Raw genomic sequence first — 143,277 nt, forward strand, 5'->3', positions numbered from 1 at the left:
TATATTTTAGTATATTATAATAATTATTAATTATTATTATTATTATTATTATTATATAAAAGTGTTAAAATAAGTATTCTGTATATTATAACATATATATATATATAAGTTATTATATTAAGATAAAAAAAATATCAGAACATTTTAATATCATCGGCCTACCTATTTATATAGGAAAGCAAAATATTATGATACAATAACATCATAATAATATCATTTAATATTAATTTAGTAATTTAGATACTAATATTATAACACAAAATATATAGTATATTTTATCTAACCTATGTTTGTCAAATAGTATAATATACCATAACACTATACTATTAGAACATATGGTTTCCATGGTGTTGATATTCTATTGAAATATTGCTATCGATCATATAAAAATGCATAGCACTAACACATGGTTTATAAGTTATTATTTAATATTGATATTATATTTAGAAGTATTAATATATTGCACAAAGTATACTGTAACAAGTTAATATTAATATTTATAAGTTATTCTCATGTTCCTTGTTCTCCAATCAAATGCTATCTTAGTGTTTAAAATATTTAATACTTACAATATATAATTAAATTTTGCAAAAAATCTATTTATCTATTTTTTCAGAAAGAATTTATAGCAGTCAACAATGAAGTAATGAACCCCAGGACTACAATTCTATTAGCCTCCTGAGAATAGGACGTCCAGGAGTTTACTCTTAGCATTTAACCACTCCACTCCACTTCTTTAAATGATCGAAAGCTCCCCTATTTACCAATTGGTAAGAGAAGAAGCAATGGTATAATTATTGCACCATTTAATTGACTGAGTACTTCACCGTATGAAGTGTTTATTGAACGGGACAACGACTTCCATCTGAAAACGTCGTTCACGTTGTCCCAGTCAATTTGGGTTTTAATTTTTTAATGCCCTTCCACTGGTAGTCTCCAAGACAACAACTACCGCAGAACGCTTCTGTATACTTTTAAGTGACCATGATCAAAAAATGAGCGACCAAACATGGTATTGTTTTATTTGATGGCACTTAAAAATAAAAATAAATTAGATAATATTTATTAGAATTTATCTAAATCTATTTAAATATGGATAGAATGTTGACATTCAACTAATATCTGTATCTGTAACTATACCTGTAAAAAAAAGAAATAGATATGGATATGGATAGATAACTATCCGATCCGTATCGGAATATCCGATTTCATTTGTAATTCTATTTAATGTTATATAACATTCGTAATTTTTTTAAAAAATAATTATTGATTTGATTTGTCGTCCGCTTAATATTTTTTTGATTATGTGGTTCCAAAATTTAATTATTTTATTTATATTCATATTTTTTTATCCAATTTATATTTGAATTTATTTAAAATATATATGGAAATAAATTTTTATATCTGATTAATATTTGTGTCTATTTCTGCATTGGCCAAAGAAAATAAATATAGCTATGGGTATATTAGTGCTTAATTGGTATCTTAAACTTTAATGACTGTTTATTTCTTGATAGCAGCAGCCATCACTCTGTGGTGCCACGTAGCATCGATGGTCCGAAGATGATGGAAAGAAGCAAACGAAGCAACCACCATGATGTCGACCAAACATTGCAAACAGGACCTCGTTTCCACTTGGCTTTTCCTAAATCATGGTGGGATTCGGTTGCTGCTGCTAACCACGCCGTCATCGACCAACACGGAGCTACTTTGTCTTGCGGCATTCGGACCCGATTCAGTCCAATAGATATGATTGATGGAATTTTGTCATGCATCAACTGGGTCCAGCTAAGGATAGCAAAATATGACTCGAATCGCCAACCTGATCCGTGTTCGACCCACCATAAATAAATTTGGATTTGGCCTAAATAGGTTCGGATCATAAACAGGTTGACTCGTTTAACCTGTTTATTAATTGGATCGAATACGACTTTAAGATGTCTAACCCTTTTAATCCGTATAACCCATTTAATAACCCGTTTAATATATGTCGGGTTGGATAAGAGCCACGGCCCACAAGGACCCGTCACCTGTTTAACTTCCAAAGTTCACCTCGAGTCATAACGGCACTGGTGCCCTTATTTTCGAAGTTCGACCTCGAGTTCACCTCCTCCCCCCCCTCGGGCCCGCCGCCTCCGACCCCTCCGACAGCGCCGCCGACCCCTCCTGCCTCCCCGACCGCCTCTTCCGCCCCCGCAAGCCGGCCCTCTCCCTCCCCTTCTACCGATTCGTCGCCGAGCCGGTCGCCGCCCGGTCCTGCTCCTTCATCGGCACCCATGAGGTCGCCACCGGCCGCTCCCATAGTCCCATGGCAACGCCGCGTCCTCCTCTACGAGCTTCTCTACGGCCGGACCCCCTTCGCCGGGCCCAACAACGAGGCCACCCTCCGCAACACCCGGCCGACGTCAAGGCCCACCCCTTCTTCAAAGGCTTGAACCTAGCTCTCCTCCCCCCCCCCCCCCCCTCTTCGGTTCGGATCCGAAGACTGAGAGATATGAAACCCTAACTCTAGATCTCCTTCAAATATCCGGAGAACATCTGCGAGATGACACTTCAGGGGTACGCCAATCTGGTCATGGAGAAGACCGAGGTCTCAGAGTCGGCTCTTGTGAGGGATGTCCTCTATGCCTGCTAGGGGATCGACGACGGGCGCTCGTCAAGCTCCGATCTGTTGGAATCTTTCAAGCTGCCGAGGTCCGTGAGGACAATGGTTAAACGGATCGGGTCGGGTCAGGTAGATGGGATCGGGTTGGGCAGTTTATTAAACAAGTTAAACGAATCGGATCGGGTTATCTGTTTAATAAACAGGTCGAGTTAAGGTTGTAATTTTTGACATGTTTAATAAACAGGTCGGATTCAGATTTATGATTTTCTGATCTGACCTGCATCTGACTCGATCCATTTATGCCTGACCTGACCTGCATTTGACCTGTCCAGCACAGTGAACACCACCAGTTGATTTTTTTTTTTGCAACAGTTGTTCATCCTGTTATAGTATGAGTAGAGCTAATCACGGGCCTTCGGCCCACCCAGCCCGCCCCGAAATTTTTTGGGCTTGGGCATTAAAAAAAGGCCCATGGGTCGGGCCTGGGCAAGAAAAGCGGCCCAACCAAAAAAATCGGGCCGGGCCTGGTTGGGCCATTCTGGCCCATTTCCAGATTCCAAACAAAAAAAAAAAAAATCGGACCTATCGGGTCGGGCTAGACGGGCCTAGAACCAGATTTATCAAGTAGGGTCGGGCCTGGACAAAATTTTAAGCCCGACAGTCGGGCTGGGCCAGGTCTGGGCATAGCCATCGGGCCTAATTTCTGCTGTAGAGCCCGGCCCGGATTTTGATGAGCTCTAAGTATGAGTACAACCAGCAAAATCAAGAACAACAATCTGACAAAACTGCAAGGAAAGGATATCCTAATCGGTCTATAGAATTTCTCCGAAGTGCTGTGCTGCAAATGATGTAACCCAATCGGCAACCCTATTCACCTCCCTATATACATACACTGCTTGAAAGTCAATACAGTCTCCCCATCCGCCGGATGTCATCAAGCAGCGAACACCACCAGTTGAATGTTTATGGAACGTGAAAAACAAAACATTTCAAATTTAGTGGTTAAATATAACACCTCAGTCTTTGCAAATAGATACGGTAAAAAGTTCATGGTAACAAACTAGAAATCTACTGATCTCCGTACAGGACCTTTTAGATCTGTCCCAATTACTACAAGCTCTACTAATTTGATTTCTTCATAAAGTGCCAGGGTGTCATGGTTCTCCATCCTCCCAAAGGAATTCAGTAAGCCAAGCATTAGCACAACTTGCACAAAGTCTGTGGTTGAAGCATCATTAACCACCACACCACTTTTCAAAGAAAAAACTATAGGCCTTAAAAACTGTTAAAGAAATTTGTAAAAAAAAAAAAAAATCCAGTTAAACCAAGGATCCTTAGGAAAATGAAAATTACATGGTATAATGATCTGCAAAACAGGAAGGCTTTGATATAATGGAAATTTGGTAAGCATGCTTCTTTCCCTTGAGCTACTAAATTTCGACATTTACCCCAGATAATGAAGCCCCTGCGAGATAACTGTCAACCTTCAAAATCCCTCTCTCTCTCACACACACAGACACACACACACACAAGAAAAAAGCAAAAGAAAACTGTCAACCTTCAATATTTACATCACAAGGTTCTACTTCGAGGTACCAAGCTCACCTGCTCAAACATGCCAATCTTAACTATCACGGATAGCAAAGGATCAATAGATCACTTGGAAGAGAAAATGGCCTCCAGGTCTTTGTACAATCCTCTTGATTTTGCCTGGGACTCTCCCTTTGCCTTGGAGTCTGCTGATGATGCCACAGAAGAGCTTCTACTCTTCTTACCTGTCCAAAACCCACTTCTCTGATGAGTGCTGCTCGATGGGTCAGTGGGGGCTCCTGCGTCTTCTCTACTGAAGCTCGCCTTTGCCAGTTCTCTCAGCTGCCTCAGCCATGACCTCTCGCTTGTCCCCAGACTCCTTGGGGTCTGACCGCTAGGTGAAATTGTAAGTCCTGTATCTCCTTCTGCATGCATGGAGGATAACTGCTCGTTCAGATCTGTTAGCGGCATTGCAGGGAGCACAATTAGCACAAGTCCACTGAGAGCTATCTTTAGACCCGAAGAGAATGAGTTCTTAGCTGGGCTCAGTCGAAGGACCTGTCTGTACAATGCGTACCATTCATTGATCATTTGAGCAGTAAAGCTGACTATGAATACAGCCAACATGAAGAACCCGACTCTCCTTTCACCGGTATCCGAGAAATGCCTTTCTCGGAGAATAAGACATGCTCCAAAGATGCCCACTTCACTGGCTACCGAGATGATCTCCACAAGCTGCACTTTCTTCTTTATAAAGGGCTTTTTCAATGCAAGGAAGAACACCTGGAATGAGGCGATGGATAGAACAATGACTGTTGGGATCCTAGAAGACCTGTTTGACGAGTAGGCTCCTGCTACGATTCCAAGAGAGACACGTTTAATGGATTCCAGAAAGGTGTAATAGATTCTGAGCATGCCGAAGAGCTTCTGGATAAAGGGAGCTTCTGCATCTTCAGTTTCATCTTCAGAAGCAATAATTCGGTCGTCGCGTTTCCCTTGGCTTCCCCCACCAGAGATCTGTGACAGCATGTACTTGGGTGGGCCTCTGAGGTCCTCAAACAATGGACCTAGTTTTGTTAGATAGACTGAGTTTGGTTGGCCCTTCCAAGTCCATTGGCCTCTTTTACCAGGTCCTAGAGTTACCCGGACAATTTCTTGGTACCAATGAAATTTCTGCCCTTCTTGATGAACCTCTCTGTACTGAAGAAGCTTACCCATTGTGATGCCAAGTGAAAGGAACAAAAGCAAGGACATAAGAAGAGAAGTTGAGATGCCCAGGATTACAATTCCAACGATGACACCTCCAGTAGTTTTCCCTTGAATCGAGAAGAAGAAGAAGAAACCAATGCATCAGAATCATCGTGATAAAATGTGAAGAATAAGAAGCTATTTTAGATAGTTCAAAACGGGAATACATCATTCGGCTTTCTTTATGAGGGCTAGAATGACTGGCTTTATACATCTATGTATAGACATACATATCCTAATATTAAATTTTCTTTAGGAAATGAAACTATCTAACTTAATGTCTTTTTAAGATGTGCAGATATCAGTTGTGTTTCTACATTATTTGGAATTTACCTCTAATTATAGCCGCAGATGCCTGGCATGTACATGGCAATGCAAGAAATATCAAAAATATTTCAAATCTCGGAAATACAAGTGCTCCACGCTCTTTCTGCTTCTCTGAATTCTTCCTTCTAAATTTCAAAGTCCAAAGAACTGCAGCATGAAGCAGGACTAAACCACCACCAAATACAGCTAACCAGAACATGTTTCGACCGAAATACTTCCACCTAGACAATGAAATCAATTTGAATTTATTAAAATATCTCGTCCAATATTGGCTAGTATGTGCTATCAAGGACCAGTTGATGATTTGGTGTTTCTTCTCTCCACATGGAAGCATATAAACATGTAGAAATGAAGCACATTTGGTTAGTTTCATGAAATGCCCTTGCTTTGTTTCTTTTGTTTCCCTTCTAGTAGTTTTTGTTACAAAACAAATCACAGATATGAGATAGAAAAAAGGGCAGACAATGCTTGATATCACATCAACTTACCCATTTGAGTTATGTGAATCCGTAATAAATTCAGCCATAGGCTTCATATTTTGATTCTGCAAGTACAATGACCCGAATAGTTCCACAAAATTCAGTGTTACCATATATACTCAGTTGTATGGACTGATAGACATGAATAAGAAAGAGGAATGGAATTTCCTACCCCAAGAAATGATCTGTACTCTGCTGGAGTCAGTGGAATTCCATATAATGAGTTATCAACTTCCGATTTTCCTTTTATCCCCAATGAGGGTTTGTAATTACTCAGTTTGCTTCTTCCCAGTAGTCTAGAGTATGTGTTATCTGGAAAGCTTGAGTCCTCCATAAATGAATTGGTGGCACCAGTTTCCCATGGAAGACAAAGGTATGGGATACTCCACTCTATACCCCTAGCAAATTCATAATATTCAATTGGCATGGTCACTGCTAACCATCTAGCTAGTGCAAAGACCTGAATGTGGCATGCAATTCTCTGTAAAAAATACAGAACAGTTCAAGTAAATATAGTTAGTTTCTTCAAAAAGCTGACAATCTCTTCAAATATCATTATATTAAGAAGTGAGTTTTTCTTCTCCAGAAAAAATGACTGGACATGCCTCCAAGAGCACAATCGGTAATCATTACTTCAATAAAAATACACTAAACTTTTCTCATTACGAGAAGAATATTATGAAACTACAATAACATACTTTTATTATTATTCACCTTATGTTGGTTAAATATGTGTTAACAAATCAATAGCTTAAACTAATAGGGAAAGGGTCAACAATGTATATCAAGCTCAAACTGCCACTCACGTGCGGCCCGGACCCCATGTGGGGATAAATGAGTTAGAAACAATCAAGAACCAGAAAAACAAATAAACTGGGGATAAGTAAAATAATAATTGAACTGGACGCATTCGAATCCAGCAAACTTGAGCTCTCATACCATGTTAGCAAACCAATTGAATCCAAAAGCTTAAGCTGATAGAGAAAGGGTCAATAATGTATATCAAGCTTAACAATGTGTACAACACCATTCGCTAGGTTAATCATTGTTAGACTCCCTTAAGGAAAAGTGAACCAACTGCAGTGAAAAACCAAGAAAGTATTTCCATTATCATATATGGTGATTAGAGCAAACTAGGAATGGGGACAGTGGGACACATAAATACAGATGATGTTTCTGATTTATGCATGAACAAATATTGTTACATGGACAAAATTCTTGGATCTCTTTGGAATACTTAACATAGCTTAACGCTACCTTTTTCTTATATGTTCAATTAAGATGATATATTTCCAGAAATCTTTAAGAAAGACAAAATAAGAATGACAGTGTGCTTCTCAGATACCCAGAGTTTGACAGGAAAAAAGGAGATCAGCATCGTAATTGATCATAGAATTAAGTTTGATAAAAATCATTACTTTTTACTTTTAAAATACCAAATTTTAACATTCTTTTCCCCCAAAAAAAGAAAAACAACATCTAGCATTTCTGAGGCGCGGCAAGCTCAACTTTTAGCATTATATCTAATCTTGGCCCTTAATCACAACATCACAACTTGAAACAACTTTTCTCTGCTATGTTCCTAATTACAACTATAAGTCACACTAGATCAGTTTAATTCAATACTAAGAACATCAAGTGCTAGTAATAACGCAGAAAATCAGAAATCATAAAACACATTCCTCTCTCACAAATATCCCACTCTCTAGAGAGAGAGGAAATAATGAAGTTTCTAACTAATTTTTCCTGTTGTGCAAAAAATCATTATAGGCCCATCTCTGATGCATGCAATTGTAATCTCCAACAACTCCAATAGCCATTCAACCTGTAGTTTGTGACAATCAATCTTTTCTTGAGAGAATAATGCTTTTGGATAATAAATCTGTGAGGACCCGTGCGGGCGTGTGTTTAGTCCCACATCGGTTATTCGCTGGGTAGATCTTGGGTACTTATACAGGATCAAGGAACCCAAATAATACCTTCCGGCTAGCCATTTTGGGTGAGATCCTGGGTTGTTACAAATATGTGAGGACCCGTGCGGGCGTGTGTTTAGTCCCACATCGGTTATTCGCTGGGTAGATCTTGGGTACTTATACAGGATCAAGGAACCCAAATAATACCTTCCGGCTAGCCATTTTGGGTGAGATCCTGGGTTGTTACAAATGGTATCAGAGCGGACCCGGCTCATAACCTATGTGGACTAGGGGACACTGCAGCACGGATCTATTGGGACTGACCACGGGCCAATCGTGGTGTTTGTGATTAGATTTGAATAGATATGAACCCTTAGCCTGACGAGGACGTCAGGGCTTGAACGGGGGGAGTATGTGAGGACCCGTGCGGGCGTGTGTTTAGTCCCACATCGGTTATTCGCTGGGTAGATCTTGGGTACTTATACAGGATCAAGGAACTCAAATAATACCTTCCGGTTAGCCATTTTGGGTGAGATCCTGGGTTGTTACAAAATCACTCCCAATTTTCTAGTATACTGGAAGATTGCAGCCTGTTGACATGCGTTTGGATAATGCTTAGCATGGACCATGACACAGCAAAGTCCAATCTAGTAAATAGTTGTAACTAAACGTATTTCCTACTGCAATAAGCATTCCAACAAATTAATTGGATTCATGTTGTAAATAGTTGGAAACCAAAGGGAGTCGCAGACAAAACAATCAATGCACTGCTAATTAAGCTAAAAACAAAGTGCCAGCTATCATAAGTACTTTTATCTGAAGACCATATAGTTGAAAATAACTCAGGAGTCCTGTTAATGTTAAACAAATTCAGTATCTTACGAAGAGATTTCTTGATGGTTCAGATATAAAATAAGCAGTTGGTCTTGAAAATGCTCCAGATGATAGAAGACTTGCAGTTGAAACAGTGAGGAGTGCTGCAGCTATTGATGCTGCAGCATATGTAGCAGTAGCAATGATAGAAACCAGTGAAGATATTATGGGTACAGAATCTGTGACATACAAACACAAGATTTTAACTGACAGCCTCAAAAAGAGAAGCATAAACAGAATATACTAGCCACTGTCACTCTACTAATTATATGCCATCATGTTTCAAATTTTGAAATCTGCATGTTAAGAAGAAATCACATAATGTAAAGACCTATCATTTGGATTAAGAAAGACATGGTTTTGAGAGTTCCTAGAAATCGATGAATATCAACCTTTCATCAGTGAATATAAACATAGTGATTACAGTAAAAGTTCTAACAGGATACTGTTTTTGTTACTACAAACATAATCACGGCAATCTTGATGATTAAGTCTACATATCACGCAAAATTATATGATTGTTCAGGTATGCTTGCACTAAGAAAGAATTACATGACGGGGGAGAAGAAAAGAAAAGCAAAACATGCCAGCACACTTGTATTATGAACATCAATCTTCAACAATATTAACAGTCAGAGACTCAGAGTTATATGGGCTCATGAACTTGCTGCACAGATTACCTAAACTGAAGATATCAGTGATACTAACCAACCTAGCTAAAGAATGTGGGAGAAGTAGATGAAATGATGTGCTTGGTCTCAAAACAAAATGAAATAAGTGAAGGTAAAATATGCAACGCTGAGCCAAAAATACTTTTATTGTCTTCAAAATAGTTTTTCCGAGTATATTTTTTAATGCTAGAAGCCAACAAATTCGAGGACTTGAAATGGGTATTATATGTTCTAACCAATCCAACGAAAAAAACTTCAATGTTTCTGTTGGAATCCAAAATCCCCATGTTTGTTGCTAAAATCGGACCTCACGGCCCCTCGAGAGAGGTAAATTACTATTCTCTACACCGTTGCTTGAATTTGGCAATCTTTGCCAATCGGCTAGTAGCCTTTTTGAGGAACTAGGAGAAATGATATAAGGATAAGCAATTTGGAAAGGAAAAGAGTAGAAATGATGAATGAAGAAAATACAGTGAAAAGAGGTGGAGAGCAGTTTTTTTGGAGGAGTTTTTTTTTTTTTTTTTTTTGGGGGGGGGGGGGGGGGGGGGAGGGGGGATGAAAGATAAACAAACATTTTGTTTCTAACAAAGGCATGCATCCCTGTCTCTTACTAATATAATAACACCACAACATCTAGGTTGGTTGAATGAACCAAATAGCCACAGATTTTACCTGTCAATTGTATGCAAGAAATAATGGAAGACCACTAAACTAAGGCCTAAGAATTAGTTATCAATTTTTAAAATTCAACTTCTAGCAAATTACAGAACTCTATATCAAGCTGGTGCAAAGATATCAAAGAAAGATGTATCAAAGCTATGACATAAAGTCCAATGAATTAGCCCATCGAAGAGCTGTGGTGGACATGTCAATGTTTTGATTGGGAAACTAACAGATGACAAAAGAAGTCATTTGTTTGTAATATTTCTACTGAAAAAAAAGATAACCTTCGTATATGTTTCTAGTCCTCTGATCATACTTAGAAATATGTTTGATGGGTAGATATCTTAATTATTGCATTGAAGATAACATCTCAGTTAACATTGTTTTTAGCTACAATGTTTTATAGGTACCCCATATTAGAGATTTATATCCTACTCAAGACTAAATAAGCAAATATTTTCTGCCTTTACCTTTCCCTGCCACCAAATTTCTATAAACATATGTGTGGTTGGCTTCTATCACTGAAGTTCTAACCTAATTTGTGCTTAATTATGCTTCAATCTGCAAGTGACCATGCATTTTATCTAAAATTCATTTCCAAGAACAGTTATGTGATCTCTCAATCTGTACCAGAACATCATGGTGATATTTCCTACGCGTAACATAAATTAGCATAAGTTCACAACAAACACAATGACGGCTACTGTAATGGCTGAAGAAGAATAGTTCACCCACCATTCTATGATATAGCCTTTCATAGCATTTGAAACTTCTATTTTTATGCATAAGTTTTGTTTGGGGTGGTTGCTTTCATAGCATTTGAAACTTCTATTTTTATGCATAAGTTTTGTTTGGGGTGGTTTTAGCAACCACCCAATCAATATGGATGATTCCACAGGTGATATTGAATATAATCATCATGCAAGATATTATGCCTTAAGAGGAACTAAAAATGGTGGTAGCAAAAGGAGTAAAAGGTGAAAATAAAATAAATAAAAGCAGAAATAGTAAAGAGAAAGGTATCACACAAAATCTACCAAAGGAAGCTCTCTGCCTTTATTTGACCAAATCTAAGATGGTCAAATGATCAAAATGCCCTTACAAGTGGTTGTAAGTATTGGAGACTAATGCTCAGATGGCACCAGAAATTATAAGGACTCCCAATATGATGTCATAACGATGAAAATTGAGAGTATATTAGTAACATTCAATTAAACATTAACATTTCCAAACTTTCTAACTGACTCATCACATTTAATAATTTCAATCCACTATTGGAAGTTTGTCACTTTATGAGCAAACATTTTAGTTATACCAGCAGACACTTGAGAAGTAACACAAAAATTGCAGTTGGTAACTAAAATCCGACCATGGCTAATCATAATAAGAGAACTTAAAAATACAGGACAAATATACATCCTTACAATGCCTCACTTGAAGACGGTTTGATGCTAGGTTCTTGTTTCCAGCAACGTCTCCTGTTGTATTTTCAGGAACTTCTACAGATATAATACCATCATTGGCATGAACTTCTATGGTGTATATGCTCTTGCTTATCTCATGGAAGCTGGTAAATATGTAAAGATGATCAGCATTTCATGGTTGTGCTAAACATAAAAATGCTGCACATCTAACATTAGGAATATCTGAATAATATAATAGCTTGCCTCTGTATATGTCCTCCATCAACCAATATAGCTGAAGAATTGAAGTCAAACACAGGTTTCACAAACTTTATGAATATTGGTATATTGTGTTTTCTGGTCCGCATGTCAGAAGTAGTACTCAGCCTAACAGAAGGCCTTAGAGAATCTATAAAAATACCCATCCATGTGTCAGAACATGATGACTAAATCATCTAGTATGGGTAAACAATTACAGAAATTGACAAATGAAAAAAGTAAAACCACCTATTTGTTCAGGAAATGACTAATGCAAAGTTGAAAAGATTGAAAGATAGAGTGCCAGATAAATAACAATTTAACAAGTGATCCTCACCATTTCTTATGAATTCTTGAGTGCATCGAACCAAAACAGAGCATCAATGAGCTAAACCAAAAATTCTTTCTGGCATTTTTAGTTATACATTCTATAAAGTATTGATAAATTTTCGAAATATCCACCCAATTTTTCCTTCAGTAGTTTAGTTTTGCGATTATATTGTGAAATATAAAGAATGCTTCTTTGTGTTTGCAACTTATTTCTCCCATCCTTATCTATTAAAAAAGTATAGTCTAAAATCATGACTTTTTCACAAAGTTTCCATCAAAACTTGTTTCCTTTCTGCGATAATACTGAATCTTGATTGTCATAACAAGACAATCAAACACGAAAAATTTAGAAATTTTCTTTACAAATATTTAATAAATACCAAGTCAAATTAAGGAGAGAAATTTATTTTAAAAAATAAATGGAAGGAATTAATTTGGTATTCTCCTAGTCCAGTAAACAAAATGAATATTTAATTTAATTTATCTGATAGGCCAGCAAAAATAAAGATTCATCTGATGAAAACTATATAAAATTTTTTGATATCTAGACTAGCAATCTAAAGTCTAAACAAAATAAATCCTACTGCAGAAACATTTAGTTAATATCTAGCCTCTTAGATTTATAAATAAATTCCAGTTGTCATAATAATAAGAACAGAATTTACCATAAAGAAAGGTGGCTGGCTCTGATGGAGAAACTGGAGTCCCCTGTCTGCTGATTATAGAGCTACTTTGACAAGTTATAGTGACAACAGCCATGCTTGATATGTTATGCACCTGAAAGAAGAAAATGTGCAAATCAGATATACATTCTGAAGATATTCAGGTATTTTATTTAAAAATGCTCTTGGGTGATGTGAAAATGGAATAACTTACTACATAACCAAACCGGCGGTTGCCAAGGGTATTTCTATTAGTGGGAGAAAGTAAACCCCTACTTGAGTGAAGGACACTTAATATTTCTTCAGATGAATTGAGGACTGGCTCTGAGAAAGACAAATAGATCCGTAGATTCTTATCATTGTTGGTTGCTTCAACTGTCCTTATCTTGCCATCTAGTTGAAGTAACTTTTTTGGTATGTGGGTTGTCAAGTTTATAAAGACATTTCTTCTATCTGTTGAGTCCAAAATAACAACAGAAAAGTTGTCAAAAAGCACTGCCATGAGAATGCAAAACTGGAAGCATATACTTAACACATTCGCGATATCAATCAATCATGCTAAAACCAAACAATTAAATATTGGACATTTTGCCCATGCCACCTATGGGCCACTATTCAGAACTTTGAATGCTGTGCTAAGTGCTGACTCTCAGCATGCACCAACACAAAGATTTACGAATTTTGTAAAAAGATCTGCAGCCAGGGATAATCAATATGTGCTTTGTACGATACTATTTTATACTAGTGTATGGATATGTTTTAAAAAGTTCAGTATTTTAACTGATCGTAGAAATTATAGCATTATAAAGCATATCACATATCAATGTTGATGTTGTTTAACATAAGCATATAAACTATTTATTTATTTTATAAACTAGTATTTTGTAACTAGTAGTTTACGATATGAACTGGTATAACTTAACAGTGTTTACACATTAATAGCATAATAAGCTAAAATTCCATGATAAAAATTATAAGGCGATGCACAACTACATTACATTGTCGGTGTCATACATGCACTACAACATTGTAGGAAGCTGATATACTGCTAATATTGAAGAAGTTATGAATTACAGTAATTTCTTGTCTCTGCTTAAATGATGATTGCATAACTAATCCATAGATCAGGCCTTCAGATCCCCAATGAAGACCAAAAAAAAGCTTGGGCCAGTCTCAAACAAAATGAGGCTATTCAAGAGGGTTCCATTGAAAGAAGAAAACAACGTATAATGTACCATTACATATTAGTCTGTCTCTTGGACATTGAAAGGACAAGCTCCTACACAAGCTATGCAATGCTCCTTGACATTTAACAGTATGGAGATAACATTCTATGTATCATGTTCATATATAACCTATTGACGCGGCATGATATATATATATATATATATATTGGTACACATAGTATGATTCATACGACATGATATAGTATGGTGCCAACCTACACTTCAATTCTTGGCAAGGACAAGAAGAATTCCTGTCTGATTAGAAAAGTTGTTGTATTACCATTTTTTGCCAAATAACTTTAGACAGTAAACAAATCTACGGGAATACATTCCTTTTCTACAAATCCAGCATCCTAAATATGGTTCATAAAGTTATTAAACAAAAATGAGAAAAATCAAGTACACCAGGCATAATCTCTTGAAAGTCCAGAATAAAAGATATAGAATGCAGGTATAAAGGCCCATACAGGCACAAATTATATGACACTGTTTGAACTTTATTCAGATTTCACTAAGGAAAATTGCTGATTCTCAAATTTAGTTCAATTAAATGAAGCATGTGGCGTACCAAAATGTATAACAAAACTTGAATTTGATGTTCTTGTAAACCCGTTTCCAGCAGTGTCTCTACAAAAGCTCTTATCCATTACCAATACCAACCGTCCGTACTGGATATCAGCAGATATATTAACAATAAGGGAAAATTCCAAGTCGGGCTGAAGCACCTTGAGAGTAGATGGTATAACATGAGCAGCTCCATAAACAAGAAGCTATATAAAAAATAAACATGTAGATATTAGGGAAGATCAGATATGTTTCATTCAGTCAAACCAAACTCAAGCATCAAAATTTGAGCAAAAACAAGCCAACAGCATAGACTTTAGTGCTTCTTATACATGTATACTTCCTAAAAAATTAGAAACCTCATAGAACATGGGGGTAGCTGTGTTCTAATATAATAATTCATTAGAATGAACTCAAAATATTAAAGCAAACTGAGCTATAGCCAGCAGCTGCACCTCCCTACTGTTGAGAGGAGGTCCAACATTGGAACCATCAGGGGTTGTTCCTAAATGCTTGACATGGATAATTCTTACATCCAAGGTTCGTCGTGCTGGCACTAGAGCCCGTACCAATCGGCCGGCGGCACGGTTTGGTACGCCCCCGTGCCGGGCCCCAATCAACACAACAAAGAGGGCGAGGAAGAGGGAGAGGGAAAGAGAGAATGGGAGAGAGGAAAAGAGAGAGAGGGGGGAGGAGAGAGAGAGGGGGAGGGAGGGACGCCGAAGGGGCATTAGAGGGCCGGAGAAAGAGCTCCGCCCTCCGAACCCCTGTTTCGTTCGAAACAGGGGTCCATCGAGGCCCCTTTTTTTATTTTGAAAATTTTAAGTAAAATTGGTGCCTCCGGAGGTCTCCGACGATCCTCCCTCCATCTCTCTCTCTTTTCCTCTCTTCTTTCTTCCTCTCTCCCTCCTGCCAGTCTACCATTTTGAATGCCGGAATTATTCCGGTCCACCGTCGGCACGGCTTGGTAAGCCTCAAAATGGGCGGTTCAGGACAGTTCTGCATTCCTTGCTTACAACATTTCTTGAAATGATTGATGGTGGAGCTCACGCCCTTATTTTAATTTTCTTTTTTAGAGAAAGGAAAAAGTCAAAAAAATAACCCAATATTTAGCTTGTCCAGATTTTATGTTGTATGCATACTCACATTGCAGTGATCCACAGAACACCTAAATCCTCCTCCCCCAGTGCAAGGTTCAGTAAAAGAAACACGTACAGACACATTTGATGCATTTGTGAAAGATGATGCAGCTGAAACATATGCAGTAGGGGAAACTGTATCTGTGGAATGGAGGCAAAAGAAAAGTCAGAAATTTACAGTACCTGAAGTTGATGTGAAGAGGATTCAGGTTATGGTAACAATAACAACTTAAAAGTTCTTAGTTTACAAGCCAAGACATAATTTAGTGAGCAAATTATCCACAAAACTACAACATCTCGCCGAAGCATGAACTGAAGGCAGTTAGAAAAAAACATTTTTTTCAAATGTGTAGAACATGCAAACAAAGCTTTATTCAACAAATTTTGATATTGAAGAAAGAATATTTTATACTGTATAATCAGCATGACAGAGGGTGTAACACTTTAAATTTGATATATTTCATTCCAAAGGAAAAAAATAAAAGAACTAGAAATTTCTAGCAAGTGCATATTTTGGTATTTTGCATGTCAGTAATAACCAACTATACAAAATTCAGAAAGGATAAAAGGGCAGTTTCTTAACCAATAGTCCAGTTATAACTAGCACAGCGAACTCCTTGAGATTCATTGATGCAGACTTCGAGGGTATGGTTTCCATCATGTAAGCCCGTGTATGTAACTTCTCTTGATTCACAACTTGAGGAACTGTAGTTGTCTAACTGCATTCACGTGCATGTGATCAAAGTTAGATAAAAGAATTGAACTTGTAGAACATCATTGCGCAAGAGTATTAGTTAGTGAATTTGTTGATGGGAGTTCTTAGCTAGGATTTGGGAGGAATAATATCTGGAAATGAAATTCTAATTCGAAACTAGGCATGCTTGAAAGATATGGAAGATGATGCATCTTCCGGATTCCCTGACCCATTTTGTGGTGTTGGAGATGTGCCAATCATAGCTTATTCAATGTTTCAAAATTTACATGACCGAATCTTGAAATCAAGAAAGTTAGATACCTGCCTAGACATTTTGTTCAATTTATATGTACAGCTACTTTTACCTAATGTCTTTTCTTAAATGCTCCAAGAATTGATCATCAATGCAAGTGTGTGTGATTGACAGCTATACCAGAGTTTTGGACATCTGGAGAAAGGTATGATAGCCATTAATGGGTCCAAGATCTTAATACTACGAGCCGAATAAGCAAGAGCAGTAGATAATATGAGTATGTAGTATCTTTCTTTCAGAAAATGTATTCATTTGCATCGTAAGCTCACAAGCAAAATCATTAAGTAGAGACTAAAATGACATCTTGAAAACTTGCCATTGAACAAACTTTTGTATCCAAATACCTTAATATCGTGATTTCTAGTCCCACTCATAATGAACATAACTCTATAAATCAAATGTTCTTCATACATCCTTTGAGAGCATGTTGACCAGGCCTCAATCAGGAAAATGGTTACTGTAGATATACCATGTGAGAAACAGAAAGAGATGTATAAAGCTTGAGGTAATACTTCAGCAAATGACTGTAATTTTCATGAATGAAGATAATATCATGATCAACTATTGATTATTCTGAATAGTCACATCTTTCCTTTCTGGTTTTGTTTCTAATGTTTTACAGCAGAAGCTTCATTATAAATTTGCAGCATAATTTCATTTCTGGAAAAATTATTTACAGTACTGCATAATATTCCTTTCATCTATTTAATTCTTATTCCGCATTCCTTTTCTCTTTTACTTGTTGACCTCTGACATTTTACCAATATTAAAAATTGTAATTTGTATGATGTTCCAAATTAGTCATAGATAGCAGACTTTTGGACAGTGCATTTTATTTCAGTTGAAAAAGTTGTAACAAATAATAACTAAAAGAAACCACTCCAGGAAAGGAAAAACATCAAATTCTTGCTTCTAGGAGAAGAGTGATTGCATTACCCTTTAGGATTCCATATTTCCAGGAGCTGGACCAACTTGAGAGACAAGAGCAAGGAGGGAAAACGATAGCAATCAAATGTAACTAAAGGAAGCTTCATACAAACATGAACATATTCACAGAACAGGAAAGTTGTAGAACTGAAACTAAATTTTGCCAACAATAACTGTGTGCTTTAAAGGACTAGGCATTCTGACTGCCGATGTATGGAAACTGAAATACAATAATGCAGGTAGGTTGATGTCTGTAAAACCCGAAAATGACTACCATTGTCTATGTCTTTGCATCCAAAAATATTACTCAATCGACATAAAGAAAGTACTTGATCGTCTAGTTCCGCCGACATGAGCGGGCAAGCATAATCTGTTTCTGTATGCGCTTACCCATCCTCAAACAGTATGCAGTTGCACACTTGGGATCATTATCAAAATTCCTAGCACGAGCATTAGAAAATAAAATTCTTAAGAAAACAATCAACTTCCAAGGACAAAGTCAATGCCCCAAACAGCTAGCTTTTGGATTCTTCCTTACAGTGCATTGGGTTCCATCCAGTGCCCGAATGTGTAAAATGGATGTCTAGCATGAATTTATAATAGCATAACCTCAATGTAAGACCTCAGAGAATTTTCATGAGAAATTTGGTGAAGTCTCCTCAACAGAAATGACGGCGCCTTTGAGATAGACCACCGTAGTCAACTCATTTTACTTAAATTTCAAGTTTACTGGTTGGCCAGGTTCAGAAATAACCCGACTCCGAATCAATAAGCTAACGCTTCAATAATTAATTCGTCATCTCAATATCATAAAATTTGAGCCTTATGAACAAAAGGAGCAAGAAATAACAGAGACAAGCAATGCTAACTCTCGAACTTTGAAACATAGTTTTTGATACAGAACTTGGAAGGATAGTTGAAGTAGAGCATCCAACTTCCAATCGAACAAAAAGGAGAAGAAACCAAGTTCTTTGACTTCAGCGTGAGGAAGTGGAGTTCGGCAAACAAACCTTGCAGTCGATACGACATTCGGCGCAGGAATCCCCATTCCTCCCCTCCAAAACCTCGAAGCCAAATGTGGCCGAGGATAACGCCGAGAATGGTGGAGGCGCCTTGAGGAACTTCACGCCAGCAGCCTCTGAACCCGCACCAGCACGGGCTTCCAGAGGCACCACGAGTATGATGATGACGATTCCAGCAACCCACAGGCCTCTCCCGCTCCACCCCATCTCACAGAGGAAGCTCGAGTGCCCCACCGAGGAGCTCCTCTGCGGTATCCAGGCAAAGGCTGAATGAACTGCCGGACCCTTCCTGGAATCGTGAAGGGAAGAGGTACGAGAATGGGAAAGACAATGACAGCTAGGCTGTGGGTCTCTCTGCGTGGGGAGAGGCACCCTCAGGGCAATGAATGCATGGCTTTTTGCCCGGCGAGGCAAAAGAGGGGCGCAGTGACTGGAGCTAACACTGTTGGCTAATAAGATCCCGTGGGGGAGTAATGAGATGGGGGTTGGTTGGCTGTGAGGAGCTAGCACATGGCATCGACCCATGGCCATTGGTGTTTCTATCCTTGACTTTATTACCGTTGGCTTGCGGAAGTAAAGCAAGGAGCACGCGAAGTAATTTAGTAGTCGCTATTTGTTAACTTCCTTGCACCGTGAAGTGGTTTTCTCTCTTTTTTTTATGCTCTCTAGATCTACCGCTAGCTTTAGCGCTACCAATTTCCTCCCAGAAGGCGCGGGAGGAATTTTTTGTGCACGGGTAACGGGAGTTGCACGGCGACAAATGGCGCTGACCAACCGTCATCTAGCGGCGCAACAACTGGTGTAATTCGCAAGGGGTGATTTTATTCATTAGAAATTGGGAGCATCACATTGGAGACATATGAGGCTCGTTTGGTTCGCGGAAAGCATTTTTTCTCCTAAAAATATAATTTGTGGGAAACAAATTTCTAGAAAGATGATGCCTAAGAAAGTACTTTTGGCATGTTTGATTGACCATGAAAAAATGACAAAATTTTAAAGTGCTTATGTTTGGTTATTTATAATTCCTATTATATCTTTAATAAAAATTAGGTTTTTAATACCTCTTTAATGCTTCTTTAATGCTGAAGGGCTTTTTGGAAAAAAAAAAGTAAAAATGGAGTGATTCCCGTCTCATTAGAAAGTAACTTTCCCATGTTTCTCATGGGAAAGACTTTTTCATGAAATATGGGAATCATATTCCTATGGGAGTACAACTTTTCCGTCTTTCTCCTTTCAAAATTCCAACCAAACAAGAGGCATCTCATTACTTTTCCATTGACCACACTTTCCTCCCTTTTTTTCTCGCGAACCAAAGGAGTCCATGATTGTTAGTCAATCTAGCAGGCACGTTATAGCCCTTTTTTTTTCCTTTATTTACCGGACTATTATAATTCCCGACAAATGTCGACCAAATTGCCTTCTTTGCAGCTCATTATGCTGGAGAAATTTTTTTTGGAAGAACCAAGCATGTGCGCCTTCTCTTTGTCAGCTTCTTCTTTCTAAAAAAAAAAAAAGATAATAATTCCGGGCAAATCCTATGGTGATGCTAGATGATTGATGTTCCCTATTCTTTCATAGTGGAGACCATATTCTCATGTCATGCTCTTGATGCTCATATACCAGAGGAAAGAAAAGAGGTCAGGATTCCAAATCGAGCAGAAAGGATCTGTGAAGGGGGATAAATAAATAATAAATAAAAAGAGTATCTTGGACGAGGACAAAAGGAGGATTGATTACTGCCCCCATGACAAAGGTTTGCTACTTTATATGGACAAAAGGAGGGTGGAGACCACGGTGCTGACTGCGGCTTTTGGTTTTCAACTCCGGAACCTCAGAAACATATAACGGTTTATCTCAAAAAATACCAGGCAGTGGAATTGAACCTAATATATATCTTCTTCATAATAAAACATTCCTCCTTGTAGACATCACTAGGACCATACCACACGTATAGCATCACGTGTATGCGCTATGACGAAGCAGTGTGTGGAACAATCCCGTGATCTCCTTGGAGGAGCAGGACCATACGAGTATACGACACGATACTAGCATCACGTGTATGAGCTATGACAAAGCAGTGGGTGGAACAGTCCCATCATCTCCTAGGAGCAGCGGTATAAGCTGTGAGTGTCTTGATCTGGGCAAGGCTTTGCCAATTACCCTAGGCTTGTTTGGTTCGCGAAAAACATTTTTTCTTCTAAGAATATAATTTTTGAAAAATAGATTCCTAAGAAGAGAATGTTTAGAAAAATACATTTGGCATGTTTGGTTGATAATGAAAAAGTGATAAATTTTCAAAGTACTTATGTTTGGTTGACCATCCACTTTTCCAAAAAAGTTATGTATAATTTTTATTATGCCCTTAATAAAAATTAGGTATTTAATGCTTCTTTAATGCCGAAAGATCTTTTTCGGAAAAAATAAAATTGGAGTGATTTCCGCCTCATGGAAAAGTAACTTTTCTATGTTTCTCATGGAAAAGACTTTCTCATGAAATGTGGGAATCATATTCTTATGGGAATACAACTTTTCTGTTTCTCCCCTTTGAAAACTCCAATCAAATAAGAGGCATCTCATTATTTTTTCGTTGACCACACTTTTCCCTACTTCTTTTCCCGCGAACCAAACGAGCTCCTAATGAATTGGGGGCAAGGCCTTAAACCTCTCCATAGCCTTGTCAAAGGTTCAAGCATTGACGCCGGTCTTAGCCATGAATGAGGGTTGTATCTTTTTTCTATAGTTTGAAGAGGGATAAAGTAGAAGACTAAGTGTAGCTAATAACTATTAGCTTGGTTGGTTGGCATCTCTTCTATAAGGTTAAAAACTTATGTCGAGTTTTTTTTTTTTTTCAAAAAATTTCTCTTGAAAAGTTGCTGTGGAGGAGGAGATAATCGATAGTCTCTTTTGAACTATTTATGGAAGGAAAATCCGCTACTGCCAGCCAGATGTTCCTCTTGTGCACCATAACCAGCATAAGGATGCGGTAGTGCGCTTAGTCGCATAGAAGCATTACTTGTGTATGTGGGTCCAGCCCACTTGGGGAGGCCCAATAGCCCACTGGGGATTTGCCTCTTTGGTTTTTCGTGGGTGCGATACAAAGGGAGACGCGTGAACATCCAGAGGGGCGGCGGCACATAACAAAAAAAAAAAAGAAAAAGGAAAACAGAGAGAGAGAGCAGCGCACGAGGGAAAGCAAAAAAAATACAAAAAGGAGAGAGAGAAAGCTAAGAGGTGCGGTGACACAGAGAGGAAGAGAGCACGTCCTGCAACATAAGAAAGAAAAAACATGTCCTTTTTCTTATCTTTTTTTGGTGTAGTTATTCATATAGAGATTTAACAAATTGGGTTTCTATCTAAGAGTTGTGTTGGATGCTGTACAAAGTTATAGTATTCATTGTTAGGGATCTTATTATATTTTTGGATTCATTATATTGTGGTGGTTTGGGTGAGATCATTGTTACTCTTAGGAAGGTGACATTGGAGTTTTTCCAATTTGTTGAAAACTCAAGTTTTGGGTCTAAATTTGAGTATTCTAAACTTTGTATTTATTATAGTGGATTGATCGGATTTGTCCCATGGTTTTTTTCCTCTACACTGAAAGGTTTTTCCACGTAAATTTGGTGTGTTTTCTTTTTGCTCTGAAGGTGTTTGATATATTGCCTGTGTGAATGTTGCTTTTAGTTGGTTTTGGTTTTGACTTAGTTTATTCCATAATATCTCTGTTTTAGCCCAACAACTTGTAGCCAAGAAAAATGATGCAAGTGGCATATTGGTGGTACTCTACTTCAAAACACTGATTAAATAGTTAAAATCTTGATTCTGCGAATAACTTTGCTGTAGTTTTGAATTACTTAGGAACAAAAAGCTAATCGTTTGTGATTTATTGAATAATTTTCTTATCGCATGCATCCTGCAATATATAAATTTTACTTGCATATAATGTCGTGATATGTGGAGTGCCATTTTTAATCCTATTGCCGCTGAATCCCGAACCGAGGTTGGAGCGTAGCTCGGCTAACCCAAAGGTCAGAAAGAACTAAGTTGAATGAGGCGGCCAAGATGTGGGAAGTCGATCTCCTCTGGGATGGCTTGCAAGAAATCCGCTTGTTAGAGAGTTTCCGGTGGGAGATCCTCTAACACCCATGTTTGGATAGAAAGATAATAGTATGGTAGGGAAAAATTTTAGCAGAATAGTATCTTTTGAGTAAACATCACATACCTAAGGACCCCAGGCTATTTCTTTATATAGGGTAGTTCATTTTGTCATTACCTAAGTTGATATGACGTGCATTATTGGTCAATCGTACATCTACAGCATGGGCATCATTCTGCGAAGGCAGCATATGGCATTGATTGTGCATCGATTGCAGCACTGCCAAATATGTTGATTGCCAAAACTGTCAGCTCTTGTCGATATGTGTCGATTGGCTCTTTAGCTGAATGGCTCCTCGGCTGTGGTCGAAATTGTTCACCATAGGTTATACCGAGTTTAAGGAGGTAAGTTCGGTCCAAGGTCGGGGTATCCAATATTTTCTCTGTCAAATCCTAAGGTCCAGATCATCTGATCAAGTATGCTAGAAAGAGATGCGTTGTGCTTAATCATACTATCTTCTTAATCCTATTGTCCTATTCATAATCCCTTATCTAGTCTGAATGAAAAATTAGCCAGGCTCGCTATCTGACTTTCTTATGTGTTTCCAGATTGCTTTCTTGTGATCCAAATCTCATACAATATGTCAGTTGTTTCGCTATGGAATTAAAATGTTTGGATCACTCTCTTCATTTGATTTCCTATTCCTAAAGCTCGACGTGTCCAACATTTCTCCCATCGATACTGTTGCTGGAAATTGGACCCGGGGGCAATCTTCGGTCGAGGGAGAGGGAGCTGCGGGTCACCACGGCGGGGCGGCGACCAGTCGGCGGGCGGCGTCCTCCGTCTGGGTGGGGTGGCTGGAGAGAGGGAGCAGGAGGTCCTCACAGTGGGGCAGCGATCCGTCAGCGGGCGGCGTCCTCCGTCTGGGTGCCTGCAGACAAACCGGTGGCCGGGTTTTTCGGCGCCGGCCCTCCGACGCTCAAGTCAGGGAGGGGGCAGATAGTGTAAGGAGGAGATGAACAGTGCTTGTAAGGCGTGGAATTTCCCAACCCCCTCCTGAGAAGCCAAGGCTCCCTTTTATAGGTGGGGGTCGGTTTACCTGTGATGTAACAGGGCGAGGCCATAGTACGGCTCGGCATGTGGCTCAGGTCGGCGCACGGTCAGGCGAATCATTGTGCTGATGTCAGCGGTGAGGGCGTCGTACGACCCGAACCAGTACGCTACCAGGCGAATCATTGCATTGGTGTCGGAGGTATGGCCGAGATCAGAGACTTATCATGGTTGACTAGACTCTGCTGGGCTAACTTGCCGTGGAGAGCCGAGGATCCGTAGATGTCAGGAGCCATGCGCATTAATTGTCGAGTAAGCCGGAGATCCGCATTAATGGTGGAGTAAGCCGGAGATCCGCATTAATGGTGGAGTAAGCCGGAGATCCACATTAATTGTAGAGTGAACCGGAGGGTTACAGCGGCCATGCGTAATAAATGCTGAAACAGTGGCAGGGTATGGTCCTCAGTTGGACCTCGGAGGAGTACGGCCGTAGTAGGTGGCTGACAAGGGTAGACCTTGAGCATCAAGATTTTTCTAGGTCGGATGTCTTGAGGTCGGGCGTTCCGAGGTCGGACGCCGACTTCGGCTGTTCAGGGTCGGCGATTGTGCGGCTTCTTGGGGGCATTCGTGTCACTTGGGGGGAAATTTTTCTTTCTGGCGTCTGAGGCGCCGTGGGGGTTTAATCCGAGGTGGGGACACCCTCGGTTGAAGGCCCTTAACAAGCTCTCCGAGCCCTCGGGGAGGGAGCAGAGGACCCTGGATTCTCTCCGAGCCCTCGGGAAGGGCTACGACCTGACCGAGCTCCTACGGGAGGACGCCCCGGCGAGCGTGGGTCTGAGCTCGGCGCGCCCCGAGGGTAAGGGTAGTTACATTACTTTTTTTTTGTCCTTTGTTTTTACTGCTAATGGTCTAACACTTGATATTTTTGATTTCAGATATTTTCCATATGCCGACCAGCAACACGTCGCTTTTTTCTCGCCTGAGGAGGCGGGAGGCCGAGGCCGGGGGAGCTATGCCCCAGCCTCGGAAGAAGGCGAGGCTGGCCGGCGCTTCTACGTCGGCCGAGACGAGCGGCCCCGAGGCGGAGGCCTCCTCAGCCGACCCGAGGCGGGCGCGGGTCGTCGACGACGCGGGCCCGTCGGCCCCTCCTTGCCCTGCCCCCGTTTCCCAGCGGGAGGGCCCGGCTTCGGGTTCCTCACAGCGCCCGGGGCCCGAGCCGACCAGGGGCCCTGAGGCAAGCGGCCCCAGGGTCCCGAGGCCGGACGCGCCGAGCTCCTCAAGGTACTTCGAAGAGGAGTCGGATGAGCCGGACTCCCCTATCCCTGTGGGGAGTTCGGCTATTCATGATGCTGAGGTCGCACGCGTCGTGTTTCGGCGTGTGATGCTTCCGGCGGACCGGGCCGAGTTCCGGAACATTCCGTTGGAGGACATTGTTGACAGTGCCTACTGCAACACTGCCCGGGTAAGTCCTTTTCTTGATTTCCTTAAAGTTATTAGCGAGTCCAGATGTTTTTAACTCACGATCATTTTGTCTCTTTCTTTACAGCATATTCACGAGCTCGATTCCCTGGTGTTCATCGCCCGGGGATGTCAGGAAGAGACCCGGCGGGTCAGCCGGCAATTGGAGCCGGCTAAGAAAAGGATCGCCGAGCTGGAGGCGGCGTTGGCCGAGGCCGAGGCTCGGAGGGCGGCCACCGAGGCCGAGCGCCTCGCTATGGCGGAGGGGCTCAAGGAGGAGAAGGCTGCTCATGCCCTAACCAGGTCGGCCTTGCGCGCCTCGGAGGCGCGCTTGGGGGAGGTCCAATCCGAGGTTGCGGGCCTCAAGTATGAGGACGGGGTTTCCCGCCTCCGAATCGAGCAACTCGAGGCCCGAGAGAGGAGGGCACTCGAGCGAGCTGATCATGCCGTGGAGCTCTTCAAGGGGTCGCAGGAGTTCCGCGACATGTTAGAGGAGGAGACGGTCGACGGGTTTCTCCGGGGTTTCGAGAACTTCCGGCTGCAGGTGATCCGGTACTGCCCCCAGTACGACTTTTCGACGATCCGTCCGAAGATGAACTTGGGCTACGGGTCCGACACGGAAGACCTTCCTGCCATTTTGACATCCGAGGCAGGATTGTACGAACAAGACCCCGCCGAGCCTTCGACGAGGGCGGCCGAGACGGACGGCGTCCCGGAGGCAGCACCGGCGGCCGAGACGGACGACGTCCCGGAGGCGGCACCCGAGGCCCCTGCCCCCGATGCCGAGCCTGTGCCGGCTGAAGATCCCGAGGTCATCACAGTGCCAGACGATCCCCCGGATATAGCTGCCGCCGCTTAAGGCTTGGCGCATTTTTCCTTTTTCATTGTATCCGGGGTCGGCTCTTGAATGGCCGACCTCCAATTTTGTAATTGGCCTTCCGGCCCTTTGTCAATGAAAAAATACTTTTGTCATTTTGTGCTCGTCTTTCCCTTCCTTGTTGTGAATGAGGCTAGAGTTTTAGCTAACCGCCTCGACGACCTCTAACTCTGTATTTTAGTTCTCGGGCTACTTAACGAAGTTGCCCTTTTCCTGAGTTATATCTTAGCCTTCTCGGATCTTAGTCATTCCGAGCAAAGGGAGCTCCGAGCTTAGGTTTCCAGAAAATTTTCTAAGTCCTATAACTCGGATCTTAGAATCGCGAAAGTCGTCACGTTCGGCCTTTAGGGAAATCCCAAGGCATTGAGGTCGGGCCTTAGCCCTTCGAGTAGGACCGGGCTAGGTCTGTTCATGCCGCTATTCGGGGGAGTCTAGTCGGGTTTCCAAACTTGACTTCCGGGTCCTTTGTAGGGAGCGCGGGCTAATAGTCGAATTATCGCCGAAGGTTTTCATAGTTATTGTTCTCGGACTCTACCGAGATTTCAGTGAGTAAGGCTGGAATCTCTGAAGATCGCCTTAGTATCTGTGTTCGGCTGGTGCACTTGCGGCCGGGACCGCTTTCTCAGCTAGACATCGGAGTCTATGTATGGGGGCCGAGTTGGGCCCTAACTTATGAAGACTTTGTTCAAGTTGAGACTTGACGAGTGGAGACTTGTCGAACGGAGCATGCATAATGTAATTAGGAGATCGGTCTTAAGCCGACCCATTGGAGTAGCCCGACTTTGGGGCGAGATAGGACTCCAACGTTAGATGATTAGCGGTATGTAGATAAAATTTGACAAGGAGGGCATCGAATTAGATGTACCTCTTGCATTCTCGGAGTTGTGTTTCACATGGCGGAGTAGGTTGCTTCCCTTCCTCGTCGTCCTCCGGAGTCATTTTTGACTTGTAAGGGGGCTCGGGCTTCTCACGGACCCGACGACACCCACCGAAGTTGAGAGGATCTGGGGAGGCTTTATTGATCTACAGTTCTTTTCGAGGTCGAGGGAGCTTGAGACCCTCTGGTCGGACCCCGGGGCGCCCCAACCTTAGTTGAGGAGTCTTGTGTCAGGTCGGCGGGCCTGTGGGCGCTCTACCGAAGTAGGGTGCGTGCTAGTTCAATGGCAGAGCTCTGCTTCAGAAAGTATTGTCCGCTTCGGGGATCGGGGATCGTCGACCGCTCCCGGGGGTCCACTTTGTGGCGCCCCGGGTGGAACCGCCCTTTCCACCCCTCACGGCTTCGTCCCGAGGTCGAGGGAGTTTGGAACTCAGCGGTCAACCCTCGGGGCATCCCGACCTTAGTCGAGGGATCGTTCGTCAGGTCGGTGGGTCTGGGCACGCTCTACCGACCTGCGACGCTTCTCGAGGTCGAGGGAGTCTGGTTCTCTACGGTCGACACTCGGGGCATCCCGACCTTAGTCGAGGAATCGTTTGTCAGGGGATCGGGGATCGTCGACCGCTCCCGGGGGTCCACTTTGTGGCGCCCCGGGTGGAACCACCCTTTCCACCCCTCACGGCTTCGTCCCGAGGTCGAGGGAGTTTGAGACTCTACGATCGACCCTCGGGGCATCCCGACCTTAGTCGAGGGATCGTTCGTCAGGTCGGTGGGTCTGGGCACGCTCTACCAACCTGCGACGCTTTCCGAGGTCGAGGGAGTCTGGTTCTCTACGGTCGACACTCGGGGCATCCCGACCTTAGTCGAGGAACCGTTCGTCAGGGGATCGGGGATCGTCGACCGCTCCCGGGGGTCCACTTTGTGGCGCCCCGGGTGGAACCACCCTTTCCACCCCTCACAGCTTCGTCCCGAGGTCGAGGGAGTTTGAGACTCTACGGTCGACCCTCGGGGCATTCCGACCTTAGTCGAGGGATCGTTCGTCAGGTCGGTGGGTCTGGGCACGCTCTACCGACCTGCGACGCTTTCCGAGGTCGAGGGAGTCTGGTTCTCTACGGTCGACACTCGGGGCATCCCGACCTTAGTCGAGGAACCGTTCGTCAGGGGATCGGGGATCGTCGACCGCTCCCGGAGGTCCACTTTGTGGCGCCCCGGGTGGAACCATCCTTTCCACCCCTCACGGCTTCGTCCCGAGGTCGAGGGAGTTTGAGACTCTACGGTCGACCCTCGGGGCATCCCGACCTTAGTCGAGGGATCGTTCGTCAGGTCGGTGGGTCTGGGCATGCTCTACCGACCTGCGACGCTTCCCGAGGTCGAGGGAGTCTGGTTCTCTACGGTCGACACTCGGGGAATTCCGACCTTAGTTGAGGAATCGTTTGTCAGGGGATCGGGGATCGTCGACCGCTCCCGGGGGTCCACTTTGTGGCGCCCCGGGTGGAACCACCCTTTCCACCCCTCACGGCTTCGTCCCGAGGTCGAGGGAGTTTGGGACTCTACGGTCGACCCTCGGGGCATCCCGACCTTAGTCGAGGGAATCTTGCGCCGGTCGACGTTTCGCCGTCCTGCGATACTTCTCGAGGTCGAGGGAGTTTGGGACTCTACGGTCGAGCCTCGGGGCATCCCGATTTTGGCCGGAGAATCTGAGGATCACAGACGACCCAACATTAGAAGAGAATTACAGTCATCAAAATGAGAGAATTATTTGCAAAAAGGAAGCTGAATCCATTGTCCTAATTGTCTTGAACCCCTAGGGGTTTCATTGGTGGTACATTCGTAGATTCTCGGAGTTCCAGCTTCGCGGGATCAGAGTCCCCTCCAGGGACTTCAATTTGTACGCCCCTGGTCGTTGTACCCGGGCGATTCTATACGGCCCTTCCCAATTCGGGGCGAGCTTTCCTTGCTCGGTCGGTTGAGAAGCCTCGGCTCTCCTGAGGACGAGGTCCCCTACTTTGAAGAGCTTGGGCTTGACTCTGGAGTTGTAGTATTGGGCCGTTCGCTGTTGGTATCTTGCCATGCGGACCCGGGCGACCTCTCGTGTCTCTTCGACGAGGTCCAAGTTGCTCCTGAGCTGGGAGGAATTGGTGTCGGGGTCATAATGCTCCACCCTTGGAGAAGGCAGGCCGATCTCCAACGGGATGACGGCCTCAGTGCCGTATGCTAGGTTGAAGGGGGTCTCTCCCGTGGGCAGTCGGAACGTGGTCCGGTACGCCCAAAGGACATTGTACAAGTCCTCGACCCACTGTCCTTTGGACCGATCAAGCCTAGCCTTGAGTCCTTGCAAAATAGTGCGGTTAGTTACCTCAGTTTCTCCGTTTGTCTGGAGGTGAGCAACCGAGGTGAAGCGGTGATCAATGCCGAGCTCGGAGCAAAATTCCCTGAGATGAACATTGTCAAATTGTCGACCATTGTCGGATATAAGGATACGGGGGAGTCCGAATCTGCAGATTATGGACTTCCACACGAAGTCCCGCATCTTTTGCTCGGTGATCCGGGCGACAGGTTCGGCCTCGACCCATTTGGTGAAGTAGTCGATGGAGCCGACCAGGAACTTTCTTTGTCCGGAGGCTTGGGGAAAGGGCCCCAGGATGTCGATCCCCCATTGGGCAAATGGCCAGGGGGCGATGATAGAAGTCAGCAGGGCCGAAGGTCGGCGCTGGATATTGGCGTTTCGCTGGCACCGATCGCATTTCCGGACGAAATCCGTCGCATCCTTCTGGAGTGTGGGCCAGTAATATCCTTGCCGCAGGATCTTGTGGGCCAGTGCCCGACTCCCCATGTGATTTCCGCAGATCCCTTCATGGACCTCTCGGAGGGCATAGTCCGCCTCGGAGGGGCGGAGGCATCGGGGGGCTTGGCGCTTGATTCGGCGAGCCTCCGTCTCGTCATGAGGTAGGGTCCCGTCTTGGAGGTAGCAGACGAGCCCATCGATCCAGCTTGGCTCGGAGTCGATGCACATGGTGGGCTCGGGTTCCTCCGTGCTGGGGATCTGAAGATACTCGAGCGTTGTTTCCTTGGGAAGCTCGCTCATGCGGGAGGTTGCCAATTTGGACAGCTGGTCTGCCCTGAAGTTTTCCGCCCTGGGAATGTACTGAATATTGAAAGAATTCAGGGCAGACGTAAGTTCCCACACCTTTTGGAGATACTTTTGCATGGATGGTTCTTTAGCTTCAAAGTCTCCTTGGATCTGGTTCACTACCAGCTGGGAGTCGCTGAAGGCCGTCAGGTCTTCCACTTTCAGTTCTTTCGCCAGCTTGAGCCCGGCGATGAGAGCCTCATACTCGGCCTCATTGTTCGAGGCCGGAAATTTGAGGCGCAAGGCTTGCTCGGCCACTACTCCGTCTGGACTGGTGAGGATGAGTCCGGCTCCGCTACCCCCCGAGGTTGAAGATCCGTCCGAGTGCAAGACCCATGGCTGCCTCGGGGCTTCCTCCGCGGATACGGGTGGCAACTCAGGGTCGTCCGGCAGAGTACACTCCACGATGAAGTCGGCGAGTATTTGGGCCTTGATAGCCGGCCTGGGCCGATACTCGAGGTCAAATTCTCCGAGCTCAACCGCCCATTTGGCGATCCTCCCCGCACGATCCGACCTTTGCAATATTTGCTTCATAGGCTGGTCGGTCAATAGAGCTATTGTGTGGGCTTGGAAGTAAGGCCTGAGTCTCCGAGCCGAGATGATGAGAGCGAAGATGGTCTTCTCAAGTTTAGAATATCGGGTCTCAACATCCCTGAGAACCCGGCTGGTGTAATAGACCGGCTTTTGGAGCTTGTCCTCTTCCCGGACGAGGACTGAGCTCACTGCAGCTGGGGAGACGGACAAGTATAAATAAAGGACCTCGCCCTTCTGGGGCTTGGTGAGCAGCGGGGGAGAGGCCAGAAGGCTCCGGAGCTCTTCAAAGGCTCGCTGGCATTCTTCTGACCACCGGAAGTCTTTCGGCCGTTTGAGGCTCTTGAAGAAAGAAAGGCAGCGCTCGGCTGATCGAGAGACGAACCTTCCCAAGGCGGCAACTCGCCCTGCGAGCCGCTGCACCTCCTTAACTGTCTTCGGAGGCGACATCTCTTGCAGTGCCCGGATTTTTTCCGGGTTGGCTTCAATTCCGCGCTGGGTCACTATGAAACCCAGGAACTTGCCCGAGGTGACCCCGAACGCACATTTCGCCGGGTTGAGCTTCATTTTGTATCTTCTGATCTTGGCGAATGTCTCGTCGAGATCGGCTATGTGGTGTTCCGCCACTCGGCTTTTCACCAGCATGTCGTCCACGTAGACTTCCATATTTCGGCCGATCTGGTCTTTGAAAATTTGGCTGACCAGTCTCTGATAGGTGGCCCCAGCATTTTTCAGGCCAAAGGGCATCACCTTGTAGCAGTAGGTGCCCTTGTCGGTGATGAAGGCCGTCTTCTCCTCGTCTTCTGGCGCCATTCGGATTTGATTGTACCCTGAAAAGGCGTCCATAAAAGTTAGCAGTTGGTGCCCTGAAGTAGAGTCGACGAGCTGGTCGATGCTTGGAAGGGGAAAGCTGTCTTTCGGGTAGGCCTTGTTCAGGTCGGTGTGGTCCACGCACATACGCCATTTCCCGTTGGCTTTCTTTACGAGGACTACGTTGGCGAGCCAGTCCGGGTAGGAGACCTCCCGGATGAAGCCGGCTCCGAGGAGTTTGTCCACCTCCTTGGCCGCAGCACGTTGCCATTCCGGGGCGGAGCCCCTTTTCTTCTGCTTTACAGGCCTGCTGGTTGGCCTCACCTGGAGTCGGTGAACCATGACCTCAGGGTCAATTCCCGGCACGTCCGCAGGCGACCAGGCGAAGACGTCAGCATTGTCTCGCAGGAAGCTGACGAGGCGATCCCTTTCGCGGGCGCCGAGGCCGGAGCCGACCTGCACGGTTAGCTCAGAAAAATTTTCTTTTAGTGGAACTTGAACAAGAAGCTCACCGGGCTCTACTTGCTTCTTCCAGAGGGTGTCCCTCGCATCGAGGGTTTCTATGGGCAATGAAGGGTCCGTTGGCTGAATTGTCGCCTCGGTCGGTTGCTTTACTCCGTGGGCCGCCGTGTAGCATTGCTTGGCGACCAGCTGGTCTCCTCGGACCTCGCCTACTCCTTGGCCGGTGGGGAACCGCATGAGCAGATGGTGGGTTGAAACTACGGCTCGAAGGGCATTCAGCCCTGGCCGCCCAAGGATGGCGTTGTAGACCGAGGGCAGTCGGACCACCAGGAAGTCCGTCCTCACAGTGCTCTCCTGGGGGGCGAGGCCAACTGTGACAAGGAAGCTGGTCTCACCTTCGACCGGGACCGAATCTCCGGTGAACCCGACCAGTGGGGCGTTGATCCTCCGGAGATGTCCTTCTGTCAACCCCATTTTTTGGTAGACATGATAATACAAAATGTTGGCTGAGCTCCCATTGTCAACTAGGACACGCTTTACATCAAACTTATTTACAATCATTGAGATGACCACAGCGTCATCGTGAGGGGTCTCGACCCCTTCTAAGTCCTCGTCCGAGAACGAGATGACTTCATCAGTGCGTGGGCGTTTCGGGGGTGCTCCCGGGGCGGCTGCTCCTGCTGAGGCCCTTCCAATCATGTTGATGGTGCCGGCAATGGGCCTGTTGTCGTCCGGATTTTTGGTTGGTACGACATCCTCTGCCGGCCTCCTTTCCTCGCGCCGGTTTCTCACGAACCGGTTGAGTACTCCTCGATGGATGAGTGCTTCTATCTCGTCCCGGAGCTAGAGGCAGTCCTCCGTGTCGTGCCCATGGTCTCGGTGGAAGCGACAGTACTTCCTGGGATTACGGGAAAATCCCGTGTCTCGCATAGGCGGCGGGGGTCGGAAGAAGTCCCGACCCTCGATTTCCATCAGGATCTCGGCCCGGGGGGCGTTGACGGGTGTATAGTTCTCGTACCTCCCCGGGTACATCCGAGGCCGTGGTGGGGACCTCGGTCGAGGAGGGGTCCTCTGCTGAGGTCGCCCCTGCTGACGGGGCGGGCTCCTCAGTCTGGGGAGATTCTTCTTTCGACGGGGGGATCGGCTCCTTTGTCGGTCGCGCTCCTCGCGGCGCTTCTTCTGCTTCTTAGAGGCGGGTTCAATTGCTCCCCGCCTAGAGGCAACTGCCTCCTCGGCCTTGGCATGCTTCCGGGCCCAGGCCAACATTTCGGTGAAGTCGGCCGGGAAGCTCTTCTCGATGGAGAAGAGGAATCGGTAGGAGCGAACCCCAGTCTTCAGAGCCGACATGTCTATCGACTGGTCTAGCTCGCGAACCTCCCATGTGGCGGCGGTGAAGCGGTCCAGGTATTCCTTGAGGGACTCCCCCTCTCTGTTTGATGTCGAGGAGGGAGTCTGACGTCCGTCGCTGGCGCCGGCTGGCAGCAAAGTTGGTGGCGAACTGCCTGCCGAGTTGCTCAAAAGAGGACACCGTGTTCGGCTTCAGTCCAGAAAACCAAAGCCGAGCGGTCCCTCGGAGGGTTGCTGGGAAGGCCTTGCAAAGTATGGCCTCCGAGGACCCTTGTAGGGCCATGAGGGCCCGATAGCTCTCCAAGTGGTCGAGAGGGTCGGTGATTCCGCTGTAGGGCTCCATCTGAGGCATTTTAAACCTCGCGGGAACCGGCTCATCCTCGATCCGGCTGGAGAAGGGGGACTTGGTAGTGAACTCAAAGTCTCCCTCTTGCCTCGCCTTCTTGCTGTGGAGTGCCGCGATCTGGCGCTCCAGATGCTCAATTTTTCGGTCGAGCTCCCCTGCCTGCGGAATTGTTGCCGTGGTTTGCACCGGCTCACGGCGGTCCGGAGCTGACTCAGCCTCAGAAGGCTGGAGTCTTCTGTCGAGATCTTCCCCCGGCAGCTCTCTCTGGGGGGAAGTCCGCTCCTCGTTATTGGCTCTGGAGGAGCCATGTAAATTCTGGCCGGGGAGAACCGGGCCGTTGGGAGGAAATTCCGGCGGGAACTGGGCCCGCGGGGGAAGCATTGGTAAAGCTTCCTCGCGTCGCAGGCCCTGAACGGCGGCGGCCAGGGCCTGGACTTGCTGTACTAAGGCGTTGAACTGTTCCGGCTGGACCTGAGGAATTGGGTCAGCCGGAGTTGGAGAATTCTGGACGGAGCGTCCAGGACTTTGCGGGGGACGCCGGGAGACGTTGGAGGCTCCCTTACTTCTCAACTTCATGACTGCTACTCGGGCCCTTCCTCTAGCGCCAACTGTTGCTGGAAATTGGACCCGGGGGCAATCTTCGGTCGAGGGAGAGGGAGCTGCGGGTCACCACGGCGGGGCGGTGACCAGTCGACGGGCGGCGTCGTCCGTCTGGGGTGGCTGGAGAGAGGGAGCAGGAGGTCCTCACAGCGGGGCAGCGATCCGTCAGCGGGCGGCGTCCTCCGTCTGGGTGCCTGCAGACAAACCGGTGGCCGGGTTTTCCGGCGCCGGCCCTCCGACGCTCAAGTCAGGGAGGGGGCAGATAGTGTAAGGAGGAGATGAACAGTGCTTGTAAGGCACGGAATTTCCCAACCCCCTCCTGAGAAGCCAAGGCTCCCTTTTATAGGTGGGGGTCGGTTTACCTGTGATGTAACAGGGCGAGGCCATAGTACGGCTCGGCATGTGGCTCAGGTCGGCGCACGGTCAGGCGAATCATTGTGCTGATGTCGGCGGTGAGGGCATCGTACGACCCGAACCAGTACGCTACCAGGCGAATCATTGCATTGGTGTCGGAGGTATGGCCGAGATCAGAGACTTATCATGGTTGACTAGACTCTGCTGGGCTAACTTGCCGTGGAGAGCCGAGGATCCGTAGATGTCAGGAGCCATGCGCATTAATTGTCGAGTAAGCCGGAGATTCGCATTAATGGTGGAGTAAGCCGGAGATCCGCATTAATGGTGGAGTAAGCCGGAGATCCACATTAATTGTAGAGTGAACCGGAGGGTTACAGCGGCCATGCGCAATAAATGCTGAAGCAGTGGCAGGGTATGGTCCTCAGTTGGACCTCAGAGGAGTACGGCCGTAGTAGGTGGCTGACAAGGGTAGACCTTGAGCATCAAGATTTTCCTAGGTCGGATGTCTTGAGGTCGGGCGTTCCGAGGTCGGACGCCGACTTCGGCTGTTCAGGGTCGGCGATTGTGCGGCTTCTTGGGGGCATTCGTGTCACTTGGGGGGAAAAATCTTATTCCCCCAACAGATACCATTCTGCATGGGCAACATACGACGTTGATCGTGCGCCGATTGCAGCACTGCCAATTTCGCTGATTACCAAAACTGCCAACTCTTATCGACACGTATCGATTGGCTTCTCAGCTGAATGGTTCCTCGGCTGTGGTCGAAGTTGTTTACCTCGGTTTATACTGAGTTCAAAAAGGTTAGTTCGGTCCGAGCTCAAGGCGTCCAGCATTTCTCCCATCAAATCTTAAGGTCCAGATCATATGATCAAGTATGCTCGAAAAGATGTGTTATGCTTAATCATACTATCTTCTTATTCCTATTGTCCTATTCATAATCCCTTATCTAGTCTGGACGAAAAATTTGCCGGACTTGCTATTTGACTTCCTTATACATTTTCAGATTGCTCTCTTGCGATCCAAATCTCATACAATATGTCAGTTGTTTCGCCATAGAATTAAAATGCTCGGATCACCCTCTTCATTTGACTTCCCATTCCTAAAGCTCCTGTAAAAATTCCAATGCCAACTATGATCCATTATTAGATGATTTTCTATATAACCCTAAGAAAACACGTTGTCTATTTTTTCTTATCCTTATAAAAAGTAATGTAGATATTAATGGCAAAAGGCAATATATGGTAGATATTACGTGATATTATTGGCAAAAGGCATTATATGTTATAAAATTCCAAATTCATGGCTTGCTAACTAATGTTTCATGTATGCTCTTGTATTGCTCCCTTGTGACCCAATCCCTATACAATAAGTCGGATGTTTCGCTAGCAATTAAAACACTTAACAACCCACTCCCATCTCATAAAAATTTCCACGCCAATCATATGATCCACTATTAGATCATTTTCTATGCAACCCCAATAAATCTTAATATCTATTTTTCTTCATCCGCATAAAAAGTAATATAGGCGTTAATGATGAAAAGCAATATATGTTAGCTATTTTATTCCTTCAGATATGCTTGGAGGATGTTCTATAATAAAATTCTAAGTCAATTACAGTAATTAGCATCCACTATTATGTCCATATGGTGAATGGAAGACTATGCACAAGTTACGTTTCCATTTTAGATACATACAATATATGTGTGAGAATTGATTTTTATCCCTTCACAATTTTTATTTAAAAATCTCTCCAACACTCTATATTCCTTTGTGTGAATATTTATCAAAATAGAAAAAGAAAAAACATGCATGCTCCATGCCTCCCCCTATTATTTTCCACTCTTTTCTTATAAATGATTATTTAAGGATTCTAGAAACCTTTAAAAAAAATATAGAAAGAAATGGTGTAAATCAAGGGATTTGTTATTATAGATATAAATCTTCAATTATCATTTCCAGTAAGCACTTAGACTTGGTTTGTGCTAGATCATTAGTAACATAGATACTTTTTTGATAGAAGTAAAATATGTAGTGAAATCAAGATTTTAAATTCTTGATAGAATACTCTCTCTTAGTCAACTATGGCACCATCCTAGTAGATACCCTCATTCTTTCTCCTCTTTTTTTTTTTTTTTTTCTTTATCCTTCCTTCCTCTCTTTCTTTACTTTTTATACCTTCTTTCTTTTTTCTTTTTTTATTCTTCTTGTTTTTTTGGCACATCTTTCCATCCTTCCTCTTTTTCTTTTTTTCCCGCTTATTTCCTTCCCATCTTTTTCTCCTAGCTTATCTTCTTTATTTCCTTTATCTACTTTCGTACCTTTTTTTTGTTCACTTCCTTTTTCTTTTCTCTGCTTTCCGATGTGAATGCATTTCAAAGATCGATGTGCGTCCCGATCCTTTTTACACATAATTGGAAAGGGACCGCTGAGATGCCAATTCAAAATTGTGATCAAAACCCTAGCTAAACCATTGCTATACATGTACGAACGTACACACACCACTCCCATATTAGATGGGTAAATAACAACAAAAATGATTCGACGGTATGCAATGAGCTACATATGACAATACTATCTATCGTTTTTATTTCTTTAGTATTTTCGTGCAGATTACTCGTGCCTAGAATATTTTTCAGAAAATAATATGGACTTGTTTGATTTGTAGAAAAATATTTTCGTTATTGAAATATTTTTTCTGAAAAGATGACTCTTAATGATACTTGGAAAAATAATTTTAGCATATTTGGTTGATTATAAAAAGGTGGCACATCCCAAAATAACTTATATTTGGATGAGCATCTATTTTTTTTAAAAAATTATATAAAATATCTATTATACCTTTAATAAAAAATGTTATTCATAAATTTTGATGGCTTAAAAATATTTTTGAAAAAATTTCTAATTTTCAACTAATGGAGTAGCTTTTTTTTTAGGTCTCCCATTAATTTTTTTTCTCATAAAACATAATATTTTTATTTTTAAAGCAATATTATTTTTTATTTTTAATAAAACTTTAATTAAATAAAAATATATATTTTAATTTTTCTATTAATTTCTCTTCATTTCTGGCGAACCAAACGAGTCTTAGGGATCGTTTGATTTGCGGAAAGGAAAGGGGGAAAGTGTGGTCAACAGGAAAGTAATGAGATGTTTCTTATTTGGTCAGAGTTTTCAAAAGAAAGAGACGAAAAAGTTGTATTCCAATGAAAATATGATTCCCACGTTTCATAGGAATGTCTTTCCCATGAAAAACATGGAAAAGTTACTTTCTGTGAGCCGGAAATCACTCTATTTTTATTTTTTTCAAAAAAAACCCTCTAGTATTAAAGAGGCATTAAAAATTTAATTTTTATTAAGGATAGAATAAGAAGTACATATAACTTTTTCAGAAAAATGGATAGTCAACCAAACATAAGTACTCTGTAAATTTATGACTTTTTTATTGTTAACCAAATATGCTAAAAATATTTTTTCAGATATATTTTTTTTAAAATTTACTTCTCAAAAATTATATTTTTAAGAAAAAAAAAAAGCTTTCCCCAAACCAAATGAGAATGCATCTTTCAACCCAAACAGATCTTTGTTTTGTGGGGGCAAAATTGGAAACTTGTGCGACACGCCGTTGCTCCACGAGTCGGATCCCACCCGTTATTAAATCCGATCCAGGGTCAGAATTAGACGGTGCCTCTCCCCCCGGACTTGGACCCTATTTCCGTCCACCTGCAGTTCTTCCGGCCTCCGACTCCGGCCCTTCTTTGGTCCGGGCTGACAAGAGCAGAGGAGAAGTCGCCGATTGCCAGAGAGGGGAGAGGAGAGGAAGAAAACAGAGGCTTACTCCTGAATTTCTTCGTGTCCGGTTAACACTGCCTTCTTGATTTTTAAAGATGGCTGCCCTCCTTTAAGGACTGGAACCCTAAATGGGGCTGTTGTCATTTATGTAGTATATAATTTTGTTATAAATGCTTGCGGATTATGAAAGCATACACGAATGCTTGCTTGTGTCTTAGTACTTACGAAGATTACCAATGCAGTGCGATCGATTTACTTCTATTTGCTTTAATTTCTTGATGTATTATTTTCGCGTTTCAGGCTCGGGGATGAGCTTTCCAGACGTTATCGATTTGTCCAGTGATGAAGAAATCGAAGAAGCGCATGCGAACGATGTTAAACCTTTGTTGTCTGCGAATAGTCTATCAAAATGCGAAGAATATGCCATAAAACAAGAAGTCGAGGAGAGGAGAAGTTCGAATAGTTGCTCCTGCATATCAGAACAAGGGAGTTCATCTGCTAATGGATTTGCCTCTCCGCCTGGTTCGCCTGGTTCTCCTGTTCCTCTCTGCCGGCAGTTCTGGAAATCCGGGGATTACGAACCCAGACAAGCTTTTGCACAAGTATCTCAAAGTATCTGACTTGCATTCTGTTAATTCTTGATTGTGATTTCGCATGTTTGATGGAAACTGCCTCGCTCTTCTTTCTTGCTCAATGCACATTGTGTCTTCTTGGGTTTGTATGTTGACTTGTGGTTGCGTCATCAGTGGTTTGTTTCCATTCTTTGGTTGCCCAGGTGGCACAGATCGTTTGCGGATCCATCCCAAGTTTCTGCATTCAAATGCAACTTCGCATAAGTGGGCTTTTGGTGGTATGTGTTGGATGTTGTCCACCAGCATATATGATCCTTTATTGTTACTCCTGAGACACATACAAATTTAATCGTACTGATTGTTTTCTTTCTTTCTTTTCTTTTCTTTATTTTCAATTGCAGCCATAGCAGAACTGCTTGATAATGCAGTTGATGAGGTAGTCCTCAACTGTCTTCTTTATTTCTAATTGATGGTTTAACCTTTTGTGCTGAACTCGATGCGATAGTGTTGAATGATACATTATTTTACATTATTGCCAAATCAAAATCAACTTTTTCACCTGATGGTGTATGAGCTGTATTACTATTTTGCCTTTACTAATTTTATGCTCATTGGAGGTTTGTTGGCTGTGTTATTGACCATGCAACTATTTCTTTGATTTTTCCACCATGGTGTTTGATACAATAGCTACAAAATGGAGCTACATTTGTCGTCATAGATAAATTTATAAATCCACGGAATGGAAACCCTGCTTTACTGATTCGAGGTAGTTTAAACCTTCTTCTATTTGCTAACACATCCATGACTTCTCGTGAGAATTGGATTTTTCAATTTTATAATTTGCTTGAAAATTTGGGTGTATGAATAAGATGATGGAGGAGGAATGGATCCAGAATCATTGCGCCGTTGCATGAGCTTTGGATTTTCAGATAAACATTCAGATTCTTCTATTGGACAGTGTATGGATTCTTCTCGTTTTATTCTGCATGTTTTTATTTACTCTGTTGCTTTTGCACTGATTGCTTAAGTTGTCTACCAGATGGAAATGGTTTCAAGACCAGCACCATGCGGCTTGGGGCAGATGTTATTGTTTTCAGCCGCTGCACTAAGAAAAGGTTGCATATTCTTGTTAAGATGTCTTCATGATTACCCCCTTTCTCATAGTACCAGTTTCTTCATGCAGAATTTTTGAGATAAGAGGCGTTCTCTTTTTAATGCAAATACTTGAACTGCATTATGTTATATTATTTGGATTCTTCATCCAATTATTCAGATCAGTTCAAACTAGTTTTTACTAGCATGAAATGACCCAAAATGGTTCAATTAGTTGATGCCAAGTGGTAGAACTGACTTCACTAAAACTGATTTATTTCACCCAAGACCAGTAGAATCTGACCCCTAAAGTTTCTTTTTGGTCAGTTTTGGTTGAAACGTGCTAGTTTTGGTCTAGTTTCAGTGGTCTGTATGTCCCCTGTACCAACACAAGGTATTCTCTGTTCTTCTAGCTGCAACAGTGTGGAATGTGTTGATGTGGGGGTTTGTTATACAGCATTATGGCAGACTGTGCATGCCTGTAAGATATCAGTATGTGGCCTTGTACAGAGGCTTAAGCATTGTCCACAATCATGTTAAGGTTATCTAAGTATATATTGTATATATATTTGTATCAGTGTTCAATTTTTTTCCTTTTTTTTCCTGAGTTAAAAGCTGAGATAGATAATAAATGCAGTCCTTATATAAAATGAGGCATCCAAACAAACCTGCACTAATGTACTTTCTAAAAACTAATGTGAATAACTATGTACGAGGCAGTTCACAAAAATAGCATCTTATATAAAGTAAAACTGTCTACAAATGCATATATTTAATTAAATAGTGACTTAACCTCAAAAATAGAGAAGTAATGTCCAAATACAATATAATTGGGAAATTTACTTAAATAAACTTTAGAAGTAAATAACATATTATATGCACAAACTTTCAGTTAAAAAAAAAGAAACTAGTATAATTAATTTTAATTATACGCAACATCAAGTTCAGCCTAAACTTGTTGAAATTACAAAAATGAAGGACCATATATAACACAAAAATATTCTCTATAGTTCTATATTAACTTTTTGTGGGTTTTTTTTTATTTTAATTTTTCCGACCAAAACTTCAAACTTGGAGTGAAACTTCCAAATTTCCGAAAACTGTGAAAAATAGAAAATTGAAACTCCAGAGATTTGGCTGAAATGGAAACCAAGACCAACTTTTCTAACCTTGATGTATACAGATTGCATAATAGCTTGCATGACAAAATTGGATACGTGGTGTCTCTACTCTTGCTTTCTTACCTCATTTCAAACCGCATTCACAACTTCCGTCACCATAAATATAGTTGATGGGCAGAAAATTAAATTTCGTCATGTTTATGAAGTAAAGGTTTTTCCAAAACCTTATTTATAGGATGAAGTCATAGTCTACATTTTTATTTTAAAAGATTAATTTGTATGTTGTTTAATTTGGCTTGAGATGTGAAAGTGAATAATGTAATTGTTATTAAATGGAAAAAAGCTGCTACAATTAGGAAACTTATTCAAACAAAATAGAAGTCTGCTGTTTACTTTGCGGCAGTGAGAAGTCATGCATAGACAACAATTATCAATGTATTCTTTTCAATTCATTCATTATGAAAAGTCACAGATCATTGCCTTGGTATGCTACTTATTTCTTTCCATTGATGATTTTCTGATTCAACAGGATCTTGACCCAAAGCATTGGGCTCCTTTCTTATACCTTTCTGAGGCAAACAGGTTGCGATGATATAGTAGTACCAGCTGTAAGTTTAGCACTGAGATGCTTATTTCTGTTATCCTATCATTTTTGCATTCATTCCCGCGGATAATTATTTGTGTACCATATTGGTGCTTGTTTCCTTCCATAAAAGGATCTTGTTGACATCACAGTTTTCAATTTTCTGCTTGCTGCAGGTGGATTATGAATTTGATCCACATACTACTTTATTTGAGAGGCTATGTCGCCATAACACCAAGCAATTTTCTGATAATTTGTTGATGCTGTTAAAATGGTCTCCATTTTCAACAGAAGCTGAATTGTTGAAACAGGTAAGCCCCAAACAATCTTATATTTGCTTATGCCTGCATATTCGCTTTTTATTTTTTTCTTTCGGAAGCACATAGGTGGTTGGACTTTGTTAATTAGTTACGGTCACTGTTTTTTTCACTTGATTTGCTGTGGTGGTGGGGTTTGGTTGTGGGAGTTTTTTTTTTTTTTTTTGGGGGGGGGGGGGGCGCGCTGGGGGGATGGGAGTGGCAAAGGAGGTAAGAAAAGAATGTGGCAGTGCCCTTAAGATTATCATAAAGTAATGAACTAGGGATTTGGTCATGATAAAATCAGGACAACCAACATCTTCTGGAATAGGATGGGACACAAGAAGTTAAGCAATGAGGACAAACTATCTATTTTGCTGTTCTGATTATTTTGGTTTCGAAATCGGAGACTAAGGTCTGTTACACTCAAATTTGACTAAACTAAGTCCTGTCTATGAGCAGCAAAGAAGCTTCCTTCAACATGATTTGAAGTTTCATCCAAAACTTGCAACCAAAAAGCAAGGCTGCCTTCAGAATAGACCCAAACCAGGGTTGGTTTCTGAATTTCACCTGAAGCTAATTAATGGGACCAAATTGATGTATTTTTGATGTTTTCTAGAGCTGAATTTGAACATTTTACACTTGAGAAATAGTTTTTTGATTGTTTCAGCATGAATCACAAAAATGATGACAATACAATATTTTTGGGATAAATTCTGAATGGCTTGATATTTCTTTATTTTTATTTCAATGGAAATTTACTTATTAATTTATTTAACTAAAATGACTGAAACTACCATTAAAACTGAAGGAGGTGCAACTTCTCTGCTCCTCTTGTAACTAAAATTCCTATGTAAGATGTTTAAACCTAACCTTGCCAACTATGTTTTAGCTAGGATCTGGTTAGCCATAAAAACCATCTGTGGTAGACATTTTAGAAGAGTATGACTATTAATATTCTCTTAATAGTTATCAATATTTTATTTAGCTTTATGTTTATTTTTGCTTAGTAGGGTAGATTAGGACATCCTCATGCTAATGCAGTTACAATGTGTGCCACATGGAAGTATGGGAAAGTAAGCATGAGAATTGGTGCCTGACACCTGACAGTAAATGACAGGTACTTGGGAATCAATTGTTCATACATCACATGCTGTTTGCTCATAAACGCTCAACATTTTCTTCCATTTTTTTTAATTGATTCAACAGTCTTTTCTCACTTGTAATGTGGTATTTGTATTTTGTGGCTTTTGGGCATCCATTTTTTGAGCCTTTTTTTATTAAATTCTTTATTTTGAGACAATTCTGGTGATATGTGATTGTTGAGTTCTCTAATGAGTACCTTCGCTACACTTCGGATAGGAGGTTTACCTTAATCATAAACTGAAACTTACGGTCATTCTTGATCTTTGTTATTCTGTTAGGGTCTATTTAGTTGCAAATGAAACCAATAGAAAAAAAATGGAAAAAGAATAGTAAATAATTTTCTTACTGTGAAAAAGATAATTCTTTATTTCCCATTTCCTTGTTTGCTAGATAAGTTCATGACTTCAGGAAGACAAGGGTTGCGACTAGCTGAAGAGAAGTTGATCTTTTCTTTTTGGTTCCACTGGAAAATGGAAAGTCAAAAATTTCCAACAAATATGGAAAACCATTTTTCCATATTTTTAAACTATTCTGGAGAGCAGACAGTCAATTAAAAGTTTTCGTGGATATAACTACTATTTAGGTTTTTCCTCCTTGCAACCAACTAGTTCCATAGCCTTTGAGCACTTTCTACGGCCCTTCTATTTTCTATTTGTTGGTGCATCCTTGCAAGACGTGGGCATGGTTTTGTGGGTCGTGTTTCATGGAAGCTCAGTACAAGATGTATTTTTTGCTTAGTTTTTTGCACTTATATTTCTTGTTTATTGTTATTTTTAGAACTTATTTGTATTTGTTGTGGATGTACTGAGCAGTTTGATGAGGTAGGACCCCATGGTACGAAAATTATCGTGTACAATTTATGGTTTAATGATGATGGGCATATGGAGCTTGATTTTGAATCTGATCCAAAGGTTTGTGTTTTTTTTTTGTTGAACCTTTTCTTTCATAGCATCTTTTTCTTTTTCAGAAAGTATATGCTAATGCTAAAACTCCATGATTCATCAATTATTATGTAATATATCTGTTGTGGTTCAAATTTGGCCCGAGGGTAACCACGCCGAAGGAGTCGAGGGAGCTGTCGGCTGGGGCGGAGAAAGGGGAGCCACTTCCCGCGTGATGGTGTATCTGCACAAAGCCTCATCGGTGGTTCCGACGAGGGCCCTCCGACGCTCCAGTTAGAGTGGATCTTAGTTGGTCCAAAAGTTTCTCTCTATAATGTTACCCGATGGGGCTATTTATAGTCCCTGTAGAGGTGCCTAGGTGGCGGAGGTATGGCCCGTCATCATGGAAAGAGATGAGTTTTAGACAGATGGCGCGCGGCTAGTGCTTGCTTGGGGTGCACGGCGTGGGCCGTTCCTATGAATAAAGCATGGAGTGGTAAAGTTGTAATGTACGGCCATGTAGGCGGGCGTAGGCGGGCGTGGATGCGGTCGTGGGCAAGGCTGAGCTCGATGAAAGGTCGCATCATGTATCTGGCGAGGTGGGCTTGGCGGGTGCTGAGGTCAGCTTAGCTTTTCTGATTTCAAGGTTTGCTTGGTAGGGCGCTCCGAGCTCGAGGGTCGGGGCATATTGTTGGATGGGGCGCCTCGAACTTGGCCGGGCGTGTCGTCGAATATAAAAGGCACCCCGAGCTTGGTCGAGGTGCGTCGGCGAATATAAGGACGCCCCGGGCTCGGTCGGGGCGCGTCGTCGCATAGTTCTGTGGTTGAAGTTCTTTGTCGCAGCTGACATAGCGGGGCATTCCGAGCTCGGGCCCGGAATGTCGTTATAAGCATCGGAAGAGATTGCTGCAGGTCGTAGCAGCGGAGAGATCCGGCCGAGGTCGACTGGGCTTTCAGCGGAGTCTGAGATTAGGCTGGTTCTGAGCAGGACCGAGGTCCTGCTTGGTCGGTGTTGTGGTCTGCCCGGCCGGGATGGGACGATCCCTTATCCTGAGCAGGACGATCCATTTTGTCCTTCATCATTTGCCCTCCGACTTCTGAGGTCGCGTCATTCTTTGGCTCGGGCGAAGGAAGTAGTTGGATTGTTGGTTGTCCTGCGTCATGGCTAAGTGCTCATGAAGATGCGTACACCGAGCAGGGTACACTTGGTGTATTATTGGGGCTGACGGCTTCAAGCTGGGCTTCTTAAGCCGAACTTAGGTGGCTTAAACTGCCACGTAGCTCTAGGTGGAAACAGCTGTGGGAGCCCTTTAATGTGCCACATGCGTGCTTCTTTTCGAGGCGCTGCTGGATGGAATGCAAAGGGGGTCAATCATTAATGCCCCACTCTTCGAAGCACCTTGCCTGATGGAACACGAGGGGCCGATCATTAATATCTCGTTCTCTGAAGCACCCCCATAACGATTGGCTTTTAGTGTTGCGATCTGGGAAGATTTGCCAAGGGGGCTTCCGAGCCTGCCACGTGGCGAGATTTGGCTTCTTGATCGCTTAGGTTAGCCGATCAGAGCCGTTGTAGTGGGCTATATAAAGCCTAGGAGAGATCCTAGGGTCCTTATTTGATCTCTCTTGCCCCCACTCTTCTTCTCCTTGGCCGCCATTGTGTGGTGTTCAAGCTTCTCCTTGGGTGTTTTTAGAGCTTCCCGACGACCTTCGCGACGAGTCCTGCTCTCGATTCCCGACGATCCTCCTCTTAGTCATCTTCTTCAGCGAACTCTTAGGTAGGTGTTCTATCCCTTTTCGGTCGCTCGGAGAACTTGTCTTTTTCCTTTTTTCCTGATTCTGTGACTAAGGCAATGAGGTCGCCAACGAGGGCCCTGATGCTCGACACAGGTTCATCCCGAGCCGAGGCTTCTTCAGATGTGGAGGCTGAGCTCGAGGTGAACCAAGGTCCGTACGGGACCAGCTCGAGCATCAGTGTAGAGGAGCTGGGCCTGGTTCGGGCTCGATTCTTCTTTCCTCTTGAGTTTGTCCTCGAGCTTCCGGAGCCCGGGGCTCGAGCCGCTGACCCACCTAAAGGTCGGATTGGGGTATATATAGAAACACTCCGAGCAGAGTTGAGGTTTTCTCTGCATGAGTTTGTGAACGAGCTCCTGATGGCTTACCATCTCGTCCCCACACATCTCGCTCCGAACTCGTAGAGAATGATAATCGGCTTTCTCGCACTTTGCCTTGCACATGGTCTACCCCCTTTGATGAGCGTCTTTCGAAGTTGCTTTATATTAAAAAGCAACCCCGCAGATAAAGGATGGTGGTACTTCTCTTTTCGGGGAGGCCACAAGCTCTTCCAGAGCATTCCTTCCTTCATTCATGGGTGGAAGGATAAATTCTTTTTTGTTTTCTCCGAGCGATCGTGGGGGTTTAACCCGACCTAGAGCTTTCTGTGGGCTGCGGTGAATAACAAGCTCCTCAAGTTGTCACAGTCCGAGCAGGGCGTTCTAGACAGGTTGCTCGAGCTGGAAGGAACTCTATGGTTTTCCGACCTGCTCAGAGAAGAGGCCTTATTGAATGTCGCCCTGAGCTCGGCTCGTCCCGAGGGTAAGGACGACACATCTACTTTTTTTTTTCTCATGTTGGATTTTAACTAAGTCTTCTATTGCCAGAAATCGTAGGGATGATTTTCGACACCGAGACTTTGATGGCCAGGTACAGGAATAGGGTGGCCGCCTCGGACGGAGCTCAGTCTGAGAGAGCCGAAGAGGACTAGAGCTGCCTCTAGCTCTGGGATTGAGCGGGGCAAGCTCGCACAGATTGATGCTGCTGACCTTGCTCGGGCTGGGTCCGAGCAGGTCCCTTCAGTGGAGGCCAAGGTGCCCCCATCGACGACGGGGGGCACCACTGAACAAGTGGCCGGCGTGTCTGTCGGCCAAACTTGGGAGGCTTGTGAGGCCACCCGACTACGCGGATCGAGTCTCGAACTGGGGAGCGGGCTCGAGATCCCAACTTCTTTCGAGGTCCTAACCCTCGCTGGGGCCACGACTCCTCCCGAGGTCTCGACCTTAGCTGGGGCTTCGGCTCCTCCTGAGGTCCCAACCTCAGCTGGGGTCGACTCTGCTCCCTTCGAGCCTAGGAGGAGGCGGTTCCGACCTGAGTGTCGCGTGTTCGAGGACGACATGGCTCTCGAGTCCAACGACGTTGCTCGTGAGCTGTGCCATACTTCCACGCGATTGAGCTCGAATGAAGGAGCAGGACCTTGACGACTTCGCCGGTCAGGCTTATTCAGCCAGCATCATTGTGAGTAACGTAACCCTCCCACTTCTCATTCATTTTCTTTGTAAGTGCTCGACCTTGACTGACATTTTATCTTTTGTGCCAGTTCCTCCACATAGTCGACATGTTAGTGTCTGGCATGGTTAGCTATTGGGGGCGGATGAGGGTACTCCAGCCGAGGATGGAACACGCCGTGCTTCGGAGACGGGAGGCCGAAGAACGGGCGGCGGTTGTTGATCAATGGCTGCGCAAGGCCGAGCAGAGGGCAGCGACTGCATGAGGTTGAGGAGAGGACGGCGGTCGCCGAGCAGCAGCATCAAAAGGCCAAGAAGAAAGCACGGGCGACCGAAGCTCCGATTAAGGACGGACTCGTCTGGATCCGAGATATGGAGGTCGAGCACGCTCGAGCTTGTTCGGATGTTGAAGGCCGTATCTCCGAGCTAAAAGCTGCACTGAACGGCCAACGGGACGAAGCCAAGGCCCTGAGGCTGAGGGCCGAGCGATTCGAGAGGCTTGCGGGGGAGTCTACCCGAGACGCTGTCGAGAATTTTCATCAATCCAAGGAATCCCTTGATGAGCTGGCGGAGGGGCTACTAGTGTTATGATCCAAGGCTTTGAGAACTGTCGTGATCAAGCCCAACGGCTCTTCCCTGGAGTCGACCCCAGCGGCCTTCAACCGAACCTAGGCGAAGCTGCCAGAGTGGAGGATGGGGATGCTACAGAGGCCATTATTAAAGTTGGGCCGGAGATCATCCCCGAAGTTGCCGCTGGGACTGAGTCGGAAGCCATTACTGAGGCCAGCGTCGAAACAACTCTTGTTGTCGAAACTGAAGCTGCTCTTGAGGTCGGTGCCGAGGTTGCCTAAGTCGACTGAGCTAGCTTTTGTTTTTCTTTTTGTAAAGTCGGCCGCCTAGGCCTTTTATATTCAGCCCGACCTCAAGGTCGGCTCCTCTTGTACTCGGCCCTTGGCCCTTTTAATATCAATGAAATACATTTCTTTTAATGCTTTGCATTTTGAAGTCCGACGAAGTATTTGAACTCGTCTCACTTGGTACTTTGCGTTAGGCTTTTGTGTTTGGTTAAATAGGGTCCAAGCTGTATAGTTTAAGTGCTGGCTTAGCCTTCACATAGTAGGACCCTTGTGTGAAGTTTTTGCCAAGTCTCTGTGCTCGGCATTTACTTCCAACTTAGCGATAACCTTGCAAAGCCGGCGAAGAGCTCATTTATTCCGGAACCCGTCCACTGGTGCGCTTTAAGCATCCAGGTCGAGCATCAGGTCTGCTTCGGATTTTTTGGGAGAACTGAGCTCGAGGTCTCCTTTTTGCACCATAGTGTGCCAGGAAGCTTTTTAGGCAGAAGATTGTCGTAAGCTTTAGCACTTTTCTGTCTTGTAGATCTCTGTGGACCTCAGCTGGGGCACTTGATTTTAGCTCGGGTCGCCCTCAGATTCTTCCCGAGGCCGAGGTCGGGAGAGCCTTTTCGGCTCGTGGTCGATTTTGCAGGATGACTTTGGAGAATAAGGGTACCTGTAGTTGAACGAGCTCGTAGCTCTTCATTCGATACTGCAGGGCACTCCGAGTCCGACTTGAGGGGTGTCATTGGAGAATAGGAAAAACCAGCTCGAGGGTAGGAACCAGCTCGAGGATAGAAGCGAGCTCGAGGGTAGGAATCAGCTCGAGGATAGAACCGAGCTCGAGGGTTGGAAGCAGCTCGAGGATAGAGACGCCCTCACTCAGATCAGGGCGCCTCTTCGGCTTTTAACTGACTCTACAGGATGCCCTCACTCAGATCAGGGCGCTTGAGGTCGATGAGCCTCTTCGGCTCTTTTTGGCTCTTCAGGATGCCCCCACTCAGATCAGGGTGCCTGCGGTTGATGAGCGACTCTCAGAGGGCGCTCCGAGCTTGGTCGGGGCACATCGCCTTATATTCCTGCAATCACGGGAGCCCTTTGGCTCACGATCGATAACACAGGGCGCCCCGAGTTGAGCGCGAGAGGCGACTTTGTAGATTTGGATCCTACAGTCGCGAAGCACTTTGGCTCGCGGTCGACAATGCAGGGCGTCTCGAGCCGAGCTCGAGGGGCGACTTTGTAGATTCAGATCCTGCAGTCATGAAGCACTTTGGCTTGTAGTCGACAATGCAGGGCATCCGAACTGAGCTCGAAGGGCGACTTTGTAGATTCGGATTTTGCAGTTGCGGAGCATTTTGGCTCGCGGTCGACACTGTAGGGCGCCTCGAACCGAGCTCGAGGGGCGACTTTGTAGATTTGGATCCTGCAGTCGCGGAGCATTTGGCTGCGACACTGCAGGGCGCCCCGAGTCGAGCTCGAGGGGCGACTTTGTAGATTCGTGTCTTGCAGTCGTGGAGCATTTTGGCTCACGGTCGACACTGCAGGGCGTCACGAGTTGAGCTCAAGAGGCGACTTTGTAGATTCGGATCTTGCAGTCGCGGAGCACTTTGGCTTGCAGTTGACACTGTAGGGTGTCCCGAGCCGAGCTCGAGAGGTGACTTTGTAGATTCGGATCCTGCAGTCGCGGAGCACTTTGGCTCAGTCGACACTACAGGACGTCCCGAGCCGAGCTCGAGGGGCGACTTTGTAGATTCGGATCCTGCAGTTGCGAAGCATTTTGGCTCGCGGTCAACACTGCAGGGCGTTCCGAGCCGAGCTCGAGGGGCGACTTTGTAGATTCGTCGTCATACATATAGCTCGTGTTGCAGAGACAATCGGGGCATGTCGAGTCCATTAAGGCATTTTAGAGACGCTTCAAAGAAGTCTTAGAGGATAGTTTTATTGATAACATATTCTGGGATTTAAAATCCTAACCTGGAGGGGCTAAAATCCCGTCCGAGGGTTGTAGCTTGAGTCCCAGGTCGTTTGACTTGGGTTGATGGGGATGAGGCCTCTTCACTGCCCCTCGAGGTCAAGGAGCCGCTAGCATATGGGATACATGGCTACGACGTTGATGGTGCCTGCGATTGGATGATTGTCGTTCTGCCCCTCGCGCGGCTCTGGGCTATGTCCCTCGGACTCCTTTCTGTCGGCTTGACTACGGACAAATCGACCCAACTGACCTCGGCAGATAAGTGCCTCGATCTCATCACGGAGCTGGTAGCAGTCCTCCGTGTCATGACTGTGATCTCTATGGAAGCGGCAGTACTCGTCCGAGCGCTTCTGCGGCCTTGATGGTCGCATCTTTGATGGGAGGAGGTAGCTGCGACCCTCGATCTCCACGAGGATCTTTGCCCGGGTGGATGTGAGGGGAGCGTACTTCCTAAACCTTTGAAGGAGAGTATATTTTTTGAGCTTCTGGAGGGGAGACATCAGACGAACCGTGCTCCCAGGTCGAGGAGGATCTCTCTTGCACCGGGGGGATTTGCTCTTTGATCGACTGCGCTCCTTATAGCGTTCTACGACTTGATCCTAGAGTGTCTGGACTTGAGCTCGGTGACGGATGAAGTTTCGACTTGCTGGAGGCTTTGAACAGCCGCGGTAAGTATTAAGACTTGTTGGGCGAGCAGGTAAAACTGCTCTGGCTGGACCTGAAGGGTTTGGTCCGCCGGCATAGGTGCTGCAGGGGGTGGACTTTGAAACGAGTTGCCGGATATTGGTACCCGGCTGCTCGATGCATTTGGAGCTCCGTGACTCCTTAACCTCATGATAACGACTCAGGCCATTTTCTCTAGCGCCAAATGTTGTGGTTGAAATTCGGCCCGAGGGTAACCACACCGGGAGAGTTGAGGGAGTCCGATGCTCCAGTTAGAGTGGATCTTATTTGATCCAAAAGTTCCTCCCTATAATGTTACATGATGGGGCTATTTGTAGTTCCCGTAGAGGTGCTTAGGTGGCGGAGGTATGATCCGTCCTCATCATGAAAAGAGATGAGTTTTAGACAGAAGGCGCGCGACTAGTGCTTGCTTGGGGCGCATGGCGTGAGCCATTCCTACGAACAGTAAGCTGTTGATAGGCGTAACAGAGTATGGCTGGAGCAGCATGGCATTGTCCTTGGTTGTCGTTGGCCAGCAAGCAAAGCATGGCGCAGTGAAGTTGTAATGTACGGCCATGTAGGCGGGCATAGGCACGCACATACTGATTTTGAGGTCAGCTTGGTGGGTGTTGAGGTCGGCCTAACTTTCCTGATTTCGAGGTTTGCTCGGTAGGGCGCTCCGAGCTCAAGGGTTGGGGCGTGTTGTTGGATGGGGCACCTCGAACTTGGCCGGGCGTGTCGTCGAATATAAAAGGCGCCCTGAGCTTGGTCGGGGTGCGTCGGCGAATATAAGGACGCCTCGACCTCGGTCGGGGCGCGTCGTCGCATAGTCCTGTGGTTGAAGAAGTTTTTTGGCTCGCAACTAACATAGCAGGGCGTTCCGAGCTCAGGCTCGGGATGTCATTATAAGCATCGGAAGAGATTGCTGTAGGTCGTAGCAGCGGAGAGATCCGGCCGAGGTCGACTGGGCCTTCGGTGGAGTCCGAGATTAGGCTGGTTCTGAGCAGGACCGAGGTCCTGCCTGGTTGGTGTTGTGGTCTGCCCGGCCGGGATGGAACGTTCCCATGCCCTGAGTAGGACGATCCATTTTGCCCCCCATCAATATCTATTTGGAATTCTTTCATCTTCTTGCAACTTATTAAAGAAGTCTGACTGCAAATATTTCTTTTTCTTTGTAAACAATTCATTTCAATTCCTAGTTTTTTTTTTAAAATCAGCATTGTTCGCTAAAGACTTGCTTATTTCCAAACTTTTTGCCTTGGTAATAATTTTCTATCATCATAGTTTCTAATCGTTATATCATGCTCATCAATAAGTTTCATGTAGAACTTTGCATTGTCAGTTTTTTCAGTGATATGTTTGGATGAGTAAGCTGGTTCTGTCCTACTAAGTCTGTTGGAGCTGTGTTAAGGGAATATTTGATGTCCGCTTTTGCAGGATATTACTATCTGTGGAGCACACCGATCAGTGCAAAAAAATGGCAAAGGAAGTGTACTTACACAAAAATATATTGCAAATCGGCTTCATTATTCTCTTCGAGTAAGTTTTGATTAATTGAGCTGTAATACGCTTTAAAACAATGTTCTTTTATATTAATGTTCCCTTTGTAAACTGTACAGGCATACATATCCATCTTGTATCTACATTCACCGGAACACTTCAGAATAATCTTGCGTGGGCAAGTGGTTGAGCCTCACCATATTGCTAATGATTTGATATATCGTGAATGCGTCTTGTATAAACCACAAGTTGGAGGAGTCATGGAGGTTTGTTTTGAACTTATTGCATGCAAATATGCTGATCTCTTATTGGTGTGATCTTTGCTTAAATGTATAGCATGTTCAATAAAATCTTATCTTTGTTGGATATATTGAAGTTCCAAAAAGGTATTGAATAAAAATATTGATATTATCTAGATCTCTAATCTGAATAGGCGGTCTTGGCTATAATAGTTTTGGTGTTCCTGATTTTCTCTTTCTTTAACATGATTAACTCTAATTGAGTAATCCTCAAGTGACTTGCTTTCTCATTCTTCATTTCTTCCACTGTCTGGATGACCCATGTTTCACATTATAATTCTAGCTTTTTCAAAATGTGTATGGGTTAGTTGTGTACTGTTGCATTAAACTTTAAATGCCCTATTGAGGAATTGAGCATACAGTATGACCGGTCGCTTGATGTCGCTTCTTTGAATGTAGGTACCAAATTCCTAACCAAGGCCATGTGAGGGCGAGCGTAATATACCATGAAATCTAGACTTGAAAAGAGTTGGATGATGATTGAAAGTGACAAGGTTTAGACTATTACTTTGTATTTCAAAACAATAAAAGGACATAAACAGATAAAACATGTATTAAGTGTTAAATGTGAAACAAAATTATGGAACAATAAGATGAAATGTATTTTGATAAGCATATTCAATTAGCATTTCAATAAGAGATCATCAGATGCTTCAAGTGCATATGTGTGTGTATTTCTGGTCTATGATGTAATTACTACTGGCCTTCCTTTCTAATAGTGTTGAGTTTTAGGGGAGGGGAAATGGGCCCAAGTATATGGAACTTTTTATTTTTGTTTAAGATATCGAGAAATTATAATGGGATTAAGAGTAAAGGTTTCAACATATATACCGACATCCTTGATTATACTCCTTTATTTTTTGTTGTATACTGAACTATTGATGTGCTGATGAACATAAACGGAAACATAGAATGAGAAGTCTGAGTCCAAGCATCATCTTTCTGCTCAAATTTCAGAAATTTTTCCTTAAAACAATTTGTATCAAACCATTATAATTAACTCAAATTTGATATCATATCAGGCTTTATTTGATGGTACAATTAGTTGTTCCAATGTCCCCCTCATGATCTTATAGTAGTATTATTTGATTTTTTTGGCCATCATTTAGATAGTTGACAATGGATTTGTTTCTCAATTCAGGCTGCTGTGATCACCACGATTGGATTTTTGGAAGGTGCTCCAGATATCAATGTTCATGGATTCAATATCTACCACAAGAATCGTCTAATATTGGTGAGAGTGAGACATTACATTTCTTAACCTTATAAATAATGAAATGTTGAAACTGTTGCCTTTTTCTATTGGATATCCACTATGTGATCAGCAATCTTTGTGATATCAACACTTCTAAAATAATTCCGAGCATTAGTTTGGTTGAGTTGTAGCATAGGATTAAGAGCCCATTTGTTGGACCCAGCTTAGCCTGGCTTGACCTCAGGTCTAATTTTCTTAGCCCGAATGCAGACCAGCCTGTTTTTTCTTAGTCATGTGGGGGATCTTGATCTCCATTTGGTTCCTTGGCGGCGGCTGCTGCTGCTGCTGCAACTGCAACTATGCAACAGAGATGGAAGGGTAGAAGTAGAATCAAAGAGAATGGGAGAGAGAGGAGAGATGCTTGGGCTGTGGTATTAAGGGATTTGATGGTTGTGTTGCGGAGGAATTGGTTTCTGGACTGTGGTGGGTGATAATGCCACCATAGCAAGAGGGAATGAGAGAGGGTTGGGTGTATACGCAGTAATGGTTGGCCAGAATCTGATGGCTTTCAAAAGAAAGGATGGGGGATTAGAGGAAGGGAGGGGTGGAGAGAGAGTTGAAGGAGAAAGGGAATGATTGGAGGGAAGAACAGGGGAACAAAGACCCTTAATTACTTGGTGGATGTAGGATAACTATATCATAATATACAGAAGGTACAAATATTTTATACAAATTTCAGTTTGGGTTGGTCCAGGGCAGGCTAAAATTTTTGCTAGCCTGAGCCTGTCTCGACTTCTTGTTGGGCCTAAAAATCTCGACCCAGCCCACCCTGTAAGGCTGGACTGCTCCACCTGAGCCTGCGCAAATTCAGGCAGGATGGTTTGGGCCAGTTTTGCTCAAGTCTAATTCAAAAAAATGGTTGGGCTTTGGTGTGCAACTTGACGTTTTTTTTTAATGTTTGGATTGCACTATGTCATTTGAACAAGAAGTTATGTTTTAATGCATTAGTTTTATGGAGTGTTTTCATGCCATTTGGTTTAAACAGGCTATAATTTTGTTTCTAGAAATAACTCTAATACACAAACTGTACATGGCAACTTTCCTGAGACCAATATCTAATTGTACACTGGTTTGATGTTTCATTAAAATGGTTTCTGTAGAAATGAGACCAGATGCACATATATATGAAGCAACTTTCTTCACACTATTTTTAGCTGGTTGCTCCACAAATTGCTTTTTTAGGTATAATGCTTATTGCTTTCTGAGGTCAACCAATTGAGTAGCATCCGAATGTCTTTCCTGCTTATTTTTATTATTTTATGCCTGTGTATATATTGTGCTCATACTATCTTGTTGATGTTGCACTTACTTTATAGTTATATTGATCGTAATTATCCTGCAAAATTCTAGTGAGAGCTCTGAAGTAGGTGGAGCATTGGTACTCTTGACTTTCTTCAAACTAGTTTCTCCATAATTTTGCTGTTAATGATAGTTGACCTTCACAGCATTATTTGATGGGCTAGAGTTAAGGATTCTGACATGCATTTAGAGATATTACTGCTATCAGGGTAATTATTTTTGACACAGTTATAAAGTGATTCTTGGCTGGTAAGATTGCTTAAAATGATACTCACAGGATTTCACATTGCTGCCAATAATTTTCCACACTTTTATTGTATTTGCTAGCTATTTATACTTTCTCATCCCTTCGTTGACGTTGAAAAGTTAAATCCAATTAAAGATGACATTCAATGATATGATTCAGCCAATTCTTTAATTCTCGCTGTAATTCTGCTTTTGTACAAGTATTTGGTCTGCATTTCTTTATTTTGTTAAAAATTCATTTGTTCAACTAAAATGAGTTATTTTTGTTTAGTGTATAGGAATAGCATTATTATTTTATAATGATAGTGTGCCATTATTATTCTTGTTCCATGTGATAAATCGTCATCATTATCATCCTCCAAACTTTTCATTATATTTGGGTTGGTCATGGAGCAGAACTTAATGTTTAAAAGGCTCCATTGAAGGATTGAGTAGATTTCTGTGACTGCTTGTCAACCTGTCAAGAACCTTCAAGAATCAACTGAATTAATATTGCCTTAATATCTTGCAGTTTTTTTTTTTTCATTTCCTTGTTCTTAAGGTGTCATGGTTATGTTATGGGAAAAGGTGGTATTCCGGTTTATACCTAACCTGAACAAGTAGATTACCGTAGGAAATATATATAGGGTGGCCCAGTGCATGAGGCTCTTACCATTGCAGGGTCTAGGGAGGGTCAGATGTACGCAGCCCTAATCCTATATACGGATAGGCTATTTCTATGTTTCGAACTTGTGTCACCTAGGTCATAATGGAGCAACCTTACTATTGTGCCAAAGCTCACCCTCTACGATAGAAAATTTACATAAAACTATTTTAAGGTACAAAATGGTGTTTTGTGTAAATTGGTTGGTTTTGGTTCTTTGGGGAACCCATCATTTCAATGTTTTTAACCTACAAAGATTTTTCTAACTATAGGGAGCCCTAAAGCTTATTCAAATGGAACTTGATACAACTACTTGGCCTCCTGCTCTGATACTGCATTGAGGTAGTTAACTGGAAGAAGATTCGTGATCATCGCTCTCTTCCTTGTCCTTGATATTGATCTCCTATTATCTGTCTTTGTCTTCGTCTCTTTTTCCATATAAGCTCCACCATAACCCTAACCATAGTACTAGATCTAGCTGTTGCTGCAGATTCCACCACATTCTTGTTTGCTCATGATCTTGATATTTGTTGTTAGAGTTATTTCTCAAGATGTTTTATTTCCTTTCTGTATTAAGATGTTATCTTCTCTACTTGCCTTTCATAATTGTTTGACCGAAGGACTTGAGATGAAATATCTCTTTAGGCATCTTCACAAGACATATATCTGTGTATATATGCTGATCTGTGCTAGAGATGGCTACGCTTTTGTGTTCTGTTTGTGATGGAAAGAAGTGTTTGTTATTGACCACTTAATCTTCACAAGGCATAAATGATCGGGCTATTTACTCTAAAAGCTTGCTTTATGCATCACATATCATTGCATATTCCTCTTTGTTGTTTTAAACCCATGTTCTTTGATTTTCTTTGAGGTCATTTTCATGCAATACTAGGAGTAATAACTTCCAAATTTTCTGCAGCCCTTCAAGGGAGTTGCTAATAATTCATATGGAAAAGGCAGAGGTGTTGTTGGTAAGATGCTACTAGCCACTTTTCTTCCATCAAAGTGTATTTTTGTCCGTTCTTTGTATTAGAGTTAAATTTAACATGCTTGTTTAAACAGTTAAATTGTTTCTCATGGTCTCACACCCACTCATTTTTCAGGTGTGCTGGAGGCAAATTTTATTAAACCGACACATGATAAGCAGGATTTTGAGAAATCAAACCTTTATCAGAAACTTGAGACCCGCTTGAAAGAGATGACATATGAGTATTGGTAAGTTCTGGTCTTATGAAACTGGGAAAACTTCAGTTATGTTTAATTCATTAACTGTAATTATTCTGAGAAAACATCGGATGGTCTATTCTTTTATTTCCTTGACATACCATCCCATAATTGAATTAACCAGTGCCAGAAATTAGCTGATATATACATCATGCCCCTGTGTAAAAATTGACGAGGTTATGTAGATGAATTGGCAAGGTTAGGTGCATTGTTTTCATTAAGACCTCTGCCTGGAAGTATATCATTTGTTAAATTCAAGGATTGAAATTATGGGTGCTGTTTGAATGTACAGGTTAAAATGAGCTTGGCTTACATGGAAAGTAGTGGCTGAGATTCTTGAAGATTAGTGTGTACTAGAACAAAGAGGTTAAGAGAAGAGATTTTTTTCTTTCATTTGCTTTGTTTAGATATGTGGGGTTGCATATCTTGTTAGAGAATTGCCAATGAAGATCACTGAAGATGTCAAGGACAGAGCAGGAGTTAGCAATTAAAGCAAATGAGAGAGCAACAACAATGAAGAGATCATCATCAATTAATTTAAAAATCAAGACGATAATGAATCTTGAATTAGTTCTCACTTCCTTTGACTCAACACTTTGTAATTAAACTAGGGAAACGATTTAGGTCGCCTTATATTGCAATCACAATATATGGCATATGGTGAGATGAAGATGTGAATTAAAATTCTAAGACTCTCTCAATCACAACTACCCCTTGTTTAGCACTAATCCTTTAGGCATACTAGAGTTATAATTCTTTCAGACATTGGATTTCCCTCTTATCCATGTGTTTAACATCGAGAAGAAGATTGCGGTTGTAACATGCTGCGACCTAAACTGGTTCCTTAAACTAGATGCAAGATGTCGAACATTTCCAATTTTTGGCTAGACAAATCCATGCCTTGGAACTTGTCATAGTTGAAACTTGAAATAAGCTAAGACTATAATAATTATCTTCTTGAGCTCTCCTCAATAACCTGTGATGTTAACAAATATTGTAGATTAAATTCTGTGGACTTTGGAAGCCAGGTGGCTAATTTGTCCATGAATGGATATTTTTCATTTGCATCCAAGCATAATAATGTTTTGGAATCTGTTAAATGTAAAACAACTTAGGATACATCTGCTGTGAGTCTCTTGCATGCCTTTTCAGTTGATGAGGCAGTTGGAGCGCAACAATTTTTCCTATATTAAAATTTTTGACTGATTCGCAGAAAATTATAGAATAAGAAAAAAATATAGAAAGCTATATTTTTTTTCAGATCATGAATTTTTTCAAGGCCAGTGTTAATGCATGTTTGAGTATGGTGAGATTGATTTATGCGCTAGTACTGAATGTTGTTATATTGGTGTTTCCTATTGTCTATTGCATGTTACTTATTGGCTATTGCATGTTACTTGACAAAACTTTTAAACACCGGTGGGACAATGGGGCGTCCCACCATCCCAAGTGTCGGTATGCGGGTTGTCCTATTCCATTAAAAAATTAGGGATGCCTCCGTCCCACAGTATTTAGAACCTAGTTAATTAATATGTTTCATTTTTGGATTCCAAACTTCTTTCTTTGGATTCTTGTTTTTAGCGTCTGTAATATTATTTTCGGTCTACTTTGACCTCGTCATGCCCACCTAGTGGCTAGGGCAATGAAACCTACAGTCTTTTAAAACATTCGGATCATGCATGACCAATTAATTTTTCATAAAGGTTTGAAATACTGTATCGAACCCATATTGACCGTGTGGGTATGGTACATGATGGATTGCATGCCGTATTGGCGTATTGACAAACGTAATTGATTGACATGCTTTGACATGATTGGTATGCCCCTTGTATGACTTATTTTGGCCTCCAAAATTGTTTTTCCCCATTTTCCTTATATTTTATTGTTTTATGCAATGTGTTTTTTAAGAAAAATTGCAGGAATATGAGCTTTAACTATCCTGGTCGTGGTTTCTATGTGAACTGAAGTTTTGGCATTGCTTGTTTATTATATAACATAATATAACTTACTTATGTAGAAATATATTGAGAACATATGTGTCAAATTTAACAATTGAAATGCAATTAAATTACTAGAAATCATTGAATTAACGAACAATAGTAAGATTACCAAGATTCAAGATGAAATTGTATATTGATCGCACAGGTATGAACAAGATATGCCTATCGGCCTGAATCGGACGGAACATGGCATACCGTACCATACCGGTATTTGGTACAGGTGGCATACCGACACTCGGTATGCCAAAAAAATTTCGTACCGTACCGACACTGTGCTAGTGTGGCACTAGTACAGGGTCCGGTACTGAGACGATAGACCTTGGGTATGAACATTATGGAGAGAAATTACTTTATGAATTTGTGTAGTTCAATTTTTTTTTTCCTTAAGATATCATCTTCTCTTATGTCAATAAGCATCAGTTGTGGTCTGGCACAATTACCTACCTGTTAGTCAAATTGTTCTTTGTTCTTGTCTTTCATTTCTTAATGTTAGCAACAGATGTGCAATTAAACTTCTGCTTGTGAATATTCGTATCACAGAAAACTCAAAAGAGGTCTTTAAGTTTTCATTTTCACAATTGAAAGAGGAGATTTTCTTTTCCCACTTTGTGTGCTTTTAGATGACTGCTTCAATTTATGTATTTTTCAGGCTTGCTGGTTGCAGAATTCAGCAACCTGCTACTTTGGTTCTGACGTGTACCGTCAGATGCATGAGCCTGAGCATCATCCATTAGTTCATATGCAATATGGACAATGCAGTCACTAGTCTATCTAGGCTTTCACATTTGATATTAACATCATCGATACATATACAAGGACATATAGTAATTTCATATATTACTAGCATTGTTTCGAGCCATTCTATTTATCATCTTTGTGACTCCATATTTTGATATTATGTTTAATAAATATGAGTTAATGATATATTATGACATGAAAAACTGACTCGGACCTGCTTGAAAGCTGCTGATACACACACGTGCATGCTTAAGCTCACACACGCCTCCACAAGTCCTTTTATCTACAACTGGATGTGATGGTGCTCTATGTTTCCTTCCCTGAAGTCTTCAGACATAGGCTTTAAAACCTAAATAATCATAGACATTGAGGGTTTTCTAGCAGACAGTTCTATCTAATAATTGGTGAGGCCATCCTTGAAATTTTATCTAATAATTAGTGAAGCCATCCTTGAATCCATATATACCATAGGACAAAGGACAATTTTAACTTTCATTCCTACAGACGATAACAAGAATAGGTGGTTCTTAACACACATAAGACAATGTTTTTCAAGAAATTGCATTTCCCAAAAATACCATCAATCAAATCAAGCACAATTTTTGGAAAGTTGAATTTGCAAACTGCATTAATTTTTGTGCTTCCTTGTTACTTATTCTTTCAATGTCCTACAAGACTCTGGATACACTTACTATATATCAAACTGTCTTCATTCTGTGTACATTCATATGCGCATATCATTACTCTTTGCTCATGAAGATTGACTAGTGTAAGAGTTTTTGTTTATTCATCTTCAGCAGAGATTGATGACTGTTAAATCAATGCTGGTGCTTCTAATTTTTGTCAGGGACCTTCATTGTCATTTGGTCGGATATGATAACAAGAAAAAACCTACGACATCAGGTCCAGCTGCTCCTGGTCACCACATGCATCAGTTGAGAACATCTAGCAGCCTACAACAGGTCAAGATGAACTCTGGTGCACTAGCTTCCTCTCAACTGTTGCCCAATCCTAATGTTTCAGCAAGCAACAGAGTAGTAACTGCTTTGACAGTCCAAATGAAGTCAACAGCAGGACAATTCTCCAACTGTGATGCAGGTGCACAAACCTGTAGGTTATGAAATCACCTAATGAAATAGTGAAAGCCATTGATTATCTATGCTGACCTGTTACCTGCTATAATGCATAAAACAGGGTTACCACTAAAAAGAAAACATGAAAGCCATAATGCTGCAGCAGATGCATCAAAAAGGCAAGCCAAGTCTAATGCAGCTGGGCTTGGAAGTACTCAAAAGGTACAGGTTTGAAACCTTGTTGCACTTTAAGCAGAAAGATTTTAATTATTATGGATCATGTTGCTGGTACAATGCCAATTATTTAGACTAACAACAGATGAAGGTTATCTGCATTTCTCTTACCCCTACGTTACATGGATTCTGGTTTGTGCTTGGGTACGGGTGTGTCTAAGTTTCAGATCCTTTCAGTATTTAAAACTTTTTAATGGATCTGTGTCCTAGTGTCATCTCAATGTCCAAGTTTAAATGCTACATGCTGTTACTTTAGGGCTAAGTTGAAGAGTCCGAGTAATGTGGGCCTTGCTGCATCTGTATGATATCAACTTATGGAGCAGGGTATGATCTGTCAAAATTTCAAAGTATTCTACATTTGGTTGTCAACTTGATTTCTACCTTCAGTTGGCATCAAATTCCAATTGAAATCAATAGCTTGTTCTGGATAAGGACCAGCCATGAAACCCAGAAGGCTTGACTGTTGAGTTGAGTGATCATCTTCATTGATGACACAATTAAGCTATCTGTGTAACAAACAACAAATATTGAGCTGCCCCTAGACTTTCAAACAGTCCACACAAAGAGGAAAGATGGTATTTAGCGATCTTCTTATATTTTGGGGGAAGAAGATAAGCCAAAGAACCAAATAGGAACAAAGTAACTTAAATTTTCTTAGATGTTTCCTAAGCCACTCTTTCTTTTCCAATGGAACCTGCATTTTGAATTAGTGATGGTGTGACCTGCTTGGGTCTTGATTTAAAACACTGAACTGCTGAATATCCTTTACCTGGCCAAGTAATTGAGAATATATAACAGGGATTTAAATAAGTAGGTTATGCTTCTATTCATATAGAAAGGTAACATAGAGTTGCCATATTAGTGAAGTTGTTGTCAATCTGACTTGAAGCCCTGGGGAGCAATGCCATGTAAGCACCTTTCCAAAAAAAAGGATGCTACTTGGTTATTATTGAAGGAACATGCACGTAAAATTGCAAACTTAATACGAACAAAGCATCCTCCCCATGCATGGATAAACATGTATGCATTTGTTCGTATAATTATTGGGACAACATGGAATGCAGAACCGTCCTGAACCGTTCGGGATGGTTCTGCTTGTTCCGAGCTGTACCAGTGAGCATCAGTACGGTTCTGGCGTTAAAAATGGCTCGCTGCTCGATCCGGAAAAGAAGAGAAAAAGAGAGCGAGCATGGGACGGAGGGAGGAGGGGCGGCAGACACCGGCGGAGGGCCGGGGGGGGGGGGGGGGGCGAAGGCCGAGGCCGCCCCCTCGAGGCCTGTACCGGCTCCCTGCGGCCCTCCGCCGGCGTCCGCCGCTGCTCCTCCCTCCCTCCCTCCTCCGCTCCCTCTCTCTTTCTTTTCTTCTCTGGCTCTGGCAGGTTTTCTCTCTTGGTACAGGCCCGGCACGGCCCGTGCTAACTCATTCCGCCGGAAAACCGGTATGGTACCCGGTACCAGTTCCTCCGACCCTAGTTACTAAAGCATAAATATATGCAACACAAATGCATGCATGTGTGCTTGGACATGCTTGTCACACAAAATCACATGTACAATGTGCATGTTGAAAGCAGACACACAACATAGATGCACACCTTATGTGCCCTATGTGGGGGCAAGATAAATGCATCAGTGAGGTAGATGTAAAATGGAGATTCAATAATATGCTTTTGGGGACAATGAGATATACTGTTGAGGTATAGACACTATGCATGGAGGTAGGAGTTGTAAAGAAACTTGTAGCACTTTCTTCCTAACATGTTTGTCATTTATGCAGCATGACCGTGGAATCGGACAGAAGCGAATGCACGAGATCAAGACCATGATACTGGAAAATAAGAAGCTACGCAAGCAGTGAGTAAATTAGAAGTTATATCTTTTCATTTATCTCATCATCATGCAACTCATAATTCCCTTTTAGAAGGTTTCTCAGAAAAATCTTCTCATAACTTGGTTTATCTGGGAGTGAACAGCCTGGACTGATTTTGGTGCCAGTTTACTAGCTATCACTTATGGCATGAAGAGTTGCTGTAGTGTTTACTTGTAAAAGTCATTAGAATCTCTTTTTAATCATTTGTCATATATTCGCAAGTACAAAATATTCAAACTGTGAAATACTATTGACAAGTTATAGTTGTGTCTGATGGTTGCCTATGCTTAACCATATAAAACTTTTCTAGATTTTGCATGTGTTCATTGCTTTGTTCGTTTGTTTGTTTAGATGCTTGGAATACGAGCTGATGGAGAAACAGCTTAAGCTCAAGGTAATATCTTCACAGATCCATGTTAACTTCATTGCCTAAGCTATGCCATTTGAGCACTTGTGAATCATTTATGTGCATAAATTTGTTACTTGCAAGCTTCACAAGTTTCCTTGTTAAAGAAGACTATAAAATGCACATGAAGAAAAAGAAAAGAAAAAAAGGACAGTACAAAGGCCTCTAGCTCTGGCTTTGTGTAGCATCCTGTTCTTTTTTCCCCATAAATCTGAGGGACTGAGCACATATCTCCACCACCCTCCTCACCTTTATAGCTAGTCCCATCCTTAAAAATTTGGTTCAATATATTCCAAGGAAGAGGTATACCTTCCAAAAGTCTGTGTGTATTGATATCAGCAGCAAGAAACTTCTACTTACAATGCTGTACCTGCTTTGGAATCTAGCCAGAAACTTGTCCCAGATCATAAGCGTTTCCTTTTTATAAATTTTTCTGAAAGAACCACAAACCTGTAGCTCTGCCCAAAACCGCTCGTGCACCTGCTGCAGCTTTTTGTAACTAAGTTATCTATCAAGTTAAATAATAGACATATTTGTAATCCGACAGGAAAACCACGTTCATCCATCCTCAGACATGCCTGCTGCTAGTCATGGCCTACCACATGATAATTTTCTTTTGTATACAATTGTTGAAGATTTGATCATAATGATGGCAGGAACAAAAGTTCAGAAGTGAGCTTCAAGAGGTTCAAGAATTATACAAGAAACTCTTGGTGCAACTCAGATCATTAGATGAAGTCAAGGTGGAGAAATAGTAATCCAGAGGACTGACCTTTGTTTCAGATATGTATCCACTTTCATGCAGCACCTGGAGCTTTGCCAAATATCGACACTCTTGATCGAAGCCATGTATCAGCAAGGTGAGAAGGAGATGAATCGGTCATCCTTCTGAAAGGGCATTTTGTATATTGACCTGGCATTTTGAGATGATGTTTATTTGTGAAGATGAAGTTTACCCTGGGCTTGGGTTAGGTGTAGAGAAGATATTCCATTGGATGGTGAGATGAAAGCAACATGATCTATTGGGACTCATTTCTGTTAGATGTTGGTGATTGGGGATATTGGAGAGGTCATCAATGTGGCATTGTTGTATGGATGCATGTAACAAAGTAGTGTGATATAAAGAGTCAGTTCATTTCATTTGTTCCTGTAACTACTAAACAGTAAATGAACTTTTCTGCCAGGATGCTACGTTCTAAGTGAATCCAAATGACATCTTTCCTTGTAGCAACAACATAGTCATTCATAAGCTTCACGCCATGCCCTGAATATTTATGATAGCCTTTATGACTTGTTTAGTTTTTCGTACTTGGACATCATTTTTGTCCGCAGATTTATTGTTAGCCTTATTTTAATTTTTAAAGGTGCAAATATAATGTTCGTATTGTTTCCATATGTTAGTTTTGGTACTCACGGAGCAGGAGGATCAACTTTTGTCCATTATAGTGATGTTTGTTAGCAGAGATTGAGTGGAACATTCTATATGCATTTCAATGTTGCAGAAGTATGAGACCTATCTAGTTTTTTTTTTTTTTGCTGAAAAGAGACCTATCTAGTTTACAGGCTGGATTATATGCAGAGTATTTTGGACGAGCATCCTCTGTTGGAGCTTCCAGTACAAATGATAAACTGTATATTGCATTACTAGGTGAAGATGTATTACCACTGATGGCTAATCCTTATTTGTTTGATTATATATATTGTGCTGGTTTTAATATTTGTTTGTACAAGATTTAGTGTTTTTCATTGTAAATAAAAATAGTGTTCTCAAAATAGAGGTTTAAAACCTTCTGTTATATTGATTTTACAAAATTTGCTTAAGAAGCTTGTTTGGAAGCATAAATGATGGAATTCTTTCCCCGTGTAAGAATTTTGTCAAAATGAAGCCAATTTTAAATTTTTTTGGGGTCTGGAATTGGATTGTTCGGATTGGGGGCGGTTCAAGTTGGATTCAGGACGAGATTCAGATCGAGTCTTGGTCGTTTTTCAAATGCTGCCTTGCTGTATGGAAGGCTTTCTCTGCAAACTGTAGAGCTGCGCCACTTAGGGCTCGTTTGGTTCGTGGAAAATATTTTTTCTTTTAGAAATATGATTCCTGAAAAGTAGATTTCTGAAAAGGCGATGTCGGAAAAAGTATTTTTGGTATGTTTGGTTGGCAATGGAAAATTAGAAATATGATTCCTGAAAAGTAGATTTCTGAAAAGGCGATGTCGGGAAAAGTATTTTTGGTATGTTTGGTTGGCAATGGAAAAGTAACAGATTTTCAGAGTGCTTATGTCTGGTTGGCTCACGGAAAAGTAACTTTTCCATATTTCTCATGGGAAAGACTTTTCCATGAAATGTGGGAATCATATTTCTATGAGAATATAACTTTTTCGTCTCTTTCCTTTAAAAACTTCAATCAAACAAGAGGCATCTCATTATTTTTTCATTGATCATATTTTTCCTCCTTTTTTTCCCGCGAATCAAACGAGTGCTCAGAAATTATGAGAACCATCAAAGAAAAATCTCTAGAAAAATTTGGACCATCTTTTTTTTGTTTTTGTTTTTGCTAGACAAATAGGGGAAGGGGGGAAGAAGGGACAAGCCCACCCCCGCATAGCAGTCCCCACTGAGCTTTCATTCCGCCAGGAGAATGTTCAATGCAAGTAGAAATGACCGTGTGTTGGGCACCCCGACCGGTTTTACTCATACCCTCCCCATCCGTGGGTTCGGCTCGGTTACTCCTCTGGGCTCCGGCACGAATACCAGGTGTGAGTGCGTCATACCTGGCACCACCGAGGCTACCAGCAGAGTGATACGTCTTTTCATACCCTCTGTCCGAGCAGGAAGCATCCGGTCTTCACAATTTAATCGACGTCTGTGCGTTTCGAACTCGGAACCACTTGGTTGGAAGTAAAGCCATGTTCCCATTAGGCTACCACCTCAGTGGTAAATCTGGACCACTTTCAATCATCTTTTTCTTCCTCCTTAATCTCAAATATTGATGTCAAGGAGCACAGCACGCTTTGGATCTCTGGATTTTGGCTTCAAGACCCTTTGCTCGCTCTTATTTTAGAATTTTTATACTTGAGAGCTTACTCTTCGAGTGGAAATATCTGCGAGCATAAATCATTGCTCTATGTTGAGAATCCTTTGATTATAAAAGAAACCGTTGCCTAAATTTTCGGAGGAAGAACAACTTATCTATGTTGACAATCCTTTGGAATATCTTCCAAAGACCCGGAATAACCTCGAAATAGTTTTGCACGAATGTAATTTTGCTTTTCCTGAATAAAATTTTTATATCAACTTGTGCTTCAAAGAATTACTTGTTTTCAACTAGTCCATAAAAAAGCTGGCTTTTCACTTGTTTATCCACTTCTGTCATGCATGCATATCTAGCTCGCTAGAAACGATTTTGCTTTGCATGGATGCCCATCGAGTTTTGACATTGATAATCCTGGCCAACTTCGTCCACAACAACCCTCTTCATGGGATCGGCAAAGAAGAGTTCACCTTGCATTCCGCAACATTCTCGCTCCATTATGGACATTGTAGCAGGACTATGCTATGTAACCCCATCATCCATGATACTTCTTCGCCGCCCACTCAGAGTGCACCACATATTGGAACCCTTGGTAGTTCTCAGCAGTTCTCAGTTCCATTATTATGACTGAAAAACTTGACCACATTTCCATCTATTTCGAGAAATTTATGAAACCAGTTTCACTTTCCAATTCTTTTAGACCTTTCAAAGTTCAGGGCTATATTTGGTTTAAATCCATCCACCATCATATACTCTTTAGGCTATACCTTTGGAGTTTCTCCATCGGCGAAGGTGCACCTACCTGCTGTATGATTTCTGCTTTCCTTCTATAATTTTCTCATGAAATACGAGTCCAAAAATGCCAAACTTTTATTGCAGTTATAAGTAGAAGAAAATTCAAATATCACCTGCTTGTATATCAAATAAAGGCATGCCTACCAATGGACATAGCAAACATGCCAGTTAATATGTCAAGCGTGCCGTTGCCGTGTTCGACACACAAGTGACTTATTTGAATCTGAGCTGAAATTCATCTTGCATTTATCTGACATTCAGATGATGTTGACAGAGCCGGGGCAGAGATGCTGGGTAGCAAGAATGAAGTTTCACCTTCTTCAATGTCCTCCATAGCAACATCTGAAAATGGAGGATCAGTCAAGACAACCTCCTCTTCATTCCTGCTGCTCCTGAGCAACTCCAGCACCTTTGCCATTGTTGGCCTGGAGTGTGGATTGGCTTGAACACAAAACAGTCCAATCCACACAATGTGCAGAATATCAGCCTTCACACTCTCCTTGTAAATGCATTCCTCTATGAGTTTTTCTGCTGTACCAGTCTTATAATGGTCCCAAATCTGCAAACAGAAATAAAATAAGATGCCTAAAAAACAGAGTGATTGAACAAATAACTAATTCATACTTCATGCTGTAAGATGCATTAGGATAAAGTTCTTTGCACTTTAAGACCTGGACTTTTCCCCATTTCAAAGACTCAGGCATTGATAGCTTCCAATAGATACTCTTTACAACACCCTGAACTGCATAAACAGTTAGTCGTTGCCCGCCTGAAGGTGCCACCTCCAAACAGATAATTGTGGGACCATCCTAAAGAGAATTAATTTTTTTCCTTGAAAGCTGAACTATTTGCTTCATCGTTACTATCCTCATAATGGATAGTGCTAAATATTAGAATCAAGAAAACAAAAGGGAAGGGGGTAACCTTTTTACTTTTTTAGAAAAAGAAAAATATTCTCTTTTGACAGCTGAGTCAAGAGCCTAATTCCAAAACAAGCAATATAAAATACTTCTATCTAAAAATGAAGTTATGAGATTCAACTCAAAGGTAAATAATGCAACAAATGATCCTTCACAAGTCTTCGACATTAGAAGTGTAGGTATGATTACCAAAATGATCAAAGGTGAGATTTGACATCCTAAATTTCAAATGTTCCAGGCAAAAGTTAACGACGTATATATTCACCATGTGCTCAATGATTTAAGTTATCTCCTTTTACAAGAGTTATCATTCTGTGCAGGAACTATTTCTTCTCTTAAAGCCAGAGCATTCACTTTCTTCAATGCTGTCTGAAAAAGGAATCGATTTCTTGCTTGACATAATATGTAACTACTCCAGTACTAATGTTTCAGATACTATAATGACACCCACTAAAAAACTCAACTGACCAAATGGTTATGTTTGGATGCCTATCTTCTCTGACCAAGCTTTCCAAATAACTTACACGCAGGTTTACTACCTGCACAACTGGTTTGTGACAAATCTTGCAAATTTCCTAGCTCATTAAGGAGGAAACCTTTGAAAACAACAGAAAAATATGATGTATTGCAGTGACAGATTTGAACATCTTTGAAATTTATTGCTTGTACACACTCCCTATCTCAAATATCCAATCAATGTGTTGTTCTAACTGATGTTCCCGAACATCTTGCCATAGGTCACATTAGGAAGTTTGATCAGATTTGCAACATACATGGCATATGTGAATTTTGTGATATGGAAAAGCAGATCCCACAAAATTTTGGAGTATTCATCTCAATCTTTATCAATAAAGAAAAAAATGCTCCCGCCTTTACTGCCAAATATAAAATTACCATCATTTCCTGAAACATATCCTAGTTGAAAGTTGTAAAAGTCAAACTTATAGAATGAAACTTATAGTTGTAAAAGTCAAAAGCTTCCACTATTTAGGGCAATATCAATTTGGTTCAAAGGGTCTGCAAAGGAGATGTTAATATGAAAGATATTTTGGATGTTGTAAGAAAAGTCTATGGGAGCTCACTTTGGCAATTTTCAGACCTTAAAAAGGAATCAGTGAATGCACATAATTCATGAAATTTTGTTAATATATAGATGATGATTAGGGAAGAAAATAGATCAGATGAATAGATGCTAAATGGATATACAAATTGTATCTATATTTGTTCTAGATTAATGCAGACATTAATCTAATATGAATCATATCCATATATGCATAAAATGTTCCTCACAACCAGCACAGACTCGTGCTTATGGTACTGGATATCCCATCATAAGTTCACAATCAACTCTTTCTGTCACTTCCTAAAGATAGTTGGAGTTAAGATGTAGTCACCCTCCACCTCCGGAAGTTGTCAAATTCTAGTTTCCATCTTTTCCTGGATGAAATAGCTCTCCAAATTATTCTCATCAGATTAATCAAGAATTTTCCCATATATTCATTAATTATACTGTATGTTCACAAATTATCCAAGAAACAGTTTCACATTATAAATTCATGATGTTCCTTGTTGTTGGTGGTAGCAGTGTTTTTCATATTTACGTCAGTCTTGCCTCTCTCATACTAGAAAATGAATAAATTTATAAATAATCAAGAAAATGCATTCTTTATTTTTGATCAATTTCCAAAATATTTGTTATCTGGATTCTTTCTAAAGTTCTAGCAATTTTTTTCAGATTTTTCGAAAATTCCAAAACTTAAGTTGAAGCTTCCACAAAAGCACCTCTTCTACTTTGGCCAAGGGAAGCCTAAGTCAGGTTTCAGGAAGCTGACAGGAAGCAGTTACTATTCTTCAACATATACCAACAAATTGCAACAAACACTTTGACTTTGCTTGCCTAACTGCATGCTGCAAGTCAGCCAGAGCTAGGTAATTTTCATCAAATGTTTGAAAATATCGGTCGGTTACAAGACAGACAAATCAATACGTATCATGCTGACCCCTTGTTGGCATAAGGTGCATCTGTTTGGCCAAATAGCACTTGAACAGCTTTAGTGACCCTAGATCAAGTGGTTCAGAGTGGATTGAGGTCGATTTGTCCCCAAGCGAGCATTCCGGATAATTAGAATAGCGCCTTTGCAATCATTTACACCATTTGAAGGAGGGAATGTTGTGAGGGATAATGGAAGACTGCCTAAGAAGTTTGCTTGCAGGATCAAAGCTTGGTTTTCAATTTTTAGAGCTAGAAATTTGTTTGACTAGATATATCTTTCCGTCCGATCCCTCTTTTTCCTTATTTTCCAATAATCTGAGTGGATTTTTGTCTTTAATTAAAAAATCATGAGAAAATTGGCAAATGATCATTAGATATTGTTCAATCATCAAATTCAAGCATTAGAGCATGACTAAAGTTGAAAGGGTTTGGGTTGAACCCTGAAAATCTAAACCCCAAAAAAGAGTAAATTCGTAAAAATTCAAAAATGGCTATGTCACAAAATATTGGACTAAGTGTGAATATAGCACATATGAAACTTCTAACGTTAACAAATTTTTTTATCTTTCACTGAAATGTTTAATCATCTGTCAATTAAGCATATGTTTTAATTGCATTATTCCAAACATACAGGTATTCATTTAAATTACTCTAGCTATGTGCCTAAGCCCAAAGTCCTACATCTTTTACAACATTTTGGTAAGTTCAGAAAAGTCCATCCAACTCTCACTAATCCATGCAAATACCATCATTTTTTGGCTGTTCATCAAAACAAAAGAACCAACATAACATTCATATAGTAGACATGATAAAAAATATTACCTTCGCTAAGGGTAAATTCCCTCCATGAGTTCCAATTCCACTGCTGCATCGTTTTCCAGTCACAATTTCAAGAATCAGTACACCATAGCTGTAAACATCTGCCTTCTCAGTAAGATGCCCATACACAACATATTCAGGAGCCATATAACCACTGCATCCATATGCATATTCAGCATATCAAAACTTTAAGAACTGCTATCAGGATTGGAAGATAGTTTTCACATAACTATTTGAGCTTAAGTGAAATTACATAATCAAATTTTCATCAAATAAAAGGAGATGGTGAGACTGAACTCTGCAGCATTAATGTGAGTTTTGAAAGAGAAAAGGAAAAAAAGGTTGGCTTGATAACTAGATTAATTCCATCCAACATTTAGCCTTCATCTTGTTTGAACTAATATAGGAATAGAGTTCTTACAGAGTTCCAGCTATTCCAGTGCTAAGATGTGTTTTGTCCGCTGCAAATGATCTTGCCAGGCCAAAATCCGTTATCTTGGGCATGAACTTCTCATCCAAGAGAATATTACTCGCCTTAATGTCGCGGTGGATTATTCGAGTTTCTGATTCCTCATGGAGATAAGAAAGCCCTTCTGCAACTCCTTGAATGATATCCAACCTTTGTTGCCAAACTAGATGCTTATCATGGTTTTCATCTGTGACAATATTGCAAGGGAATTAATCTCCTTGTTGATGGTATTCTTCATAAAGGTTCCATTTTCCAGTCAAAAGGCATAGCACACAGATGACAAAAGGGTTAAAAAGGAAAAATACTACTATATTGCTATCAAATCATGCCATTTGGGTCTTGAGAACAGTATCATGCTAGCAAAAGAGAAAACAGAAAAGAACATGATTAAACAAAATATTGACTAATCCCTAGGAGCTAAAGCTTGATATAAAAAATCTAGTTCCTTACAACTTGTAGATCCTACCTTCATTTCATCAAGCCCCATGTTTGCTCATCTGAAAGTTCAAAAAGGCCAGATGTGTAGCTATTATCCATTGAATGCACTAATGGCAGAATCAGTCAGAATAAGCTATTGCTGTAATATGTAGGACAGTAGGTATGCCACATGTAAGTAATATATCAATCACAACTTTTGATGAACCCTCCATGAGTTGCAAGGTGTATTTGTTACGAAAAGCATCAGAGCAGTTATATATAGTGCTGAATTAAGTGGCAATCAATCTGGATATGGTTTTCTCTTGCTAAGAAACTTCTTTTTTGCTATCTGAATAGTACACCAATCAAAAGTAGCTTGTGAATGTGGTATCTGGAGAAAAGATGGTGAGGCCAATATGACCACAATTGCAGTATGATACTCGGTCATTGTACTGGAGAGAGAATTGATGTCCTGATTTTTTTTCGACTTCCAATAAATGAAGGGATATCATAAGCACAGAAAAGACTAGTCATAGAATGTTGACCCAGAAAATTTTTGATACAACTAACATTATAGAAAAATTTTAAACTGGTGTAGAAGCAGAAAATAACTGTAAGCAAGTCATGGTTGCATGAAGGAATCAACAAATGCACATGATGACTGCATGGTGGAACTGACAAGTTAAATTAACAAAATAGTTCATACACAAAACAACTCCAATGTCTAGCAGTTGCCATATAATATAGATCACTTACAAGTCAGTAATAACATGTCGCGTCAAGAAGCAACACAAGGATTTAAATCAAGTACCACCAATGTAATACGGTGTAAGAATACATCAAGAAAATTATTTTGCTACTTGCTGCACATGGATATACACTTCAACTATAACAAGCAACCTCAAGAGGACAACCCCAAAGCCCAAAAAGTTGTAAATGAACAATTAAGGTTCATCACAGAATGAAAGACCTGCTTTATGAATGGGCCTTAGCCAGGTTTAGGACAGACTCAGGCTTACAGGTTGCGGGTTTGGAATTCTAATACAACACAGATAATGGAAGTGAGGTTTAACCTAAGTAATATTCAAAAAAAATTGGTCAGGGAATGAAAGGGTGTATAGGTCCTGAGGAGTAGATTTCCATTCAGGTTCAAGCCTACTTTTTCATAACAAATGAACTGACAAGCTGAAATGCCTGTAGACATAGGACTTTGTTGTACAATATGTAGCCCAAGGTTTTAGGACCAATTGTTGAAGATGTGTGAAAAGATGAACCGAAGAAGCAGATTTGTGCAGCATAATTAAAGGCTTAACAGATGTTTGGCTAGGGATCAAGTGATGCTTAGGTGCACTTGAAGGGCCGAAAAAATTGTTCTCTTTAAAAAAGATGGTAATTAAACTCTGTCCTACTATTCCATTGAAGCAATGAATTGACTAATCTGATGAAAGAAAATGATTGATTATAAATATATGAACTAATGGATGCAATAGCAAATGAGGAAATACCAAATATGAACAGATCCAGGCTCCTGTTGGAGTAATACTCATACACAAGTAAGCTTTCAGGGCCATCTACACTACAACCCAGCAACTTCACCAAATTTTTGTGCCGAACTCGGTTTATCAGCTCTACTTCATTGAAAAACTGATCAACCCACTGTCTTGTGTTCATAAACAATCTCTTGACAGCAACTCCTTTTCCATCGGAAAGAACAGCCTGCAAATTAAGACAGTGCAGTTTTTAACACCATGAGCAACACAAAATCTATCTTCTATGTTATTTTCCAAAATCTATTTTCTATGCCATTTTTCTACCTTATACACAGTCCCATAACTGCCTTGACCAAGTTTGTTTGATAAATTAAAATTATTAGTAGCTTTTCTCAAGTCTTCGTATCTGAAATTCATATTTGATTGAGAAAAAGCTGCAGAGAGTTCTGGCTTATACATATCTGCAATAGTTTGAAAGAAGATTAAAAGACCATCAGCATTGAAAATGTCTTAGGTTTTAGTGAGGTTTTCCTTCATTGCTTAATTTTATTGCTGCTTACCTCTCATAGAGATTACATTTGATTTGCTCCAGTAGCCTCTCTTTCTCCAGGCAACAATCCCGACTATAAAGAGAAAACCACCAAGCAAAACGCCCAGGATGATCCATATAACCTTATTTGTATGATTTCCTAATATTTCAAATAAAAGAACTCACCGGTAAGTGGAACCACAATTAATAAGTGACTATAAGATCTTGAAGATTCAACAGATTATGACAGAAGGAAAGTAGATGACAAATACGCGAGCTTACGAAAGGGTATGACATACCAATATTCTTTTACCTGTGAATTAGTCAAACATAACATGAGCAAAATTTGATAGGCGATGACATCTTTATGTTATATCTATTTGTATGCAGGGAAACAAGAAGGGTGGAGGATGGGTGTCAAATCTTGTGCTCAACAAAGCATGGCCACCTCAGAACTAATCTCCTTGACTACAATTTGTTTGCAGCCTTAATAGCACTGTAGCTACCCATGCTTACACCATCAAGGAGCTATAAAGAGGCACAGGGTGCAGGCAGTGTTTGAAAACACTGTCTTGGTTTCAATTTCAGAAGCTGCATGGGTTTTGATTTCAGCAGTTTTGACAACTTACAGCAGTTTTGGTCAAAAATGTTTAAAAGTTTATAAAGAAAAAAGGAAAATCAATATATAGAAGCTAAAAGCCTGTTTGGCATTCGATAGGATTAACTCAAGCAATAGAAAGAAGTGATATTTATTTTCTAATGAAATTTAGACATAACAAATAAAAAATATTACAATTTATAAAAATCAAATAGAATGAAATAGAATTTAGATGAAGAACTCCTGTACTAATATGTTAAAAACAAGCTGTCTCCATTTCGCCAAGCTCTATTTTACAACAGCCTAACACCCCTCACCTCACATCAATAGCTCCTGTCCCATATTGAAGGATTGTAATATGTGACAAAATCAGAAATAACAGTGACCGTGAAAAAGATAGCGCTCAAAACCACCTTCCTAGCTAATTCTGATTCTCTGTCCTTCCTGTACTGGACTTCAGTGCTACCTTGAAGTGGTTTGACACTGCCAATATGTTTCCCCATTATATAGGCCAACTTACTGTCTACTATCATTAGCCTTCCTTTACAAAATCTGCACTTAAAATCCTATCTTCTGATTCCTGACTTCATAATTGTCTCAACAGAAGGCACTAATTTTGGAATTTGAATTCTCCTAATTCTTGGAAATGAAAACACCATGCCCCAATACTCAAATGAAGCCATCTTCTAAAAGAATATTATCCATGGTTTGCCGTACCGGCCCAAATCAGACGGTATAGGACGTACCGTACCATACCAGTTCGGTACTGGTATCCGGTACGGATGGTGTACCGACATTTGATACGTCAAAAAGATTTCGTACCGTACCACACCGATATAGTGCTAGTGTAGCGCCGGCACGAAATCTAGTACCGAGACGGCAAACTTTGATATTATCTCTTGTCTACATAGAAAGATGCACTAAATTTGCTCAAGCTAAGCCAAAATAAGAGAAAGGGGCTTCAAAGTCATCATGATAAATGATCTTTTTGGTCAATGCAACTTTTAGCAAGGTAGTCCAACCTTGCCAGCTTCTCATCAAACATCTCCAGTTCTCCACCATTAGAATCAAGCACCCTTGTCAAGGATGCTGGTGAAGCCAATAAAGGTGTTGCTGTCAGCCTCGGATTTGGAAAGTTATGTCTTCTTCGATGGAAGTTATATTACCACATGATTGAAGGGGTCATACCAATCACCAAGCTCTCATCAAATAAGAGAATGAAAGAGAACAAAAAGTGAAGCCAGCAAAAGTGTGATATTGTTCACAAAGTGGTGGCCGGAAAGTTTTCATAGAACAAATAGGAATTAAAGGGTAATTCAACTTAACGGATAACTGGCATCAAGAGTCTGAAGCATACCTGAAGAATTTGAAGCTGTCTGGTTTAAATTCCAGAAAAGTACGGTAGAATATCTCAGGTAACAACCAGCATACAGTGCGCGACCTTCTGTTGCTGGTGAGCATAAAACGATCGAAGACGCTGCAGCATCCAGACAAGAGCCACAAAGCGTTTCGTCCAAGTTCTCCCAACACTGAGCAAGAGCATAAACTTGTGAATTGGAATCTGAAGCGGATCCAACAGCAAACCCCTGCTTCTTTAGAGCTTCCGAAGTCACGTTACTGACAACCACTTGGACGACTTTGCTAAAACTTCTCGGATTCGAACTATTTTTACTGTAAGAACACACATGTGTGTCGTTGGAATCGACGACCTCATTAAAGAATGAGTAATTCTCGTACCTCCCAAAGCAGCCATCAAGAAAGATCCTGCCGCCGGGCTCCGGATAGCATTTCGGAAGCAGAGATCTAATCTCGGAGAAGCACAACTGACAATCGACTGAACCAAGGTCTCCAAAGCACTGGCCGAGTGCGTAAACAGAATTCGGGCCCGTCCCCGCGACTGTCGTACCAAATCCATTCCGATCAACCAGGCTGCTCAAGTTATCCATCGCAGGAACAAAGTTGTCAGCGAGAGCAGGACCAGAAACAGAAGAAATGTTGTTGCAAAATTGACCCGCAACCGTCGTCCGAGGATCTGCCAGCGAAGCCTTCCAGATAATTATAGGTATCAGCACGGCGATAAGCGTCCCCAGGGAGCATGAAGAATCCATTTCTCTTCGTATATTTCATTCATGAACAGCAGCTCCCAGGAAACCAAAAGTTTTGAGGATCAAGACCTGATCCGATCCTGCTGCTCTGGGGAACAAAAGTGAAACTATCACAGCATCTTTCCCGACACTGATCTAAGCAGGCAGCACAAGAGAGGGGAGTTGATACTTGAATGAAAAATATTCCACGAAACTCACAAGAAAACCCATTGAGAAAAATATATGTGGAGCGCAGAGAGCCCCCGTCAGCTAAACCAACTCTTGGGAATTACGTCAAGCGGAGATATAGATCGAGAACAAGTTATGACGACGCTCTCTTGATGGCAGAGATCTATACGGAGTCCAGAGGTTGAGACAGGAGATGTATCTGCTGCTTTTTCTTCTGATGGGATGACAGAGGAAACTCTGGAGAATTGTGGTGAGAGGAAGGCGCCCGACTCCTTGCAGGGACTCTGCATTTTCCTGGTTCTATTTCCCTCTTTTTCTTCGGTTTCTTCCTCACCGGTCCTCCCGGCGACTTTTCTCCGAGCCACGACATTATGATCGCTCGAAAGCGGCGAGTGGCAGTTGAGCCCTAATATGTTGGACGTGGCCTAGCCGGATCCATCAACTAGCCTACCAAGCCAAATCGACCTATTTGGCTGAGCCTGATGTTGGGGCGAGGGGCGAGGGGCTCAGAATGACCGGTAAGCCAAATCGGTCATCTAGCTTACCCCCTTCCATATGAAGTTGCTGCCAGCTAGATTTCTTTGAGAATTGTCGGGATGTTACCAGGACTCCCACCTCCCTTGTTTTGGTTCCCACGAGCCTTTTCTCCCTTGTTTTGAAGTCAATTAGCGTCGTTGTCTTCTCCGGCCATCCCTCCCTTCTCAATGGCCTCCAGCTGACGCTGAAGCTCCAGCTGACAATAAGTAAAATGATGCTCGATTTGACGTTAAGCCCTATCTTGTTTTTCTTTTCTCATGTCTTACTTATATTGCTGGTCGTTTGCCGTCATCTACTGCCATTGACGATCGTCGGCTCCTCGCCACACCATAGATGCTTGCCAGAGCTGACAGTAGCTCCTTTGCTCCCGATAAGGGACTAGTTCATCACCGGCCCTATTTTCCCTCATTTCCCTCTCTTCTTTTTTCTCTATTTCTCTCTCTTCATGTGATTTAAGTGGACGTCGATCGTCGTTCCCTGCCTTTCTCTCTCCCTTGTGTATCGGTGGGCCCAGTTAAAGGTTCTTGCCTTTCTCTCTCTTCCTCTTTGGATCCTTTGGGTTGATCTATCTTCATTTGACAATTGCCTATGTGTCGGCACCCACCCGACCCTTACAGTGCACCGATGGACTCCACCACCATCAATTTCTATTAAACTATATGTACCATAATCTGACTTTTGTTTCATAATTTGACCAGTTAGATTACTGTGATGGGAATGAACCATGTCGCCTGGTGTTGCTAACTAGCTAGCTTGACCTTTTGCTGCTCCAGTCCGAGCATGACACCACTCTGCTGCAACATACCAAATTGTGTCTTTTGCCCAATTTTGACCTTTTTTTTTTATTTTTTTTTGGATTCCTATTATGTATTTGGATTTCAAATTTGTTGAATATGGATACATTGGGCTTTGAATGACTTTGAATATATTTGGTTAGCTTGCTTAGTTCAATTTTTTGAGATTTCATGGTGAAAAGAGGTAAAATCTTACATTCCTTACTAGCTTTTGAATTATTGGTCATTTTCAATGCTTACGATCTTAAAAAATTTATAAATAATGTCTGACATTGATGATTATATATTTTTATTAGAATTATGGATCGAGCATATGATATTATGAAAATTATGTTTTGTGAAAACAGAATGGTTCCAAAATTGTTTATGAATTATGAACTTTATAGTGACATTTAGTATTTTTCAACCTATTAGTTTGTGTATATTTTAAGAATATATGACTATTTCAAAGGCTCTTAAATAGATATATACGACTCCTAAAAAAAGATGTAGATCGATACCTAGAGCTAGTTTCTGTATGACCCACCAATGGGTATAAAGTTGACATATCAACTCGCTAGTAGGTATAAGTTGACATATAGCTCTGCCAATAGGTATAAAAGTTGATATATGGCCCTGCTAATGGTATAAAGCTGACATATGATCCTGCCAACAAGTATAAATCTAGCATACAAATTACAAACTACGATTTGTGATATTAGTCAATTATGAATTTGTTATAGGTATAAAGTAAAGCATTAATTTCAAGATCATTAATTTATACTATGTTTGGCTGAATGGCAATTGTTTTAGGACTTTAATTGTATTTTAAACTTGGAACCATATTTATAAACTTCACATGATTTATACTTATGTAAAAACATGATTGTTTTATGACTTGGTTTATTATATTATTACTATGAAATATTCTATTTTCAATGAAATTATCTTTAAAATGATTTTTGCTTGATCCTGTAAGGTAGTGATGCTTGCTTACTGAGCTGTGTAGCTCACTCTTCTTTTTTTTTCTTTTAGACAAGTAAGGAAGCTAGAAGTAGGGAATGATCCAATCTTGGGGGCCCGTGTTATCAAGCTTGGAGACTTTTAGTAGTAGATTTATAATAATTAATTGATTAAAATATTTTAGACTTGTAGTTGATGATTTATAGATTTTGAGATTTTGGAATGAGGACATTTGTATTTTAAAGATTTAGAAGCTCTAGCATGGATGTGTTATGCTCTAGACTTGGGGCATGACATAAAGTGGTATCAAAGCAAAGATTTTAATGTATTGAGCTCAATATAGGATGAGCGTAGATGGGACGGACATTAAGTACTTTAGGATAGACCAGCATTTTTTACCTCGAATAGATGGTTTATTTGATCAGCTGCAAAGAGCACCAGTCTTCTCTAAGATTGATCTTCGATCCTGTAATCACAATTTGAATATTTACAGTAGAGGACATACCTAAGATTACGTTTTGAATGCGTTACGGGCCTTATCAATTGTTGATGATACCATTTGGGTATATACCAGCAACTTTTATGGATCCGATGAATAGGGTGTTCCAACCTTTTAATCAAATTGTGGTGGTGATCATTGATGATATTTTAGTATATGTCAAGAGTAAAGTGAGCATAACCTAATAAGTTATAGCGAGCTTAAGTTTATTAAGTTTATAATTCCTAGGGTTTGACTTAGGATGTGTTTATAAGGCCTATACAATATTAAACTTTTTGATTAGGATAACGAAGTCTAGCCTTAGGCTGAGTCTTATCAGAGTTACATAATTAATATATATGAGAATGCATGTTGTGTTAATAAGTAAATTATATTATGCAATATTTATGTATCCATTAGTTTTTCGAGTAATTTGACACCTAGACATGATAATCGGTGTAGACTATTGCAAATTCATGTTCATTAAGAAGAAAATTTTTAATCTGGGGACTAAGAACGAGTTCCATTGCACCAGAAAATCCAATAAAAAATGATGAATTAGATTTGAAATTTGGATGAGTTGGAAGAGTTGAGATGTTTCACTTGAAGATTTCTAAATAAGGAAAAAAACTTCTTGATTGATGATTCTGGATCTTCTACGTAGAAGTAGACTGATCTTTTTATTTCCTAATTATTTAGTGTATTTATAAGTAGATAAACCTTTCGAAGAAGAATTTTAAGAAAAAGAAAAGAATTTGGAACACTGTAGATACAGGTATTTTCCCAGTTGGTAGAGATGACTATATTGTGAGTATGCAAATCATGCAACATACTAAAGCTTCTAATAAATTTAAGCAACCATATTTTGAGTCGGATTTTTGGATACCTCTTATATTATTGAAGACTGATGGGTATGTCAAATTAAAAACCAAACTTTAGGTCTATGAGTCGATTAAGGATCTCTTTCTATCATTAATGAAACCACCAGTGAAATCTGATACCAAGTAGAGATTGATTTGAGTGGCTTACATGAGTTTAACAGAGTAAAGAGAAGACTTCTACTTCGAAGAAGATAATCAGAGGCAAGTTGATTTGGGATCCTTTTAATTTATTGGAGCATAAAGTTAATTTTTCAAAAAATAAATGGATTTGGAGCTGTCTACTTGAATTGGCAATGGAGTCCAGGATTAACTCAATTTAGAATGATCTAGAGTATGGTAACTAGATCATATAATGGTTTTGAATATGGCAACAACTTTAGGGTTAATTATCATATGATATGCTCGAGGCAAATGAACAACAAGGAGATCCAAAACTTTATTCGGGTTCTATTGCAAATTTTGAAATTTCTGCATCTTTTCATTATCTAGTATGGAGTAGTATTTTAGTTACAAATAATTTAGTAAATCCTCAGAATTTTTGTAGGCATGGATCAGAGTCCCGTGAAAAATGCAGTACTTTTGAGTTATTTGGAAGCCGGATAGACACACTACCTTTAATTTAAAAGATGTTACGATGGAAAGCTTGATTTGGTTTTCCCAATTAAAGAAATTTTTATTAATATGGAAAGCAGAAAATTCTTGATTCTTAGGCTAATCTGAATGTTGCTATATCCCCAATAAGTTCTCTTATTGTGATTTGTGCTAAATAAAATAGCAAATTAATAAAAAAGAATTAAAAAATAAAATATCATTTTGAAAAGATAAAATAAACAAAAAGTCCAAACAAATAGAGTAAACTCAAACAAAATAAATATTAAATATGAACCAAAATAAATTGAAGGATGAAAAAGTAAAAAAAGAGAATAGAATAGATAATAGAAAGAGATAATATAAACATAAAAATTACAAAACTAAATTCAACAAGGAAAGTAAATAGAAAATAAAAATATTAAAGCATATCAATGAAAAATATACTTATTGTTGCAAAATTCCAAGCACACATCTAAAAGCAGATTACAAATGAGATATTAATTTATTGGATGCATTTAACATAATTTTTTATTAGTTTACTATTTTTCATGAGATTTAAATATGATAAATTGTTTTTCAGTGAAAGTTACATGTGTTTAAAATTACATATAAATTTGTCGAGACTATATTTAATAAAAAATGCTAAAAATCACCCATTTACTCATCACCACTTAGTTCACACCACAGTTGTGGAAACCAATGATTAGTAGGGGTGTCAAACTAACATTGCCAACCATCCGTACATGGCTTACCATGTCATGGCTAATTTTAACACTCTGCTTAATATATCAAATGATATATTATGTTATTTTGAATTAATTGCATTGTAACATATATGACTTTAAGCAAATTATATTAGGTGTAGGATTTATTAGATAGGTTTTAGTCTGATATCATTTATTGATTTTAATATATTGTGAAGGGACTTGCTTATCATAAATTGCTATTTTTAAGGATAATTTCTTTTTCCCCATCAGCTAGAAGCTTTTTTCAATGAAAAAAAAACTATTTTTCTTTAATAAATGTATTTGCATGATATGATTCTTAAAATTGACATGATGATAACCTCTTACAATTATTTATATGTTAACCATTCACATAATGTGGGATGATTAATTTCTTATTGCATGGCCCGTACGTGTCATGGAATCTAATTGTTTAAAGATGAAAAGCAAGAGATTGGTAAGCTTGTTTTGGAATTAGATTGGAAGGGACTAACTAAATTTGTTATGGGTGGCCAGCACCTTGGTACATGCAAAGCGTAAAAATAGTATAATAGAAATTCCAATTCAATCCAAGAAGACCTTTTTTCCCGGCAGAAAAAAAGGAAATGTCAGAAGGCTCAGTGGAGATAATGGTACGCAAACTTTCCAGTAAAAAATAAGCACAAAGTTCAATACGAAACATCCATGGAGAAAGGCCCACACACCATATAAATTTAATAGAGAAGGACCAGGATGACCTGCACTTACAATCCATCTTGAGGAATCATTATGGTAGAACTCTTGCATATATGAATGTTGATCCCTACCATCCATCTCAAAACCCCAGGAGGGGGTGTGCAGGCTGAATCTAATATCAAGTAACGTAATCAATATAATGGACTAGAGAAAATCCAGATGATTTTACTTACAGTAGATCCAAACTTGGTCCACGTCAGAAATTTCTACAGGAGGAGATCAGACAGACAGACAGAAATTAATAAAAAGGAAACGAACAAGGCAATTTTGAATCATAGATTAGGTTCTTTCCATCCATCAGAGAAATCCATATAAGACGAGTCAACACTACATAACAGGTAATGAATTCAAATAAAAACAAATATCGTTGTGGTTAGTGCCATCAATCTAGCATTCAGTTTCGGTGTTCATCTTTGATGTGGCATAAAATAATCAAACAATTAATGAGCAACAAATAGTACAATAACACCACAACAATGTAAACCTCCATGATATAATGATTGCTTTATCCATTTTACTGGTAAACTAGCAAGTGGAAAGTGCACTTTAGAGGTAAAAAGTCTCCTTTTTTTAAAAAATAAAACATCTATGATACGATCATAATTAACTATTAAAAAGTTCAGATATCAGAAAACTTTACCAAAACATTGAACCTCAATTTTTCTACACAACCCCCCCTCCCCTCCCCACCAACCGAAAGAAGAAGAAGAAGAAGAAAGCAGAATAGCATGACTATGTAATGTTCAAGAAGAAGATTCAGTATAAGCAAAGCAAGATATATATAATCACAAACTTGATATACCGTAAAATAGCAAAGTGCCAGGAAAGCAAGAGACAGAATAGCATGACTATGAAATGCTCGATTGTGCAAGATGGATTCAGTACAAGCAAAGCAAGAAATATATAATCACAAACTTGATATACCATAAAATAGCAAAGTGTCAGGAAAGCAAGAGACAGAATAGCATGACTATGAAATGCTCGAAAGATGGATTCAGTATAAGCAAAGCAAGAAATATATAATCACAAACTTGATACACCAATGATTTGTAACAGAAAAATAAAATGAAATTTCAAACATATATCTAAAACCAAAGTATATGAGATATCAAAACAAATGAGATATCAAAACCAAAATAAAATAAACTGAAAATTGGATAATGGACAAACAGATGACTAACAGTTACTAAAATTAAAAAATAAAAAGCAGAAGAAAAAAGAAAACCAAATATGTAAAGGTGAATTTACAAAGGAGCAACAAAAACCTACAAAATAAATGATAAGAAGAAGAAACCATCAGACATATTTAGGGAAAAAAACAAAACCCAAGACATAAATCGAGATGAAACAAAAATACAAAATGGTAATCAAGCATCAATGAATGTATTAAACAAAATAAATGGGAGATCTTGATTCTGAGTCAGGTAGTTGGTAGAAGAGTGCCTATTAAAATGCTCCTGTTTACCCTTTTTTTAAAGTGTAGAGAGCTATAAAAGATTCATCAACAAACCCAAGGAGTTACTCCTTACACAAATTATGTGGATTCCATGAGCTGGGTAACATGCCATAAGATTATGAGATAACATCCATTAACCACACCATTTCTTCTTAATCAATCACATGAATCATAAACTGCGTTCATGTAAAAATTAACCTTGCTGGAATAGTTTTTAGATAAAGTCTCCTTACTAAAACGTAAGGTTGCTTTTAGGAAAAAAAAAATATTTCCTTTCAAGATTTATAATATCTTTCTCCTTTTCGACATTAAAAAAATATAGTGCACTAGACATCCTCAATCAAAATATTACATATCAAGACAGCATTTATAATAACGTAAAGCACATAGATACTCATAGGTACCAAAAGTATGATGGACAACCACATAATCAATCAATGTATAAGATATTAGAAGCACACTTACAATATGCGACAAAGATGTACATAGATTCTGCAACATCGAGATCTATTGGAGCAAATGAAAAGGCAGTTTAACATCCTTCAGTTTCATTAAATCAAACTGTTACTAATTCAAGAGAAAGGCAATAAGAGATTCCTACAGCAGCAAATCATCAAAATTCTCTACTGAAGCCCTGACTTGCCATCTGCAGCGAGATATGCATATCAAAGACAAGCATTAAAAAATCATGGATAAATCAAATAATATATATTTAAACATGGACTACCAGCTTCTTAGAGAAAAATAACCAGAATATAATAAAGCACCCGACCCAATAAGAACACTGCTCATCCACAGTCTAGTAATTAGACAAAACCACATTCAAAGTTTCAAAATTCAAACTATCCTAAACAAGGTACGCTGAACCGGTACCAGTAGGTGTACCAGTCGCCTACCGAACCGGTTCGTACCGGAACCGGTCCGGTACGAACCGGTTCGTACCGGAACCGGTCCGGTACGAATCGGTCTTTTTTTTTTTGGTTCGCGGACGCGTATGGAATTTTTTTTTTTGCTTCGCTTCCGCGCCAGAGCTTAAATGCCGACCCGTGCGGGGCAGCAAGCAGGCGATTCCCAGTGCGGAGAATCGCTCCCGTGCAGCGTGTTGGGGAAAACCGCGTGCAGAAATGTCCGGAGCGCATGGGTGCGCGGCCCCGCCCCCGCGCGCTCTGCCTGAGGGAGCGCATGGCCCGAAAGGTTTCGGGCCATGTGCGAACCGGCTGGTTCGCACTAGTACGGGCCGATACGAAATCGGTACGCAGCCGATACGCATGTATACCAATCGGTACTAGCCCGAAAATAGCTGGAACCGGTATCCGGACAGCTGGAACCGGTATCCATACTGTCCAGGTACCGGTTTCAGGCCGAACCGGCCGGTTTGGACCGGTAACCGGCCGGTTCGGCAGACCATGATCCTAAAAGACTAATGTGTACATCAGACAACAAATAAAGACAAAAGAAATCCCAATAAATAACTTTATTCACATACAGGCATAGTGAGGTTTGTGGAGGGATTGCAACATAACTAGACAACAATAATTATAAGGAGATAGCCATTTGAATGTGAATCACAAATCATTACTTCAATTACCACCAGAAATATGAAATCAAACTCAAACAAATAAATACTTCAAATAAGTATCAGCAAACAACACAAAGAAAACAATAAAATATTCAAAATGTTTACACAGTAATAGTAACAAATAATAGCTCTACCGTCCACAACATTACTTACAACTATGTCATTGCAGAACAACACAGCAAATAAATAACCTAATCCAGAAACACATTTTGAACTCTAAATCCGACTCAAACTGAAATAACAAACAGAGTCATGTTCAAAACTCATCCCAATCATCAATGAATAGGGAAGAAAAGATGATCAAAACCCAAAAGTCTTACAAGAAACAAACATCTTTTCAAGAACATCAAAACAAATAATACAATAGGCAGATCAATGAAGAAAATAAGCCCACCTTAATCCCCAAAAGAATATCTGAAAGAGACTACACACATTTCCAACTCTATATTCAAGGGTCACCGAAACACACCGGTCAAGTGATGGCTCAAACATCCTTGACCGATTCTACTGAAGGGAATCCCACATGAATAGGATCTCAAATAAGTTAAACCTCCCTCCATGATTGTAGAACCACATGACCCTATTCTTCTGGTGTTATTGTTACATTCTTGTTACTATCATTCACACTGTACAAATCTGATATAAATATCAGGGACTGCTATAAACATTTCCAATATAGAGAGAATCCATTCAATTTATTCTTCCAATATAGTATCAGAGCACTAAAGTGACTCACATCAAAATGTCCACCAGTGCATCGACTACTGAAGCTAACCCATCTACTATCGCTGCCACCTTCATGACCTCAACCGCATCCTTCTCTGTCCCCTCCTCCGCCATGCAGCACCTTATCACGGTCAAGCTAACCTGTGAGAACTACCTCCTATGGAAAGCGCAGCTTGTCCATTACTTCTATGGACAAGATGTTTTTGGCTTTCTCGACGGCACAATCGTTGCCCCACCACCATACCTACCGGGCACTCCTCCATCAAATGAAAGCGCTACCATTCCTAATCCAGCATACCATCAATGGCGTAAGCAAGATCAAATGATCCTTAGTACGCTGATGGCGACACTTTCCGAAGGTGTCTTTGCCCAAGTGGTAGGCTATGGCACTTCACATGCTGTTTGGAGCGCTCTCGAGCAGAGCTTCGCTGCTCACTCCCGCGCACGAGTCGTACAACTTCGTACGCAATTGGCGAGTCTCAAGAAAGGTAACACCACTGTTACCGAATATTTTCAATCTCTTAAGAAACTGACTGATGAACTCGCCTCTGTCGGGCATTCTATGACGGATGATGATATCCAAAGTTATTTATTGGCGGGACTCAGATCCAATTATGATCCGTTTGTTACATCGATCACTACTCATCTGGACCCTTTGTCTCTTGAAGAAATATATCGTCATCTTCTGACCCATGAATCTAGATGAGCCGCAAATAACTCCCCTACTGCGGCATCTACTATTTTTTCGGCATCGGCAAATATTGCGACTCACAACAATCAACAGTCCCCGGGACGAAACGATGGCACTCGAGGGAACTCGTTCCAAAACCGTGGACGTGGTAGAGGCTCACGTCGCTCTAATGGGGGACGTTACCAGCAACAAACTCCTCGGGCCACATGTCAGATTTGTAACAAATCTGGACATAGTGCACCGATCTGCTATAGAAGGTTTGATCCATCCCTACAGGACTCCAACAATGTACCACAAACTGTTGCATATCATCCCAATTGACAGGCTTTTCTAGCTGCACAACCACAATCTTTTGACGGCGACTGGCATCCCGACACTGGTGCTACCCACTATCCTATTGCTGACATGAACAATCTAAACATTAGGAGCGATGAGTACTCCGGATCGGATCAAATCCAAGTGGGCAACGGAACATGTTTGCGTATTTCTCAAGTCGGCAATTCCACTGTTTCAAATTCAAAAAATTTATTTCGCCTTAATAATGTCCTTCTTGTCCCTAAAATTTGAAAGAATTTATTATCTGTCCAACGTTTTGCCACTGACAATAATCGTTTTTTTGAATTTCATGGCTCTTACTTTGTCATAAAGGACTACTTGGGGAATATCCTGCACCGTGGCCCTCTGCGTGACGGTCTCTACTCTATGTCTCTTCCGCCAAGGTCCTCTAATGCATCGGCTTGTGTCGGCATCCGTGTCAGCCTATCTGATTAGCATCGTTGCCTTGGGCACGCTTGTTTTCTTGTGGTCAGTCGTCTTCTCTCTACCTCCGGCCTTCCCGTCTCTAACAATAAGCGACCCCTCGTCTGCTCAGATTGTCAACTAGCGAAGAGTCATTGTCTTTCCCTTTTAAGTTCTCATAATAATTCTGTTGCTCCATTAGATCTAATATACACTGATGTTTAGGGACCCTCCTCAGAACTCTCTGTATATGGCTCTAGATATTATGTCAGATTTGTTGATGATTATTCTAAGTTTATTTGGTTCTTTCCTTTAAAATTGAAATATGATGTTGAATCTATTTTTTATAACTTTTAGAATTTTGTTGAACGTCAATTCTCTACAAAAATTAAAGCTATACAATCTGACTTGGGTGGTGAATATCGTCGCCTAAATACATATTTTAAGTCGTGCGGTATCAATCACCGCCTTGCTTGTCCGCATACCCATCAACAAATGGGATCTGTCGAACGCAGACACCGTCACATAGTCGAGATGGGCCTTGCTCTCCTAGCCCAGGCTTTTCTGCCCCTGAAATACTGAGAGGACGCCTTCTTAACTGTCATCTATGTTATCAATCGTCTACCGACTCCTATTTTAAATCACAAATCTCCCTACGAACTTCTTTTTCATAAACGACCGAATTATTCCTTTTTACGTGTTTTTGGGTGTGCATGTTGGCCGTATCGTCATCCCTATAATAAACATAAACTTGAATGTCAATCTAAAACCTGTTTATTTCTTGGATACAACACCCAACATCATGGTTACAAATGCCTTGATCTCCAATCCAGTCGTATGTACATTTCACGGCATGTAATATTCAATGAACATTTATTTCCTTAGTGTACTCAGAATCCTTCCTCGTGTACACACACAAATCTTTGTTCTACTATTCTACCCTCTCTGTCTTTGTCAGCACAACCTACACCTCATGCTGATTCAAATGTGTAACCCTCTTCTATACCAACACATGGCTATGATTCAACTAATACTCTACCTCCAAGTGTTTCAGCTTTTGTTCCAGCTACTAATACAACCGAGCATAGCATGTCGAGCCCACCTGTCACTACTGCAGCAACCGACATGGGCCTCCATTCAGCCGAGCCCAACATGTCGCATGTACCTAGCCCACCTACTACTGATGCTGCTGTCTCTACTGCACCGCCAGCTCCCTCCAATCTAGTAGCATTTTCTTATCGTCCTATGATCACAAGGGCCAAAAAAGACATCCACAAGCCTAAGGTGCCTACTGATGGTACCATTCGGTACCCCCTTCCTCGGGCTTTACTTGCCTCTACCTCCGCGGATTATTCTGAACCTACATGCTATACTGAGGCTGTCAAAGATCCTAATTGGAGGGCTGCCATGAACTCTAAATTTAATGCTCTGTTGAAAAATGGAACTTGGTCTTTGGTTCCGTCTAATGCCTCCCGCAATGTAGTTGGTTGCAAATGGGTATTCAAAATCAAGCGCAAGGCCGATGGGTTCATCGATTGTTACAAAGCGCGCCTTGTTGCTAAGGAATTTCATCAACAAGAGAGTGTGGATTTTTCAGAAACTTTTAGTCCAATCATCAAGCCGGCCACTATACGGATGGTTCTATCTCTTGCCGTATCCCTTAATTGGCATATTCGCCAAATTGACATTCAAAATACTTTTTTACATGGTCATCTATCAGAGGAAGTCTACATGCAACAACCTCCGGAATTCCACCATCCTCAATTCCCAAATCACATTTGCCGGCTACATAAGTCGCTTTATGGGCTCAAACAAGCACCGCGAGCATGGTTCTCTCGCCTAAGTGATTATTTACTTCGGCTTGGCTTTCGCGGTTCTAAAGCCGACACTTCTCTATTCATTCTCAAAAGAAAGTGTGGATTTCTTTATGTTCTTATTTACGTGGATGACATTATTATTACTGGTTCACGTTCGTCCATGATTACTTCCCTTATCTCTTCTTTACAACGTGTCTTTGCTGTCAAAGACCTTGGGGACTTGAGTTTCTTCTTGGGCATTGAGGTGTTACGACTCCCAACTGGCATGTACCTATCCCAACGGAAGTACATTGGAGATTTGCTTCGTCGATGCAAGATGGACGGAGCCAAGCCATGTTCTTCTCCTATGGCGACTTCATGTTCTTTGTCTGCCCACGGCAGCGATTTATTTTTAGACCCCTCTTTGTACCGCAACATCGTTGGTGGCCTACAGTACTTGTCTTTTACTCGGCCCGACATCGCCTTCTCCGTCAATTTGGTGTGCCGCGACATGCACTGCCCGCTTCAATCCTATTGGCAAGCTGTTAAGAGGATACTGCGATATCTCAAAGGTGTTTTTCTTTCGGTCTTGTTATCCGCAGATCACCCTCTCTATATTTACAGATATTCACCGATGCCGATTGGGCCGGGGACCGTGATGACCGGCGATCTGTGAGTGCTTATTGCATTTATCTTGGTAATACACTTATCTTCTGGAATTGCAAAGAGCAACCCACAGTTGCACGCAGCTCAACTGAGGCCGAGCACAAGTCATTAGCAAATGGGGCAGCCGAAGTTCACTAGCTCTGCTCTCTCGTGGCCGAACTGGGCTTCGTTCGGTTGCCTACTCCTTTGCTATGGTGTGACAATATTGGAGCCACGTATCTCTCCTCCAACCCGGTGTTTCACGCCTGCACCAAGCACGTAGAGATTGATTATCATTTTGTTAGGGAGCGAGTCAACAAAAACCTATTACGAGTTCACCTCATCTTTACTCGTGATCAAATTGCGGATGCTCTTAGCAAACCACTCTCGATGGCTCGCTTCAATCAATTACGGCTCAAACTCACGTCGACAAGGTCCCGTTGAGTTTGCGGGGGCGTATTGAAGGGTCACCGAAACACACCGGTCAAGTGATGGCTCAAACATCCTTGACCGGTTCTACCAAAGGGAATCCCACATGAATAGAATCTCAAACAAGTTAAACCTCCCTCCATGATTGTAGAATCGCATGACCCTATTCTTCTGGTGTTATTGTTACATTCTTGTTACTATCATTCACACTGTACAAATCTAATATAAATATCAGGGACTGCTGTAAACATTTTCAATATAGAGAGAATACAATCAATTTATTCTTCCAATACTCTAATCCTTGCAAGACAGTTCACTACCAGCAGAGAAGTTACAATCTCTTTCCAACTCTAATCCTTGCAAGGCAGTTCACTACCAGCTGAGAAGTTACAATCTCTGTAAGATCTCAGTCACCAATTGACATGTAGAATCAAAATAAACCAAATAAATGTAATAAAAATTCTATGAACGGTTATCCCTGTCAACTTTAGATATTATTGCCATGGGAGCAGGAATCAAAAACCATGTTTACCTACGTCTGCTGAAGTCAACATATTATGGTTTCAAAAAACGAAAATAAATGACCAAAATCTTGAAAATTTCTAATAAACTAAACAACCCAAAAACCAAACTACAGATAAGAACCAACCGAAAGCGAACTAGCAATCAAGAACCATCTCTAGAGAGACCGAAATCAAACAAGAAATCAAGAACCATCTCAGACTAAATCAAGAACCGCCGGTAGAATCCAAGGAAAAGGCAAGAAACTAAGAAATGAATAATCCATATCAAGAATCCAGACAAAAATCAAAACCAATTAGAAAACAAGAACCATCTCTAGAGTCCAAATAACAACAAGACAAAACTAGAAATCAAGAAGCGTGACTAAAATTCAAAGGAAAAGCAAGAAAACAAGAAAGAACCACATCAAGAATCGACAGAAAAGGATTCGAAAGGCGGACCGGGTTGCTTGCCTCTTACTGTCGTTCTCGTCTTCCGCGGGTGGCGGAGGTCGATGGCAGATTGCTTGCCCCTTGGGGTCGTTCTTGTCCTCTGGCGCTCGGCTCGATCGCCGCATTCTGATTGATCGCCAGGAAAGAGGGGGTCGAGAGTGGGAGGGAGGACGAAAAACACCGTGTGCTCGGCTCGATCGCCGGATTCTGATTGATCGCCGGGAGAGAAGGGGTCGAGAGTGGGAGCGAGGACGAAAAAACGAAGGGGCCGATGGTGAGAGCGTTGGGGCGCTATATATAGGCAACGATACCATCGACGCACCGTAAAAATATATTTGATTAAAATAATAGAAATAGTAATTAATAATTAACAACTGGTGTGACGTCATAAAAGCTGTTACAATGGATTTTGATGCTTCCCCTGGACTTAATTTATCTATGCACTCTTTGTAAGCATGCTCTAATGTCAAAAAGCCATTTACTGCCACACAAAAATAACTTGAAAAAACACTTGAGATAGCTCTTGCAATTGCTTAATTTTACTGCAGCACAAATTGAGGGAGAATTTTTGTGTGCCTAAGTCTAAATCTAGTAATACAAATTAACCCTCCCATGCCACATTAGACTATATATACTAAATGGATGGATATTTCTATATGGAACTCTCTATTTGCCTGGAGTGGATTCTGGATGGGCAGGCCGATTCTCATGGTTCACAACAAGAAAATCGAACTAAGTGTGGCTGTAGACATTTTATTTATTCTCTTAGGATTTATTCCTTATTCTGTTTGATGCAGTTTTTTTCTAAAGATTTCCAGCAACTTTTTCCTTCGATGGTTCTTTTGATTTGTAGCATTCGTTAAATTTGTTTTCTTTAGAGTTGCAGATATCCAATAAGGAACAGCATTACAAAAATAATCTTACCAGGATTAATTTACTCCAATGATAGTTTTTACATTATGAAATTATTTCTTATTTATTGATTAAATCACATATCATGAAATGCTTAGTCTTTAACAAAAGTGTACTAAGCCGCCATCTTAAGAAAAATGAGGTTTTCTTTCCTATCGCTCTCTGAGTTCTCTTGGTATTCTTCTGCTACTCCATTCAGTCCACAGGGATAGCAAAGATGCCAGCCGACCTTTTTAAACCCAACTTTGCTTCGAATCTTTGCCATACTTTCTTCACAAAACTAGCTACAGTTCAGCAGAAGATAGTCCCCAGTTTCTTCATGATGATTGCACAAGAGAACCACTTGAACCCTTCTTATCAAAAAAAAAAAAAAAAAGACACCATCCGGCCTTTCTTTGCCAGTACCTCCTTTATTTGAGTCTTGTTTCTAATGGCCAACCATAAGAAAATTTTATACTTCTCCTGGAATAGTTGTCTTCCACAGGGTATTGTAATATGGGCACTTCACCATGATTGAGGAATCTATAGAGAGACTTAACCGTGAATAGCTTTGATTGCTCTATATTCCTACATGGTCCATCATCCTCCCTGCCAATCAATACTATTCTTAAAAATCTCCTCAAAGCTCCGTCTACTCTAGCAGTCTGCCACTGCTATTTGAATTGCACTGGGGGCACTTTGTTTTTCACGGGAACATCACAAATCTTGATTTGTGTAATCTTAGCTTGATTATGAACCTTATTAATAGACTCAAGAGAGACAAATTAATGACCAAACCAAAATTCTTTAGTTAGGTTTATTTGAACTTGCACATTGTTTCTGATGCTGCATCTTCGTGTACCTACTTTGCCTCCGTTGCTTCTATTTCTCACTTCAGCTTAGTATTACAAATATTCTCCGTAAGTACTCTGCAGATGAAAGAACAGAAGATATGTGAAGTGCAATATGAAATCCAAGTCTACTTATCAATAGATTCTCTCTTTTCTATTTCAACTTACATGCAAACCTGTTTTTTAACAGTGTTGAAGAACTAATAAGAAAAAACATGTAACTCTGAGTTAACAAATTATTGGGCTTATCTTTTCAATTTTATTCTTTTGAGCCAATTCTAGAGTCGATATAGTTGTAACAGCCATATAAATGGCTGCCCTCTTCCTTGTGGGCATTTTGCCATTTTTTACGCTTAATGTGGAGACCCTAATGTTGCAGTGAGGGAAAGGGTTTGCACAACCTTGTACACTAATGTGTGTCTTTCTTTGCTCTTTGTTTTTCTCTACTATTTCCTTCACTTCTTCCCTTTTTTATTAATACTTATTTGTCTTGCTTCTATTTTCCTCTTTCATGTTTGTGCCATCAGGTCCCCACCAAACCTTGGGATTTCTTGTTGCTGTTATAGGCTTAGATCCATAGCATAATGCCAAAGCAAGATTCTGTTTAATGTATCATGAATTCCATCAGCTATTACCCATGGCATTTCTTTTTGAGAGGTAAAAAAGCAGTAATAACTATTTTAGCTAATCTGAGAGTTGGATGAACAGCAAATTTCATAAAAAGTTGTTGACTTTCAGTGGATCCTGCTCCTCCCCAGCTTAAGACTAAAGTACAAAAGAAAACAATTATCATCTTTGTGCCTCTGCGTCACCAAAGGGATTGCATGGTGAGCAGCAACTTTTCTGAAAATTTTCTTTTGATGCTTAAATTGGTAGCTGCACCGTTCGTTTCATGATCTGAGATTCCACATCGTTCTCTTAGAAAGAAAAAGGAAAAGAGAATGATCCATTCAAATGGTAGCGGTACCCAGCACCATACTGGCACCTTAGTCATATGGTACACTCCCATAGTGACACATGGTACGCTACGGGAGGTGAGAAAGCAACTGTATCATGTGTCGATGCAGTACCATATCAAGCCTCAGTACCGTACTAATACTTACTAGTATGGTACGATACACCCGGTACCGCGTAGTATAGGTCAGTGCAGTAAATGTTAGGTAGAACTACTGTATATTTCCTCCCTGAGAATGTCCAAAATGGTAGACAGCATAAGGTTCATTTCCAAGCAAGCCTTAAGAAATAAAGAAATGCTCATAGTTAAGTAGGAGATAGAATCTCTATAGAGCAACTCTAATATTAATGCCAAGGTGGCTATGAGAGGATACTAGGACTATTTCTTGTTGTATCAACATTTTTTAAACAAAATACCAAATCCTTTTGCCTTTTGAAGTACTAGTTTTGTAGTTTTGTTAAGATTTGGAGCATGGGAAAGTTCTAGTTAGGACATACCATCAGTTCATTGATCAAGTTTTGCTAGAACATATCAAATAACTCAATCCATTGCTAGCTTGAATAAACTGGAAATCCATCTTGAAAATATTCCAATAGTATTCAAGAGCCAAGTGTTTGATCCATAATGGAACTATAAGTGCTATTATCTATATATGGAATCTCCATTAGTCACAGCTTCTCCACACCAAGAGTGGACTATAAATATCGTAGGACTATGTCAAATGGTAAAGTCATATCTTTCAGTGGTCATTTTGTCTCTTTAGGCTAGTTGGCACTACAATAAACTTTGTAAGCTTGCTTCCCTCCAAAAGATCACCAAAACACAATTATGCTTTAGAACACAATCATCAAGAAGGCTTATTCTATCTTGCAAATCTTCAACATGGTTAGGTGTCTGGAATTCTCTCAATTAGTTATGTGATCCTCTTGCATAGTTTCACAGGATTTGGTATCTTGAAAGATTCAGATATTAGGATTTTCCCTCTAAAAATATCATAATTCATGGTTTATCCATGCTCTCCAATCACTCCATCAACAATTGACTATTGAGAAACATGATCCCTATGTTGGTCAGTATAACTTTGCTGGTTAGGGATACTCCAAGTGGCTAGAAGAAATATGATATTCTCAAAGATTTCAATCGGATCTTCGTAAGCAGTAAAATTTTAATTGCATTATTAAGAAGACTATGAGCTTCTAAGGACTAGAAAGCAGGAATAATATGTGAGGTCAAGATAAATACGATTATGAATGCACTCTGTTAAGTATATCTTGGAGCAAAGAGAAGACCAAAATGTTCATATTTTGATGTTTTTCTCTTCTTTAAGTAATATGTAACATCCTTCTAAATCTTCTAATTCTTTTACAGAGCTCTATAGTCAATGCGATACTTTTGAACCTACCTAAAGTTTTGGAAGATCTAACTTTACCTGTCTGGTTCCTGTGGACATCATCACGTTCATAGTGATTCAAAAAAGATGCAGTCCTTAAAATATCTAGATGCTGCAGCTGAATGTTTATATCATCCATTGCTATGTTTCATGTTGTCTCTGCTTTAACTCTTAATAGGCTGTTCTGAATTATAAATCTGTTTACACTTGCAGTTACATCATTCAGTTCTGGTGAATAAAACATGTAAGTTAGCCTGGATGTAATCTGACACACTCTCTCTGTGAGAAATTTTAATGGATTTTTATTTTAATTTTCAAGCAAAGGAAATTAAATTTGCTTCATTTAGAAAAATCATCATTTTCTCCTTTTTCAGTCTAGAAACTGAATTTGAGGGCCATTTTCTCTCCGTTCTACTGCTACTATGTATATAAATTGAACCACATAAAAACCTAAAAGTAGAAGCAGAAAACATTGATCTTGTCAAAAAGATTGAAAAGATTGTGAATTTATTATTTGTGCATTAAATTATGCCATTGTAATTTACAGAATGTTACCTTTTGTTTATCGAAACATTGGAAACATCAATTTTCAGCCAGAAATGACCACAAAGCATCTGTTTTATAAACTTTTTTTTTTCTCAATCTGTTAAATCAAATGTTGATCGGAAATGCAAAAGGAGAACTTGGCCATAATTGTTGCTGTATGGTTATTACCTTTGCACTGTTATTTTCCCGTAGGAAGGGCTTCATCATCTCTGACTTAATCACGATGCTTCCTGAACTGTTTGCTGATCAAAGTTATACTTCAGTAGGTTTGTTATAGTCTTCCTTGTAATCGATACAGCTGAATGTATGTCACTTTCAATGTGCTGTTTAATCTTCTAAGGAGGTCATCCAGGTGCTTATCTATCCTCATGTGATGCAGAAAACTCATCAAGACCAGAAAGCTCGAGAAACAGGATCATGGTAAGAGATGAAAGAAACAGTAGGCCTCAAATATATTCTGCTTTCTATTTTGCACCAACTTAAGGAACTTACAAAAGCACAAGCACGGAAGGAGAAAGCATGGTATTGCCTGGGCAAATACGTGAAGCATGCTAAAGCAGCGACTATGGGCTATTAAATGCTTCTTAGGAACAGGTACTTTCTCTTGATACAACTGACTATCTCGACTAATTCAGACCTACTAACTGAAATTTAAAATATGGACAGCATAACAGGGATAGGAGCTCACGCAACAGGTCTTTTTTATGGCTATTGAGCTGGCTGCCAATGTCAAACTCCAGAGATTTCCCGAGCCAGGAGGAAGAGTTCAAACATGGGAAGGTGTTGTATCCACAGGGACTGTAGTTGAGGAGTCCCTTCCTTTTCCTCTTTCGCTCACGCTGTTCTCTGCGAATTTCAAGCTTGCTGAGTGGTAGCTGCTGTCTCTCTCTTTTTGACTCCATTCAGCTGTGTAGTAATCTTCCTCTGTGGCATCTGGTCTCGGGCCAAGGAGCATTCCACCCCACTGTGGGAAATAGATGAGCATGGTCGGAAGGGTGCAGGCCAGGATCATGACACCCATGAGAGCGATCCCTTTTTGGGTCGAGTATCTGGAGCCTGTGAAGAATATAAGCTGAGTTAAGACAGCACCAACATTTCCACCACCTCCTGTCATCCCGGAAATCAATCCCAATGACCTGCAAAACAAGTAGGAATCTGGTGAGATAAGGGTCGCCGCTTCAGAGAATGATCATATGAGCAGAATTTTGAGCAGCCCCGTGAAGTGTTTCTTCTCCAAGGGGACAATATTAAGAGTAATCTTTTGATCAGAGAATTCCATCAATATCTAATACTTGCAAGCGATTTTATGTGCTTCGTTTTGCTTAAATTCTAGAGTATCGATCTATAAGAAGTCCGTGTTTAAGAAATCTAGTTGAAGTTTGATGCATGTCCTCCAGTTCTCATAGGGAACAGCTCACGCGAGGTGATGAACAGAGAAGTAGTTCGAGACCGGAAGATCGAGATGGGAAAGGTGTGGCATACCTTCGGGAGACGAAAGGGACGATGCCGAAGCTGAGTCCGCACGCAGCCTGGACGAACACCGAGAAGAGGAGCATGACGGCGATGGCTGCAGCAAGGTTGTCCATGAGCCCCAGTATGATGCAGAGAACTCCCCCAAAGCTCTGCACCGCCCACAGGCCCCACAGCCTCCCTCTCATTCCAAACCTCTCGGACAGGAGGTCGGAGAACCATCCCCCGCCCGGCCTCGAAAAAATGTTCGCCAGCCCGAAGCTCGCGGCGATCATGCCTGCGCTGCGGAGATTGACATCAAACCTGTCGTAGAAGTACTCGGCAATGATGTTGTCGATGGTCAATTCCACCCCGAAGCAATACCCATATGTCAGTGCCAGGATCCACGCCCTGTAATTGGTGACCGCATGGTGGAAAACCTTGGAGAAGCTGTCCTTGTGCTTGTCCCCGGCTTTTTGGAGCTTCTGGTAATTGCCGTCGGGCAAGTCCTGGCCCAAGGCCACGACCGCGATCCCGGCGGCAGTCTGCATGACCCCCGGGATGAAGAAGGCGATGCGCCACGCGGTGAACTTGGTGCTGCCAATTGCAATATGGATGAGCTCGTAGACGAGGGGCATGATAAGCTGGGTGGCACCTCCGCCGAGGTTCCCCCAGCCGGCGGCGACGCCGTTGGCACTTCCGACCTTGGGAGCTGAGAACATAGAGCTCATCCAGAATTGGCAGGAGACGAAGGAGGCGAGGGAGAAGCCTGTAAAGAAGCGAGCAAGCAAGAACATGGAGGCAGAGTTGATTATGGAGGTGCAATAGACGGCGGGGGTGGTGACGAGGATGAGGGAGGCGGAGGCGAGACGGGGACCGACGAGGTCGCAGGCGGTGCCCATGGCGAGCCGAGCGAAGACGGCGCCGGACACGGAGGCGATTCCGGCATTGCCGATGTCGTTCCGGGTGAGGCCGAGGTTGTCGCGGATCACCGGAAGGAGCGGCGGCGCCGCGAACGTCGACACAAAGCAGCAGAAGAAGGAGAACCAAGAGAGGTGGAAGGCACGCATATGTGGGGCTGCAAAGGAGAATATCCAGAATACCGTGGCCTTGTGCTCCGAGTCGACCGGCACCTTAAAGCGCTTGGTGTCGGAAGCCGCCACCGATTCGATTTGAAGGGATGATGGTTTCTTTTGTTCCTCCATGTCTTCTTTCCTTTCCTTCTAATTCTCCAGTTTTGTTTACAGTGGCGAGGGAGACAGACCAGGCAAAGATTAAGAAATGAAGTCGTGCGAATTTGAGTCAGGTAGTGAAAAGAAGGGAAGAAACCTGAGAAATTAAGAGAGTACAAGTTCCATGGAAGAGGATCTTTTGGAAAGATAGAAAGGAAGATATGAGTGGGAGCCCCTCTCCTCTACCATCTTTATATATTGCTGCATAGGATGAGGGTTTTAGAGGGGAGTTGTTGGGAGAATTATGAAGTGTCGCGTCCATTAGAGAATTCCTTGTGCGTGATGAGAGGAAGGTAGAAAACAAAGACCAAGTTGAGCAGCGAAGGGAGAGTTTTTTTCTTTTTTCCTCCGATGCTGTGAGCAGAGAGACAGAGAGGGGGTATTGACCTTTTGGATCTCTCCTGGCCCTTGTGAAAGGCCATGGAGGAAGGGAAGGCGTTCGTATCACGTATCATTAAATACAGAGAGGGGGCGAGAGTCTCTGGGCTTCGAATCCTCAGCAGCTCCAGGGCAAGGGGAACGGGCAATGAAATAAAAGATTAGGTGAGGACGGTGGCATGAAATAAAAAGACCAGATATTATGGGGATATGGAGGAGTTACCGTACACCACAATACAATAACAATATGAATTCCACTAAATTCTTGTGTAAGAAAATTCTATAGTGATAACCAAATAAAATTGGTTAGGATAGACTTTAAGCCATGAAAGAATACCAAACAAAAAGCAGTCGGTTTTCTGAGAAGTATTCTCAAAAAAAAAAAAAAAATGTTTTCTGAAAAGTGTATCAGTAGTTGGAAAAGAGGTGGGGTTGCTTATCAATTGGCTTGTCTTAGCGTTTGACCAAGAAAATAGAATATCCCCTTCTCCCTTTTGCCGAATGAATGACAGCCAGGAAAGACGTATATTGAGCTTATTGAACCTGGTTATTTAATGTATACTGTAGTTGTACGAAAGAGATGTTTCCTTGCGACTAAAATGCCCTTCCTTGTACCATGTAAGGCTTGAGCGATCCGGCATTTGAGAATGGCTCGTGGACATTGATTTTGATGTGCAGTAATTACATCATGGGTGGCTATGAAACCTGCGCATGATAGGCAGCTTGGTGTTGATTCGTCATTCATGTGAGATGGCCAAGGTTTCTTCTTCAATTCATGTGACATGTAGCTAATTCATAGCCCTAATGTTACGCCGATTAAATGAGCGAGCTCTGGTCGGTCTAGAGTATTGGTTTTAGATTAAATGGCCAAGGTTTCTTCTTCAGCTTATGCGAGCTGATATTGAACCACATCATATTGTCAAGTATTTTTTTCATCAATTCATGTAATTTTTGAATCACTAACGCCATAAAATACCATATTGTTTGAGGAACGAACATTGGATTTCGATGAGCACTACCTAAACTATGGGTGGTAATTAGAGTTGTCAGAGCCTTGGTGGTCCATGTGATATTAGTTCTGGCTATTTTGGCCAATTCATGCGCCCTGAAGGCCGGCGCGGAGATTTGCTGGTAATCTACCATTAGTCAACCCCATAACAAAAGGGCTAGCTTGAAAGAATGCACGCGGAGAACCGTCTCGAATTGGGCCCCACAAGAATCTATTTTTTATAGTACAAAGTCACGCAAGAATCTGTCGCTAAGTTCCGTAGTCGTCGACCAGATGTCATGTCGTGGTTTCGCCAAATGTGCAAAAGGGCGTTGAATTCCAGGGTTGGCCTTCCAGGCCGAGATTCGGACGACCCTTCAAGGTGAAAGCAACGCGGGGATTCGATCAGAAGCCCCTTCCAACTCCTCCATTGGAACGCGGAGGCTCGGTTGGAGCGCCCTTCTGTTTGGATTTTGCATCCAATGCATTATGTCATCTCTTTTTTCTACCCGGTTTTTTTTGTTTTAAAGGGGTGGAGGGAGGGAGGATGAAAAAACATAAAGTCTGGGTGAAGCCGTAATCTTATGAATTAGATAGGAAATTCAAATTCTATATATTATTTTTAACACCTTATGTAAAAAGTAATTGGTTAGACTTCTTATGATGGCAATAGGATGTCTATAGATATACGTAACAATTTAGATCATATAATTCTGTAGTAGACATAATGATATCTTTATATAGAGAGAGATTCAGGCTACGATGATGGATTCGAATACATTAAGCTCTTAATGCTTCTCGGTGGAAATCAATGATGCATCTCTCAAAATAAAAATCGGCATAGATCATGATTTATGGCATATAGAAGACCTCGAGACTAAAAAATATTTATTTTAAAAGTCTTCTGCCTATATATCGAACAAGTAAAAATAAACAATACCAATATTGCTGGAGAGTTAAATTTTATTGTACACTATATAATTTCCTAATATAAACCACTAATCTTGATCAAATTATTTTAAAATTCATACATATCAAATTTAAGTTGATTTGGATGCTTCTAAGCTACAGATCAAATAAAGATATAATATTATACCATAAAAACTGTTTATTTTTCAACGATCCAATGAATGGGCAAAAGATCTCGAAGTGCATAATTTTTTTGTTTCTAGACACCACTATGTTCAATCACGTCATTTTTTATTGTAAGTATCTGAAGTCAAATATGCTCGAGTAATCCTAGCTTAATTCTCTCTTCTCTCTCCCTATATATATAATCACTAGTCAGTAGAGTTGGGCACTGGGCCGGGCCGCCCACGGCCCGGCATGAAGCGGGCCGTGCCTGGCACGGCCCGCTAGCTACAGTACCGGGCCGTGCCTGGCACGGCCCATTTAAGGGGGCCGTGCTGGGTCACGGGTTTCTGGCCCGCAGGCCGAGCCCGGCACGGCCCGCTTCGGGCCTGGGCCGGCACGGCCCATAAGGGCCTGGCCCGGACCCGTCTCCATAAAAATTAATGCTTCATAAATTTTTTTAATAAATTAATAAATATTGAAAACTAAGGATTTATTAATATAAAGCCACCTTAATGATGGGAGGTTTGGCATAGACCCCTACCAGTTTATTAATTTAAATCAAAATGGTACATGAAGGAAGGTTTGGACCTTGGTCTGACCTCCAAAATAGAATAAGAAAGGGCCGAGGTTTGGACCTTGGTCTGACCTCCAGAATACAATAAAAATGTACAATTATAAAAAATTAAGAAATCTTACTAATCATCAGTAATTCAGTGAATCAGTATTCACTCTTCAGTAGTTTTTGTATCATCATCATCAGAGGATGTTGTATTATGTCCACCTTTATCTTAAAGTCTTGCCTCAGCATCCAACCAATCTTTGAAGCAGAGAAGCATCTCCACCGTTTCGCCCGTCATCTTACTTCTCTTTTCGTCAAGAACACGCCGACCTGCACTAAAAGCGGATTCCGATGCTATTGTGGACATCGGCACAGCTAAAATATCACGTGCAATTGCAGACATAACAGGATATTAATTTTTAACACTCTTCCACCAAGATAATACATCTAGATTCTCTATTTGATTTTCATCATATGCAGACTGAAGATCATTTCGTAAATAAAATTCTAGTTCACTACTTAAAGATGAAGAAGATGAAGATAAACTTGAAGCATGTGTGTGTTTTCTCTGTGCAATGAATGAAAAAATAGATGACGAACGAGAACTACTAGAAGAAGAAATAGAGGTTTGTACGGAATATCTATATCCACGAATTTTTTCATCATATATAGCATAAATATCATAAAGAAGTTGTTTTACCTCATTTTTAGCAGGTTCAGGATCTTTAATCATATTTTCACAGTATGCATCAAGTAAAATTAGCACGCCATTCAATTTAACTCTAGGATCAAATACAGCAGCTAAGTTATGCATAGGACATATCTTGTCCCAATACTCATTCCATTTAGATTCTATTAGGTCAATAGGCATTAAAATATCATCATATCTATGTTCTGCAAATTTTTGACTAATTATATATGCTTGTTGTAAAAATGAACATGAAGTTGGATAATAAATACCAGAAAGAACATTGGTAGCATTATAAAAACTAAGCAAAAAATCTTCCAAAATTTTTCCTTTATTCCAATCAGTTTCAGTCAATGTAAAGCCTAATCCATGATCATTAATATATGCACTTAATAAGTTTTTATATGGGTATACATCATGTATCATGCTATATGTTGAGTTCCAACGAGTAATTACATCAAGTTTAAATTTTTTAAAACGTTTACCATGATTTATACATAGTTTCTTAAATTCTTGAAGTCTTGATCTTGAAGCATGAATAAAAGAAACTGCATTTCTAATTTTTGAAATCACATCTTGAATCATGCCCATGCCAGCTTGAACAGAAAGATTTAAGATATGACATGCACATCTAATATGCAATAAATTTCCATCTAACATGGGATGCAATGAGTCTTTTAATAATGCAACAGCAGAATTATTATTAGATGCATTATCAAAAGTAATAGACATAATTTTATCATTAATATTATATGAACATGCAGTTTGATAAATGACATTTGAAATTTGTTGCCCAGAATGTGGAAAATCAAAAGCACGAAAAGCAAGAATACGTTTATTTAATTGCCAATCATTATTATAATGAGCAGTAATGGCAATAAAACAATTACTACCTACAGATGCTGACCAAATATCAGAAGTTAATGAAATTTTTACATTTAAAGTAGAAAGTGTTTCAATTAAACTTTGTCTCATTGTTAAAAAGTTAGTCATAGCTACTCTTCTAAATGTACGCCTACTAGTTCTTTTGTAAGCATGTTGTAGGTTTAATTGAACATATTCTTCAAAATTAAAAGATTCACATAAACTAAAAGGTAATTCATCCTTAACTATCCATTTTACAAGTGCTTTTCTTTGATTTTCATGATTATATGCAAAATTACCTACAAGTAATCCCCCTTGTATATTAAGGGTACTTTGAGTTTGAGCATGAGAATCATGCATCCTATGACTCTCTTGATGTCTTTTTAAATGCCCTGTTCCCCCACTACTACTACAACTATAAAGTTTGGCACATTTTTTACATTTAGCTTTCCAGACTCCATCAACCATAACTCTATCAAATTCATTCCATACAGCACTAGTCCTCTTACGAGAAGAGGTTTGTTCTTCACTCGGTTCACTAGTTCTAGAGAAACTAGGAACATGGGGTTGGGGATTAGTTTCTTCTCCCTCAGAAACAGGAGGAATGCCAAAATGACTTCCCTCAAAAGATGACATATCTAAATTGATGAATTCAAAAAATAAAAACTAACCACAAGGAGGAATTGAGTAGAGGGTCGGAGGGCAGAGGCAGAGCCGAGATTCTGAGCTTCCTCTTGTGCTCTCAACAAGAGTGACCTTCTCTTCTCAACAGAAACCTCCTCTTGTGTAGCACTTGAACACTTGCTAAATGCAAACTAAAAATTAAATTGCTAGAAGAGCACTTTAGAAGAGAGAAATAATAGTAGTAGAGAAGGAGAGAATAGTTGGTTTGGTGTGGTGAGAATGAGGGAGGAAAGGGCTATTTATAGAAGCCCAAAATTTTTTTTCCCAAAATACCCCTCAATTTAGCCGTTTTTGGACTGTTGGGAGGGGCAATTTTGGAAATTTCCCAAAATAGCCGTTGGAAACGGCTATTTTTCTCCCCCCCTCTCCAGACGGGCCGTGCCTGGCACGGCCCGTTTGCGCCCGAGACGGGCCGTGCCAGGCACGGCCCGTCTCGTGCTGTGCCCGGCCCGGCCCGCCAATAGACGGGCCTGGGGCCGGGGCGGGCTTCCGTTCTGTGCTGAACGGGCCGTGCCCGGCACGGCCCGCTTCATAAGCGGGCCGGGCCGGGCACGGCCCGTTTAGACCTCGGGCCCGGTGGGCCCCAGTCTACTAGTCAGGGAGATATGGTGATATCTCTAGTGGGGCCAAATGCCTTAGCCTGATATGGTGAACCACTGAGTGATTGTCACAATAATGCTGACAGGAGGAACGCTGTAGATTAATACCATCCGACGGCATGTCTTCTTCCGCTTAGGTACAAACAAACCGGAAAACATCCAAACTTAGTACACAAGACCTCATAGAAGTATAGTCCGATAGTGGTTGTCTGCATGGAGGCTCACAAAGGTGCCGCCAGTTTATGCATGCCGATGACGACGCATAAGTTGTCATCAATTTTCTTCTAGAAGAGAATAAGGAGAAATAGAAGAAGATTGTGGCTAGCCCATTTTTGAGCTGAAGATTATCATAGGTTGGTTTAGATTGTACTTAGCTAGACCCAGTCCGAATGGCCCGGTGGGTCTAATATTATTTTCCATGAATCCAATGTGACCTAATCAGATCAATCAATAGATTGGGTTTGGATTGAAAATTGTGACATAAAAGAAAAACGAATGCCCTTAATTTTCCATGGATCCAATTTTAGAGGCTCAAGTAAAGAGCGGCAACTTCGTATTGTTTGATAGTGACGGAGGGTCCAACGAATGTTACCATTTTGGGTTCCACTTGGTACTTGGGACACGATGATTGGCCTATGGAAACAAGCTCTGGGCGACTCTTTTTTTCTGGATCGAGGGGTTTCGATTAGGATGCTTCCTGGGCCGCCGCAAATGGCCCCCCTAGGCCAACTATGACCAAAGACCCAGCGCCCGGCACCGCCCACGCTAGACTGGGCTGAAAGGAGTCGTCGGGTGCTGGTGGGGCCTCTTACCTAAAGTAGAGGACACATGTAAGGATTTTCCTCTCACCCAAAAAGAGGCTTTGAAGCCTCTCACATCCACTGTGCATTAAAAATAAATATAAAGAAAATAACTCTCCTCCACATTCACTCACCCAACCTCCCATTTATCCTCTCACCATAAACTCCTTGATAATTGACTTGTTAAAGGTGACTTGTGAAAGGCTGGGCCGTCACTTCCTCAACTCATTTCCCTCGTCTTTGCATGGGATCTGGGTGCATGGTGTCCGCTCAACTCATTCCCCACGTCCTTGCATGGGAGCTAAGTGCATGGCGTCCACTCCCAGTCCCAAACGTGCTCCGCTTTCCTTATCTTCGCAACGAAACCATCACCGGAACGATTCTTCCTTTTGCGAACCCGGTGCTGCGTTCCACATGTCGACCACGTGGTTGATGGTTACCAAATAGCGGAATCCATCATCCCTCTCCCCTTCGGCCAAAATCTTATCCACAAGGTTTGCTTTCCAATGATAATCTTTGATGGCTGCTGGCTTCATCGCCGTGATAGTCGACTTCACCCCCGCTGAGTCCTTCCACATCCTCCACGCAATCTGCTTCTATCAGATAGGCCTATGGAGTCTTGCACCGATGCCTCGGAGTGAACTTCTTGTTGCATTTGAAGCAGAGTCCTCTTTTCCGCTGTTGCTACATCTTCTCCCATGATATGTGTCAGATCGGTGCTAGAGCAAAAAATCGCGATGCAGGGGTAGACGGGTTCAGAAGTCCACCGCTATGGGCTGCTTTTTGCTTTGCTACAGCCTCTCTTCCTGCATTCGAGCAATCGTAATTGCTTCTCACAGGGAATGAGGTCGTCTCATGAGTACCTCCTTCGCAATCTCCTCCTTGAGTCCTCCGACAAGAGTGCCAATGAGCGCATCTGGTGGCCATCCTCTGACGCGGTTAGCCAATTTCTCAAACTCTTGCTAGTATTCTCTCATTGTTCCATGCTGCTGGATGCGTAGTAGCTTCTCGTTAAAATGTACATACTCGTTGGGCCCAAACCGAGCCAACAGTTCATGCTCGAACGCCCTCCAGGTGATCACGACTCCCTCATCCTGATATGTTCGACGCAACCACTGCCACCAGTGATTGGTCTCCTCGTCTAAGTAGTATGAAGCCGTAGACACCCGTCTGTTGGCTGGGATGCTCTGGCCATCGAAGTATTGTTCAGCTCGATCAAGCCATACGATGGGGTCATCCCTGGTGAGCCATGGGAAGTCTATTCTTGGACGGCGTTGGACCTCTACAATTTCCCCCTTCGCTCGAAGCCTGCTTCTCGAGGCGATGGTGGAAGTGATGCGGCCTGCTCAAGACCTCCGTGAAGCGCCCCTCTACTCGAGCCTCCCAGTTGCGCAGCTCCTCTTGCATCATGCACACTTCAGCTTCAAGGTGCTCTATTCTCTTCTTGTTCGACATAGTCTGGCTCTGATACTAGTTGATAGGTCCCAGCCTGTGGGAAGGAGAAGAAGAAGTTAGAATGGAGATAGTTGTTTCGAAGTCTCTCTTCGGGTGAGAGGAAAACTCTCACATGTGTCCTCTACTTCGGGTGAGAGGAATCCGTCCACACACTCACAAACCCACGTAAAGAAAAACCCCCTCACATCCACTGTACATTGGAAATAAATATAAAGAAAATAACTCCCCTTCATGTTCACTCACTGAACCTCCCATTTATCCTCCCACCATAGCTCCTTGATAACTGACTTGTGAAAGGTGACTTGTGAAAGGCTGGGTCGTTACTTCATCAACCCGTTTCCCACATCTTCGCAAGGGATCTGGGTGCATGGCATTCGCTCAACTCATTCCCCACGTCCTTGGGTGGGAGCTGAGTGATGGCATCCGCTCAACTCATTCTCCACGTCCTTGCGTGGGAGCTGAGTGATGGCATCCGCTCTCAATCTCGAACGTGCTTTGCTTCCCTTGTCTTCGCAAGGAAACCATCATCGGAACGATTCTTCCTTCTGCGAACCACACGGTCGATAGCTACCAAATAGCAGGATCCATCACATTCTTCTCGAGATCCTCATGTGGAAACAGGCTTCTCTCTCATGGGCATCATGATCCTCGTGTGCACTCTTCCACTCACCTTAATATACTTCCCGTAGTGGGGAGGAATGCTTTGTGGCCCGTCCACGACCGAGGACGATGATCCAGAGAGAGATTACTACGTGCTTAAATGACATCTTTATTTTGGGTCCAATTTGTGGGCGTTATGCTGCTAGATGACCCTTCGAGGGTTTAAATTAAAAGAAAAAATGTTTGATGGTGAAATGTATAGGTCAAAAATTGTTCTATGGTTGAAATCTTTGGATTCGCAAGCCTGCTGTTGGGGAGGAGCACTTGCATGTAAGTGGACTAGGCTACACTCTTCCGCATATGACTGATAGATTGATGGATGAACGCGACGAATAAAGATGTAGATATACTCACAAACGATCAATGACCTTTTTAGAACATTCGTACGGACTGAAAAAATGAATTTCTTATCTTGCTATCGATCAAGCACTTAGAACACTCATAAGTACCTTCCATGATTAACCCATTAACTGAACGAATAAGAAGAAGACAACCATGCTCGGTATGGAGTCTGTTGTAAATAACAAACTTGGATGAAATTTTAATCTAATGATTGACTGATTAAGTGAACATGGCCAAAGAAATAGTTTGCATTTAATGAATTTATATGTATCTATAGTGTTAAAATGCTCGTCCCCGTTCAAAAAAATTTCAGAGTTTCTTATGTTGTTTTCATTGCAAAATACTAGATTTCTATCCACAAAATTTCAATTACGACTCTTTGGTTGCTTTACAAAGTAAACCAGGCATCCATACATCATGATGCTTTAAAGTTTTAGCTCGGAGCACACTTAAAAATCACCTATTAAACTTTGTATGAACCAAATAATTGTCATAAGATCTATTTAGCAAAAGCAAAGTATATGCATTTTTGAAGATAGAAAGATTCGATAGGTAGATCTGCTAAATCAAATAACTACTCTAATTTCATTTGAGATTACAAATTGGAAACCAAGGATACTGATACAACGACACCATGTTGGGAGTTCGGAACTATAGGCAGTGTGGTAAGGAAAACTAACCTGTTTCTTTCCAATGGGTTCGGCTATCTAGGAGTTGGAGCCAAATTTTGATCACACTGTTCATCTGTTTGATGCCGGCTATGCCCGTATACTCTTTTCCTTTTTCCATGAAATGGGTTATGCCTGTGTACTTAATACCGAATCAGAGTATATGTTTTGAATATTATTTGTTCTGTTTTCTAGTGCAAATGCATCCCATGTTGAATCGTTAGGTGCTCATCAAGGATGGATACACCATCTGTTGGAATCACCACTTGTCCTAAAAGCTTAAGCTGATAGAATGAGGTAAATTTATTTATATATTTTATATTTTATTATACTCTCCCTTATAGGTGGGCCGGACATTTCTTTAATGGGTAAGCTCAATATGTGAAATTTTTAATAATAGGATTAAAGAGTGCGGAGACGGTTCGAATTCAAGACCTCTGCTCTGATACCATGTTGAAATCACCACTTGTCCTAAAGGCTTAAGCTGATAGAATGAGGTAGATTTATTTATATATTTTATATTTTTTTATACTATCCAAATGAGATTTTATATAATATTGTAGAGTAAGATCTAATTGTTTGATATCTGAAATCTTTTCTACACATTTATTTTTGAGGATGATAGGCTATGAAAGAATCCACGAGTCTACCATTTTGCGCATGATATAACAACTTTTCATACTTTATTTTTTGTGCTACGGTTGGATGATCCAACTAATTGGATAGCACAAAAATTTGAACTTATATTCAATCTTGAAACAACCTCTATATAGAATAATTTAGTTCCTGGCTACTTGGACTGGGCAACGGTTGAAAAGAAGCCGCCAGATGGGCATTGGCCCGCGCTCGGTTCAGTCTTGGGCCTAACTTTGTTTTGTATTTTTTGTGGTGCCTGGAAACCTATTTCGCGCGCAAGAAACGAGGCCTGGACCAACGGGATGAGACTTGAGAGGGCATCTATGGGCCACCCGCTCGTCCGGCCCAATTGATGAAGCCAGCTTCCAGTCTCGGCGAAACGTTGCGCTTTCCATTTCTGGTAGGTCCAGTTCGGGAGTCCGTTGAACAAAATGACCGAGCGAGCTGCATTTAAGGTAGACCGCAGGCCCTACACGACGGTTTCTACGGCCATTTGGACCCACGCTCGGCCATCCCTCTTCGTATATAATATTTTCCCCTCTTCCTTTCATCCACTCGTCCCCTTCCCTCCCGCTCTCGCTCCAACGACCGCGAGAACCAGGGAGAGAACGCGAGGCCCGTCGAGATGGAAGGATCCCAAATCTCTCTTCCGTTGGCGCTGCTAGCTGCCCTCCTCCTCGCCTCCGCCTCCCCGACGGCCGAGTCTCGCCACCTCCACCGCCTCGACCACCACCGCCGCCGCCACCCCGTCCCCGCCGTATCCAACGTTTGCAAGCGCGCGGAATTTCCCCGGCTCTGCGAGGCCTTCGTCCCGAAGCTGCGCACCGCGACCGCCGAATCCGTGATCGAGACCACGGTCCGGGCGGCTGTGTCCGGCGCTAAGGATGCCAAGGTTCTGGCGGATAAGCTTATGGATTCCCCGACCACCGACAACGAGGTGAAGGGCGGCCTCGACGTGTGCCGGCAGAACTTTGAGATGCTGCTCCTTGATCTCCAGAAGGGGCTGGAGAACCTCAAGGGGGCCGGAAGCCACAACAACCTCATGAGCAACCTCTCAGCGGCGCTCGCCGACATCGACTCGTGCGACGATAGCTTTAACGAGGCCCCCGGGCTGAAGTCGCCCGTTTCTCATCTCACTTCTAATCTCAGGAAGCTAGCATTGAACAGCCTTTCCTTGGCTGGTCACTTGAACTGATTATTATAAATATTATTAGCGAGGAGAAGATGGAGGAAGAAGAAGAAGAAGATGATGTCGAAAACTTTGAAATAAATCAATGTAAAAGCCTCAGGACTTCTGAGGTTTGATTCCTTTCGGCATTGCTTATGGTAACCACTGATACACTTCTCTTCCCACTGTATAAGAATTGTTGTTTCTAATGGCTGGCTGGCAGCTAGATATATTGGCCGTGTCTCTTGGTCCTCCGCATATTAAAGTCTTATGTGTTTGAGCTTAAATTGGTTCTTTCTTGCGAGTGGTCTGAAGAGCTGCTGTTTTGGTAATATTAGATGCGTAGAGCGTTGCTTGATTTTGACTAACTGAAACTGGACAGGGAGGAGCTCATGCTTCTTTTTCTGTTCATTCTCGGGTTTTTTTTTTTTTTTTTTGTTAAGAAGAGTAGATCATACAATTTTAGTGTGAATACATCTAAAAAAAATTAAAAAATAAAATATGATGGAAGGAAGAGGAGTAGCCTTGTAGGTGCCCTACAAGCAACCTCTAGAGTACTGAGCTACATAAGAGGTGATCTAGTTAGCTGCCCCGTTTATCTTCTGGTACACATAATTGGTCCGGCATGTAAATTATCATAGCTCTTAAAAGGACAAGCTTTTGTCCTTGATTGCACTAGTACTTTCAAATTGAGATCTAAAGCCTTTTCATGTCTGAATGTTTGTCCATACATCCTGACATAAACAAGTTAGATTGAGAAATGCTCAATGATCAACTTATTAAATTCCATTTGTTTGAAACTTATTTAAGCAAAAGTCATAGGTTATGGTTTAGCATGCATGTTTACCTATTGTTCTTTGCGGTGATGCTTGTCATAATTTGTTAGATGTATGTGTTTTGCATAATTATTTTTATTATATGATTAGATAAATAACAAGCAAATAATCCATGCAATGTATATAATTAATTTGTAGTAAATGGGAGAGATGACTAGTTTGCAAGAGGATTGAAGCTGACTCATATGTAAGAAATTAAAGGACTCATGGTTTGATATGCATGCATGAACAAATCCATATTTCAACCACCTCGTATATAGTTTGATGCAACTAGATGCAAATATGAAATAGGTTGACATCCAATATACCATATTAAAATTAAATTTCTACTAGTTTAGTCGAACGCATAGAACTCAAAGAGTCCGACCTACTCGATTTTTAAAAAAAAAAAGTGGATGAAATCTTGTGAATAATCTGTAAGATAATGTGTTTAACATTAAAATTTTAAATCAAGTTTTTTTAGTAGATTGAACTAGGTAATTTATGATAGAATATTTGAGTCCTACACCAAGTCCGTATAAAAAACACCATATCTTATGTACAAGCAAATAAAGCAGATGTTTTGAGCACAATTCATTAAATTTTAATGTTTAATATGTTTGATGGAGCATATTAATTCTCAGTTGATGGAGTAGCATTATTGGCCATAAATCACATACGAAGGATATGCTAAATTAGATAGATCATTTATCATAAGGGTTAATGAACAACATAATCACCATTGTTTCATTAAATCAGCTTTGGGCTAAAAATAGGACATTTCGATTATGTGCTTCTGTCCACAGGAAAAAAATATTGTGCGGTTCTTCTTCCATTTTGGTACTAAATACAGACATATGTATGTCTATCAACTGAGATACAGATTTAGATCTAGGTACTAATAATATAAAGTTCTTTGGATCGATCTAAACTAGATAGAGTTATAAAAACAATTAATTGGATATATTTAAAAATATATGTGTTACCTGTGAAAAATATAACAAGAAATGTTACATTTTCAACTCTTTTTCAAATCCTTCTGTAACATTATCCATATGTACAAATCTTAAATCTAAACACAAGACTAGGTCTTGTCGACCTTTGGAATCATCTGCTGCTAGAGTTTTCTGAAATTAAAAAAAATAAAAAGTGAACGTTCAATAAATGATTATGATGTATCAGCTAAGCAAATATTTGCAACCTCATGCAGTTAATATGATTTAATTTATAACACAACAATTTCTCAGAGATGAAATTTTGGGCGGCCACATCAGATTAAATCTAGCTTAGGATTTGCTCAACATAAATCAAATCGAGATTTGGCCCATAATGCAAACGCATACCCAACTTGATTGGATTTAATTTAGGTCAGAATAAAGTACATTTATACTGAAGTATAAAATAATACTAATGCAATAAAATAAGATTTTAAAAATTAACTTTTTCCTTTCTACTTAACTTTAGATCTGTTTGTGATTTAGCCTAGATGACTCCTAAGTTTTCTCATCGTAATTAAATTCTTTTTGGCGCATACTTATGCACGCCTCGCAAATTTTGGTGGAGATGATCCGCACATCCTTATGATATGCTTTAATCGCATATCCATATTCCATGAGACTGAAGCTGATGATGGGCCAAGCTTGGGCACATAAAATATCAAATTTTACATAGGTCCAACCCAAAGCCCGATTAATTACATATAAAGTCTAGGCCCAAAGCCCGGCCCATTATCAGCTCTACATGGGACATACTTATACAAGCACATGTGTCTGTCCTCGACAGAGACGTGTGTTCAGTAAAATCACGCGTGGCCTCATCTAATTATCCCTCATCAATTACTTTGCCTCGTTCCTATCATCTCTTTTTACTTCTTCACATTTTGTCCCCCCCTTGAAGAGCAAACCTAGCAGCATTCCAACACCTCTTGGCGAGAAATTTGATATCAAGGACTCTCATCCAAAAGAACCGGGGCATGCTAAAAAGGAACTATCAGCTATATAGCTAGCTCTGGGTCCAACCACAACCAAAGGAAGAGCATTCATACTTCATAGGCCTTATTTAGCTCTCCAAGAGGAAGTAAAGAATAAGTAATTGGGTTTAGAATCTATCCTGAAACCACCATGGGGAAGCATTGAGTCGGACTGAGATATGTCGATCCCTTTGTTGTGTCTAAAGGGGGAGAAAAGAAGAAAAAGCAAAGTAAAGGAGTGTAGCGCAAGTGATGAGCATCATTGCCAGGACCCCAGAGAAAAGATGCCCACCTTCACTGCTTCACAGGCCACAACTCTTACACTTAATCCTTTCAAATGTATTAAATAAACAAGCTCAACACTTATAAGCTCGCGACAAGAAAACATAAGGCTATATATAAATTCGGTTTATAATAGAAGGCGCGCTGAAAAGGGTGATTAATTAAAAAAAATGTTTTTTTTATGAGTCATATAGCTAGAAGAATGTTTTTTTTTTCAAATATTTGACTGGAAAATATAGGCAACATTGTGAAGATAGGTGATTGAGGAACTCACCCAAATCCACTGTTCTAAAACTGCAGCAAGTAAGCTACTAATTATAAATAACCTACCGAAATAAGTTTAATGGTTCATTGTGATTTTAAGAGCATTAAAGAACACTATAGTCATTCATTTAAGAAAATCAAAAGTGAATTACCTTTATTTTGTTATTAGAAAATTACCAAACGACAGTAACTGATACAGAACATCTAGGGAATGGAGAAAGGTAGCATAAGAAAAGTATCTAGGGGAGACACAGAATCAAGTCTATTGACCCCTTTTAAGGCCAAGGAAGGAATAAGAAGAGAGACCGAACGGCATGGGCATACAAAACCCTATGTAAAAGAGATGAAAAGAAGAGAAAAGCTAAAGGTGTGGGCCTTGTAAGTTGTATTGAATGCCTGAGCATCTTTATTTTTATTTTTATTTTTTTTCCAACTACCTATAAAATTAATGATTTGTGAAGTAAATAAACGGAAAGATAGGAAAGCGTCTCTCCAAGGCGCACCGTATTCATTACTCCACTTCCATGGCCGGCCACATGGAGAGAATTCCATCCTGGAATTCCAACCCAAAATTTTTTCTATTACCTCATCCTTGAGAGTTAAGACTGTCAGAACCTATGACCATGCTCTTTTGAAGCTGACCGGGGAGAGAGAGAGAGAGAGAGAGAGAGAGAGAGAGAGAGAGAGAGAACGCAATACAAAGAGGATAAATGGGTCTTTTGTCATTTTGAGGTTCCCTCTTTAACTTTGGTAATGGCGAGAGCTAGGCCAAATTGAATTCCATGAATAGTTAGTTAATCTATCTGAAGCGATCGAGACTTTGTTTCGAGATGGAAGTACTGTTCCTTCGGACAAAAACAAGAGAGATTCTTAATGACAGCAAGGAGAGCCGAGTGATCACCCAAGAAGAAAACAATCACACAACTGTGCTAAGATTCGGACAGTTCTAGTACGAGGACCGCAGCTCCAAAAATTCCCCAGCAATGGCTTCTAGCTGCTACACTCCTGTTCCGGTCGTTGCCATCTCACTCGGGCTTGTTCTTCTTCTTCTTGCTTCTATAAGTCCTGCCCTCTCAGAATCGATCGCAAACAACACATTCCGACCCCGCAAAGAGCTACTGAAGTCTAGGAGGATGAGAGCTCTTCTCAAAAGGCTTAACAAGCCTTCTATGAAAACCATTCAGGCATCCTCTCCAACATCCAAATCCTCTTTTCATTCTCTCTCTCTTATTATTATTATTTTTTCATTTGAGTACATTATTAAACTCGGATTTTATTCATTGGACAGAGTCCTGATGGTGATATTATAGATTGCGTTCCATCTCATCTTCAGCCAGCATTTGATCATCCTAGACTTAAAGGACTGAAACCTATGGTACACCAAATTTTATCTACTGTGTCTCTGTAGAATCGGACTCTGAAGCTCTCTATACGTGAGCTCTAAGAGTAAGTGTGAAATATTCTGCTTGCCTCCAATGTATGCAGGATCCACCAGAGAGACCCAAAGGCCATAGATTTACCGATCCGGTGGTTGATGAAAGCATTCAGTTGTGGAGAACTTCGGGCGAATCATGTCCAGATGGAACCGTGCCAGTGAGGAGAACAAGGGAAGAAGATGTTCTGCGAGCCAGTTCGGTAAAAAGGTTCGGTAGGAAGCTGGCAGCAAGACTACGGCGAGATTCTGAGAGTAGCAGCCATGAGGTTAGTCTACGTAAATGGGTTGACGGCTATGCTGTTGTCAGTTAATTCTGCTCGAGCCATTAAAATGATTTTAGATAGAATTTAATCAGTCGACCGATAGGAAAAAGTTAGATTTTTTCTGTCCTATAAACAGAAGGCCAAGTGTGCATTTTTAAGCAGATTTTCGTGGTAAATTTTCCTTACTAAAGAACTGCACCAGTGGCAGTCTAATGTGAAGAGAATGTTCAAACAAAACAAGCCCCTCCATTTGTTTCCATTTGTCTCCCAGTCAAACACAATTTTTCACATATAGAAGGAAAGATAAACACAGGAGAAATCAATTTTTGGCAGTTATTTTTGGAAAGTCGTCAGGTTAATCCACACTATGCAAGAAAGGGTAAAGAGAAATACCCTAATTTGCATTTAGAAAAGATTCAGGGAAAAAAAAAGAAGAAGAGACAGATGATTCATTTGACTTGTCATCATTGCAGCTCTCAGTTGTCCTCTTTGAGCTGAGACTAGCTTATGGCTGTAATTTTTCTTTTTCAGAAAATAGTTTAAGTTCCACATTGACCAATTCCAGAAATTTCAGATGGGTATTTCAAGTCTACTTTTTCTTCCCCCTTGCATGATTGCATGCTATTTATAAATTTACAATTGTTTACAGCATGCAGTTGGGTATGTAGTAGGAGATCAATATTATGGAGCAAAAGCAAGCCTGAATGTGTGGGCACCCAGGGTAACCAGCCCAACTGAGTTCAGCTTATCACAGATATGGGTCATCTCTGGATCCTTTGGCCATGATCTCAACACCATTGAAGCCGGATGGCAGGTGCAAAAATATAGATCTAGCTTAATTTCTGTATAATGTCTCTCCTTAACATTCTTTTTTTTTTCTTTCAAGTATTCATCCACGCGAAGAGGCAGCAATGTTTTAAATTATTATGAGTTTTCTTTTTCCTTTTCCTTGATAAAAATCTAGTGAGGAACTCACCCAATTCATCAAGTTGATGAAAAAGAGGAAAAAGGATCGAACCTCAAATCTTTTGGATTGTTACCTACTACTGAGCTGCCATGATAACATTAACTTCTCGTAATTACTCTTTATAGAGCCCCAACCACAGGTCCAGAGTTTTGAGGACAAGTCATCCCGAGAACTAAAGCCAGATTCTTGGATGCTAAAATAAATAGATGCGACCCCCAGGACTAGTTCCAGGCCACATATTGAAACCACTGATTCTCTTTTTTTTTTTTCAAAAAGGAAAAAGTAGTCATTTTTTCTTTCTCCTTAATAGCTTAATATAGCTTCATTAGAAAAGGAAATCCATTTCCCTTTCCTTCTCTTCCACTGAAGCTTTGCTCACCGAGATTCCTCTAACTTCATTTGTAACTTTCCCATCCCCTAGTACTAACCGTTGCCATCTGATGTGTTTTTTTTTTCTTTTCTCTTCTTCCTCAGGTCAGTCCACAGCTGTATGGAGACAATGCTCCAAGGTTCTTCACTTATTGGACTGTAAGGCCACTTCCTGTCCTTGAACCAGTAAAATCTCTTCGTATGTTACTAATTATATATCCAAGTACAGATAAAAATCTTGATAAAAAAAATCCAATCAAGTAGACATAACAGTTAACTCTGATCACTTTAATGGTGTAGACGGATGCATACCAAACTACTGGATGCTACAACCTCTTGTGCTCGGGTTTCATCCAAACAAACAACAGGATCGCTATCGGAGCAGCAATCTCCCCAACATCAACGTATAATGGTGGGCAGTTCGATATCAGTCTGCTGGTCTGGAAGGTAAATTAAATTAAATTAACCACATACATTCCTTTCAATACACAAGTAATAAAAATAAACATGTACGTTATAATTTTAGCATTAAAAAAAGAAAAACACCCTATTCAAACTGTAAAATTTTTCCTCGATTATTGTTTTAGAAATAATGTTACAACTACCAAGATTCAGACTATTCAAAAATAAAGAAATCCATCTTTCTCACTAAAATAACGAAATTCATTGTAAAAGGAAATTTGCCTTAGAATTCATTTGTTGATATCATATTAGGAAGCAGCTGCAATAAATTCATGGAATTAAGCCACCTCTTTCTCGGACAAATGCATCGTGCTGTTCGTATCAAAAAATTAAGCCATTGTTACTAATAAATTCCAAGTCCACTAGCTTTGCCCATTCTTCATCATTTATCTCCTGCGCAAACCCCTCAAAAGCTAGAAGCTAGGTGTGCTGCATGCATAAAACGACCACGTCTTCTTAGAGAGAACACAAATACTTGTGTTCTCAGGGATAGTTCCTCGTTTCTTTTTATCTTATGACTTCTATAAATGCTGTTATACTATTGGAACCCCCAAGGATAGATATCCACCGAGTTCTACACTTCTACTCCATCAGTGGCATACCAGACGTGCATGGCGTGTGCTGATCAATACTAATTATAATGATAAGTGAAGTTGTACAAAGTGAATAATAATGGATTCAGCTTTTGAAATGTGTTGGCCCACCTTCGACTGCTCGCATGATGGTGATGGTGGATCCTGGGATGGCTCAAGCTAGGATTACATCGGGACGTCTCCCATGGATATGGAGTTCATGCCTCCAAGCTACCATTTTTCTGTTGGGCTTGTCTGTATAAAACTTTCATGGCTTTTTGTGGCACCTTAACAAGCTGGGCATTACTCAGAGATAAAACATTTAATATTAATAATCCAGGACGCGCGTGGACATTTCAAGAAATGTTCTTCTTTTTTTTTTGTAGGCGAATCTTATATAGTATTAACATTTTCTAGACTTTTTTTAATGGTTCTCATACTCTGGTAATGCTATTTCTAATACTGCCTCCAAAAAGAAATGAATAAAGAGGTAATATGATGCTCCTGATAAGTGATAACTTCTCTATATAAAGGATATTATACAAATATATATATATATATATGTAATAAAAAGTGCTATTATCATAATGCACGGAGTTTAGAATTTTCAGAAATATTCAGTACGAAATAATTGGATTCAAGAAAATTGTGAAGATTCACCAAAATCCTGAGAGTATGGGTAACATTCAGCAATACAAATATTCTCAAAGGTGGACATTGATATCGAATAAACGACATATTTTTATACAAGGTTAATTAAGAGGACAAGGTAATTAGGAGCATCATCATCTTCTGAGAAGTGATAATAGAATGATAGTATATTATCATCGCTAGCACATCAATTCAGAAATATTTCATGAATTCAGCGATCTATCAAATTTCTTACAATATTTGGACTAATTCAGGATTCTGGAAATAACATGTTGAGTGGTCTACCTACCGTAGCAATCAATATTTTGCGAGAAATTAATGAGAAGTGCTGCAAAGTTTCATCGATATTGTGATCGATGAATAAGAAGTGATATTCTTTTTAAATTGTTGTTTGCAGGATCCAAACCATGGTAATTGGTGGCTTGAATTTGGATCAGGTCTACTTGTTGGCTACTGGCCATCATTTTTGTTCAGCCACCTGGCAGAACATGCAAGCATGGTGCAATTTGGGGGAGAGATCGTCAACACCCGGGCGTCAGGATCCCACACAGCAACCCAAATGGGTAGCGGCCATTTTGCCCACGAAGGGTTCGGCAAGGCATCCTACTTCCGGAATTTACAAGCTGTTGATTGGGACAACAGCCTGGTACCTGTGCAAAACCTTCGGGTCCTCGCAGATCATCCGGATTGCTACGATATACAAGGAGGGATCAACAGTGTGTGGGGAAATTATTTTTATTATGGAGGCCCAGGAAGAAATGACAGATGCTCATGAACAAATGAAAGAGTTTGTTCTCTCTTTTTTCATTATTATTATTATTATTATCCCAGAGGAGGGAAGGTTGCTTAATTGCTCTTATACTCTTTAGGTTTTCTAACAAAAATGTTAATTTTTGATTGGTTATTGTACACCCTCTGTAAATTTTGGGAAAGATACGGTGGTTCTATACACACTGCAGATTGTGGTTTTTTGTCACCTTTGCTATTTCTCTTTCCTTGGACTCGAATACAGTGGATATGCAGAGTTGCAGCTCGTGGTTTTACTGTGTTTTCTTCTCTCTTTTTTCCTCTCTTTTCCTCATCCTTCTCACACCTTTACTACGAGGAACAACATCCAGTCATTTAGAAACTAAAACTTTGCTTGGGATTGTAATTATATATGTATAGATCTGTCATCAGAGTGAGTCTTGAGGTAAGCCACATTAGCTCTCTCTCTCCAAAAACCTAAAAGCCGCATTATTGGGTTCAACCAAACTTTCTGGACGACTAGGAATTACAATAATAAGAAATTTAAGGCTCATGCAACTTCACTTTGAAACACATTAGATTCAAGACCTCACAATTTACAAGAACTCTGATTTTTACTGTACGTACCTCTAAAGTAAAATTCTCATTAAAAACTTTAGATTCAAGACTCTAAATTAATAGTTGCTCAATTATTTTTAATGATTGTCAAATTAAAATGATATCAAATATTTTCTAATCCATTAAATTCCCCACAAATGTGTCTATTGGCTCCAACATCTCCCGCCAGAACATAAGAATGTTGGTTGCGTTAACAAATAGAGGTACGAGGCTATGAGCTGCTCGTCAATAAATGGAGACGAAAGTATCTGCAAAACGAAAATGGCGATGAAAGCATTTTGTGGAGAAGCAGAAGTGTTTTACTGCTTTAAAGACTTTACACAAGAGAAGAGGTTCGTTTGGTTCTTGATCGCCGATTCTCAAGTCGTCCTCTATTCTCTGCGGGTGAATTTAGGACAGCAACAACTTCTTCGAATGCTGCATCTTTTACAGATCCAGTAATGAAACCATCATCAGGTTCTGGTAGGCTGGTCGCGATCAATGAGTTATATAAGTTCTTCAGAATTATTTATTCTCAAGACAAATACATCAAACCCAGATAAATATTTCATAATCAAGCTGAAAGCTCTGAGCAACATGTTCCAGAACCCTGTTCTTCAACTTTTCATTTTTTTGATCAAAAGCAAATAACTGCAATCTGCAATGCAAATGAGTCCAACATAAACAAGTTTGTATGGGGAAGATGCGAAAAATGAGACCAAGATTGGCAAAAGAAGAGCAGATTGAGCCTCTTAAGATACGAAGGAAAATTGTATGTTACACAAACAGGACTTCGCTCGGCCAGGTGACAGAAATTATATCATGCATGCAGGCTTAACGAGTTCATTATGCGATAAAGGTTCACTATGGTACCGGGCCCTCGGTGCCATTTTTAACCAACTTCGAGCTTTCTCCAGGCTTGCTGCTGCAGAATCCTTTAAAAAAACATTCGCACTGAGATAAAGATGCCAAACCTTTAGAGACCCTGCTAACCGCTGAAAGAGAACCAAGAAACAACTTCAATAAATTGCATGGCTCTCCAACAGGCAAATCACAGAAATAATTATGATCAGCAAAGACACAAACCTTGGTCTTGGAGTTGGCTGTTGTACAAAACTAAAGAACATGTTAAAGATCTCATCTTTGTTAAAATAACCTCCGACTCCCTGGAGGGGATGGAAGCTAGCTCCCCGGGTAAAGATGCATGCTGCAGGCAAGTTTAAACTTCTACCTGACTTCATTGTTTGCACCATCACATAATTCAGACAGCATGACAAAATCACCAGAAGTGCTGCTGCTATTTATGATAGCATGTTCAATCAATCTAATCAAATCTTCAGGACCGCATATCGGAGAACTGGAAGCTGTAACAAAATTTTGGACCCCACAATCTGCTCTCAAGCAATTCAGCAACAAGCTGCCCTTTGGACATAGCGGTCCCTTTCCTATTTCAAAATTTTGTTCCCATCGCCCATCTGTAGTTTCATATGCCCTTACCAGTGCCATGCAGAGCTCATGGAAGTCTTTCTCCTCCAAAATTTTCTTGACATCGGAGAAGGCACTACGATTTTCCATGGAGCAGCTATTTAAATTTTCACCAGCAAATGCCTCAAATGATTTCATTTTGGAAGCTACTGCACGTATAGACACAAGGTTGCTTATAAAATATTGAGCTTTGATTGATGAGTTGGAGACAGCATCTTCCTCATTTCTAAGATGGTACAGTTGGATCATGTTGGCCAGCGCGAATCGTGTAATTAAGATAAAAAAGCCATAGAAATTCATGCCTAACAAAAGAAAGTGCAGAGCAGGAAAATAATTAATATGCTTCAACATCCCTTACTTTTCATATGTAATCTACATTTTTATGCTGTACCTGTGTTAGCTTCAAGATTACGCTGACAGATACTTTCAAAATCATCACAGATATCTCTGATGTCTTCTATATACTCCTTGGCCACATTGTAGTCTTCAACAAGCAAATTCCACTAAATATGAAATAGAATTAGTGAGGCAGAAGGCATGTTCCAAATCTTTCAAGAAATTTGTCCAATATTGATGAATAAATGTTTGTCTCACCACCCAAGAAAGGTTATAAGCATTGAACCAATTATGGTTTATAGATATAGCGTCTTCCTGTGATACCAGATCAAAATAAATACTGCTGTTAGGAGGCCAGGGAGAATAGGAGTAAGAAAAATTACTAAATAAGATTCAAAATATGAAAGTTGAAAATGAAATGTATCTGGAAACTTCTGTATTTCTATGACAGAAGATATAGGCATAAGAAATGTTAAAACATTTACCCACATTACTTTATGTCTTTCCGTCTTTTTCTTTCATCCTCAACAGAAATTAAACTCACTCTCCATAACAGAGCCCCCTCAAACCATTTTGCATGCCCATACTATTTAAATTGATTCTCCAACACTTCATCCTTAATTTTGTGCAACTCCAACAGCTAATCTATTGTACTCATTTTTCACCCTATCCTTCCTAGTTTTACCCCACATCATCTCAATATTCTCATTTTTGCTACTGTCAACTTATTTTCCTGGACCATCTTTATTGACCAAAATTTTATTATTTTTTTCTTAAGTTACCAAAATGTGTTGTTGACCACAAAGTACCCCAAAAGCATCTCCACTTCATCCAATTGATAATTACAGAATGCAGATAAAATTGACTATAGTCTCCCTTTGCTTCAACATCGCAACAATTACATTATGGTCATCATTCATTAGCAATAGGTAATTAATTTCAGTATGCCTTCTAAGAAAATTAACCATTTATAGGAATAATATATTATGAGAGAATACTTGATGGTTGTGCTTCAACTATGATTATAGATATGGTTATGTCTGAAAGAACTATGGATCAAAGGTTTTTTTATCGCCACAGAGGAATGGATGTAAGTCAGAAATGAGAAAAAATAAACAACTTTAAAATGTAAGATTTAGAATATCATGTTACATAGATACCTAAGATTTAGAATTTCATGCTATACAGGTACCTCATTCAAGCAAGAGATAAAATAAATCTATGTTAAACTTACCAAATTATGAACTTGATGATACCATCCACTAGGTACAAAAATAATTTCATTTTGTTCTTGAACACACTCCCACCAAATAGACTGCATATAAGATTCACAATCAATGTTTTGGTAAATAGAAATTAGGCAAGCAAAAGATAAGGATATATTACCTTCTTAAAACCAGGAAACTGTGTTTCAGAAACATCATCATAAACATTATACACCGAGTTCTTCAGGTGCCTACATGAATTATGAAAACAACGTCACCTAAAACCAATCTTAGTGGATAATGTACTAACATGCTTAGCTAGCAAATGCTGTGGAACTTCTTAATAGATCAATTGGAGAGAACTGCAAGCTGATTTGGGTTCAAAAGATTTCATAGAAACTAAACAATAAGCCCATAAACGTAGTACACATTGAAGACACATACTACAAAATATCCCTTAGATACAGAAATCGCAAACCTCCAAAGCCTAATGAACACCTCTGATATGTTTAGCGATGTTGCCTAAGGTCATCGAGCTCAAAAGGTAAAGAATGATGTGCTTTGTCACATCAACATTACTCAAAAGAATGAAAACAAAAAAGATATTGTAAAAGCATCATCCTAGCTACTCAGTATGCACCGCATGTTATTGAAACTTGAAAGCAATGTAGTTACGCCACTAGTGTTAACTCCAGCTTCTTGAAAGAACCATAGCTTCATCCACAAAGCATAAATTATTGAAAGAACCATGAACAGCTGAAGAATATTAAGTATTAGACATTTTGAGGCTTCCAACATTTTTCAGCCCCCAAGTATTTCAATACCTGATTCTTTTTTTTATCACTCAAAAGTAAAAGAAAAAACAACAATGGCCAGTGAATTGGGCATCAGCAATGCACCACTTCTCTCAAATAGCATCAACCTATGTATATTAACTGGACTAGAAACTATATCCAACTCAAGCACACTCTTGAGTGATTTGACCAGTATGATTTGTTGACCAATTTAAAGGTCTGCATAAAGTACAGATTATATTTCTTCCAAGTAATCTTCCGAAACACTCAACAAAGCCTAGCTTCTTCACAAATGAGAATCAAGTTACAAGGCTCAGCTTTTGTTTTTCAATTCTAAAACAGTGTATTGTTACGCTTCAATTTTATCCACATTAACCAGGAAAAAAAAATGGAGTCTCGACGAAGTGGCCAATTTACATATCGTTGGTAAAGTTATATTCCGACTGCTCATAGCTCTCACTCTCAAATAATTAGCCAGTTTTGAAACATAAAGCTTATCTCAAATGAAATTCAATAATCTTGAATAGTCATTTAGAGAATCCAAGAGTACCTATCAAAGACAAGGTGACATTGTGAAGGTGGTAGAAAGAGCCATTGTTTTTTCCCACAAACATTTGCAGACCAGCTGTATGATCTGAAAACATCAGCATGAAGAGGAGTCCACGTACCTAAAGAAAGACTGTAGTGTCATAGTTATAAATAAAAGATTCTATTGATCTCACAAGGGTCGAGCTAAGCTTAAATCTCAAGGAGATATGTATGTGGATCAAATCATGCATAAACTGCATCACATGATTATTTTAAAAAATAAATAAAGAAAGAAAGAGAAAAGAAAAAATTAGCAACATCATGTATACCTTTTGCTCCCATGTAAACAAAGCGGTAATCAGCACAGTTAATTTCATTTTTATCACGATGAATATCAGAATCGCGATGCATATAATGACTGTCAAGATACAGATTGAGCCAATCATCATTGAAGAAGGGTGGAGTTGTGTAGGCAACATAATCAGGGTACTCCTGAAATTTAACACAAAATGATGAGATAACAAGAATTAAAAAGAGACATAAGGCTTAGGCTTCATTTTGAAGTGGAATAAGTTAACCTGGAGTAAATGGGTTAACTTACTCCTACTTCTCTTTACTCTGGAATAAATTATTCCACCCTACCTGATGGAGTAATTAATTTCTGGGTCAAGTGAAGTAAATGGGTTTGGAAGGCAAAAAATTGTTTACCAACCTTTCAAAAATACCCATCTGCCCTTCTGAAAAGTGATTTAACCCAGATGTTTCGATGAGTGTTTGGTTGGAAAAGGGTGAAACAACTAGGTTAAGTACCTTTTACTCCCTCTTAGTCCGCTTCCAAATGCAGCCTAAGAGAGTAAAATAAAACAAATATCCACTAGCCTCTTTGATGTTCAGATTGATGTATAACAGCTGTGACAAATTGTTCCTCATTTAAAATATATAAGATTTAAATAAGTTAGTACTAGCCACAAGTTTTTTTTCACTTATTTGCGACTTATTACCTCATTTTATAAATTAAATGGGCCACGAAGCATATCATAAATAACACATGCCCATAGAGAGATACACATGCTGCATGTATGCATATACACATGCTCGTAGATGCATACACACAAGAATACCTATGCGCATGCACATGCACATATAGGTACAAAGACAGAGAGAGAGTGGAGAAAGAGGAGAATGGTAGAGGATAGGATAAGATTGGAAAAAACAAGAGAAACAAGATTAGGGAAAGAAGAGAAGGGTGGTAAGATATTGAGACAGAGGAAGAGAGAGAAAGTAACAAACAACTCATAATTTCAAAATACCATTCATCGTCCACCTCCATGGCTTACATGATTATGAAAGAAAACGAAAAAAATTATGACTCTCCAACTAGTACTTTAATTTTTTATGGCCTGACTTTTGACCTAAACTTATAGCTCTTGAACTTCCCATTCGATGAGCCACTACAACTACACCTAGGGATTCCCTTCAAGACTAGTCACTATTAAAAATAATTAAGGCTCCATTTAGCAAAGCTTTTGGTGGGCCAGAAACTACTTTCTAGCCCTCCAAAAGTATTTTTGGATGGAATAGAAGTATTTGGTAAAAAAATCAGAAAGTTGTTTTAGCTTTGCCAGAAAACTAAATCAGCTTCTTGAGAGAAGCTACAAAATGAAGTTTCTTCAGAAAAGCACGTTTAGCATGTGTTAAGAAGCTGTTTTGATTTATAAAAATTTTTCTTTTTGGAACAAAATACCTATGATAAAATATTATAATTACAGAAAATGTCCCAACAAAGAAAACAAGAAACCCAAAAATTAATTTCTAAAAATATTATATCAATAAAATATTAATATATAATGATAATAATTATAATATTTTATACCTTTATTATTGTATTATACTATAAATATAATATTATATTACATTATATCATAATACAATGATATGTTATGTTATATAATATCAAATTATGTTATGTTATTATGCTATAGTATACAATATTATATTACTATATTATAATAATATTATATTACATATAGCAATATTATACTATATCATATATTTATGTATTAATACATATTATATTTTTTATGCTCTGTTGTATAATACTATGCAATGTTCTTATGGTTATTTTGTCATACCAAAAGTACTTTCTCAATTTGTTTACCAAACACATTAAAGTTCCACAACACTTTAGAAAAGTAGTTACCAAACAGCAAATAGCTTTTTATAAAAGCTCTACTTCAAAAAGCTCTACTTCCGAAAGCTCTATTGCCAGCAGCTCTGCCAAATGGGGCCTAAGACACTGCATGTTGTAGCTTCTATTGACATATAAATTTTTTCACTTAAACATATAACACAAATTAGCATTTGCAATAAAATCACGCCAAACCAGAACTCGTCAAGCTGCCAAACTTCAAAAGCCCCAATGTTTATTTGATACCTCTTTCCCAGCCTCAACCAACTTTCCTTCCCTCATGATGTCTCTTAGGAGAAACTAATTCATCTAGATCACTCACAAAACAATCACTCTCATGCTTCTGGGGACACCACCAAAGGAATCCCATGTGGCATAACTCATGTAAAAGGGTTTACTGTGGAGTTTGTTGAATACCCCATCCAACATATCAGGCAGCAAATTTTTGCAGCAACACAGTGAACTTTAGTGATCTATATTTGTATAAAGAAAATTGCTTCTTATCTCAGATGAACACACTGCATAACCTATTGATTATGGTATGCTAACTCCCACAAATCATCAGGCCATAGTCCAATTACAGACACCAAAAACTTAACGATAAGGAGCTCATCTCCTCTGTCTGCACACTGCATATTAAGTTACATTTTACCCTCAAGGCAGATGTCTGAATTTGTTATATTTTTTGGATCTATGAACAGCAACTAAAAGTTGACTCCAGACTTAACACTTTCAAAACTCTAGACATATTCATAAATAAAAGTGTGCACCAACAAGTCAAGCAAAAAAAATTTAATCAATTACAAACACATAAAATATTATGCCACATACTAGGAGCAGCAAAATGTGATCATGAATGACCACCAAATGCAGCATATAAACCAATAACTTTCCCTAGGAAATTGACGCTGTGATGACCAATTGATGTGACATGATGCGACGAGAAAATGTATGCACATACAAAGGAGAAACACGAATAATCCATGGCCATTAAAATATTTGATTCATGAATGAAAAATATAGGAATTATATGGCTTTGATTGGTTTCTTTCGTACCACTAAATGCGTATATTATAAATAAACATTACATGGACAATTCAACAAATTCAAAACTATATCAAATAATCTGCTAGAAAAATCATCCAGAGGAGGAATTCTGTTAACTCAGTTATTTGCCCAAAATAGTAAAGCATGCTTTCAGGATCTAATATTGTTTTTCGGAAATTTGCGACCAAAAGTAAACCAAGGACCTAAGACCATGTTCGCTGAGACTGAGAAATGAGAATAGTTAAGCAATTCACACCTCTGTATTCACCAACAAAACTTGTAGAGATGATTGGTGAGAAATAGATTCCAAATTCCCATATCAAGAGGAAGGAGGTACATAAAGACAGAGAAGAAAGGGGGCGGAGCAGTCAAAGAGAAGAATGGCAGCACATTTATAGAAGAAAACAAGAAAAAATTTTGACTCATAGAATACTGCTTTAAATGATTCCTCCGATTAATAAACTAATATATCTCAGACTTCTTATTCTATAACCCATTACACCTTCACTTAATAACTCAGCTAAAGATATAAAATCATTAAGAGGTTTCACTTGGTAACTTCTCTTGACATGTAGGAACTTCATCACTGACATGATTACACAAATTAGCATTGCCAATGATCTCACATCATTATGCCTCTTATAGCCTCCCAATTCTTTGATTTTATCCCCTCTTTCCTTGTATAGTTATCCTGGATGGCTGCAAGTCCCCAATATCATCCTTCCAAAAATATCTTGGTTATTCCCACCTCCTTTGTTAAGAATTCCTATTTCGAATAGAACCTTGACACCATGGCTGATCCACTTGAATAAAGAACCAGCACCCCTTTTTTTCTCCTTCCTTCCTCTCTCTCTCTCTCTCTTCAATTTTTCATCTTTCTTCTCCCAAAATCATCAATAGATTTTCCACGTCCATCACTTGTGTATCTGATGGGATATGAACTCTGGCCTAAGGTTGTGGCCGAGGCACTATCAGGTTTATTAAGCTAACCTTTTATGTGCATCATCATGAGTTAGCCTTTCTGTAAGCAAGGCACATAATTAAACAAGTCTTGAAAAAATAGATCATGCAACTGAATCATTTTCGAGTTTGTATTATGTGCCTTCTGTTTGTTCATGTAATAGAAGAAACACTAGCATAGAAGCAAGCAACAATACTTCTATCCCACCTTGACAAAATGCCAGTCTTTAAGATACAGCAAGGAACCCATTTGCTCACTGCCATTTAAGTCATCAGCGCACTTCTCCGCAGAAAGACCAAGCCAGTGGCTTATGAAATCTGCAACAGACATCTCAAGTCTCTTTTGATCTGTAAAGTCTCTTGTACAACAGTCGGCAACCTGCAACCACAAAATGATTTATATAGCACAAGAGCTCGAAATAAGTGTCGAAAACAATCACTTCAGAGCAGCACATTTTTTTATTCCTGCGGACTGTTTATCCTGTGTATACAAAATGATGCTGCGGTATGAAAGCATTGGTCAGTCAAAAATATTAGAAGAAACACAAAAAAAAGGTTGTCAGTAAATAAAATAGAAAGTCTAAGCCAAAGGGAATATTCCTTTCCAGATAATGAGATCTAAAGCAGCATTCATTTCATCAAGTGAATCAAAACTAAATCAATATACCCTCTATCTAGATTAGTTAAAACTTATCCATATTAAAAAATAAAAATAGACTAAGACACTGTTAAAATAGCGTCAACTAAGAACTGTTGTTTGACTGACAATGTTGCATAGGTGTTTAAGCGACCCACCATCCACATGTTTTATTGCAAATATAGGCAGTGCTTTAAAAGAATCCAAGATCACAGCTAATAACAATAGTAAAAGAACATAGCCAAAAGATATTGTCTTTTGGTGGTAAAGTCATATTTGTATTGCTAGGTTCAGTTTAGATACGGCTGTACGAAAATTGCATTCGTAATAGGTTGGATATTATTTCAATGTTAAAAATCAAATTGTAAAAATACAACCCATGTCCCACCTATCACCAACCAATATCTTATAACTTCAGAGACCAAGAATCTTTTATTCCAATATTTGCACTCTGCACTCCATTGTAGACATGACCCATTTAGGGATGCTTATCAAGTATCAGCATTCACAAACATCAGCACTCGCTACTTCCTGCAGTCTATCCCAAAATGCATTGTCAAGAACACATTCCTTAACACTCATCCACAGTACTAGCAAATTTAGGGTTTATTAACTCGGCAGAAGTGAACATGGATTTCGTGCTCGCCTTTATTCAAAGGATGCCCTTTCAATTCAACTAACTTTGTGGCAAATCCAATCACACTATGGCCCCAAAAATCAGTGCAGGAACCTGGTGACGATTGTATATGAAATTGAGGACGCTTTGTCCTAGCACCTAAGTTGTGTTTTCCTTCACAAAGAAGCCTATAGTGCTTCTTTCTTATCCATAGCTTCTTTTCCATTTTCTTGTCGTAGGTCGTTGTCGTCATCTACTTCAAATCTTGAAGGTGATTCGTATCAGGTATCAAGATTGAATAAAGATTGTTTTTTTATTTTTGAGAAAGAACAAGAGAAGAAATAAATCAGGAAAACAAGGATGTGAGATGGTGATCATGATGATGATGGTGATAGACCTGAACGAGGGATTTGCCAAAACGGCGGGCGAAGAAGGGGAGGTTGGGGCGGCCATTGGGGTTGACCCAATCGGAGCAGGCCCTCCAGCCGTCCATCAGGCCCGTCAGAACCACGGGGCGGTTCCCTTTGAGGTACCTCTCCACGAACTCCTCGTATCTCAGCTTCCGCCCGTCCACCCTCTCCACTTTCTCTCCGATTTGGAGCCCGGCCATATCTCGGAGCTCTTCTTTCTTCAGCTCTCACCTTGACCTTCGTTTCCGCGGGCACCCCTCACGGGCTTCGGTCGTGGGGAGCCCTAAAATTCCACCCTCTCTCCAATTTGAAGCCCACCCGTACGCGCGATTCTTCGCTTCTCGCTCTAACCCTCTTTTACTTTCTTTCTTACGGATGCATCCAAAAAAAAAAAAAAAAAAATTCGAAAAAGAGAATACTTTGAGGTGCCAAGGGCAACTCCTCATCATCAGCCCAAATGGTACTACCGGAATGGCTGGCTACATAAACAACCATCCAATCTGCAGCCCCATTAGTTTCACGGAGCACATGCTTGATCTAGAAGGCCCCGCCATCCCTCACCATATCCCAGATGTCTCACAGTAAAGGATGGACACAACCGTTGCCCCTAAGGCCCCTCTCTGATCCAACTGATGATAGTGGCCGAGTCCCCTCCAAAACAATGGAACTAGCCCGTAAGGCACATCGAGCGTGACGAAGGCCTGCCCAAGCAGCCCGTAGCTCCGCACCCAAAACTGATGTGTCGAAGAGTTGACTGCCCCCTGCAGCCACAACCTTGGCAAACGAGTCCGGAATAACAAAATTTGCACCGCCCCACATACCTCCATCCAAGACATCTCGCTCTAGTCTTCTTTCTTGTGGCATTTGTCACGGGCTGCGGTTGTGGGGAGCCCTAAATCCTAATATAGGGCAAAACTGACCCGGACCAGTTTGTCAGCTCGAACCCGGTTCACCTAATCCAATTTATCGGTGATGTCACTGGCACCTTAACCTTTTGTCCCATCGGTTATGGGGGTATGGTGAGCCAGATCCACTCGAACCTAAAACTATTAGCTGGATCAACCGATCCATGATGCACCTAAAATCAAATGGATCATCTAATAAATTCATCCCAAGATGAATTTAGTAATCTACGGTGCACTTAATCCATCTAATGATTTCTTGTATTTTATATTGCATAGGGACAAATGGCGCATATTGAAAATAGACGGTCCTTTCCAGCGCAAAACATGTACTGCACAGTATCCTAAAGCTACCATGATAAGTACCATGAGAACCCAATGTTCAATGCGTCATATCATATCTAGGTTCTGTATGATAATTATTTTGTTTCTAGCAAAAAATTCTTAAATAAAATACTTTTTTTAAAAAATTAAAAACCGTATAGATCAAAAAAAATATCATCTTGAAATCATCTTTTCCTACGCTAATTTTTACCTAATAGAACCTTGAGTACTTTTTTAAAAATTAATACTAAATTCTAATCCAAAAAAATGGACCTTCAAATTAACTCTCTTCTTTAACATGTAACCAATGGAAAGATCTCAAGTACCTAAAATTCCCCCTATGCTTGCAATGCATATGTCAAATTTTATTTTAATTAAACTCCATCTCTTTTAATCACCGGCTAGTTTCTATCTCCTCTTGGCTTCTCCTAACTCACCACCGTGATACCTATCCACTTATCTAATCCTCCTCCCCATTACCATCCGCCCCTTCTCATTCAATTGCTGTTTAGTGACATTTTTATTTGCTAGATGAGCTTGCTTTCTTAACACTTGCATCTCCTTCCTGAGTGTCCTCAATGTTGACCTCAACCTTCTCACTTGCTCGAACATCATCTCCATATCTAACTCTAGCCTTGATAAGATTTTTAATCATCGAATCTTACATACCAAGGAGCACAAAAGAATACATGGATTTGGAAACCATGGCATTCATGTTTCGATATGGCAACTCTCTCCATTAGTTTACTAACATCTCTCGTATAGGTATTGGGATATCTTTTTCAAGCAAAACTAAGATTTTTTAGTACTTTATTAAAACACAAAAGATCCTGTTTGACCATATAGTCTAATCTAGTTTTGCTCCATCAGCTCAATGCAATGGTAAGTGCCACCAATACCACTTCACAAGTATTCACATTCATGGATTTTATGTGCCCTAAGAATAGGCATGTGAAGCATGTATGTCTCATGTTTGCATTAATCATCTCTACATTGTTGTCCAAGTCATGGACGACTGTGTATTTGTACAAATTTTTGATTTTTTCATATATCCAAATAATCTTCATAAGCGTATGTATCGATAAAATTAGAAAATTGTTTTTGATTTATTTGTATGCTTGATGCAATCTTTTGTGAAGCAATGCATCTGTTTTTTGCCAGAGTATTTGTGCTTCATTCGCATCATTTGCTAAACTTGAGCAATGACTTTCATTACAGTCAACAAAATATTCTCCAGAGATGCCAACTATATGCGGACTCAATGCAACATAGCATGCTGTTGATGCTCCCTACAGAGGAAAAAAGTCAGAATCGTAATTAGATATCTTCATGTAATGCAAGTTCAATAGTAAAAGAAAAGGAGATGCTAACAGTATAACTAATATTTCCTTACATTAACAACTAACCTGGGATGCTGATTTAAGTAGCCTTGATGCAAGGAAAAACAGCAAATCTGTTTCACAATGACAACAAAACTTATTCTTTAATATATCTTAGTAACTGCTCTTACATTGGTTGTGCAAGAGTAATTAAAAGATTCTATTAAAATTAGATTACTTCGCAAACTACCAAGTTTCAACTTTGTTACCTAAAATATGTCCATATATGTTCATGTGTGCACGCATTTGTATGCGTTTGTACATTTGTGTATACTTTTTATATATGTATAGTTTGATATTTATCCATGGTTTAGTAATTTCAATATAGTTCTCTCTACACTATCAAAACTCTTATCATTCAATATAGTGCAATTATAGCAGCTTGTGTTTCCTATCATTGTAGGAAATTGTACGTATTTTCTTCCATTATTATTAAATGTCAAGGTAAACAAAAGGGTCACAAAAAAAAAAAAGACTCAACTAGTTTTGAAATTTATAACATGGATTTCCTTTACCTTTTTCGTAGACCATTATTCCATGCCAAAACAAAATTCATATGCTGTTAATTCAGAAATGTACTCGTCCCTTTACTTCTAATTGTTCTCAGTTGTAGCTCTTACATTTGCTAAAGTTGTCTCTTTTCATGCTTGATCTATTTAAATATTTTATACTCAATGATGCTTCCATCTGAAGTGTTTCTGAGTTTCTTTTTCCCTCTTCTCATACGACATTGGCATTAGCTCTAAATACAAGGAAAAATAAACATCATTAGCTTAAAAAATGGCATTACATATCCTTGTCCAAGTTCCACAAGCTAGACAAAACTTTAGTATTTTTATGAAGCTATAAGTTGATCTATTATCTTATTTTACTAGTTTTTAACACCACAGAAGTCTTCAAAATATAAATATCTAGGATTAATTAGTTCATGCCTGTAATCAAGCCCTTATAATCCTTGACTATTCCAGTCTTTACGATTCCTGGGTGAACAGCATTGATGGTTACTTTTGCTCTTCTTGCCTGCAAAAATCGATCGATGTGTATCATTCAATAAAACTTACCAAGTAGAAATATGTGTTATTTTAAATGTATTTGCCAATGACATTAACTATATTTTTATGTAAATACCTTTAATTGCCTTGCAATCTCCTTGGCATGCATTATATTAGCCAATTTTGACCTTGCATAAGCATGTGTACCATTGTAACTGTATAATTTAAATAATTAAATAACGCATAGTGATTTCTTAGTCAATATTCTTCCTAGAGAAATTCTTGTAACAGTTAGTAAATGATGTTAGGATGAACAAAGTCTCATACTATTTAGGGTTGAGCATGTCCGAAAATCTGAATCCTTCTCTCTTCACCCATCTGTGAACCACCGAGGATACATTGATAATCCTTCCCTCAATCCCTGTCCTAGCTGCTGTCTCAACCATTTTCTCTAGTAAATTTTTGGTTAGCAAATAATGACCTGCAAATCAATAAAAAAAGTACTTCAATCACTAGCTTTGCATCCTCAGTCTTTAACAATTATTTCCTGGTATTTCAATTGAGTACAAAATATTCAACACCTACACAAGTATATGTTGGAGTTAGTCACATTTACAGATTTTTCAGTGCATTGTCTTAGCTACTATATGGCACTTTTAATACAGATACAAAAAAAAAAAAAAACTTTCTTTAGTAAGATAGTGATAAATTAGAATGTTGGAAATAATATCTCACAATCCTTTTGAAAGTTAAAATTTCTTGTGACCTTATAGCATACTCTTGCGAGCTCTAGTGGTGATGATTTGACATGCTTCCCTCAATATACTCTGTTTATATTATGTTATAATTTATCATAATTAGATTATCATGTATAATCTTGATACAAAGCTAGGACTATCATCCTATAATTATTGTTGCATCTAAATTCAGAATGTGTACTTTTTTTATTATCTTTCTCATTCCTTTGCTTTTGTCAAGTATGAATTCATTTAATCTTTTCTTTCCATAAAATTTAGAAAAAAATGTATAATCTTTATTTAACGATAAAGCCACCATCAAATCTCTTGTCCTGGCAACAAAATTCTCCGAAACAAGACCTATCTAGACCCTTTTGGGTTGCACCAAATGTTGGGAAAAATAGGAGTTGTTGGTTCGGCTAAGACTGATGCTTCGGCAAAGGAATTGACTCTTCCTTTCACTTAGGAAAAAAGAAATCCACGCTTTCGAAGGACCGGTTGAATAATTCGATGAAAGAAGCACATTCACCAGCCTTGCGGCCTTCAGTTACTATCTCACGAGCTTATTACATAATGAGTTAGTTAAAAAAAATGTGGTAATGAAAGAGATTTTTTGTTGCAAGACTAGCAAGCATCATTGGATGCAGAAAATGCATGAAAATGCTTGGAATTAACATTTCAGAGTCGCGTCAATTTTTCTCTCTCTTTTTCATTTATAGGTATTTATAAAATTTAATGGGACAAGCAAATTGCAATAGTTGAGAACTTGGAGTAGAAAGTTGAAACTCGAAACGAAAGCTCAAAGTGGTATGCAGATATTAGATTTATTAAATGCCAAATGAACATGAGAGTTTTGTCATTTCACTTCCTGTAATGGATGGATTGTTGATAATTTTTAAGAAAAATCCATTTTTTTTAGGGTTCATAATTCTAACCTTTTTCTCTCTTACTTTTATTAGGAAAATATTCTTCCTTTACTTTGAAGAAGAAAGAAAAAAAAAAGAAAAAAGAATCCCAAACTGATTATCTTAGGTGAACAAGGAAAAGAATAAAAAGTTCGAAACCTCAACCTTGGGTTAATTGCACCAGGGCAGGGTATACCCCCAAGCCGATTTAAGGGGTGTCAAAGCATTTGGGTCAGGCCTATACCCCAATCCTTGGTCCATCTTTTTGAGATCTGGTCATTGGGTCCGTCCCACTCCCACCCATCGACCGACCCAATTAACTACACGCACAGTGATCCCACTTTCAGGAATTGCCGTCAAATTGAAATCGGAACTCTAGAACTTAGTCAGATATAGAAGTTACTTCCAAATACTGGCCTGGCCTTTTTAAACTTCAAACTTAAAAACGGCCAATCGAAGAAAGTAGTACCTCCTGGAACAAACCTGCCAAAATAAATGATTGATCAAGGTCTAAGTTTTAGACCCAAGTTTCTTGCTTCTGTTTAAGAACTCAAGATCTACCTAACGAATAACCAATGTAGGACTAAATACACGCCCCAGCACAGGTCCCCACATAGCTCCCCCATTTAAGCTCCGACGTGCTCATCATCAGGCTAAAAGTTCAAATCCATTCAAATCTAATCACAGGCATTACAATTGACCCGTGGTCAGTCTCAATGGATTCGTGTTGCAGTGTCTCCTAGTCCATATAGGTTATGAGTCAGATCTTCTCTGATACCAATTGTAACAACCTACTACTTCACCCAAAAATGCTAGTTAAAAAGTATTATTTGGGTTCTTTTCTTCTGTATAAATACTTAAAATTTACCTAGCGAATGATCGATGTAGAACTAAACGCATGCCCGCATGGGTCCCTAGAGACCTAGATCAAGTCCAACTGCCTTGCTCGGGAAACCACAGCTAAAGCCAAAAGTATGGTAAGAGTGTTTAGAACCAAAAAAAAATTTCTCACATAATTACGTGATGTCCCATATGCGGTTCGCTTTTGCATGCAGTCATCAGGCCAGGCATGGCACCATAGAAAGAGAGCAAGTTAGAGGCTTAGGTGCAATGGGCGTAGCAGCATCATGCTGCCGCTAATGATATATGTCGGCAATCCATGTGCATGTCATGGTCAAGATACGTGACACGTGAAGCTTGCCTGCACCGGAAGTCTACAACCAAATGCACGCTTTCCAGCGGCAGCTAAGAAAAGAGAGACGTCGTACATTTCTAAAGGTCAGATGTGGATGGATGGCTTGAAAGCAAATTAAGGATGGCATGCATGCATAGTGTAGAGCGACATGCATGAAATATTACCCAAGTAATTCGTAGCGAAAGTCATCTCCAATTTGTCTCCAGTGAGCTCCAACTTCTTTGAGAACTTCCCAGCGTTGTTGCTGCGAATTTAAATATATAAGATTTGAAAGAGGAAATCAAGAATGCCGAGAATTGAAATAAAGCGTCAGTTTGGAGCTCACATGAGAATGTTGAGTGGTAGTCCGAGAGAGAGAAATTCCGAGCAAAATCTCTGAATGGAAGCAAATGAGCTCAGATCCATCTCCATTACGATGATCTCAGCCTCTGGGCTCTCTCGCCGAATCCCCTCTCTAACTTCAGCAGCTCTCTTTAGGTTCCTTGCAGGCATCACCAGCCTCACCCCTCTTTTGGCCAACACTCTTGCTGTCTCTGCTCCGATACCTGACGTTCCACCTATATATCATCATCATAAAACCAGTGATGAAAAAATAAGTACTAGTTAGTTGAATTATAAACTCAAATCTTTTTTTTTTCTTTTTTCTTCTTCTCTAGTAGCAAGATCTAGAACAATTGAGCTTAAAAACATGGAGAAAAAATCTGCAATTTGTGGTTAGTTATTATTAATTACGAGAATTCATGAAAACAATATACAGCAGAACATGAACCTTGATATTATTTTGTTGAATAAAATACAAATACGAATGTCGATTCGAGATATTTTACCAAAGAATTATAATTTAAAGTATTTCTTACACGTCCTCTCAAGAAAAAAAAATGATCATACGTGAATATACACATAAGAACGATGAAGCTCGAGGTAAAGAATTGAACTCCATGCATGAATTAGATAGATAGAGAGAAAGAGAGAGAGTGACCAGTGATTATTGCAGTTAGATTAGGAGGAATTGAACATGAAACATCTCGAGTCACTTGCTCTCCAGTAGAGCAGGACCCGAAGCCACTTGGTCCTGCCACACCTATCAGATACCTCAGCGTCTCTTTCATGGAGTGCAACTCAGACAGCAAATACCAAGATGAAGTAGAAAGACCTACTCCAATAAGTTCAGGTGAAAAACTTGACCTCTTTCTCCTCTTATATAGCAAAAAGACATGGGAAGACAGTAGTCAGCCACCACACAACCTAGATGATCGGATGGAACACTGTACAGCGTAGAAAGGTGGTCCGTGATTGGATGAGGAGCTGAGCCCATGGGAATGTAGATTTCTGAAGCCATCTTATTCCTGAGGCATGGGCTAGGGGAGGCATCATGATGGGTTGTGTTGGGTTGGTTGGAAAAGGAAGGGAAGCATTGATACGGACGGGTCATTGGGGAAGCCGCAAAATTCCAACACAAAGGGTCCCGCTGCTCTCCAATGGGAGGGCAAAGGCTCTCATCACTACCTAACTCTGATAGCCAAGACAGCACCCATGTCGTTTCTAATGGGAGTAGCGAGTCAAGAAAGATAGCCAAAAAGCAACCATGCGTTATTGCATTGTGGATCGTCCACCCCAAAAAGCCAATCTTTCACTGTGTAATGGAGCCTGCAAAGTTTGATTCTTAAACTCACAAGGAATATCAAAATATTGTCTTCAGCATCAGCATATATTCTAACATCTTGGTTGATATGCCAAAAGATGCAGGCTTTGATCTTCTTCTTTTTTTTTGAGTAGATTGGTAGTAAGAAATACCTTAATTATCTTCCTAATGCCTGTTGATGTGTAGGCTAATTAATGAATAATATATTAATTATGTTAAACATATCCATCAAGCAAACACATATTCGACTAAATGGGGAAAGAAACAGAGAATGATTTGAAGAGATCTCTGGGATCAAATATTTATAGAAATATTAAGGAGCCAAAGCCTTAGGGCTTTCCATGCTACCATGCCTAGCCTATATATGCCTGAAAAAGAGAGAGAGAGAGAGAGAGAGAGAGAGAACAAAATGAACTCTAACCTTACTAAAAACTCTTATTATTATCAGCTTTTCTCCCGACCGAATTTTTTTTTGAATTACTCTCCAAAACAAATCGAATCGATCCAGATATTCAATTATTCTTAAATATATGAATTTCATGATTTACTCATGAAAATGATTAACTTAAGAGTTTTTTTCTCTAATAAATTCATGATAACATATATCTTTGCAAAAGGTGATATTTTGCTCTTGTTTGTTCATTTATCTCTCCTATATTTAGCTTTAAGTAAATAAATTTATTTTGAAGTCCAAATTTTCTTCTTTTTTTTTTAATTCTTTGTTATCCAAATTTTGATTTTTTAATTTTTTTCTGAATGCTGCATCATTATCCAGCTGAATTACATCTCAAGGAAAAGAAATCCGCAGTTTCCGACATGAATGAATGATACAATCTCAAAACTGCACACTCATGCCTGTGAGCCCGAGCCTCGTCTCTCTCTCTCTCTCTCTCTCTCTCTCTTCACGAAGAATGTTCTACTTTCCCTTCCTAAAAATAGAGACCTTCAAATCAATCTATCTTGCAGAGGAGGGATGAGACTGTTGCTCTCCAACGTTACATAAACAAACAAACCGGAAACAGCTGGGCAGCCTGAGAACTACAATCCAATCCCATCCTTGGTAATCATTTCTCTTTGTTACTAACGAAAAAGAAGTTACAAAGAGAGAAGCAAGAGAAGAAAAAAAAATCAGGAACCAAGTTAGTAGAAGTTTTTGATAGGCAATACCAGATGATCTGGGATAGAATCATACCTTCACCAAAATTTGGAGGTTTAGAGAAATGAGGAGAGGACCATATCCAATATGGCAATATATAGTCTATTGCTATGCATCGAAGGGAAAGAGAGAGGAAAAAAAAAAAACGAAGCCGTGAGATGGGGTAATGAAATAGGATCGAGATTTGAAACCAGTTGGTCTCGAGAATGAAATAGGTAAATCAAATTCAACAGAAAGAAGAAGCCATTCTAATTGCTGCTTCGAGGGTAATAAGAGAAAATAAAATGTAAATTATAAGTAGAGGAGATCATAAGCTTGATTTCATGTCCATCTAAATATCACGATAAAAAAAAATACATGAAATTCTTTGGGACGTATTAAATGTTGTATTTATTAATGATTAAATGTTTTATATTATTACAATTCTTTGGTGGTATGGTTGGTTTGTTTGTGAGTTTTGTACTCACAAGATTATGGGTTCGAGTCCTTCTTTCCACTGTTTTTTTGTGTCACCCCATCCTTCCCACATGCTTTTACGACCGTGCAAAGCTTCAAAGGGAAGACGCTGCTGCACGAACGTAAAAGCATCCTACGACCGTGCAAAAGGCACGGGACGCGCCCGTCTGCTTTTACGACCGTGCAAAAGGCACGGACGCTCTCTTGCGGGACGCACCCATCCACGCTACCTCACGTAAAAGACGCGCCCACAGCCAAACGTCTGTTAAAAGCCTATAAATAGAAGGCCTCTACAGATTAGAGAAATACAATTCTGTAGACAAAAGCAAAGGTTTCCAAATTCCTTTTCATTCTCTACTCTCTCTTCCACCAGTTAAAATATTTCTTTCAAAATTGTTTAACGGGCTTGAAGCATATTGATTTTGGGTTCAAAGCCTTCTTTGATCCGTGCAAATCATCGAGGCAGAAGGAACGAGAGGCTGTTGTATCTCAGGAGTAGAACGCCATCCAAGCCTAGTGCACTGTAAGGCGGCGAAATCTACTTCAAGGAAAGTGACCAACATACCACGCCTCAGCATCTCGGGTTCCATTTTTCCTACTTTTACCTTTAATTTTTTATTTTAGCCTATTACTGCCTATTATTTATTGAAAGTAGAATAGTTTAGTTTTATTTCTGCTTCAAATTTATTGCCAACAATCTTGAAGTAGATTTCTACGTATAATAGGCTAGTAATTAGAGTTACCCCAATGGCCAATGCAAGTGACCCGGTTCCTCCTGAAAAGTTTAATGGAACTAATTTTAAGCGTTGGAGAGAGAAAATGGAAATCTTCTTAACCACGCTTGGATTATTTTCCATAATTTTTGACTCTCCTCCAAATGAGGATGAGAATGAACCGGCTAGGACTTGTAATTTAGAGGAATTTAGGAAGAAAGACTACCTGTGTAGGGGTAGGATTTTGTCCTATCTTTCTGATCCCCTTTTTGATGTCTATTGCACTTTGAAAACCTCTAAGGAGATTTGGGATGATCTTAATAAAAAATATGGTATCCAAGATGCCGGAATGGACAAATATACCGCTAGTCAATTTTTGTCTTATAAGATGGTAGACACAAAGCCCATAGTTGACCAAGCCCATGAGCTAACAGTGATTTATCATGAATTAGGCTTAAGAGGAATGGGTATAACTGAGAGCCTTCAAGTTGCTTGTACCATTGACAAGCTTCCACCTTCTTGGAAAGAATTTGGATTGTCTCTAAAACATAAGACCGAAGAAATGAGCATGAAAACCCTACTATCTGCCATTAGGATCCAAGAGCAACATCTTGAAAAAGACAATGAGCAAATTATGAACCCTGAGTTTCTAACTAAGGTGAATTTTGTAGAAGGCCAGAATAAAACCTATAGGTTTCAAAAACTCCAAATTTGAAAAGGGTGGACCTAAGAACAAAGGAAAATCCATTGAAGCCAAAACACCAGATCAATAAGAATGATCGGAGGCCGATTTGCTACAATTGTGGAAAATCCGGTCATATAGCACGAGTATGCCGGATAAAGAAGAAGAAGTATCAGAACTATGAACATGCACCTCCTCAACCTACCAATCCACAAACCAAACATGGTGCTATCCAGTACTGGTCCTACTAGTACTGATGATCGGTATGTAACTTTAAGTCCAGAGTTAAATTTGGCAATTCATTCTACCGATTGGTTAGTGGATACAGGTGCGAATGTTCATATGTGTACTGATCGTACCCTTTTTACTGTTTATCAGGTCCGGAGCGGCCCTAACAGTGACTATGGGAAATTCCACCTCGGCACGAGTACTTGGAACTGGAAAAGTACTTCTAAGGCTTACATCTGGGAATGTACTTCCTCTATTTAATGTGTACCATGTACCCGAAGGAAGGAGGAATCTGATCAGCGGATCTCTTCTGATAAGGAGTGGCTATTCTTTGTTATTTCAATCTGAAAAAAGTGATTATAACAAAGAATGGAACATTTGTAGGCAAAGGCTATGAGTGTGATGGCTTATATGTTAATTAATAAAATGAATGATGTACCTTTTGGATATTCCTTCTTATAGTAATATAAAGTTATTCTTTCAGTATGTTCTTCATTTCTTTGGCATGCCTAGATTAGGACATGTGAATAATAATACTATTAAAAGAATGATTAGTTCTGGTTTATTACCTAATGTTTCATTAGATGAAAAAGAAAAGTGTCTAATTTGTGTTCAGTCTAAGCAACCTAGAAAACCATTTAAAATGGTAAATAGAAATTCCACCTTATTAGAATTAATTCATTCGGATGTATGTGAACTAAATGGAACTTTGACTAAAGGGGGAAGAAGGTTATTTCATAACCTTCATAGATGATTATTCTAAGTATTGTCAAGTTTATTTGATGAAAACTAAAGATGAAGTAATTGAGATATTTAAGTCTTATAAATCTTTAGTAGAAAATCAACTTGACAAGAGAATAAAGATTCTCAGGTCAGATAGAGGAGGAGAATACACCTCTAATGACTTGAATGAATTCTGTAGAGTTAATGGAATTCTACATGAAGTAAACACCTCCCTATTCACCTCAGTCTAATGGAGTGGCTGAAAGGAAAAATAGGACTTTGCAAGATATGGTAAGATCTTTGCTAGCCAACTCGGGTTTACCTGAGGTTTGGTGGGGGGAAGCAGTGCTTACTGCATGTTTCTTGCTTAATAGAGTTCCATTTAAAGGTTCTAATGAATCTCCTTATGAACTTTGGAAAGGAAGAAAACCTAACCTAAGCTTCCTAAAAGTTTGGGGTTGTTTGGCTAAGGTTAATATTCCTTTAATTAAGAAAAGAAAATTAGGACCTAATACTTTTGATGCTATATTTCTTGGTTATTCTCTTAATAGTGCTACTTATAGATTCTTAGTCATTAGTTCTGATATTAATGGCATAGACAAGAATACTATAATTGATCTAAAGATGCTTCTTTCTTTGAAGACGTCTTTCCTTTTAGAATAAAATAGAAAAGCATATAATAGATAGATCTAATAATGCATCTTGTAGTTCACCTTCTAATGAAAATGAAAATGAACTTATTGATGTTAATGAACTTGGTAGAAGCAAAAGAATTAGGAAAAAGAAAGATTTTGGATCTGATTTTTATACCTTTATGGTTGAAGATGATCCTAAAACATATAAAGATGCCATGAACTCATTAGATTCTATGTTTTGGAAGGAAGCTATTAATAGTGAAATGAATTCACTTATGACTAATGAAACATGGTTTTCTAACTGATTTA

The 143,277-nt window shown here is 40.4% G+C and overlaps 8 protein-coding genes across 12 annotated transcripts; 3 read left to right on the forward strand and 5 right to left on the reverse strand.

Moving 5' to 3' along the window:
• Nucleotides 1–3,906: 3,906 nt before the first annotated feature.
• LOC103708166 lies at nt 3,907–19,294 on the reverse strand. The gene is made up of 13 exons (XM_008792967.4): nt 18,836–19,294; nt 16,475–16,610; nt 15,899–16,032; nt 14,757–14,958; nt 13,177–13,415; nt 12,966–13,077; nt 11,977–12,121; nt 11,734–11,876; nt 8,985–9,154; nt 6,362–6,670; nt 6,199–6,254; nt 5,717–5,931; nt 3,907–5,451 (listed from the first exon to the last, which is right to left on the reverse strand). Exons 1-13 carry the CDS (start codon nt 19,052–19,054, stop codon nt 4,262–4,264), a joined length of 3,270 nt encoding a protein of 1,089 aa, XP_008791189.1. The 5' UTR covers nt 19,055–19,294; the 3' UTR covers nt 3,907–4,261.
• Nucleotides 19,295–38,455: 19,161 nt separating this feature from the next.
• Nucleotides 38,456–65,027, forward strand: LOC103708165 (protein MICRORCHIDIA 6). 4 transcript variants are annotated; one of them, XM_026805040.2, is made up of 20 exons: nt 38,456–38,632; nt 38,871–39,182; nt 39,346–39,420; nt 39,544–39,578; nt 39,830–39,908; nt 40,012–40,101; nt 40,182–40,257; nt 41,885–41,963; nt 42,115–42,249; nt 44,193–44,291; nt 52,451–52,552; nt 52,633–52,779; nt 53,954–54,046; nt 57,175–57,226; nt 57,359–57,470; nt 61,065–61,327; nt 61,412–61,512; nt 63,298–63,374; nt 63,742–63,784; nt 64,453–65,027. In XM_026805040.2, the coding sequence occupies exons 2-20, from the start codon at nt 38,879–38,881 to the stop codon at nt 64,549–64,551; spliced, it is 2,061 nt and encodes a 686-aa protein (XP_026660841.2). In that variant the 5' UTR covers nt 38,456–38,632; nt 38,871–38,878; the 3' UTR covers nt 64,552–65,027. The 4 variants fall into 4 exon arrangements, with proteins under 4 accessions (XP_026660841.2, XP_017698570.3, XP_008791184.3 ...); XM_017843081.3 differs by having other exon boundaries at nt 38,457–38,637; XM_008792962.4 differs by having other exon boundaries at nt 38,457–38,637; nt 61,065–61,315.
• Nucleotides 65,028–67,670: 2,643 nt separating this feature from the next.
• Nucleotides 67,671–78,497, reverse strand: LOC103708163 (cysteine-rich receptor-like protein kinase 2). The gene is made up of 7 exons (XM_008792961.4): nt 76,212–78,497; nt 74,288–74,416; nt 74,052–74,188; nt 73,743–73,953; nt 71,773–72,007; nt 71,355–71,505; nt 67,671–68,178 (listed from the first exon to the last, which is right to left on the reverse strand). Exons 1-7 carry the CDS (start codon nt 76,960–76,962, stop codon nt 67,855–67,857), a joined length of 1,938 nt encoding a protein of 645 aa, XP_008791183.2. The 5' UTR covers nt 76,963–78,497; the 3' UTR covers nt 67,671–67,854.
• An 18,387-nt stretch (nt 78,498–96,884) lies between these two features.
• Nucleotides 96,885–99,737, reverse strand: LOC103708203 (high-affinity nitrate transporter 2.3). Its single transcript, XM_008793026.4, has 2 exons — nt 97,939–99,737; nt 96,885–97,592 (listed from the first exon to the last, which is right to left on the reverse strand). The coding sequence occupies exons 1-2, from the start codon at nt 99,108–99,110 to the stop codon at nt 97,223–97,225; spliced, it is 1,542 nt and encodes a 513-aa protein (XP_008791248.2). The 5' UTR covers nt 99,111–99,737; the 3' UTR covers nt 96,885–97,222.
• Nucleotides 99,738–110,072: 10,335 nt separating this feature from the next.
• Nucleotides 110,073–110,987, forward strand: LOC103699958. Its single transcript, XM_008781944.4, has one exon. It carries the CDS (start codon nt 110,158–110,160, stop codon nt 110,725–110,727), a length of 570 nt encoding a protein of 189 aa, XP_008780166.1. The 5' UTR covers nt 110,073–110,157; the 3' UTR covers nt 110,728–110,987.
• Nucleotides 110,988–114,558: 3,571 nt separating this feature from the next.
• LOC103708162 lies at nt 114,559–119,725 on the forward strand. The gene is made up of 7 exons (XM_008792960.4): nt 114,559–115,214; nt 115,319–115,405; nt 115,516–115,731; nt 116,378–116,542; nt 117,170–117,223; nt 117,365–117,511; nt 119,147–119,725. The coding sequence occupies exons 1-7, from the start codon at nt 115,014–115,016 to the stop codon at nt 119,522–119,524; spliced, it is 1,248 nt and encodes a 415-aa protein (XP_008791182.2). The 5' UTR covers nt 114,559–115,013; the 3' UTR covers nt 119,525–119,725.
• Nucleotides 119,726–120,219: 494 nt separating this feature from the next.
• On the reverse strand, nt 120,220–130,633 carry LOC103708161 (2-oxoglutarate and iron-dependent oxygenase JMJD4). 2 transcript variants are annotated; one of them, XM_039125730.1, is made up of 11 exons: nt 130,287–130,633; nt 128,845–129,015; nt 124,771–124,933; nt 124,464–124,581; nt 123,301–123,370; nt 123,149–123,229; nt 122,173–122,229; nt 121,970–122,081; nt 121,180–121,880; nt 120,967–121,088; nt 120,220–120,751 (listed from the first exon to the last, which is right to left on the reverse strand). In XM_039125730.1, exons 1-9 carry the CDS (start codon nt 130,497–130,499, stop codon nt 121,321–121,323), a joined length of 1,545 nt encoding a protein of 514 aa, XP_038981658.1. In that variant the 5' UTR covers nt 130,500–130,633; the 3' UTR covers nt 120,220–120,751; nt 120,967–121,088; nt 121,180–121,320. The 2 variants fall into 2 exon arrangements, with proteins under 2 accessions (XP_038981658.1, XP_008791181.2); XM_008792959.4 differs by having other exon boundaries at nt 120,396–121,088.
• Nucleotides 130,634–132,640: 2,007 nt separating this feature from the next.
• On the reverse strand, nt 132,641–137,880 carry LOC103708202 (short-chain dehydrogenase TIC 32 B, chloroplastic). Its single transcript, XM_039125195.1, has 7 exons — nt 137,713–137,880; nt 137,059–137,290; nt 136,898–136,977; nt 134,224–134,377; nt 134,033–134,111; nt 132,932–133,924; nt 132,641–132,814 (listed from the first exon to the last, which is right to left on the reverse strand). The coding sequence occupies exons 1-6, from the start codon at nt 137,840–137,842 to the stop codon at nt 133,826–133,828; spliced, it is 774 nt and encodes a 257-aa protein (XP_038981123.1). The 5' UTR covers nt 137,843–137,880; the 3' UTR covers nt 132,641–132,814; nt 132,932–133,825.
• Nucleotides 137,881–143,277: the final 5,397 nt, after the last annotated feature.

The sequence above is a fragment of the Phoenix dactylifera genome, chromosome 4 (genome assembly GCF_009389715.1).
Source record: "Phoenix dactylifera cultivar Barhee BC4 chromosome 4, palm_55x_up_171113_PBpolish2nd_filt_p, whole genome shotgun sequence".
Classification (NCBI taxonomy): Eukaryota; Viridiplantae; Streptophyta; class Magnoliopsida; order Arecales; family Arecaceae; genus Phoenix; species Phoenix dactylifera.

What these genes read in the sequence shown, in the direction of transcription:
- LOC103708166 (XM_008792967.4), bottom strand. Translation starts at nt 19,054, where the DNA reads ATGGGGTGGAGCGGGAGAGGCCTGTGGGTTGCTGGAATCGTCATCATC. An exon ending in GTTCTGTGGATCACTGCAAT is followed by an intron (nt 14,959 to 15,898) that starts GTGAGTATGCAT and finishes TTTTTTATATAG; the next exon opens with CTTCTTGTTTATGGAGCTGC. An exon ending in ATCTGCGGCTATAATTAGAG is followed by an intron (nt 5,452 to 5,716) that starts GTAAATTCCAAA and finishes TCTCGATTCAAG; the next exon opens with GGAAAACTACTGGAGGTGTC.
- LOC103708165 (XM_026805040.2), top strand. Translation starts at nt 38,879, where the DNA reads ATGAGCTTTCCAGACGTTATCGATTTGTCCAGTGATGAAGAAATCGAA. An exon ending in CCCTGCTTTACTGATTCGAG is followed by an intron (nt 39,909 to 40,011) that starts GTAGTTTAAACC and finishes TGTATGAATAAG; the next exon opens with ATGATGGAGGAGGAATGGAT. An exon ending in TGATGCAGGTGCACAAACCT is followed by an intron (nt 61,328 to 61,411) that starts GTAGGTTATGAA and finishes TGCATAAAACAG; the next exon opens with GGTTACCACTAAAAAGAAAA.
- LOC103708163 (XM_008792961.4), bottom strand. Translation starts at nt 76,962, where the DNA reads ATGGATTCTTCATGCTCCCTGGGGACGCTTATCGCCGTGCTGATACCT. An exon ending in CCTGGATCTGTTCATATTTG is followed by an intron (nt 72,008 to 73,742) that starts GTATTTCCTCAT and finishes ATATTGTCACAG; the next exon opens with ATGAAAACCATGATAAGCAT. An exon ending in GGAATTTACCCTTAGCGAAG is followed by an intron (nt 68,179 to 71,354) that starts GTAATATTTTTT and finishes TTCTGTTTGCAG; the next exon opens with ATTTGGGACCATTATAAGAC.
- LOC103708203 (XM_008793026.4), bottom strand. Translation starts at nt 99,110, where the DNA reads ATGGAGGAACAAAAGAAACCATCATCCCTTCAAATCGAATCGGTGGCG. An exon ending in GTCCCTTTCGTCTCCCGAAG is followed by an intron (nt 97,593 to 97,938) that starts GTATGCCACACC and finishes CTTGTTTTGCAG; the next exon opens with GTCATTGGGATTGATTTCCG.
- LOC103699958 (XM_008781944.4), top strand. Translation starts at nt 110,158, where the DNA reads ATGGAAGGATCCCAAATCTCTCTTCCGTTGGCGCTGCTAGCTGCCCTC.
- LOC103708162 (XM_008792960.4), top strand. Translation starts at nt 115,014, where the DNA reads ATGGCTTCTAGCTGCTACACTCCTGTTCCGGTCGTTGCCATCTCACTC. An exon ending in CTTCTATGAAAACCATTCAG is followed by an intron (nt 115,215 to 115,318) that starts GCATCCTCTCCA and finishes TTCATTGGACAG; the next exon opens with AGTCCTGATGGTGATATTAT. An exon ending in GGTTCTTCACTTATTGGACT is followed by an intron (nt 117,224 to 117,364) that starts GTAAGGCCACTT and finishes TTAATGGTGTAG; the next exon opens with ACGGATGCATACCAAACTAC.
- LOC103708161 (XM_039125730.1), bottom strand. Translation starts at nt 130,499, where the DNA reads ATGGCCGGGCTCCAAATCGGAGAGAAAGTGGAGAGGGTGGACGGGCGG. An exon ending in TTGGCAAATCCCTCGTTCAG is followed by an intron (nt 129,016 to 130,286) that starts GTCTATCACCAT and finishes TTGTGGTTGCAG; the next exon opens with GTTGCCGACTGTTGTACAAG. An exon ending in CTTATAACCTTTCTTGGGTG is followed by an intron (nt 122,082 to 122,172) that starts GTGAGACAAACA and finishes TTTCATATTTAG; the next exon opens with TGGAATTTGCTTGTTGAAGA.
- LOC103708202 (XM_039125195.1), bottom strand. Translation starts at nt 137,842, where the DNA reads ATGAAAGAGACGCTGAGGTATCTGATAGGTGTGGCAGGACCAAGTGGC. An exon ending in TCTAACTGCAATAATCACTG is followed by an intron (nt 137,291 to 137,712) that starts GTCACTCTCTCT and finishes GATGATATATAG; the next exon opens with GTGGAACGTCAGGTATCGGA. An exon ending in CTACCACTCAACATTCTCAT is followed by an intron (nt 136,978 to 137,058) that starts GTGAGCTCCAAA and finishes TTAAATTCGCAG; the next exon opens with CAACAACGCTGGGAAGTTCT.